Source organism: Grampus griseus (assembly GCF_964374135.1).
Source record: "Grampus griseus genome assembly, chromosome: 13".
NCBI classification, from domain to species: domain Eukaryota; kingdom Metazoa; phylum Chordata; class Mammalia; order Artiodactyla; family Delphinidae; genus Grampus; species Grampus griseus.
The window spans coordinates 76,307,161-76,451,339 of NC_139007.1; the positions used below are offsets into that span (position 1 = coordinate 76,307,161).

At 42.8% G+C, this 144,179-nt stretch overlaps 1 protein-coding gene across 1 annotated transcript; it reads right to left on the reverse strand.

Annotated features, from left to right (window-relative positions):
• Nucleotides 1-2,589: 2,589 nt before the first annotated feature.
• CNKSR3 (CNKSR family member 3) lies at nucleotides 2,590-102,963 on the reverse strand. The gene is made up of 13 exons (XM_082669117.1): nucleotides 102,799-102,963; nucleotides 38,861-39,024; nucleotides 31,903-32,105; nucleotides 31,303-31,390; nucleotides 26,018-26,059; nucleotides 23,160-23,279; nucleotides 21,099-21,158; nucleotides 16,489-16,557; nucleotides 16,101-16,247; nucleotides 10,704-10,828; nucleotides 7,588-7,793; nucleotides 7,012-7,101; nucleotides 2,590-4,098 (listed from the first exon to the last, which is right to left on the reverse strand). The coding sequence occupies exons 1-13, from the start codon at nucleotides 102,848-102,850 to the stop codon at nucleotides 3,800-3,802; spliced, it is 1,665 nt and encodes a 554-aa protein (XP_082525243.1). The 5' UTR covers nucleotides 102,851-102,963; the 3' UTR covers nucleotides 2,590-3,799.
• Between the last annotated feature and the right edge of the window lie 41,216 nt (nucleotides 102,964-144,179).

Genomic DNA, 144,179 nt, shown 5'->3' on the forward strand with positions numbered 1-144,179 from the left:
GGGAACCTCTAGCCCAGTTTTAATATGCATTGGATTTTTCAGGAATGCAATTATTCTATAAACTGAGGGAAAGTGTACAGCAAAGTGATGATGAACAAGGTTGCCAGCGCTAGACTGCTTTGACTTTAATCCCAGCTCTGCCCTACCAGCCCTGTGCCCTCAGATGTAAAATGGGGATCACAGTGGCACCCGCCTCATCAAGTTGTCAGGTAAGTATTTAGAACCATGCCAGGCACCCAGTAAACACTATATGGATGTAACTGTTACAGAATTCTGTTTTGTCTAGAACCTTATCAAGAATTGGCCACATGTTAAGAAAAGGGAACTCTCGTACAATGTTGGTGGGAATATAGATTGGTGCAGCCACTGTGGAAAACACTATGGAGGTTTCTCAAAAAACTAAGAATTAGAGCTACCATATGGCCCAGCAATTCCACTCCTGTGTATACATCCAAAAAAACCATAAACACTAATTCAAAAAGATACAAGCACCCCAATGTTCATAGCAGCATTATTTACAATGTCAAGGTATAGAAGCAACCTAGGCGTCCATCAACAGATGAATGGACAAAGATGTGCAATACATACATATATATATATATACATGGAATACTATTCAGCCATAAAAAAGAATGATATTTTGTTATTTGTGGCCACATGGATGGACCTGGAGGGCTTTATGCTAAGTGAAATAAGTCAGACAGAGAATACTGTATGATATCATGTATATGTTGAATCTAAAAAAATACAACCAGTGAATAAAGCAAAAAAGAAGCAGACTCACAGATATAGAGAAGAAACTAGTAGTTATCAGTGGGGAGAGGAAAGGAGAAGGGGCAGGATAGGGGTAGGGGAAAAAAAGGATTATTATGGGATTATATGAAATCACGTGTGTGAAACTTTTAAAAATTGTAAAGCGCTATAGAATTTAAAGAATTGTTCGTTCAATTAAAAAAAAAAGAATTGGCCCCATTTTAGAAAATTGCATTGCTGACATCAATCCCATTTCTGATGTTGAGTTGCCAGCACAGCAGGCCTGTGTAGCTGCCACAGGCCTGGTGATTTCATGTACAGATACAAGTGTGTGCTTTGTTACATGATTTCATACATCTTGTAATGTAATCATGCTAGAGCATTTACATATTAAAATAATGATTTCATTACAAAATATTTATATGTGTATATTTGTTTATATTCAGTTAGGACATTATATTGATGGGGATGTATAGAGGTCAGTTATAGTACCTATTTCATTTTGGAACAGCAAATAGGGATGATGCTCTTATGTATGTAAGAAGGTTTTATCATCCATGAATTTCATTTGATGACTGTAGTGATATTATAAAATATTTACTATACAAAAGGGTTAGTGTTGAGTTGGGTCTGGTAGTAATCAAAAATCACTGTTTTAAAGGATCATGTCAAAAAGTGTCATTCTACATCTTCATATGTTCACACATGTCTACCATTAAACCTGGATTAATACTGAGGCCAGCAGTTTCCATTAATTTCTAAGAAATTAGTATTAAACTATTAATTATATATGTCAACAGCAAAGATACATAGAAACTTCTTTAAGCAGCAATCTATTTCTCAAACACATTTCAGGAGAAAATCCCAAATAAAAATAAAAATGAAGTGGTGGAGGCTGACTGAAGGTAGAGAACCCAGAAACTTCTGTGGCCTCCCCTTAGGACTTCAGGGAACAGTCTGAGAAACACTGATTGGGCACAGTTACTGTACTTGAGTTGGGCACTGAAAATTCATCTGAGGATGGTCATTTGATCACAAAGGACATTTACTCCACAGAAAAGGGGCTGACCTCCAGCTAAGACCTCCAAAACCACTAAACTCATTACTCAGGGGATCTGAGAGTGATGTGAGAGGACGAGTGAGAGGAAGAGTTGCCACCCCATTTTCTGGGCCACGCTAACAGTCAAAGGGTGAGGGCTGGCTCTCCCCCGCTTTCCATAGTCCCTTCTAGTCATCAGTGCCCTGTTACCAGACTTCCCCGCCCCTGCTCTGCCCTTATACTGTATTGTCAAGCACCCAATGAATCACGCATTCCAAGCCTCTTCTCTCCTCCACTGGCCAAACCCCTTTTCATTCCCCATGAAACAACTATATCTTCACTGCAATTCCCTTGGGGGTTGGTTGACAGGAAAACAGCCTGACTGAATTCATTCACACTAATATGCGAGCGGTTGCCAGCTCCCTTAACCCCACCAGAGGCTTTTTTTTTTTTAATATTTTGCCCGCAACGCGCAGCACGTGGGATCTTTGTTCCCCGACCAAAGATTGAACCTGCACCCCCTACGTTGGAAGCATGGAGTCTTAACCACCGGACCGCCTGGGAAGTCCCACCAGAGGCATTTTAAAAGGAAGATGTTAACTCCAAGCAATCTCCGATTTCAGGCAGTTCAGCAAAGTAGACATTTTAAGGGGTGAGGGGAAGATATTTTTGAATAGGAGATACCAGCTTTGCCCAGAGATATAGCTCAGAAAATTCTCCAAATGTAATTTTACTTTACACACGGTCCCTCAACGCCCCCATTTCTAATCCATAAAATCCTAAAATGGTTGGGAGGGTTTATTTTGTTTTTTTAACAATAGTGCCCACAGTGGCAACAGCCAAGGTGGTCACTGGTAAACCTGAAAACATTTTGAACACTTTTTTCGTTAGCTTCATGTAGGACACAAAACAGAAATATATCAATTACATGTGACTAAGAGTAAGAAAAATATACAACTATATTTAAAACACTTAAATTAACAAGATAGTACTTTTCCATTCTAGCAAAATATCATACATTCAGTTTAAACAAGAGTTAACATCCAGACACACTTTTCCAAAATACCTGATGCTAGTTGAAAATGAGTGACCGTGAGATTTTCCAAGAGATTTCTAATTAGCAAAATGTGTACAGTTTTGAAGAACTGTCCATTCTTTTCTAGAAGATAGTCATTGAACAGGTCAAAATGCAAACTGATGTCTCTCTCATAAACCTAAGTATGGTTGTTTCATTTTTCTCAATGATACTTTGGCTGTCAGCAAATCTTATAGCTTCTTTTCCCTTAAAGACAATAATATACAACACCCTTCACAAATAACCATAAACGTCTTTGTGTGTAGTAAGTCCTATCTAAACCTTTTCACGTGCTTCTGTATTAACTGACTTACACTGAGACTGTTATGAAAAGGGCATTAACTAAGTGTAACTGGCCTACACTCAAACCTCTGCTCTGAAAGAGCATCAGATGCTTCCCACGTGTTATTTCAAAGTCAAAGCTGCTACACTTACACATGTGGCATGGAGCTTGAAAGATCAAAACAAAACTGTTTTCTCCACTGGCTTTTTCAGGTGAAGAGGTTGGACCAAAAACCAACACATCTGTGTGACACTGGCCACCAACTGTAGTCCCACCCCCCTAAAAAGAACAATGGCCCAGATACTCATAACGACGATAACATTCCTGGCCAAGGCTGTGGTTTAAGGAGTGTGTCTCCGTGTTCTGACTCTCAAGGAAGCAAAAAGAAAAAGCGGACTCTCCCCATTTCCCTCCTTTGGCCTCCATAAGCCAGCATCTAAGATTCTCTGGATTTGTTCCCATCCAATGATTTCAAAATTCCAAGTGCAGTATACAACTTAAAAAAAAAAAAAGAAGAAGAAAAAAGAAAACCCACGAAATCGCATAAGGTCGCTGCATAATACTGTGGATGAAAATCAAAACAAGTTGCTGATTGAGGACGCAAGGCACTTGGTAGCAGGAGACGGGGAGGGTCCCGGGAACGCAGGGCTCAGTGAGTCAACAGTTTCAGGCGAGTAAACCAGCTGACCAGCAGGGACGGTTCTGGAGAAGAGGACTTGGCTGCCGAGGAGCTGGCTTTCTTTTTGGTCCCTTCCTCCGAGAATGGAATCATGGCGCTGCTGTGGAGATCTGAGCTGATGTAGCACCTGCTGCCTCGGATGTAGTCTGCACCTCGGACCAGCTGCCTCTCGGCCGTGGGCCTTGAGAAACGGTATGGGGGGGATGACCTTTCTTCGATGATCGGAGAGATCCGCTCATTACTGAAATACCGGCAAAGGCCGTCCTCACCTGTTTTCAGACAAAGCCCACAAGTAGTCCGTTAAAATACCCGTCCTCTGCATGGCGCTGCCTCTGAAGGTGGCAGCACACCCTGCCCTCCTCCCAGGGATGGGCTACCAGGCCCCCCAGGCGGCCAGGCTCACACCACTGGGTGCTGAGAAAGCAGAAACGGAAGAGGTAGGTGCACACTTCAGGCTGCTTTTCCACCTGAGAGGTAACACAGGGGCAGAGCAGAATCAGAGGGCCCGCACTTCTTTTTTTTTTTTTTTTTTGCGGTACGCGGGCCTCTCACTGCTGTGGCCTCTCCCGTTCCCAGACCAGGGCACGAACCCGTGTCCCCTGCGTCGGCAGGCGGACTCTCAACCACTGTGCCACCAGGGAAGCCCTTTTTTTTTTTCCCCGCACTTCTTAATCAGTGTAGAATTTTCATGATTTCACTTGAAATCAAAAAACCAAAGAGAAAATCTTATAATTCTATCAGTCCTTCCGCATCTGTCCCTGCTCAATGCCTGCAGCCCAGAGCACGTGCCCCTGGAACGGTGGTTCTTATTCCGAGCATCCCTAAGGAGCATTCAGGAGGTGAGATGCCTTTGGGTATCACTCTGAATGCAGGGCAGGCACTCTTCACCTTTAATGGATGGGGTTCAAAGATTTTAATGCTCTGCAAGGCTTGGGACATTTCTGGAGAAGGAAGAATGACCCCACCCTAAAAGCCAGTAGACCCCCTGGGATGGGGGCAGGGGGGTAAGAAACTGAATAGAAACATAAAATGCAGGGCACCCTGGCAACATGTAGCATTCTTTTGACTCAGAAATTCCACTTTTAAAAACGGATGAAGAACTACGTACAAGATGCTTATTGAAGCAATATTAACAATTGGGGGGGAAAACACAGATAACCTAAATGCTCAACCACAGCAGACTGAATGAAGAGGTGCTATTGCCATAAGATGGATTACTAATGCAGCTATTACCAAAAATACACCTGTTAACGTTCCCCTTTCATAGTATTACTGAATATCTATCTATTCCATTTTGCACATTTTTCTAAGCGTATAATACGTAAATATAGGAACAACTAGAAGATACACAAAACATTCAGAGTGATTATTTCTAGGTTGGGGAAGCAGATTACAGATTAGTTTTCTCGTACCTTCTAGAGGTTTTCCAACAATTTGTTTTGTTTCTGTAATCAAAGGGGAAAAGTTACGTTAAAAAGTGCCCACTGTCAAAAAGCCACATTTTGTAGGAGTCTATTTATATGAAATGCCTTGAAAAAGTAAATCCAGAGACAGAAAGTAGATTTTCAGGGCTTCCCTGGTGGCTCAGTAGTTAAGAATCCGCCTGTCAATGCAGGGGACGTGGGTTTGAGCCCTGGTCCAGGAAGATCCCACATCCCACATGCCGCAAAGCAACTAAGCCTGTGCGCCACAACGACTGAACCCACGTGCCACAACTCCTGAAGCCCACGTGCCTAGAGCCCGCGCTCCGCGACAAGAGAAGCCACCAAAATGAGAAGCCTGCGCACTGCAACGAAGACCCAACACAGCCAAAAATAAATACATTTATTTAAAAAAGAAAAAAAAGATGACTATGAAAGTTAAAAAAAAAAAGAAAAGAAAGTAGATTTTTGGTTGCCAGGAGCTGAAGGAGGAGGGAATGAGGAATGACTGCTTACAGGCATTTTTTGTTGAAGTGATAGAATATTCTGGAATTAGCACAACTCTATGAATATACTAAAAACCACTGAATCGTACATTTTAACAGGGTGAGCTTTATGGTATGCGAGTTGTCTCTCAAAAAAGCTGTTATTTTTTTTAATTGCCCTTTATGCAGGTACCTTTCTTTCTAAAATGATAACACCAGAAAAAATGTAGAAGGTGGGATGGAGGTCAAGTATCTTTCCATTTTCCTGACCTCACACTCCCCACCCCTACACCCCATATCTCAACCTTAAACGAAATAAAAGTCTAAATCGGGGACTTCAAATGCTAAAAAGAATGGCAAAGAAGATGTGGACATTTCTCAATCTAAACAAAGAACTGCCCTGCCCCCTGCTGTCTGCTCCACAGATTTTCTTGTCAACTAAGGGTATCTTGGACCTTAGAAGGCAACTTCTCCCTTTTCCAATTTAGTGTAATCCAGGTGATTTGGGTACTTAGGTGACAAACTTTACCAAGTCGCAGGGAGAAGTCAGGGGTTGATCACTTTGGAAGTTAGGCCTCCAGAACTTTTCTCTTCTTCCTTTTACAATCTAAGGCCTACTGTTCTCTAACTTTTCACCAGCTCTTTGTTTCAGTGCCACAAAAGCAATGTTACGATGTCCTGACAATCGAATGTAATCTGGCCAAAAATAAGACTATAAACATTTTCCTCAAAAGACCAGTGCTATCACCTGTAACTTTGATTACAGGGTAAATTAAACACAAGTTTCTTTTCCAATAGTAGTTACTCTCTAGCTCAAGAAGGATTGGGGGAGAAAAACACCCATGTCTGTTGGTCAAAAATCAAACAAATTCCAATAATAATAGTCATAAAATTGGACTAACACAAGAAGGATTGGGGAGAAAAACACCCATGTCTGTTGGTCAAAAATCAAACAGGTTCCAATAATAGTAGTCATAAAATTGACGATGAGATTGTTTAACGAATAGTGTATTTCTATGTGTTTAGAAACTGGACCATCAGTGTCTACAGCCTTTTTAAAGCACACAATACTGTTTAGGAGATTTACAATCACTACCTAGGAATATGTATTTCTGCCATTCTACACACAGATAGGACCTTAGAGGCCTTCAGCAACCCCTGATTTTGCAGATGAGAAGATGATTTTATGGTCATTAGAGCACAAAAGGGCTGAAACGAGGGTCTGGGTTTTGGACTCCAGGTTTGGTGTTTTTCAGTTTGCTTAAATTAAACTTACTTTTCCTCCCATGACTTCGAGGTCTAGCAAAAGGGTCCACAATCCCCATCCAGCTCGCATCCGCAGGCATGGACAAAGGCCGGGGCTTGCCTTCAGAGGGAGGGGAAGGAAAAGGAAAAGCCGACAGCGTTTTTGGACTTTAGAGAATCCTTCCCTTTATTTAGAACTAGACCCTCCCCCACCCTGACATCACACTCACTTCAGCATAAGCAAAATAACACAGTTTAAAAATAAGAAAAGTATTTTAAAGCACTGTATTTCCACAGCAAACCATTAGGACAGAGGCATGCTGAACTTGCGTCTGTGGGTCCACGGAGCAAAGCGGCTCCAAGTTAAAATGCAGGCACTGGAAGTTGGAACTGTAACATGATCTCACCCCGCTGGGCTTGCATGCCAGGCAGTGTAATGACTCAACAAGCCTTAGCTTTAGAAAGATGAACAAAGGTCTCATACTTAGAATTTCATTGAGGTTTATGTTTTCCTTGGATTACCCTTCAAGTCTGCCGAATTCATCCAACAGTTCCAAATAAGGAAGGGGGAGGGGAAGAGAAACAAAACAAACACTCAGCAACGTACCATAGGATGGTGTTTTCTCTCTCATTTTTGTGGGCAGAATATTGGTTTCCACGGAATACCCTGGCAACTGATCGGAATCAGCGATGGTAAATCTCCGTCTCCGGCTTTCCTGGTCCAGGAAGGAATTGGGGGACTCAGAACCCTTAGGGCCAGGCTGTGGCTGTTTACATTTACTGAATCCGTAAACGGAACTCCCATTCTCTTCCCTGCAAGATAGAGGGCAATAATTACGTTGTTTACGAAGATCCTCTCACACTGAAGAATTATAGGATACATTCTGCTTCTAGCGCACGGAAGAAAACAAATCCTCCTCTCCCTGTGGAGGAAAAAGCAACACTTTTTCAATCACATTTGCTTCTCAAATACACAGAGATCCTATTAAATAAGAGTAAATACCATGATCCTACTAAATAAGAGAAAATGAGATTTTTTTTCATAGTTGTTTAAGGGATACACATATATCTTGAAGAGCTAGCTCTGGTTTTCCTGTACATCTGTCCTAGAGTTGAATCTCCTCCTTACTACAGACACCACAAGTGAAGGTATGATCTATTGAACCTTTTTTCTCATGCCAGGAGTAGTCTCTTTGCCAAGATCCAGCAAAGAAGACACTTGATGTGCAATGCCAGTTGTCAGGTTTGGAAATGATGTCAAAGATTACAAAGGGGCCTTTAGAGCGGCCAATGTAAAGTGTCTATTTTCTAAACAAAGTACAGAAACCAGCAAAAATTGGACCGCTGCTTGCAACTTCGTTCTTTCTAAATGTCAGCTTATAATAAAACTTAAAATTAATTTTAGTTGAGTCCAGATTACCAGCTGGTTAAATTTTTGGCACTGAGTAAATTCCATTAGGGGCTCATTGCAAAACTACTCGATAAACCCAGAATCCACTGAGTTCAAAAACAGTCTAAGGAACAGCCTTGCCTATTGGTGTTCCCAGTGAGCCTGCTGCCTGCATACCCTTTCCCCACCACGAATCTATCTCCTTCTATACTTTTAAACCCGGCATATAACTTCCCCATTCACAAAGCTTTCATGACTCACCACTTGTTCTCTGTGACCATTTGCACATTTCATTCCTAATAATATATGCTTCAGTGACTTCCCTGGTGGTCCAGCGGTAAAGAACCCACCTTCCGATGCAGGGGATGCGGGTTCGACCCCTGGTCAGGGAACTAAGATCTCACATGCCGTGGGGCAACTAAGCCCTCGCGCCGCAACTACTGAGCTCGCGCGCCTCGACTAGAGAGGCTGCGTGCTGCAAACTACAGAGCCCACATGCTCTGGAGCCTGTGCGCCACAACTAGTGAGAGAACACCCGCACGCCACAACTAGAGAGAAGCCCGCGTTGCAACGAAAGATCCCGCATGCTTCAACGAAGATCCCGCGTGCCACAGATCCACTAAAACCCGACACAGCCAAAACTAAATAAGTAAATAACAAATTTTTAAAAAATAAAATAAAATATCCTTCATTAATGGTGTGCGTGTGCCCATGTGTTTCCCCCAGTAGAATCAAAGCACCAGATCCCTTTCACTTTTACTACGTACGTACCCTTCTTCTTACCACAGCTCCTGTGACCCCTCACTGAGACCCAGACAAGAATATTCAGGATTGGGGGGTCGGGGCCATCCTCCCTACAGCCTACAGTTTCTGATAGAACAGTCCACACACTGGTTTGTTCTATCAGTGAAACCCTCTGCTCTTTATGTGCAAAAGCAACAACTCCTTGTAATTTTAAACACAATTCAGATCTCGTGACCACAGGACTCTGGTCTGTGAATACAGGGAAGAGCCTGGTCTACCAACCAGAAAGCCCCTGATCACTGCAGCCACTGCTCTACATGTATAATAACTTCTGGGCAAACCGAGACTCAAGGAAGAGGAAAATGACATTAATTTTTCTTTGTGCCCAGGAGAGAAACACAGCAGAAGCGAAAAGCACAGCTTCAAACAAAAACAAACAAATGAAAAAGTCCACCCTGAAGTGAAAAATCACTGTAAGTTCAGTCCAAACTGTGTCTTATGAAATAGTACAGCATGATTAAGTATTTCTCAATTTATTCTTGAACAGTTGACTAAGATATTGGCAGTTCTCTGGGGGCAAGAACTACATCTGTTTTGCATAAGATGGTAAATCAGGCCCAACTCTCAGTAAATGTATGTTTCATAAATGAGCCAGATTCTCTACTTTTACCAGCATATGTAAACATGTAAGATGATATACATAAGCCTATATTTTCATACCTTAGTCATCCCCTATATAACATCTAGCATAACCGTCCTCATTTTACCATAAACATTTACGATAGCCATTAAGAAAGTAACGATCCTGAAGAATTTCTAATAGACACACACACATAAACACACATGGCCATGCAAATACAGCCCATCCACACCTATTTTCACATTTTTTAAGTCCTACGGAGAACACATCCCTCTCAGCAAAATAAAACTGTAACTTTAATCAATCTCACAGAAATATTTATTATCTTCTGCCCCAGAGATAAATGTACCGTGTAGTTAATGAAACTTCGATGCCCAGTGAAGAATTAAAACAATGCAGTCCCCGAGAGCACATGCTTTAATCAGCCCCCTTCCCATCATACTGGCTGGCTTCAAGGCCCATAAAACTAGATCTGTTCCTACACTTCCCCCTAAAGGATCACACTTCCCCCACCCCTGGTTTCATTGAGGTATAATCGACATATAACACTGTATTCATTTCAGAGGTACAACGTAATGGTTTACGTATGTACGGCAAAACAATCATCGCATGTGGTTACCAATTCTTGCTTTCCTGTGATGAGCACTTTTAAGATCTACTCCCTCCGCAACTTTGAAAGATACACGACATTGTTAACAACAGTCACCACGCTGTACATTACACCCCCAGGACTTCGCCTGTAACTGGAAGTCTGTCCTTTTCGACCCCCTTCACCCATTCCCCAACGCCCATGCCCAGGGCGATACTTTTTGACGGTGGATTCAAGACTCATCCCCAACACACTGGAGTGTCAGCAGCGTCTCCTCTCGAGATACTTGTGGTCTTCACACCACCACTAGCACCTCCACGCAAGGAGACGTGCACACCACAGAAATGGGCACCGACATACCGGGGGGAGTAGGGAACGGTCGGTGGAGGAGGGATATAAAGATCCAGGATGGCTGGCTTCTCCTTCTTCAGTGAGGCATCCATTGTGCTGTCCGGGGACTGAGTGGTTGTGGGCGGAGGCGAGGTCTGAAAGGGAGTAAGTGTAAAAGCATGAACGTTACCTCGGAGATCATTCTCCCCAAAACCAACACCAGCCCCTGGGTAAACAGGGGCCCAGGTCATTTGTGTGTCTGCAGCTACTGGAAACATTCAACGTGTATTCTGCTTTGAGACACTCAAAATGTACCGAGAGTTTTTTTGTTTTGTTTTTTTTAAAGTATGGTTGATTTACAATGTTGTGTTAGTTTCAGGTGTACAGCAAAGTGATACAGTTGTGTGTGTGTGTGTATATATACATATATACACATATTCTTTTTCAGATGCTTTTCTATTAAAGGTTATTATAAGGTATTGAATATAGTTCCCTGTGCTATACAATAGGACCTTTTTATTTTATATATAGTAGTGTGTATCTGTTAATCCCAAACTCCTAATTTATCCCTCCCTCCCTCCCCACTTTGGTAACCATAAGTTTGTTTTCTGTCTGTGAGATTATTTCTGTTTTGTAAATAAGTTCATTTGTATCATTTTTTAGATTCCACGAACGAGTGGTACCATATGGTATTTGTCTCTGACTTACTTCACTTAGTATGATAATCTCTAGGTACTTCCATGTTGTTACAAATGGCATTATTTCATTCTTTTTTATGGCTGAGTGGTATTCCATTGTATATATTATATAAAACATTTACCAAGAGCTCTGAAAGCCTAGGTGCATAGTGCAAGAAAGGCAGAGGCCCAGGAGCCAGGTGTCAGGCAGGTTAGAATTCCAGCTCTGAGCAAATCACTTAAACTCCCAAGTCTTAGTTTTCTCCTCTGAAAAACAGCCATACTGACAGTGCCTCTCACGTAGGGCTGCAGTGAGGACAGAATGAGTTAGTTCACACTAATTACTAACAATGCTACCACTCACTAGGAGTATGGGCTCGGAATTCGGACTGCCTGGGTGCAATCTTGGTTATACCTCTGATTAGGTGTGTATCTTCCAGGCAAATCACTCAACTTCTCTGTGCCTCTTCTACAGAATGGGAATAAACAGGGACAAAGATAGTAGCAACACAGGGTAGCTGTGAGAATTAGGTAACGTAATACATGTAACGGGCTTAGCACAGGGCTCGTCGCACAGTAAGTACCCAACCTCATGCTGTCTAATTTAGTATTATACACACACACACAAGTTAATTTTTCAAATTTAAAATCCACACAGCTTTTAAAAAATATTTTAAAATCTTGTGTGAGACCTTCAATCCTATCTCTTCTACAATCACAGCAATGACTGGCCTTTTCTAGATGGTAAAGGAACAGCAAGAAAATGAGTCAGGGCATGAAGATGTTGGGTGAAGGCCAGTGGGAGGCAGCAAGTGAGGACAGTGCTAGACCCCGGGGCGTAATAAAAGGACACCTACGCCCTATCTAGCCCAGGTGGTGATGAATGGAAGACCCCCTATCTCCTGGAAGTGAGAGTGGGAATGGGAGTCAAAGGGTTGGGAGGACGGGAGTAGCCAGTGCTCACAGAAAGACAGCCCCATTTGGGGGAGAGATGCCGAGGCCCAGAGAAACAGTCTCCCAGAGCGTACACCACAGTCTGTCAACTCTCCGAACTATATAATTGATCCACATCTCATTCTGACAATCTTGGGCAATGTCTGAAAACATGGGGCCAGGACCCAGGCCCTCAACAAATAGAAACAGAAGAAAATTGGAGCATTTCCATAGAACAGGCATTTTCCGAAAACTCCAACACTGATGGTTACTTCTAAATAAATAACCCTTGTTTACCATGATTGTGGCCTAAAAACAGAGCGATGAACAGCTTTTCAGTGACAACATGAATGATGTGGACAAGAACTAAAGATGCTCCCTCCCAGCAGAGGTGGGCACCCAGGCATACAGACCCCTGAAGAATGACACACAGGGCAACAGCCAGGGCGGGGGCTAAGAAACTGTACGCAGTACTGGTCTACCAGAGTTCATGTTCTGAAAATATCCTGGACACATCACCAGATGCCTAATAGCTAAGCTGTAAAACGGGCTCTGCATTTTGACGGTTTTCCCTCCCTGGGTCAGAAGCAAAGCTAGGTGTCTCATGCCTCACCTTCACCTCTTCCCACAAATTGCACAGTTCGTGGAACCGGGCAGGAAGGTAGAGAAAACCAAAGAAAAAGGAAGCATGCCCCTTCTTAAGTGCATTTCCATAGGTCAAGGAACTAACTCTAGCCTATACTTAGATATCATTTTCACTTCCCTTCTGAACACATCCACCTGAATTTTCCTGTCACTTCAAGCTCAGTGATGCCCAGAAGACCTGTCATCTCTGCCTCCCAGATGGCTCTTTCCTGACATTCTAATTTTTGTCACTGGTATTGCCACCCAGGTTCACTGCCACATTTCACATCTGCTTCTTCCTTGCCTTGCCTACCTTCCTCACCCCTACCCCAAAACCTCTGCTGTCAACGTGAGTAATTAGGAGTGAGATTCAGAAATACTTAGCTGAGGTCCCCCAGCTAAGATGTGGCAGAGGTGGGATTTGAACTCAAGGAGTTCAGCTCCGGGGCCCCTTCCTGTCCACTACGCTGTGGTGCTTTGTGAGTCCTCTTGATGCTTCTTCCAAATGGCCTCTTGCATTAGTCTTTCCCTAGAATTGCCCCGTCCTAGCCTCGCCCGGAACAACATTACCCATCACCTACACGTGTAACAGCTCCCAACTGGTGTTTCTTGTGTTTAGGTAGTATCATGGACTAAATTGTGTCCCCCAAACCCCCAGTAGCTCAGAATGTGACTGTACTTTGGAGATAGGATTTTTAAAGACATGTTTAATTTAAAATGAGGGGGCTTCCCTGGTGGCGCAGTGGTTGAGAGTCCGCCTGCCGATGCAGGGGACATGGGTTCGTGCCCCGGTCCGGGAAGATCCCACATGCCGCGGAGCGGCTAGGCCCGTGAGCCATGGCCGCTGAGCCTGCGCGTCCGGAGCCTGTGCTCCACAATGGGAGAGGCCACAACAGTGAGAGGCCCGCGAACCGCAAAATAAATAAATAAATAAATAAATAAATACAAATAAATAAATAAAATGAGGTCATGTGGGAATTCCCTGGTGGTCCAGTGGTTAAGACTCTGCACTTTCACTGCAGGGGGCGCAGGTTTGATCCCTGGGTCAGGCAACTAAGATCCCACATGCCACATAGCACGCATCCCCCCCAAAAAAATTAAATAAATAAAAATTAAAAAAATAATACGAGGTCTTATGGGTGGGCCTTAATCCAGTATGACTGGTGTCCCTATAAGAAGAGGAGAGGACACAGACACACAGAGGAAAGACAACGTGAAGACAGGGAGAAGACGGTCATCTGCAAGCCAAGGAGGGAGACCTTAGAAGAAGCTAACCTTGATCTGAGACTTCTAGCCTCCAGACTTTGGAAGGAATAAACTTTTGTTTCGGTCACCCGGTCGTTGGTACTTTGTTACAGTGGCCCTAGCAAACTGATGCAAATATTAGTGTAAAAATCAACTGTCAACCTGTTGACAAAAATTACCTGTGAGATGAAGTCCACACTCCTTAGCCTGGGACTCTATACCCACCCATCCAGCTCAGTCCACTGGTCTAGCTTTATCTCCCACCCTCTGCCCCAAAGAGTCTGGTCTACTTATTCTTACAGGAGCGCTGTGGTGTCTACCCAGAGCCCTTGGTCAGTCAGTGAACCCGGCTGCTGTGAGTGTCTGTTGCTAAAAGCTCACGGCTGCCCCCTTCTCTGGAAAACTGCCCTCAGCGGACAGCTGCCACCCCTGAGTACAGCTACCAGTGCCCGTGCTGTGTGGTTACACCTGGGTAACAGGCCAAGACTAGACTTTACCTGAGACAGCATCTGCTGGCTTAGCCTCCTTATTCTGCCTCCCTCCCTCCCGGACAAGTTTTACCTAAAGCACAGGCACTAAATCGCTTTCACAAGAATGTCTGTCACACACTCTGCTTCTAGGAAACCTTGTCTGGGCACCGCCCTTCCCTGATGGCAGCACATCCTCGGTTGGTGGGCGTGTGTCTGAAGAACAGCGTTCCTCTCCTCCACCAAACAGCCTCCCATCTGCCTCCCAAATCCCACCTAGTTTTCCAGGCTCCAAAGGGCTCCCACCTCCTCAGGAGGAGGCTCCTTCACCTACCTGTCCATACCCACCGCCCCTTCTTCAGAACCTAACATTTACGCCCCTGCACCAAGGAGCTGACAGAGTTGCTGTGTGGCAAGCACTCCATCAACCATCAGTGAAGACCTCTTCGATGTTACTTAACACACCCTGAGAATCCCAAAACTATTGAAAGATGGTGCCCCTTATACTGAGCGATGCAAACAGAAGCAGCTGGGGTGCGACTGATACGTTCCGTTATTATTTAAAAAGTGAACTTAATTATGTGCCCCTTCCTGGCTCCACCCTCCACATCCTGGTCTTTACTTTTATGTGCCTCCACACCCCTAAGGTGCACACATAGGCATACTTCCAGTGCTGTATGCATCACGAAGTGTCCAAATTGATGGCTTGAGACCACTGCTGTTCCTTCCATTTGAAGATGTACAATAAGATCACAGAAAGTTACATATAAATGGCAAATCTCAGTCTTATGAAAGGGCACTGAAACGTGATTGCTTTTCATTCATGATTTAGGAATTAAACACTAAGAACCGATGACGTAAGGAAGAGGTTGCTCAGGGTGCATGGTCCAGCCAGGCGTAGGCAGTAGGAGTGCACTGTGTGTAGAGAATTTAAATAATAAAACTCACTAAAGACCAGTGTGCTTTTTATTATCACCCAAGACTGCCAAATCTAAACAACGGAGCGATGCAGCGCCCCGCTGGGTGGCTGGTTCTCACAGTCCACACCCCTCCCTGCCTTTTTAAACCATGCTGAGGGCTCAACCCCACGCGGTCTCTCTAAGATCAGCGGTCAAACGGGATTCCTTTATGTGAGCACGTGTTTGCAACGAGAGAGGAAAAGGACCAGAAGGAACTTTCTGTAGTGCTGGCAGCCACTCGCCACCAAGTGGCTACCAAGCACTGAAATGTGGCCGCTGAGACCGAGGAACTGAAGCTTTCATTTTAATTGTTGAAATAGACACTGGTGGCTAGTGGCTGCCATACTGTTCAATGCAAATCCAGCATGGCTATTTTCATATAAGTAAGATTATAGGATAATTATCCATGCACAAGCTCCTGAAACCAATCAAAGTGTAGTCTTTCTTTTTGGAGACAAATTGGATATTGGACATTGTTCTTGCGCTGATGTCAGAGGAAAGATTTCAACCCGTGACCAGTACCTGGACCAGAGGCGGCTTCCATCGTAGGTTTTTCAAGGGGGCGGGAGTGAAGTTGAAGGAACTCGTGGGCCGCTTCTTAAGCAGTAACACAACTCCTGTAGGATTCTCTCTCAACTTTCTCACCAGATTTTTTAGCTGCCATCCCACCTTCAAGGAAAGAAAATGAGGAGAGCGCACTTGCTCATGAATAACGAAAACTCAAACCCCTATGAATTTATCTCAAGGAAATCAGCTATGAGCAAATAGGCAGACACAAATCTGTTCATCCTAGCACTGCTTAAAATTATGGAAAATTGGATATAAATTGAAAAATTTTTAAATGCATGCAAAACGGTTTAAAAGTTCTAGAGGGGAATATGAAGTCGGAAGTCTCAATGAACAAACTCACCACAGTTTGCTGATTGACCTGAATCACTTCATCACCGGCGTGAATCTTCTGAGATCTGTCTGCAGGAGACTGTTAGAAAAAAACAGAGAGAGACCTGTCATATTTTTTAAACCTACTTCTTTCTGCTTCTATTTCTTCTCCCTTCTTTTTTCTACAGAAAACGAGCAATGGAAATATAATCTTCTCAGGAAACGTTACACAGTGTACTTGAGTTCCCTCAAAGTACACAGCCTGTAGAACTTGGCATTGGGTACTGGTGTTCTCTCTTCTATTAGCAGTTTGTTATAACAGATAATCTGTCAGTTGGAACAGCCAAGGTTCATCTAACCTATCGTGAAGAGTGGGACGCACTGTCCACATAAGGGGCTGATCAAAGCCATTGGTTCATCTAAAATGAGACTTACCTACATCCCTATCAAAATTAATCTTGTAAAAGCCAACCAACTGCCTAACGTGGACCAACTGCTTAATGTGTAAAGATCATCATGTACCTCTGTCCTACCGTTTCCCTTTAAGCAATTATTAAAACGAAATATTACTTTTACTTAAACTTGTTTTGCATGTTATCATAATGCTATTAACATAGAAAGATAGTGACAATAGAAAATATTTCTTTAGAGAGAATTTAAATTTTTGCATTTTCAGGTGGAATTCTAAGTGCATGTGTTGTCACAGTATCAAAACAAAGTCCAGGCTTTGTTTCTCTCAAATAATAGTTTGCTACAAATTTGCAAATATTGATACAAATATAGATACATCCACATATGTGTGTACAGACAGATAAATAGATGTAACCTGTCTGTCAAATATTTTCCCATAGTTTCTGGTTCACTGAATCAAACTAAACTCTTTATGTTTAAGGTATTTCAGATGATTTTAAAAAATGGTTAGAAAAAATTCTGCCAACAACCTTTACCTAAGCCTAAGATATCATTAGGTTTATTTTATGGAGTTTTCAGAACACTGAGATTCAGTGTTAAATAACTTACTATGTGTCCAGTGTTATGGACACATAGTAAGTGAAAGATGCAGAATGTAATTTTATGCTTATTATGTGGTTTTTAAAATTAAAATAGTACCTTAAAACTTTTCCCCTGACAAATTATATGTTGAAGTGATTATTTCATCTTAAAAGGAATCTGTGCCATAATTTCATCTCAAATTTTTTTGTCTCACTAATATATTTTTCAGACGTAAACATTCTGGCATTTAGTTGTACGTGAAATTTGAAAAATATTTTAGAATAAGAGTAATGTCTAATCCTTCCTAGAAGTATAAGTTTATTATTATTTAATTGCAAAAACAACAAATGCATGGAATAAAATAAAACAGAACTATGTAAAAAAAAGATATTTCCTATGATCAAAAGAGAAAGAAAGGATCAAACTTTAATTTCAAATTATAATCAAATGTTATCTAAGTCAGAGTGTTTTATTTTGTGACTTACATAGCTGACTGCATCTTCAATTTACAACCATCCTTTAAAAATAGCATCTTTGAACACACTGATGGGGACAGCAACTAAACTCAAGACACCCTTGCTGAATTTTCTCACTCAGCTGTTGTGATAGGCTCAACAAAGAAATGAGCAAGTTAAAAAAAAAAAAAAAAGAGAGAGGGAAAAAAAAGAAAGGAAATGAGCAAGTAGTGTTAAACTGTAGAAACAGTCTCTTTGATTTACCTAGGGCCAACGTAAGGCATAGGTAACTATAACAGTTATTTTTGAAAGCATTTAACCTGCTACCATAACAACCAGCAGTGCCTCACCTGAGAGACTAGCATCGTGGGTACCACAGGGAGATGGCTTGTCTCAAATCTCTTTCTACTGAAGCACTTCTTAAACAAACGAATGTATCAAAGCTCCTTTTTGCCCCTGGTGTCAGATGCCTAACCCATGGTTACAGATCAACTTTAGTAAGTCGGATACCAGTTAATCTTCCTGGGCTGGAGATTCTTCTAAGGTAGCTTCACTTTCTAAAAGATGGCCCTGAGGCCAGGAAGTCCCTGTTTATAGATATGCAATCTAAAAAATAAGCCCCGGTGTCCTGAACTGACTTCCCTTCCTAAGGATCCTCTCCCATTCATTTCTCAAATATCCTACCAAGTGATTAAGAGTTGTGCTTGGCAGAACACTGGTAAAGAGAGAGCCTGATAACCAAAATTCTCCCTGGGGCAGTAGCTCTTGCCTATCTTCACCATGTGCCGGACTACTGAAAAATGATGCTTGTTCTGGTTTGCTGCAGAAAAGTGATGACCTGGAGAAGAGTGCATCCATTCTTCAGAGGCTCACCTACTTCCCAACTCATTTTCGGGGTGGGGGATAGGAGTACGGATGAGGTCCTATCAAGACGTCTGCCAAGGTCTTGAACAACATCAAAAAAGAAGATAGAGAATCACTAGATCTTGTTAGTCTCACCTTGGAATGATCCTGGCTGCTCAGGTAACCTCCAAAAAAACCCAGAAAAAGTGGACAGGAGGCCTGAGATGACCTGCTGGCATTGCTTCAGCCTGGAGTCCAAGATAGAGGGAATGCAGTTTGGGAATTCTGTCCACGACCACCCCCCAACACTAGACTTGCATTAAAACATTCTGACTTAGGATCGCTTAAGTCAGAGCGACCTTAAGTGATAGCCAGAAAGCTGTCCTGGAGCTGGCATTTTTCTACTGTCATTTAAGTGTAAAATGTCCAGCATTAAGTGTAACCTATCCAGCCCAAGCCCTCGAGAAGTGGACTCTTACCTAACTTCCCACTTTCATCGACAAGAATTAGAAAGTATCTGGCATATTCCAGACACACAATGAACACAAGGTGATTGACTGAAAGAATGAGGGACATTTTAAAGTGGATTACTGGATGGAAAAAGACAAGTTTTCCCTTTTTTGATCTGTAACAAGATGGAAACCACCTCTCTCTAGGACGACTTGTTTACCATCCTGTACGGAAGCGGTAGGATCGACCACATCCAGGTGAACCCTGAATCTCTCACCCAGTCCTATATGATCTGGTAGGGATTCTACAGAATGTATCACTTGACATTTCATTTGATTCAAAGGCAGTTTTGTTTAGTTATCGCATCCTTAAAAGTGGCGGCGGGGGGCAGAGGGGGGAGGTGAGGGAGAGCGGTAGACAGTGAAAGGAAGAAATCTGTGCGCCTTCTGCTAATACTATTATAGTGTTCTACATGTTCTTCCGAGATTGAAATTGATTCAAAGACCCGATTGAGTCTGGGACTGCACAGGTCTGGTTGTTAATGCAATCACCAAATTGCTAGACACAAAACTTTAACTCTCTTAAAAACTGAAACGACATTCACCATTCTTTTGAATCTATCCAGCCCCCGCCCCCGCAAAATGTACTGAGTGGTACAAAATGTACTGAGTGGTTCAGCTAAAATATATAAAGTCTCTGATAAGGATAAGGGAGGATCATTTGTTGTGATTTTTTTTTTCTTTTGCACCATCCCCAGCCCATAAGGAGAACGTTCTGTGCCATTATTGCCTATTAGGTGATGCAGTATAAAAATTCCCAGTGGTCTCTGTGTATTCTCAGTAGAGCTCAACAAAGAATGCTTAAAGACACTACCATCTTCTATTCATTCATCTCCCAGAACTGCACAATTAATTTATAACTCATTGACTGCCTTAAGCGATGCCACTGTTTTCTTATTACAAAAATCAAGTGTGTGTCACAAACTCTCATCAAAGATCATGCTATTTTATTTTATCAACAGACCTAGCAGCTGAAGCTCAAACTCCGATACATATTTCCACCAGATTAGAAAAGTAGTTGCTAAGTCTCTTGTTTCTTGAACTACTTCCTCTTGTCTTAATTGATTAAATAGTAACTAATTCCATAGACACATGCTTCTTTTCCACAGATGCAGGGAAGCTTTTCAGACATTTCTAGCTTCATATCAGTGTCGTTCAAAAGCTAGCCATACTGTAGGTTGCATAAAGAAAGTATTCAATTAGCTCTACTTTTCACAAATTCAAAATGTTTGAGGGGCTAAAGAAAAACCTTTCATGTAGCAGAATTTTCAAAAGGAAGATAACAGGGTACAAAGTCCCTTTCAGTAGAAGCAGCCCTGCTTTTTCTATTCAAAGGATTAGGGGGGAGAAAAACTAAATTTCAATATCATGCAAATATTATGAAATACAGCTCTATAAAAAGAATCTTTGTCATGCAAAAATCCCAAAATAGTCACTCTGGTGACATATATAAATTCCATTTTTAAAAAACCATAGTTTACACATATGGTCACCAATTCCAGCTCTTATAAGAGGGATTCTCAACAACAAAGAGATCATTGTTTTTTGTATTTATGGGTTAACATTTTCAGGGTGCAAAAATAATAATAATAAACGCAAGGGTGGAGGTAAAAACTGGGCAAGGTGTGTGAACGAAAGCAATAAAGGACAACTTAAATAATACATTGACGACAGCTGGATAAGCTGCATGCTAGCCACAGACATAAACAAAATAGGCACGGTTGCTCCCACTACAGATAAGACAACCGAACAGCACACACACGTTTAAATGAAAAGTATAGGGACTCTGTCAAATCTGCTGGAACATACAATGGTTTTACATTTAATGGATAAGCACTTACATTTTCTGTGGTTCCAGTAATCACGTGCAATCCATCATAGGTTGATTTGATGTACATGCCCTAGAGTGAGTCAGACATATTAACTCATTAGAAATAGAGCCGCAAGTGAGACGTAAACTTATAAAACATTAAAGGCAGTCCCTTCAGAACACCACTCATTTTTCAGTCTCCTGAAACACTGTAAAGCAAGATCTACAGAGCAGGAAGGGGAACTAACCAAGGCGAAACACTGGGGAAAGAAATCAGAAACAAGATCTCTTTGATATTATAATTTGTGTACCAGGCTCACAGAATTTTGGTCTAACTCTGGGGACTCAGAAAGAATGTTCTCAGACCTGTTGAATGAATGAGGCAGTTCAAACAAGGCCGGTCCTCTCCCGACCACTTCTCTGTGTAGTGAGACAATATATTCAGTTAATTTGGTCTCAGCAGTCCCTGCACGGTAACTTATTCAAGCCACTAACAACCAGACCAGGATGTATGAGCAAAGACTGTTAAGTAACACAACATAGGAAATAAATTAGAAACAGGCACTCCTGCATTTTAAGGGGGGCGTATAGATTAATACTCTTCTTCCTCAAAGGCCCGACAGTCAAACTCAGAGGTGAATGCCTAGCGTGGAGGAAACATCTCTGTAGTTTGACACAGCATGTATAAAAGAGAAGGTTTATTAAACTTTGATAAGATGGGGAAAGAGCAAAAGTAAACAGAGCAAAGAGTAGTTGCTCACCCTGGTACCAATACTGTATTGATAATAACATAGATTCTCCTCAGAAGTCATTTTGACCGTGAACTTGCCCTGCTCAGCAACATACCGCACTCTGCAACGAGCACCTCATCCGATACTAACACCTGCACGGTTCTGCCTGTCCTCTCCTTTCCCATCACTTTCATCGGCAGAGTAACTGGCTTCCCCCTCCACACAGTACTCCTCTTCCCAGAGCTTTGCATGTATAACTTTACCTTCTGAAACGGCAACTCCATTTCTGCCAACGCCAGGCAGTTCTCCGCTTCAATATGTGAATAAACCCATCCCCAGGAAGTCTTCTGTGTGTACTCCATTATAAGCCATCATTTGCTTTGAAGCCAAGCAGTCTCGGTATGTACATTTCTCCTTACCAAGAATGTGGGCTTGTCAACATTTGGTTGATTTTTGTTTTCCGATCTGAGAGCAGAGACTGCCCTGATATCTTCCCACAGCTACCTACACACTAGGCACGCCCCGTCCCCCTTCCCCTCCCCCCCTCATCAATACCAGTCACAGTAGCTGCAGCCACCAATGACTGCACACATACTATTCGTCCAGCATCTGCACTCAGCACGCATCATCTAATTTAATACATTCAACAACCCTGTGAGGGTTATTATCATTATTATTATTCACTTTTGACAGATGAGGAAACTGACACATAAAGAGGTAAAGTCACTTGACTGCTGGGATTTGAACCACACTCTCTGACTCAAAGCCTCTAAGCTCATCAATGGGCCTCGCAGTTTCCTCACTTAAATTTCAGCAGATTAACCATACCGGCTGCATGCTAGGTATTTGGAGATGTAGGTACCTAGGTGCTGATCTAGGAATCTACCTGTATGTATTCTCAGGGCCTGTTATTACAGAGCTCATACATTACTTCTAAAGCATCTCTGAACTTCTTCTTAAGAATCATTTCTTTCAGCCAGTCTCTTCTCAGCCTAAGTGGTAACAGAGACTTCAAAGCAGATGTTGTTTCATACCCAGAGACCACCTTTCCTTTGTGGAAATGTTTTCTATCTCCTTAAATTGCTAAGACCTAAAAATAAAACTGTTAAGACAATTCCTTCGAGATATGAGTATATAGTTTTAAAACAGTATTTATTTTTATACTTTGAAGACATAAAACTTATCAACAGTTCAAGATGGCAAATTCCTAACTACATAATGGAAGACAGTCTAACTGAATTCTACTCTTCAGAATTCTAGTGAAAGCAATAAGGAATTTAAAAAAACACACACACATACACACCAACTTTAATAAATGATGATGTTATTTGAAAATAAACAAGTGTTGTCAGAATTCTTACCAAGCCTTCCCCAGGTTTAATGTTTGGTAAGTGAACTTCTTCCAGACATGCACACTGGCTCATAACAGGATCCGTGGTAGATCGGATTGTTTTATCACAGATGCCATTTAAAACCTTGACCTAGAGTTGGAGAGGCAAACAGGGAAGGTTCAATCATTAACCAAGTTTATCTCCGGCTGAATTTTTTTTTAATGCACTTCACCTATCATCTTTAGCTCTGGTTGTGATAATACTGCTCAGTGAACACATGGCACTTGGGTTCCACGTTTGCAATGTGTGGGAATAGTGCCACTATTTCAGCTTTGCTTAAAAAGTGCACCTTTTATATTAACTCGTTTACAACCACTGAAGCGCACAGGCTGGGCAGAAACCCCCTTTCAGCAGTTAAAGAATCCTGTATTCCCCAGCCATCTGTGTGGTTTTTTAGGATTGCTCACATTCTCTGCATACCAAATACAGACAAGGTAAAAAAATATATACTTTTGCCTGCACCTTTTTTTTTTTTTTTTTTTTTTTTTTGCGGTACGCGGGCCTCTCACTGTTGTGGCCTCTCCCGTTGTGGAGCACAGGCTCCGGACGCGCAGGCTCAGTGGCCATGGCTCACGGGCCCAGCCGCTCCGCGGCATGTGGGATCTTCCCGGACCGGGGCACGAACCCACGTCCCCTGCATCGGCAGGCGGACTCACAACCACTGCGCCACCAGGGAAGCCCTGCACCATTTTTTTAAAAATAGATTTTATATTTTAAACAGTTTTTAGAGAAAAACTGAGCAGAAATTAGAGTTCTATATACTTCCTTCCCTACCCCAACACAGTTCCCAACACAGTTATATTATTATAACAGTTAATAATAACAAGATTTTATTAACATCTTGCATTAGTGTGGTACATGCGTTACAATTGATCAACCAATAGTGTTACATTATTGTTAACCAAGGTCTGTAGTTTACATCAGGGTTCACCCTCTGTGCTGTACAGTTCTACGCGTTTTCACAAATGCATAATGTCATATACTCACCATCACAGTATCATAGAGAAGAGCTTCACTACCGTAAAAGTTCCCTCTGCCCCACCTACTTGTCTGTCCCCACTCCCCTACTATGAACCCCTGGCAATCACCCATCTTCTCACTGTCTCTATAGTTTTGTCTTTTCCAGAATCCTATATAGTTGGAATCATACAGTATGTAGCCTTTTCAGATCGGCTTCTTTCGCTTCGTCATATGCATTTAAGATTCCTCCGTATCTTTTCAAGGCTTGATAGCTCATTTCTTTTTATTGCTGAATAACATTCCATTGTCTGGATGTACCAGTTTGTTTACCAGTCACCTACAGGCCATCTTGGCTACTTCTAAGTTTTGGCAGTTAGGATGAAAGCTGCTATGACATTCTGTGAAGGTTCTTGTGATATAAGCTTCTTTCCTTTGGGTAAATGCCTAGGTGTACAACTGCTGGATCGTAGGGTAAGAGTATGTGTAGTTTTGTAAAAAGCTGCCACAGGGTCTTCCAGTGCGGCTGTACCACTTTGCATTCCTATCAGCAACGAACAGAGTTCCTGCTGCCCCACATTTGGCGCCGTCACGTGTTGGATTATAGTTATCCTAATAGGTGTAGAGTGGTACCTTGTTACTTTAATTTGCAATTCCTTAATGAAACATGATGTGGAACATCTTTTCATATACTTATCTGCCAGCTGCATATCATTTTCCATGAGGTGTCTGTTCGGACCTTTTGTCCACTTTTTAATTAGGTTGTTTGTTTTCTTATTGAGTTTTAAGAATTCTCTGTGTATTTTGGCTACACGTCCTTTATCTGATATGTGTTTCAGAAAACAGTTTCTCCCAGTCCGTGGCTTGTCTTTTCATTCTCAGGGCACTGACGGAGCAGTGTTTTTCATTTTAATGCCGTCTACCTCATCCGTTTTTCTCTCATGGATCACGCTTTTCGTGTTGTATCTAAAAACTCATCGCCAAACCCGAGGTCACCAAGATTTTCTCCTGTTATTTCTCGGCATTTTATACTTTTGCGTTTTACATGTAGGTCTATGATGTTTTAGTGACGGCTCACATTCTCTGAACGCCAAACACTGAGCAGGTACAACTGTAGAGACGTGAGGATCCCTATTAAGTGGTCCCCGTGTAGAAATCACAGTGGCTACGTGTGGTTACTTCTCCCGATCAGATTCATCTAACCTTTGAAAATTAAACAACTAAGGAAATCAGGAGATTCCAAAGAGTGATTTTTTTTTTCCCAAGGGGGAGAATCTAAGAAGTGACACTTTTTACATTCCTCCAATGTGTTTAGCCTCCCTATTTATGGAAAATATATTTATAGAAGTTTCATTGCTAAATTCCTCAACACCAGTAGGAGGAAGGCCTTATCAAAAGAGCACAGGCTGGCTTATGTCAAAAGGAGGAAGCGATGATGAATAGTTACAGAATGCTCTTTAAACAGTCACAGTACATCTCCCCTCTATCATAAGGTTTTGGCCAAGATTTTTTTTTAAAACAAAATGGTCCTAAAGTGAAATTTGCACATCAGTTTCACCCTGATTAACAGGCTAGTTAGTAATTTAAGTATAATTGTACCCTGATGAAGGGTTCAGAGCAGGGAAAAAAAGAGTAAAGCAGAGACCCCAATATACCCAAGTTAAGCACAGGAATTTCCACAGGAGTTGGTCTTATTGTTAAATAGTTTTTATTCTTCCTTTTCCACCTAAATTAATAGACTCATATCCCAAAAGCCAATATTTCGAAGCATATCCTGAAATAATTAGCCACCGTCCATTTACGTTAATTCATGTGATTCCCACTGTTTTGGGAAAAGGAATTTTACTGTCACTTTTAGAAGGTATACTTACTACAGCCAAAACTTTATCCTCCATTTCTGCTACAAGGCAATCCTAAAGGAAGAAAGAAGAAAATGAAAACTATAAGAGCTAAAAACTTTCAGAAACCATCGGCTTAGCTCACTAGATATTTCCTGGGGTCCAAGGAGGTCCCTGACACACCTCCCACCCTGCAGCCTGAGCAGTCCTGGACCATCTGGAGGAGAGACCTGGATGGGAGAAGAGGGCAGACAGGAAAGGAGCTGACATTTGACTCCTAAGATTTCCATCTCTCCTGACCCCGGAGGCTAATAATACAAGGAACCCATCCGACCAATTATTTAATCAGAAAGCCTACAAAAGTCACCAGAACTGAAAGTCCACCTATTATCCAGACCGTACAGAGAGCAAGAAGCCAGAAAGAGTCCAAGAAAGTTGACAATGACTCTCCAACGTGACCCCAGGCTGAGCCAGCACTGGGCCAACAAGCCTGGAGTCTTTCGCTCTGGGCCTGCCCATAAGAATAGCTTTCAAATAAGGGCTTGAGTAAACTTAGCCACAGAGTTTATTTTAAGCACCACTGAGATTAAATCAGATATTTCAGTCCTTAATAGATGAAAAGCGTTCAACAAAACGTTCATTAACACACTGCCAGAAAAGTGGTCTTGAGGTATGCTATTGATGACATTAAAGAATGGGCTGGAATGCAAAGCATTGTTTACTCAGCTTAAGAACAAAAGACTCGGAACCGTACGAACCCAGTTAGCTGATGATAGGAATAACCATTGTCCGGTGGAACGTGAAACTCTCAGTTAACCTTCTAAAGCGTACCTAGAGCAGATTTCAATCAACACGGCAGAGTGCATGCAGAAGAAGAGGGAGATCAACGAGATTCTTGACAGTGTATTTGGCACCATTCAGTAAATCCCAAACTGGGGCACCCGAAGGAAAGTGCGAATTATGTTATGTACAGGAAGGATACTGATCAAGTCTGTTGGATTCATCAGACAAAGATGTTCACTTCAATCAAAATGTCATTTGAGGTCACATTTTACTGCCACTGGGGGTAGGGGTGAAACTGTATGATATTCTACCCTATGTCATTTTATAATCAGACGTTAGGTGCCTTCTTCTTAAAAGGTTTTTAAATTTTCTCTACTAGGTAAAAATGTGGGAAATAATAGTCACTCTACTGCTCCCAAAATTTACACAGACTCTCAGGAAAAGAGCAGCCTAGTGAGAAAACACTTAAAAAAAGGAAACTTAGGAATGTATTTTTGCATGTGTGAATCAGATATAAATTCAAACTCCAGGAACAACTGCTGTCAAATATGAATGATTACAGTTCAAAATTGTGCTTTTCGTCCTCCAACTTGTGCATGGAACTAAACCGTCAACTGCCGTGACGGCCCCTCCCCTACTCACACCATCTGAAGGACAGAATTCTCAAATAAATGTCAACTGTAGCAAAACAGAATACTTACACAGTCTCGTGCTAGAAATAAAACTAATGATTTGTGTTTATGATTTTTCATTACACATCCCAAATGACACGAGGGCTGTCGTCCTCAGGAGGTAATCACCCACCGGCAGAGAGCTCCTGTCCATACACCGGGGCCCACGCACCAAGGTGCATGTGTGACCTCATGGTCGATTCCTTGACAGATCCGAGAAGCCACCAAGAAAATGGGCTCCTGTGGTGATGGAGCCAGTGGGAGAGGGGCGCGCCCGTCTCCACGAACTGTCCAAGGCAGCGTGTGAAAGCGCCGCTTTTTACCTTCCGCCTCCGTGAACGTGGGTTCCCACACCCATTCCTACCGGGAGGAAGCAGCTGCAGGCCTGACTTCATGCTATTTGGCATGAAGGCAACAGAATGGAAAAAAGAAGAACTGGAAGCAAGTCAGCCCTTATGACCCCGACAGCAGGCCTGAGCTCTGTCACATTCCTTGGTCACCTGAATCAGCAGACTCAGGCCAATCAACCTGGCAGAGACCCAGCCAGGGCAGCTGCTAGCTGCCCTTCTCTGCCACTCTTCCTTATTCTACTCTCTTACTAACTGAGGAGCCTTGGGAGATGGGTTTAACCTCTCCAGAGCTCAGTCTCCTTCTCTGTAAAGTGAGGATGATAAAACCTGTCTCAGAGAACTGTTGAGAATTAAACGTGACAACACACGTCAGGCAGACAGTCCACACCTGAGACCCAACCAGCTCCCAGAAATGGTCTCCTGACTTTCCCTCCTCTGCTGGATGGTATGCTTTCTTTCCACGCAGTTTTTCTGGGCTCTCCGCTGCTCAGCATTTCTTCCTACACTGGAACCCGGTATCTGCCACTGCCATGTTGTCTCCTGCCAGTTTTCACGCCCTCGCAACTTCAGGAGGACCGATTAAGAAAGAGATCAGAATCCCTTCCCACCAGGAGACTTCACCTGAAATGATAGCCTGAAAACTGGATGGAAGGTCTATCCACGGACTCGGCGTGGGACGTAAGTGAATCGCTTTGCTATACACCTGAAACTAATACAACATGGTGGATTGACTATACTTCAACTAAAAAAAGGAAAGAAAAAAAGTTAATTAGCACAAGGAAGAAGAATGCCCTTTTCTTACGGAGGAAGAAAACAACAACTGTTTATCCTTCCAATCTCTAGAGGTACACACTCATCAGAGGGAAGGATGCAAAGAAAGTAACAAGAAAGAGGGGGGGAGAGTGGCAGTATGTGGAACAGAAAAAGAAGAAAGGGACAAACAAACGCCTGTCTTCACACACACGGACACAGAGAATAAAGACTCTAGGAGAACATGTTCCTTGTCACCAGAAATAAAGAGACACAGCTTTTATTCCTTCAATTCTCCAGGAAAAAAAAAAAGCAATAAATGGAAAAGGCAGGTTTCTTCCTAAACAGTCAAAAGATCTTTTGCCAAGAAGTCTGGAGAAAAACTGCACTTCTCGCAGTTGTGAGAGGGTGTGAAACCCCTGGCAAATTCAGCCTTGCTGCTGCCACGACACCGCACGTGGAAAAAGACATTCCACTCATCCTTCAACTGTGCACACAAATTTTACTACTTGCCAAAGCGACTATGTTCTCCAATTACTACAGAAAACACACGTCCGTCAAGAGCTAAACATGTTTTTCAAACTAAGTTCATAAAATGACATTCCCATATATATTTACACATGGCCAGTCTTAATCCTTAAAAATTGCTCAAATTTAAATAAACTAAGAAGTACCAGAAATCCCAACATGTTTGTTAACTTTGTCGTCTTCTTAAGCCATCAAGTTCGGCTCCAGAAAAGCAGTACCAGAAAAGATTTTTATATTTCCTACTATAGGCTACTATTTCTTAAATAGGCACTGTGCTATACATATATCTTATTTAATCTTCATCATCTTTTGAGGTAGGTATTACTAGTTTTTAAATATTCTATACTAATTCTCTAGATATAACTTTGCATGAGTAAATGTGGTCACATACATGCTTTTTGTAAAAGAATAAGTGTTTTCTGTTCTTTGGCTTACCTCCCACATTCTCTCCCCACTTTTCTCCCAGCCAAAGTAAACCCAACTTTTCTTCCAAATTGCCCACTGTATTTATATATTCCTTTGTATATAGGTTTTCAGATGTACTGCATATTACAAATACATATATACATACATTTTAAAAATTTTTGGTCACCATTTGTCTTCCTCTTACACTTTTTTCCCTTTTTTCTTACTCCACAATAACTTGTAGTAATTCCAGCACATCATCTGGTAAGGTAACTGTTAGTATTCCCGTTTTACAGGTAAGAAAATTGAGACTCATAAGTTTGAAGTGACTTGTCCAATGTCCCAGGGCTAAGTAATGGTAGCGGTAGGATTTGAACCCATAGCTGTCTGTCTCTGAAACATACGCTCAATGAGCACCAAAAGGAAAACGAAAACAAAAAATAAACACAAATAGAAACAATACCTGTTGTGTCCCTTAAGTTTGGGTTAAATTTTTCCTGATAAGCGACAAATTCTCAACAGCATATTTGTCAAAAGCATTATCTCATTCGTTGAAACACACATTTAAAAAGTACCATGAATCATGGGCCAGGCATCATGCGGCCCCAGTAAACAGGGGTAAGTGATGAGAATGCCCAGTGGGCACCCTTCTGAGTGGGATCTGTACCCCTGGGCAGCCCCTACCGCAAATGCCAGGACTTGGTGGCTACATGATGAATGCACCGTGATTGGTATCAGACTCTTTCTGTCAAGATTATTTTATGCACCATAAAAAAGAGCTGAATCTCAGAGCCACTTTACTGCTCTGAGCGTTTTCCTAAGAACATGGCCTCAAAAGCATAACGATGAAGTCCCACGTGCCTCAAGTTCAAGGGCTGCTCAGGACTGGACCTTAAACAACAGCCAAACTTCACTCTTCATGTTCCGGGAACAGACAGAAAGCACATAGCTTTTCAGAACTGCATCTATTTTATGGCATGGTTAGAACTGAGGAAAGGATGTTCTTTACTTTTTGCCAAATCACCAGTGGAAACAAATGTGCAATCACAGAATTTTCAAACCTAGTGAGATGTGAAAAAAGAACAAGTTCTTCCTTACATTTTATGGCCTCAACTCAATTCAAAAATAATTTTACAACAGTCTGCTACATGCCAGTTAATATCTTCCTGGCCTTCACTAAGATGTGAAGGTCTGGCAAATGAGCTGTGTGAGAAACTGACGTGTCACTTCCAAACCAGAACATTTGTCAGTGTGAGAATCACCCAGGTTCTCTGCACCTCTGCCCCAGAGACAAACAACATAAGATACTGGTTGTTCTGTTAGCCTACAACCTGAAGTGAGGCGAGCTGAAGCAGATCCCTCAGCTGACCCATTTGGATGTAGATAATCTAGGAATAAATTGCTGAGGTTTGGGGGCTGTTTGTTACTGAATCACCACCAAGCTCCTCCTGACTGGTAAACCTAACCACCAGAGGTCAGAATGAAAAGAAAATTAACAAGCAGATACAGTAACATACTCAGAACGAAGATTATGGTGAAATGTAGTTACTCCAGAATTTCTATTTAAAAAAAATTAAGCGCTCTAACATTTTAGAGGAAGTAAAGGGCTATTAGCTCAACTATTTTAAAGCAAAAGAAGGTAATCTTTGACGTAAAGGTCACTGGTCATTTTTCACAGAAACTATCTGTAAATTCATCTAACTTAAAGCCCTTCATCTCTCCCCAGCTCTGATGGGGGGAGAAAGAATGGTACTTCATACCTGCATGTAAACCCTTTGAAGAAAAGGAAAAGGGAAAAAAGACTTTTAGAAAACACCAGTGACGTACTGACCTTCTGGACTGTAGTGGTCAGGTCCAAGCAAAGCTGAATGATTTTGTTCTTCGTTATTGAGAAATCAGTGATCCCTGTAAATGGAGCCCTAGGAAGCAACGAAAATTCTCTTTAAAAAAAAAAAGTGGAGAGGATGAACCCACTGGGATCCCACACTGTGTGTTAACAAGCACAGCTACACAACAGGCTGGTTTAAATTGTTATGTAACTGTTTCCTCTCAAGTAACACACAAAATAGGAATCTCAATAGAACAGAGACAGAGAAGTTCTAGATAAAAACACATCCAAAAATGAGGCAAGAGAATGAACATCCCTTCAAAAGTCAACTAACAGCCTTCATACAAACCAATAACCAGTAACGTTTAACCTCAGTAAAACTCAACTTAAACTCTTCTCTAAGCTGAGGTTAATTTGTTCCTGCTATTCACCTCAGGAACTTCCAAAGGGACCCTAAAATGGACCACTGGCTCCAAACTCCTGGACAGGTCCAATGGCAAGGGCAAGAAAGGGATAAAGTTTCCTCTTCCTCAGGCAAAACACTGACTTCTATGCATCTCAGACGTTCCTTTTACAGGACAGTAAGGCACACCCATCACTTACCGGTCCAGCCAAGCTAACAAGGCCTTGGCAGCACCTATGAGCTCCACCACAGAAGTCAGGAACTCATTGGGGGGCTTGTGGGAGGTGTTCCCATCATAGGCTGGACTTTTTCTCCGGCTGCTTATGTAATTCTGTAAATTGTGGGAAGATGCTCGCAGCTTCAGAACCAAGTTTTTCATATTGTCAGTTTCGAGGCCATAATTCTGGAAAACAAAATCAAAGGGAAACATTCAAAACAATCAACAACGTCCAAACTCTCATAATAACCAAAAACCCACTGAGTTACCTGAATAACTCCTATGTCAGCCACAAAACCCTACATGATTTGCTCACAGTGTTGATCTCACCCACATGGGCCACACCAGCCTTGCCTCTGTTCCTCTTGCCTCAGGGACTTTGTCTTGCTAGTTTCTCTTCCCGAAATTCTCCTCCCACAAAGGTTGGCATGGACAGCTCTTTCCTATCACATCCTAATTAGCCCAAATGTCCCCTCCTCTTCAAGGCTTCCAGGACCATCTGGAGCAGTTCCTCATCCTGGGCCCTAGTGACACTGAAAGCCTAATAATTGTTTGTTTGGGTTGGGAGGTGGGATTCCTGTAGATGGTAGAATGTTTAGCTGGCCTCTACTCGTTAGGCATCAGTAGCATCCGGTCCCCAGGTGTGACAAACAAAAATGTCTCCAGACACTGCCAAGTACCTCCTGAGGTCACTCTCTAGCCATCACCTCTGTCATCTCTGAACCACCTTGTTCACTGCTGTCTTTCTAAGTCGGATGCAAGGTCTGTGAGAGCTGGGCTCTGTGTGTATTACTCATGACTGCATTTCCAGGACAGCAGACGTAAAGCAGTCATTGAATGGAGGAATTTCCATCAGATAAAAGTCACACAGAAACAGAACAGCACTGACTAAACATCAATTCACCTGGAAGGTCATTTCCATCTTGTGAGCTTCTAACCTCCGTTCTTTCTGAACAGTGTTTGACTTACCTGGATGCTTTTAAAAATTCCGTTTCACGTGACAATATTGCCCTAGACTACTCTCTTCCAGATAAAGAACAAATCCCAAGTAACAACAAGAAATGACATGTAAATCTGACATGACTCTGGGGGGAGGATGAATTTCAGTATTCAATTGCATGTACACATCCTAAATTGGCGTTTCATCCTTTTTTTAAGAAAAAAGTGAAAATATTTCTGGAGTATATTAAACTGTGTCAATAGCATCCCAAAGCAAGAATGTGGTATCATTTAAAAATTGGTTATAATATATGGCCAACACTATTGAACACTTTATGCCAGAAACCGGGCTTAGTGCTCGGCAAATATTATCTCAGGTAGAACAGCGTATGAGGGTGGAAGTGATATTATCTCTATTTTGCAGGTAAGAAAACTGAGGCACAGAGACATTCCATAAATTCTCCGGAGTCACACAGCTAATCGGTGGGAGTCGGGAGGGATTCTAACCAAGGCAATCTGCACCGAGGGTACAAGCTTTGGATCACGATGCTGTACATGCCCCCTTCCACACGCCCTGTCCAAGAACGGGCAAAGCGATGAGACAGAAACCAGGATGGGCACTGGACAAGCAAAAAGAGAAGTGGCCAGTCATCCTGGATCTAGCACAAACTAGCAAACTGTTTAACCCCCCTAAGTTCTATCCTGACCTGCTCCATCCCCTATGATGTGTCAGAAGCTTCTTTCAGCCAGCTTCGGCCAACCTGGACCTCACTCTTCTGAGAGGCCGGTGGGCCCTCTTTGGATCTGATCACTGCTTTTGTCCCCACTGCATCTAGCCTGTCCCTTGGTCCCTCTTCTGTTATAGCCCCATCTCTAATGCCTCAGGGAGGGGTGAGCCATGTCCCCAAATCAAGAGACATAAAGCATAAATAAACCAGGGAGTCTGTGAGAACTTTTTTCTTTTGGCAAGATGAACAATGGTAAGTAGCAACAGTAACAACAAAAGACAATACCCTGAATGAAAACATTGCAAACTTTCATTAGATTTTATGTGAAGTTTAAATTTATGTGGCATGTTGCTTCTTAAAAAATAAAAAATATTTTTAAAAAATTTATACAGAAAAGAGTTAAGAACAATTATAAAGAAAAAAAACTCTTCAGATGCATTAACTGAAATTGTTTTTGTGAGCTTTAAAAAAAATGTAAATTTCAGAACAAAAATGAGTCTTCTGTATTAACAGTGATGTTCCGTCTAAACTTGATATTCATTCTTTTTTTTTTTCACTGTCATTTTCTGGACACCAAAATATGGTATTGTCCTTCAGTAGAGAAGACAAAAATAAAAAGATGCATTGTCACCATGGCTTTTTTTTTTTTTTTTTTTTGCGGTACACGGGCCTCTCACCGCCATGGCCTCTCCCGTTGCGGAGCACAGGATCCGGACGCGCAGGCTCAGCGGCCATGGCTCACGGGCCCAGCCACTCTGCAGCATGTGGGATCTTCCTGGACCGGGGCACGAACCCGTGTCCCCTGCATCAGCAGGCGGACTCTCAACCACTGCGCCACCAGGGAAGCCCCACCATGGCTTTTTAAATCAGAGAATCAAAGACTCAAAACTGAGTGGATAAAGAGCCACATGACACAGCCTGTTTTGAAGCACTTGTGACTATGATTAAAGGGAAGTGTCCCCTTATTCAGTCAGCCTGCCGACTTATAACAAGAGCTCTGAACTAAAAGCAGGAAACTCAGCTTTCTGTAGCCAATGACACCATGAATTACTCGGAACTTTTATTACTGTAGACATTTATTTCTTGAACTCAAAGAGGATTAAATTCATCTTAGTGTTACAGGAAATTTTAAACCTCAATCTTCTACAAACCTACCACTTTTAATATTAAAATAAAGGAGAATGTAGCTTGTTAACTGGTTCTTTTCATTTCCATTCAGTTTCTCTGATTCTTTTTTTTTTTTTCCCAAAAAACAAATCACGGGACTAGAAGGATAGACAGATGTAGCTATAATAGATTATAATTTTATTTTAAGTTTTAAGGTACTTCAGAGATTTTAATCAGCTTTATTAAGGTATACTTTATGATGCATAAAACTCACTAATTTTAAGTGCACGACATAATCAATTTGAACAAATGTATATAGTCACATAAGCACCATCACAATCACAACACAGAACATTTGCATCGCCCCCAAAACATCCCTCATACCCCTGCATAGTCACTTTCCCCAATCCCCAGGCCCTGGCAACCTCTGATCTTCTTTCTGTCACTGCAGTTTTGCTTTTTCTATATAGATTATAATTTTAAAAAGCAGTAAAGAAGGAACAAAGAAAGGAAGGAAAATTCCATCCCCTTCCACCCCATTCCACAATAAGAAGAGAACAAGAAACTGATTATATTAGCTCCAAAGAACCTCTACTATAGAAACATAATCAGGAAAGGATTATTGACTTAAGTGTCCCACAATGAAAGACAGTAAATGAATAATTTCTCAGACCAGATCTGATTATTTTCACTAATCTTTTCCCTAATATCTGTCTCCTTCAGAAATTGCTTAACTTAAGATAAGGTATCAAGACAGTACAAACTAAGAAATGAAATGAATCTCCAAAAATCTAGACACGTACTACGAACCTTCCACTGAGATCTCACGTCATTAGAAGTTAGCCATCAGGGGTCATTTCCTGGTCTGGCTAGAGAAACAACACATGAGACAGGAGAAAAGGAAAGAGGCAGGTGCTCACTCTTCTGGTGTCATAAATTGTACACATTTTAGCTAAGGACAAACCTTACACAACTTCTCCGCCACTTTCTTTCCCCATTCCTACTAGCTCTGTCTGTGGTCTAACATACATGGTGATTAAGGAGTTTCACAGTCACACAATCAAATCCATTTTACTGACTTGGGTCAATTAAGTTTCAGCCGAAGAAGTATACTTCACAGTTTAATAAGTTCATAAGCAAGATCAAGTTAAATACAAATTGCTAGAATAGATTCCTCCTCCATCACTATTTCTCCCCATAACAAAAAGGATACCAGTTTTTAACTGTTGCCATGGCTGGGTAAACGATAAACAGTGAGTCATCTCAGGGGTACACTCAGGGGTACACAAGTGCATAGAAGCACCCAGGGCAGGTAGATACGTTACAGGTATTTCACTTAAGCACACAGGTAGGTGGCATCACTTCATACGTGTATGGATTCCAACTTTGTTCACTTTCTCAGCCTACTTCAACCTTAAAACCGCATCTGCCCCTGCCTCGGTCTTTAGGAAACTAGGGTTTGGTTGATCTGGCAACGAAAATGGGTCTCACAATTACACGTTTTTACGCTCAATCCCACCCTAGAGACAAATGCTGTCCCCAGCAGAACTTTCTGCAATGATGAAGATGTTCTCTATCTGTACTATCCAAATATGGTAGACACTGGCCACAAGTAGCTACTGAGCACTTGAAATGTAGCTCTGTGACTAAGGAACTGAATTTTATTATTTCACTTTAATTAATTTTAATGTAAATAGTCACATGTGGCTAATAGCTACTGGAAAAAGCAGCTCTACAGCCGGTCCCAGTCACCCTCTGCCCCAGATGGAGGGAGAAAAATTGGGCTCCGACTCTGAACTCAATCCTGGGAAGTGGTCCTGGTTTGCCTCAGAAAACAAGTCACTCTCCTAAGCCACTCCAGCCAGCCAAGGTCAGTGTTCACAAAAGCGAGTTTTTCTCCTTGCTCCCTATCCAGAAGCAGCTCTTTGTGGCCCATCTGCTCATCGGTTTGGGAACCTTAATCAATAGCTATTCCCTATTTTAGATTCCTAAAGATCCTATCGGCACTTTTCTTTCCAAAACTTTCCAGTGGTTTTTGTTTTTTCCTCCCCATCTCTTACTTCTAATTCTACTCATTTCCTGTCCATCATAAAATCAACAGCCACTAAACTGTTTACATAAAAATGTCTTCCATAATACCAGGGACAACAGCAAACACATATTAACCATCCAGGGGATGGACAGTTCAAGGCAAAAACTTACCACCTATTTAAATACACAAAGATCTATATGGTGTGAATGGGTTAAACACAGTATATTCAATAGATGCATTACCATAAGAATATTTTAAAAGGAGATTATAGCAAGGCTAAAGATATTTTAGTGAAATGATCTAAAATCCTCCCCAACCCAGAAAAGCCACATTCATTTAAGAACTCTCTGTGACCCTCGTGTCAAATGCATTCACTGGCACTCTGCTACCCGAAACATGTCCAGAATGAGTCTGAGGTCAACACTTTGTCTACAAAGGAAATTAGGAGGAAATTGTAAGAGATAAAACACAGCTTTAGGTTCTGGCATTTGTCCAGCTCTGTTCACTTTAGTCTAATATTTTAAGAGGTAGGGAAGGGAGGAAAGCGGGGAGGCAGCTGTTATGTTAATTATCCCACTTGAGGTCCACAACGTGCCTCCAGTCCATCCTGCCTGCTCTCCTCCCACACTGTGGATTTCAAAGTCATTGACCTGCCCTCCAAGTCCTACCACAAAGTGAAAGTGACGATCTGAAATAGCAGAAAAGTCCAAAAAGTAATGTTCCCAGAAAGGACAAGACTAAACTCAAACATGTCTTACTGTATGAAAAACAAACAGTTTTAATAATAAACAGGACTCAGATATCTTCTGGGCAGTGCAAAACACTTACAGGTTAGTACACAGCCACATCTAGGGGAGCATCACTGTACAAACGGGGAAAACACACACCACCATCTCCCTGGAGGTCACAGAGCCAGGAGTGTGCAGCAAAGCCTGGATTAAAATGCAAAAGCCTGCTTCCCAGACCAGCTCTCACATCACTTGGCCACAGCATCTTCCTGGTGGCAGCTCATTTATCAACCACAAATAATTTCCCCATTACTTTCCTAAACAAGAGTAGCACATCTCAGAGCAGAAGACAAGGCTCTATCCACTTTAAGAAGAAGAACACGCGCAATGCAGCAAGTGTTAAAGAATCAATGGAACGCGGACCAGCAATGGCAAAATAATCGGGAGCACATTTTCTCCCACCATTCTCGGTGATATAATTGTATACACCCCTTGCTCAGGTTCACAGCGTAACTAAACCAGCCTGAATGCTGCCGACTTTGCCCAAATCCTGACAGTTAAGGAAACAGCAACCTTCGCATGGCATCACAGCAGACTGACAAGGATCCCACCCTATGCCAACCAATTTATAAACACAGTACCCTTGGAGGTGGTTTTAAACCATACCTAAAAGAGCTACTACCCACACGGCCACAGATGTAATGACGAGTCGGAACCTGGCAGGATTTAACTCACTCACGTTCAAGCCAAAACTCAGTCAGCTGCGAAATGTAACTAAGTTCACATTTTTCCCATCTAGCTGCCATTTCACAGGTTGATTATTCCAAGCACCAGTATCAGTTATTGAAATATCACAGATATTTGTGAAACATAAAAATGCTTTTTATAGTAACAAAAACAGACACGAAAATCAGAACCCATTTGTCCTTTCAATATAGAAGATGACATGTTCATTCAGGACCATCTTCATCTTTTTATTCTTTTTGAAAAGAAAATAAGATGAATACAGAAATTTTTTCCATAGAAGGCCAACTTTTTCTGTAAAGGCCAAGAGAGTAAATATTTTAGGATTTGAGGGGCCACACGGTCCCTGTTATCACTACCCATCTCTGCCACGGTAGCACAAAAGCAGCCACAGATAACACTTAAATGAATGGGCATGGTTGCGTTCCAATAAAACTTTATTTACAAAAATAGTGGGCCAGATTGAACTTGTAGGCCATCGCTTGCCAACTCTACCTAGCAAATGATTTCTTTTCTTCCCTTCTGATATTATCTTCAGCTCATGCTCCACTTCCATGGATCATTAAGAAAATGATGATAAGCTAAAGTGCAAAACTGTGGAGATTTAGAAGATGAGATTCTTAAAAACATATGGTGGTACAGATCACCTTTTACTGAACTAACCAGTGCACAGAGAAGGTCGACAGCCTCCAACACAAGTTCCTGGTGTCCAATTCGTGTGACACCCAGCTCCTCAAGATCCTGATGGGAAATCTGCAGCAGCTGCTCTCCATTTATCTTCTCCCGTTCAAACTTGTAGACATACTGCTGTAGGCAATCATCTAACCCTACCAAAAAAAAAAGCAAAAGGGTCCATTATTGTCATTTTTGTTCCTTTACTCAAAAAGATGCCCACATTTAAATCAACCTCAGGAATTGCCAATTATGCTCCACTATTTGATTGTCTATACAATGTATATTGCACCTGAAGGACATCTTTCAAGTGTGTCCTCATCTTTTTAAGTAGATTTTAAATCTAATGCACAGCTTATTTGTACAGCAGAAAGTAACACAACATTGTAAAGCAATTATACTGCGATAAAAAAAGGTTAAAATGGTCAATTTTATGTGCTGTATCTTTTACCACCTTTAAAAAATAAATAATTAAAAATGATTTATTTTTAAAAATGCAAAAAGAGAAATTTCAAATGGATCCTACACAATTTTTTTTTTTTTTTTTGCAGTATGTGGGCCTCTCACTGTCGTGGCCTCTCCCGTTGCGGAGCACAGGCTCCGGACGCGCAGGCTCAGCGGCCATAGCTCACGGGCCCAGCCGCTCCGCGGCATGTGGGATCTTCCCGGACTGGGGCATGAACCCGTGTCCCCTGCATCGGCAGGCGGACTCTCAACCACTGCGCCACCAGGGAAGCCCTATCCTACACAATTTTGACAGTTACCATCCCATTCCCTTTCAGCTAAAAGAATAAACACTAACCCCTGCTGACTTGAAATGCTAGTTATCTGTGCTAGACATATGTTTGTCTGTTTGCTAAGCAGTCTTCCTCTGGAACACCATCCCTCTCCCAGCCCATGTGATCCCAATGGACTTGCCAATCAAGATGCTTTGCCACAGTGATTGGCCACACTATTCTATCCATCAGCCAGTTATAGGTTCAGGGATGACCATGTGACTCAAGCAGAACCAATCAAAATCTTCCCTGATATTTGATATATGAACATAGGAAGACAAAGTCCCCTTCTTCCTTTCCAATTAGAAGTCATAAAGATACAAACTTGGGGATGCTGGCAGTCATTTTTCTGATCAGTTTTACAAAATAAATCTATTCGAGACAAAGAAGATGTCCCAGTAATATCCAACATGTCCCTGGATCTAACCCTACTTAAAGATACTTCTAACCCCAGCATTTTTTACTTAAATCAAAATAAATTCCGTTGTTAGCTTAAGCTTATCTGTGTTGAGTTTCTGTCCCTTGCAACTGAAAAAGTTCTGATGAATACAAGATCTAGAGGAGTAGGTACCAGCAGTGGTACCAGAGAAAGACAATGTTAAATGGGTTAGTTTATGGGAATTTTTCCAGGTCAAATACTACTGCCAACAGTGTTGTATTTTAATGTTCTTATATAATGATTAAAATAGGTAACCCTAAAAGAACTTGGGATTCTTTACTCCTGTATAGAGAACTCTCTGGTCAACACGTTAATGGTTTTACTGGAAAATCTTATACTAAATTAGTTGATCTATTTAAGCCCAAAAATAAAAGCCACCTTAGTGTTTTAAAAGGTAGATTTATATAAATTCAATCCCAACACAAAGGATGAAAACTCAATTTAACTAGAATAAAGTATGTGGAAGGCATGCTGCTGTCCCCTTCCCACCCAAACACACAAGCACACACACACTTCATTTAACTCTCACGAAAGCTCTATGCGGGTACTCTGAACCAGGAAAAGTAGACGTGGGTCCGGCACTTACTTCTAGCAATACTAAGGTCCATGCATCTCAAAATCTGATATCCTAGGCTAAACGATATCTCTGCCCCACTTTTTTGAAAGTTTTGAAAGTGGCAAAAGCTTTCACCTCCTGATAAGATGTAGAAAGAGGAGCAATGTCCTGATAACTGTTTGGGACGATCAAATAAATACAGGAAGAGATTAAGAAAAAATTAATTTTATGATAACTAGTCAGAACCAACCCATCCTCCCTGGAATGACATCTGTCTATCAGAGGGGATCTGTCACACAGCAGCAAGGTTGGGGACACTGATATAAACTCAGCTCTACTTTGATCGCCTCGAGCCACACGTGGCCTCCATGGCATGTGAGTGGGGCAGACAGTGGAGGCCACACAAGTCAGCAGGCATGGAGTATCATGCCACTGGGGCAGCCGGGGGCAGCTGCACAGAATCCAGCTGCAGTAGTCAACAGTGACAAGGGCCAAAAGCCGAGGAGAGCCTCCTTACAACTTTATTCCCATTTCATAGATGACTAAATTAGGGCTCGTGTAAGTTGCATAACTTGTCCACAGTCACATAGCTGGTAAGATGCCAAGAGAAGGATTTTGTCAGCCATTTTCTTCAGCTCAATACAGAAGAGCTCAAATTCAAATCAAGGTTTGTTGCCCCAAGCCCTGATCCTTTTGCATTCTACCCTGCAAACATGAGATGATAAAAATTCCTCTCCAAACACCTTCTTAAATCAGCAGTAAGGTCTAATTACAAAACAGTTATTATTAAAATAGAATCATGGAAACCTAGAGGTACTTAAAAGATACTTCACATTTTATTGAATGCAAAAAATTGGGAAAGTATGGACAAAAGACTAATTACTATGAATTTTTTGCCCTAAATGACTTAGCCAATTTTAAGCCAGATCAAACCAACATCTTACAATCTCCCCTCCTTCAGAAGGTTCTCTTCCTTTGCCTACTTTTAAGCTTTAAAAGGAATTTTTGTTTTAACTTGTCATAAAAATTTAAGACAGCTATATTGTCCATTTCAACCCTGTCACGGCTGAATTGATCTTCCTAAGATTCATATGTTGAAGTTCTAATCAGCAATACAATACCTCAGAACACCACTGTATTTGGAGGTAGTGTCTTTAAAGAGGTGATTAAGTTAAATGAGGTCATATGGATGAGCCCAAACCCAGTATGACTGAGTCCTTATAAGAAGAGGAGACACACATACACAGACAAGAACGTGTAAAGACACAGGGAGAAGAAGGTATCTACAAGCCAAGGAGAGAGGCCTCAGAAGAAACCATCTCTGCTAACACTGTGATCTCAGACTTCTAGCCGCCAGAATTTCAAGAGAATAAATTCCTGTTGTTTCAGCCACGCAGTCTGTGATACTTTGTTATGACAGCCCTAACAAACCAACACAAACCTACACTTTATTTCATGTTCATCCACATGCGATAAACTCTTTCCTAAAATAAACAAGGCCCAATGACCAAAAGAATTGCAATTCCTGTTTACTGTGCCAAGCAAGTTCTTTCCTCAAAATACGAGAACAAAACCAACTCATATTAGTTGTCATGTGCAGGATAAACCAGTCCATTAAGTGTAAAGTGAAGGAACCATGCACTATGGATGTTCGTAAAATTTCACCCTTGAATAATAAGTAGAAATAAAGATGAGGCCAGATTTCTCTCTCTTTTTTTTTTTTTTTTTTGCAGTACGCAGGCCTTCCACTGCTGTGGCCTCTCCCGTTGCAGAGCACAGGCTCCGGACGCGCAGGCTCAGCGGCCATGGCTCACAGGCCCAGCCGCTCCACGGCACGTGGGATCTTCCTGGACTGGGGCACGAACCCATGTCCCCTGCATCAGCAGGCGGACTCTCAACCACTGCACCACCAGGGAAGCCCCAGATTTCTCTTTTAACTATGAAAAGTTTCACTGAAGAAACAGGATTTCAGAAATAGCTTCAGTGCATAAAGGAAATATTTCGGACACAGAGAAGAAGGTTGAGATGAAAGGTGTGATGAAGTTTCTGGATAGGACAAGAGGGAACTGAACAAAACAGCAGAACATCTGCCTGAGAAAAGGCAAGAATCTCCCTGAAGATTCTGAGGAATATAAATGGTCTGATCTCAACTAATCAGAAGATCCCTGAGATGTAGGAGAATTACCAAGTAGAAACACCATGTTGCTACCTACCCAAATACAGAATCTAGAGTGGCTTAAAGACTTTCCCCTATGGAAGCAGCCTAAATGCCCGTCAACAGATGAATGGATAAAGAAGATGTGATATGCATATTACTCAGCCATAAAAAAGAATGAACTAATGCCATTTGCGGCAACATGGATGGACCTTGAGATTATCATACTACGCAAAGTAAGTCAGACAAAGACAAATATCATATGATATCACTTATATATGGAATCTAAAAAAATGATACAAATGAATTTTGAAACAAACTCACAGACAAAGAAAACAAATTTATGGTTACCAAAGGGGAAGGGGTGGGGAGAGATAAATTAGGAGCTTGGGATTAGCAGATAAACACTACTATATATAAAATAGATAAGCAACAAGGGCCTACTGTATAGTACAGGGAACTATATTCAATATCTTGTAATAACCTATAATGGAAAAGACTCTTGAGAGGAATAGAAATACATACATATATATATATATATATGTATATATAACTGAATTACTTTGCTCAACACCTGAAACTAACACAACACTGTAAATCAACTGTACTTCAATAAAAAATTTAAAAAGTAAAAAGAATTTCCCCTCAAGGGACATGTCTATTGAATATGCTAAGTTTTAAATAGTATTGTCTCCCGTTTTATTATTCCAATACAAGACGGCCTATTGTTCAGTTATCCTATTGTTTAGAATACAATTACACATTTATAAACAGCCAAATCAAACTATTACGCAGTCCCACGAAGGAGGGGAAAATCCCCAATTTCAAATAAACTGGTTTTAGAATTTGGAATACACAGTACACTTTAACCTATTTGTCAAATGTATCTATTTACCAGTTCTTTGCTTCAAAGAACTTACTGAAAGTCTAGCAGCGCTGAGAGAAACACAGAATTAAATAAAATTAGATTAAACACATTCCATTTACACAAATTAAACACATAATTCAATGTGAAAAGAACCAGGAAGGCAAAGGACAGGGAGTTCCCACAGAATGGAAGCAGCAGGGAGAGACAGCCAGACTTTCTCCCCTCTTCCCAAACCTGTAAATGACCCTAAAATTTCAGAGAAATCCCAAAGGCAACAAGGAAAAAAAAAAAGAAATATCTTACGATTTTTAAAAATACTATTTTATAATTTATATCAGAAAGCAACAGGGCAGTGGTTAAGAGCCTGAGTTCCAATCTCAATCCTACTTCTTGCTAACTGGGTACCTGGGGCAAGTTACCCAGTTGGCTCATTTGTAAAACAGAGATAATAACACTACCTACTACACAGATCTGTGATGAAAATTAAGTGTTAATAGTTATAAAGAGCTTAGAACACTATGAAGCAAATAATTACATATTTCGTTCGATTAAAAAGTGATTTATTCAGGTCGTCAGTCCCCTCGGTGTTCAAAACAAAAGTTGCTAGAGAGACACACAAACTCGCAAAAGCTTAGGTAGCCCCCTCTGGAACAGCATAAATTGGAGATAAAATAAAATCTCAACAGCCTTTCTTATTAGCTTCCCCAGAATATATTCCCAAATTTGGTCGTTTACCGTTATCATTGATCCTACCTAAAAATGTTTTAGGATTTATATATTGGAATACAAGCACCATGAAAGTAGAGTCTTCGTTTTTATTCATTGCTATTCCCCAGCATCTAGAACATTGCTGGTGCATAATGTTTGTGAAATAAATAACTGAATGCATAAGATAGACAAAGAACTTCATGTTCTTACCAATGCACAAGTCACCTGATTTTATTTTCCAACACAAGTGAGTCACTAAAATTAACAGAACTACTGATTGTGATATCAGGGTATTTGTTGCAAGTTTCAATGTTTCAAGATTAAAGGAGGTCATTTCTATACTGGGAAATACTATAAACAAAATGAAACCCCAAAACAAAACTCCAATCTTTGACAAGATACTTGCTCTGTACTAAGGATTAGTTTTTATTAACTAATTAATCTCTCCAAAATGTGGAAAGGATTGTGTACATGAAGATTAAGACATGAGAGTAAATGCCCCAGTGCAAAAACTCTAGAGCTATTCTCTTCTAATTTTCTGTACGAGACTGAAATCAGATTGTTGACTAGATCAGCCTCTGTCCTGGCAGGTGTGGCCCATGAAAAAGACATCCCAAAGCTATGCTTTCAGCCTATAGGCTCAAGGCAGCAAAACCTCTAATTCCACAAAGACAGTGAGCCCAGAGTTGTTCTGACAGCCCTTCACATCAAGTACTTTGATCATTAAAGTATTTTTAACCACAGGATTTTGCTTTATTTTGCTATGTTTTAAAGGAAATGTGTTGGTGTCCCGGTTCAAGATGGCAGAGTAGAAGGACATGCGCTCACTCCCTCTTGCAAGAGCACCAGAATCACAACTAACTGCTGAACAATCATTGACAGGAAGACACTGGAACTCACCAAAAAAGACACCCCACATCCAAAGACAAAGGAGAAGCTGCAATGAAACGGCAGGAAGGGCGCAATCACAATAAAATCAAATCCCATTACCACTGGGCGTGTGAATCACAAACTGGAGACCACTTATACCACAGAAATCCAGCCACTAGAGTGCAGGTTCTGAGCCCCACAGCAGGCTTCCCAACCTGGGGGTCTGGCAACAGGAGGAGAAATTCCCAGAGAATCAGACTTTGGAGGCTAGCAGAATTTGATTGCAGGACTTCGACAGGACTTGGGGAAAAACAGACTCCACTCTTGGAGGGCACACACAAAGTAGTGTGCTCATCAGGACCGGGGGGAAAGAGCAGTGACCCCAGAGGAGACTGAACCAGACCTACCTGCTAGTGTTGGAGGGTCTCCTGCAGAGGCTGGGAGTGGCTATGGCTCACCATGGGGACAAGGACACTGGCAGCAGAATTTCTGGGAAGTACTCCTTGGCATGAGCCCTCCCAGAGTCCGCCATTAGCCCCACCAAAGAGCTGGGTAGACTCCAGTGCTGGGTCGCCTCAGGCCAAACAACCAACAGGGAGGGAACCCAGCCCCACCCATCAGCAGACAAGTGGATTCAAGCTATACTGAGCTCTGTCCACCAGAGCAAAACCCAGCTCTACCCGCCACCAATCCCTCCCATCAGGAAGCTTGCATAAGACTCTTAGGCCTCATCCACTAGAGGGCAGACAGCAGAAGCAAGAAGAACTACAATCCTGCAGCCTGTGGAACGAAAACCACATTCACAGAAAGATAGACAAAATGAAAAGGCAGAGGGTATGGACCAGAAGAAGGAACAAGATAAAACCCCAGAAAAACAATTAAAGGAAGTGGAGATAGGCAACCTTCCAGAAAAATAATTCAGAATAATGATAGTGAAGATGATCCAGGACCTCAGATAAAGAATGGAGGCAGAGATCAAGAAGATGCAAGAAATGTTTAACAAAGGCCTAGAAGAATTAAAGAACAAACACCTAGAAGAATTAAAGAACAAACAAACAGAGATGAACAACACAGTAACTGAAATGAAAAATACACTAGAGGGAATCAATAGCAGAATAACTGAGGCAGAAGAACAGATAAGTGACCTGGAAGACAGAATGGTGGAATTCATTGCCGTGGAACAGAAGAAAGAAAAAAGAATGAAAAGAAATGAAGACAGCCTAAGAGAACTCTGGGACAACATTAAATGCACCAACATTCACATTACAGCAGTCCCAGAAGGAGAAGAGAGAGAGAAAGGACCCAAGAAAATATTTGAAGAGATTATAGTCGAAAACTTCCCTAACATGGGAAGGGAAATAGCCACCCAAGTCCAGGAAGTGCAGAGAGTCCCAGGCAGGATAAACACAACGAGAAACACGCTGAGACACATAGTAATCAAATTGACAAAATCAAAGACAAAGAAAAATTATTAAAAGCAACAAGGGAACTCCCATAAGATTAACAGCTGATTGCTCAGCAGAAATTAAAAAGCCAGAGGGAGTGGCACGATATATTTAAAGTGATGAAGGGGAAGAACCTACAACCAAGATTACTCTACTGGCAAGGATCTCATTCAGACTCGATGGAGAAGTCAAGAGCTTTACAGACAAGCAAAAGCCAAGAGAATTCAGTACCAACAAACGAGCTCTACAACAAATGCTAAAGGAACTTCTCTAAGTGGGAAACACAAGAGAAGAAAAGGACCCACAAAAACAAACCCAAAACAATTAAGGAAATGGTCATAGGAACATATATATAGATAATTAACTTAAACGTGAATGGATTAAATGCTCCAACCAAAAGACACAGGCTTGCTGAATGGATACAAAAACAAGACACATATATATGCTGTGTACAAGAGACCCACTTCAGACCTAGGGACACATACAGACTGAAAGTGAGGGGATGGAAAAAGATATTCCATGCAAATGGAAATCAAAAGAAAGCTGAAGTAGCAATTCTCATATCAGACAAAATAGACTTTAAAATAAAGACTATTACAAGAGACAGACAAGGACACTACATAATGATCAAGGGATCAATCCAAGAAGAAGATATAACAATGATAAATATTTATGCACCCAACATAGGAGCACCTCAACACATAAGGCAAGTGCTAACAGCTATAAAAGAGGAAATCGACAGTAACACAATCATAGTGGGGTACTTTAACACCTCATTTACACCAATGGACAGATCATCCAAACAGAAAATTAATAAGGAAACACAAGCTTTAAATGACACAATAGACCAGATAGATTTAATTGATATTTATAGGACATTCCATCCAAACACAGATTACACTTTCTTGTCACACGGAACATTCTCCAGCATAGATCACATCTTGGGTCACAAATCAAGCCTCAGTAAATTTAAGAAAATTGAAATCATATCAAGCATCTTTTCTAACCACAACATTATGAGATTAGAAATGAATTACAGGGAAAAAAACGTAAAGAACACATACACATGGAGGTTAAACAATACGTTACTAAATAACCAGAGATCACTGAAGAAATCAAAGATGAAATCAAAAAAATACCTAGAGACAAATGAGGATGAAAACACAACGATCCAAAACCTACGGGTGCAGCAAAAGCAGTTCTAAAAGGGAAGTTTATAGCTATACAAGCCTACCTCAAGAAACAAGAAAAATCTCAAATAAACAATCTAACCTTACACCTAAAGGAACCAGAGAAAGAAGAACAAACAAAACCCAAAGTTAGTAGGAGGAAAGAAATCATAAAGATCACAGCAAAAATAAATGAAATAGAAACAAAGAAAACAATAGCTAAGATAAATAAAAGTAAAAGCTGGTTCTTTGAGAAGATAAACAAAATTGATAAACCATTAGTCAGACTCATCAAGAAAAAGAAACAAAATGGATAAACCATTAGTCAGACTCAAGAAAAAGAGGGAGAGGACTCAAATCAATAAAGTTAGAATTGAAAAAGAAGTTACAACAGACACTGCAGAAATACAAAGCATCCTTAGAGACTACTACAAGCAACTCTATGCCAATAAAATGGATAACCTGGAAGAAATGGACAAATTCTTAGAAAGGTATAACCTTCCAAGACTGAACCAGGAAGAAATAGAAAATATGAACAGACCAAGCACAAGTAAAGAAATTGAAACTGTGATTAAAAATCTTCCAACAAACAAAAGTCCAGGACCAGAGGGCTTCACAGGTGAATTTTATCAAACATTTAGAGAAGAGCTAACACCTATCCTTCTCAAACTCTTCCAAAAAATTGCAGAGGAAGGAACACTCCCAAACTCATTCTATGAGGCCACCATCATCATGATACCAAAACCAGACAAAGATGTTACAAAAAAGAAAATTACAGGCCAATAACCCTGATGACCATAGATGCAAAAATCCTCAACAAAATACTAGCAAACAGAATCCAACAACACATTAAAAGGATCATACACCATGATCAAGTGGGATTTATCCCAGGGATGCAAGGATTCTTCAATATACGCAAATCAATGTGATACACCATATTAACAAATTGAAGAATAAAAACCATATGATCATCTCAATAGATGCAGAAAAAGCTTTTGACAAAATTTAACACCCATTTATGATCAAAACTCTCCAGAAAATGGGCATAGAGGGAACCTACCTCAACATAATAAAGGCCATATACAACAAACGCACAGCAAACATCATTCTCAATGGTGAAAAACTGAAACCATTTCCTCTAAGATAGGAACAAGACAATGATGTCCACTCTCACCACTATTGTCAACATAGTTTTGGAAGTCCTGGTCACAGCAATCAGAGAAGAAAAAGGAATAAAAGGAACACAAATTGGAAAAGAAGAAGTAAAACTGTCACTGTTTGCAGATGACATGATACTATACATAGAGAATCCTAAAGATGCCACCAGAAAACTACTAGAGCTAATCAATGAATTTGGTAAAGTTGCAGGATATAAAATTAATGCACAGAAATCTCTTGCATTCCTATATACTAATGATGAAAAATCTGAAAGAGAAATTAAGGAAACACTCCCATTTACCATTGCAACAAAAAGAATAAAATACCTAGGAATAAACCTACCTAGGGAGACAAAAGACCTGTATGCAGAAAACTATAAGACACTGATGAAAGAAATTAAAGATGATACCAACAGATGGAAGATATACTATCCAAGATATATGTTCTTGGATTGGAAGAATCAATATTGTGAAAATGACTATACTACCCAAAGCAATCTACAGATTCATTGCAATCCCTATCAAATTACCAATGGCATTTTTTACAGAACTAGAACAAAAAATCTTAAAATTTGTATGGAGACAAAAAAGACCCCGAATAGCCAAAGCAGTCTTGAGGGAGAAAAACGGAGCTGGAGAAATCAGACTTCCTGACTTCAGACTATACTACAAAGCTACAGTAATCAAGACAATATGGTACTGACACAAAAACAGAAATATAGATCAATGGAACAGGATAGAAAGCCCAGAGATAAACCCACGCACCTATGGGTAACTAATCTATGACAAAGGAGGCAAGGATATACAATGGAGAAAAGGTAGTCTCTTCAATAAGTGGTGCTGGGAAAACTGGCCAGCTACATGTAAAAGAATGAAATTAGAACACTCCCTAACACCATACACAAAAATAAACTCAAAATGGATTAAAGACCTAAATGTAAGGCCAGACACTATAAAACTCTTAGAGGAAAGCATAGGAAGAACACTCTTTGACATAAATCACAGCAGTAACTTTTTTGATACACCTCCTAGAGTAATGGAAATAAAAACAAAAATAAACAAATCGGACCTAACGAAACTTAAACGCTTTTGCAAAGCAAAAGAAACTACAGACAAGACAAAAAGACAACCCTCAAAATGGGAGAAAATATTTGCAAACAAATCAACGGACAAAGGATTAATCTCCAAAATATATAAACAGCTCATGCAGCTCAATATTAAAAAAACAACAATCCAGTCCAAAAATGGGCAGAAGACCTAAGTAGACATTTCTCCAAAGAAGACATACAGATGACCAAGAAGCACATGAAAAGCTGCTCAACATCACTAATTATTAGAGAAATGCAAATCAAAACTACAGTGAGGTATCATCTCACACCAGTTAGAATGGGCATCATCAGAAAATCTACAAGCAACAAATGCTGGAGAGGGTGTGGAGAAAAGGGAAACCTCTTGAACTGTTGGTGGGAATGTAAATTGATACAGCCACTATGGAGAACAGTAGGGAGGTTCCTTAAAAAACTGAAAATAGAACTACCATATGGCCCAGCAATCCCACTACTGGGCATATACCCAGAGAAAACCATAATTCAAAAAGACACATGCACCCCAATGTTCATTGCAGCACTATTTACAATAGCCAGGTCATGGAAGCCACCTAAATGCCCATCGACAGATGAATGGATAAAGAAGATGTGGTACATATATACAATGGAATATTACTCAGCCATAAAAAGGAACGAAACTGAGTCATTTGTAGAGACGTGTATGAATCTAGAGACTGTCATACAGAGTGAAATAAGTCAGAAAGAGAAAAACAAATACCGTATATTAACGCATATATGTGGAACCTAGAAAAATGGTACAGATCATCCAGTTTGCAGGGTAGAAATAGAGACACAAATGTAGAGAACAAACATATGGACACCAAGGGGGGAAAGCAGCAGGGGGTGGGGGTGGGGGTGTGATAAATTGGACGATTGGGATTGACATGTATACACTGATGTGTATAAAATGGATGACTAATAACTACCTGCTGTATAAAAAAAATAAGTAAAATAAAATTCAAAAATAAATAAATAAAGTAAATGTGTTGATTCGGAAATCGATCTAACTAACACTTGTAGATTTGCATCTCATGTAGGTCCCCTAAAAGGGCCACCAAGTGCCAGATGATGCAAACAGGGTTCGGGTATACTGTATTCTTTGACTAGGAGAATCAATCACAGATCACACAATTCAATTTAATTCCACAACAGTATGGAGCAATGACCACATACAAGGCACTGTACCGGGGAGGAACCTCCAGTGCAAAGGAGATGAACATTTAGCGGGAGGTCAGTTCTTGATGATCTGAACCAAAGGGAAGGAAGCAAGGCTTGGGTGGAACATTTACATCTCATTACAATATTCTCGGAATTCCCAACACTTCTAAAAACATTAAATGGTTAAGGATCTGACATCAAAACTCCTCCGCCTTCTCAACTTACTGACACTCCTGATTCAATGTATTATAACGTCTCCCCAGAATTCAGAAGGGTGGTCTACTGTTCGGACCTCCAAGTATCTTTTCGTGAAGTGAGACACGCAACTCTATCCTAGAATGACTTTCTTTGTCACCCCGTTTTGTAGAAGTCTGTAGGCCTTAATTTTAAAACTAGCTGATAGGGGACTTCCCTGGTGATCCAGTGGCTGAGACTCTGCCTTCCCAATGTAGGGGACCCAGGTTCAATCCCTGATCAGGGAACTAGATCCCACATGCCACAACTAAGAGTTCACATGCCGCAATGAAAAGACCCTGCATGCAGAAACGAAGATCCCGTGTACTGCAACTAAGCCCCGGCGCAGCCAAATAAATAAATAAATATTAAAAAACAAAACAAAAACAAAAAACTACCTGATAAAACTGGTTTAAGTATAGCAGTATGAATTCAGGCAATAACACCATGTTTGAAACACAGGGTGTACTGAGTTTTAGCTCCATAACGTTGAAGGATTGAGGAATTTTTTTTGCCTGGTCAGACGGGCTCCTGACCCACTGGCCTTTCCTAATGAGTCAAAACTACAATCAGTGTCTCCAGGAGGAACGGTGAAGGGGGGAGTCTGTTACCGACCAAGGTTCTTGGCCTCCTTAATCAACAGAAATTGATCAGAGGCCAGACAAAAATTCCGGCAAGGCTTTATTGGGGCCCCTGCTGCAGCACGCGGAGCAAAAACAAGTAACAGGTTCCCTTGCTCACTCCCGGAGGTGGGGCGAGCTGGTTCCTTATATAGGGTGAGGGTGGGGGCGGGTCCAGAGGGATGGGCTGGAGTGGGGGCTTAGGTGTTTTGCCCGCCCCTTTAGAGGGGTTGAGTGCAGGGGGCATGCGCAGTCCCTGCTTTTGCTCCCGGCTCTTCAGAAGCAGCTGTTGGGTTTTTGCTCTTTTTGTATCTTGTCCAGAATCTGCCCCAGCTGTGCATGCACGCAGTTCTTTTTAGTCCCTTGTAGCTTCTTTGTATTCTGTTGCCCGAGGAGACGTGTGTCCAGGTGCAGGCGCTGAAGCAAAGGGTCCCAGGTCCCAGCCTGTCTCAGCCCCAGCGGCAGCCTGAGACAAAAGGACACAGCCAGCTGTGCCGCTGCCTTTGCAGCTGCTGAGACCCCTGACGGAAGCGCAGTTCCTCCCTCTGGATATGGAAGGACCCAATTTCCTCACAAGCCATCCTCTTTCTCCCGTGTCAGAATATCCTGTGTGCACTCTGAGGGGAGAAAACTGCAGCCATGACCTCCCTTCTTCAGCTCAGGATCCGCCACCGATCTCGAAAGGACAAGGAGTAGCAAGAAAAGCAAAATGAACTGCACACTGAAGGTAACACAAGCCCAAGCCAACTATCAAAAATGGTGAATTGATGTTGCTAATCAAATGATGACCAGATCTAAGAGAACTACTAGAAATATGGTGTCACATCTCATGATGTAACATCCTAATGTTAATGAAGAATCGCACATTAAACATACATTTGCCTTGTGATTTTTAAAAAGTATTTCTTACCCTTTGGATATGCCTAATTCTTATGTTAGGTTTTATAATATGCACTATAGTCCAGTAGAATGTGTGTATTACTTAGAGATAAATGTCTACGTACCGTCAGTGTGTGCCCGCAAATTATTGACTTATGGAAAAGCACGATCAAAAATCTGAAGGCGGGGCTTCCCTGGTGGCGCAGTGGTTGAGAGTCCGCCTGCCGATGCAGGGGACACGGGTTCGTGCCCCGGTCCGGAAAGATCCCACGTGCCGCGGAGGGGCGGGGCCCGTGAGCCATGGCCGCTGAGCCTGCGCGTCCGGAGCCTGTGCTCCGCAACGGGAGAGGCCACAACAGTGAGAGGCCCGTGTACCGCCAAAAAAAAAAAATTAAAAAAAAAAATCTGAAGGCTACAGAGCTATACAGTGATGCGTTCCAAATTCTGCTCTCTAATCTAAAACTCAACACAGTTCAAACCTAAACTCATCCTTCTCATCAAGCCTGCCTCTCCCCCATTTTCCTTATTTTGGTCAATGACCCCAAGGCGTACAGAGCTGTCCAGCCAGAAAGTGGAAGCCATCCGCCTCCTCCTCCAGATTCTTCATCCCCAGGACTTCAAGTCTTCAGGTTTTTGAGTTCTCGCCATCTTAATGCTGAGTACCCCTCCACTAGATCTCCTCTGTCTTGTCTTACTGTCACAGCTGCCCAGGTTTCTACAATCATCCAGAAACTGGTTCCCATGCTCAGTCCCTCCTTCCTCTTGGTTCGTCCTCCACAATCTCATCTGAGCAAAACCATCCCCTCCTTGACAGAGCGAAATCTGTGAGCTTAGCTGGGCATTCCAAGCACTTGAGGACCTGTTGTCTGCCAAACTCCTCTACAATCCCACTTTTCTATAACATTCATCTTTCTGGTGAGGATGCAGAAAAACACCCATTTCGCTGAGTTTCTCCAAAAGGAACAAAGGTGTAACTCACAGATCGGCAAATACAGCGCATGGGCCAAATCTGGCCAACCGCCCGGTTTTGGAGGTGAAGTTTTATGGGAACACAGCCATGCTCTTTTGTTTACATACTGTCTCTGGCTGTCTTCGAGATACAATAACAGAACTGAGTAACTGAGACAGAGACCAAATGCCCACAAGGCCTAAAATACTTACTATCTGGCCTTCTAGAGAAAAGGTGTGCAAAGCCTTGGTATAAGCAACAGCAGCAAGGAGCACAGAGTGACGGTAAATCCGCCAACTGGAAAAACAGACTAGACTGGGAATGAAGTGAATCTGATTGTTTCTTTTCTTTTGATATTTTTGAAAGAATCATTTAATATAATTACACTGAATTAAAAAGCAGAGAAAATGTTATCTCCTTCCCTCCCTCCCCAAAAAAATCCTGAACATGTTTTAGGAGACCTCTTACAACTTTTTATCCACTTTGTATATAATAAAACTCACCAATTTTCAGTGTACCAGTCAATGAGTTTTGACTAATACATACAGCCATGTAACCACACCACAATCATGATGTGAACATTTCTGTCACCCCAGACATTTCGCTTGTGCCCTCTTGCTGTGTCAGTTCTTTCCCTACGGCCCCTGCAGCGAATAACCTGCTTTCTAATGAAGGGAACCTGATTTCTTAGTCTGGCTTTAGTCCATGTCCTGCCATGCACAACACTGGCTAAACCACTTACTTCCGGTTCTTGGGCTCCTCGAGTGAACTAAGAGGCTTCCTTTAAAACTGACACCCACATACACTACTGCTCGCTGCTCTGATTTTCTCAGTCATCCTGCCAGGCTTCTGGTTAAATATAATTTGAAGAAAGGGGACAACAACTCAATTCATTGTCTGAAAAGCAGGTTCAAAAAACTCTCAGTACCTTTCAGATCTAAAAGTCTACACTTCTCCACTTAGTATGTTACCTGTACTTACAATTGCAGAGTATGAAGAAGGAAATAAACTGCCCGGAAACTTAAATCCCAAACCTCCTCAGAGCCAAAAACAATTAGCAAATGAATGAACTTGGTCCTGAGAAAAACTCTGCCAGGTCTTCTGCCCTGATGAGAGCTGTGAGCATGTGAAGTCGTTGCTGAGGCCTCCCAGCTGCCTTCAAAGCAGAAGCTGCGTGAAATCCAAACACAACCACAGATCCAGCCGCGAGGACCCTGGAAGCTCAATTAAGAACCAACAAAGCCTCTTCACTATGTTTATGGAAGGAGCAACCGATTTGAAGGAGGAGGAACGTGCGGCTGTCCATTTGGGGTGGGGAGGAAGGCATCAAGCTGAAAGAACAGAAATGCTGAAGACAAAATAAAAGTCTGTGCTCTTAACCACCTGGGCAAAGCTGGTCTGCACATCATGGAAGAGCTGCAAGAGAATGCAGCAACAAATCCATGGCTTCAAGTTCTTACAAGAAGCAACAAAAAAACAGTACTTTGTTTCTAAAGCAAACTCAACTTTCTTACTAGCTACCAGTGTCTTCTAAGACTTACCTCACTCAGCAGACATCAGAAGATGGAACCGAAAAACAGCTACTCTTTGGGTTTTACTACGTAAGTAGAGGATTTATTACTAAAACAAAACTTGGAAGTAGCAAATATGTCCATGTCAGGATAATTTAAGGAAGTGAAAATAGGAGTTCAAGGATTCAAGCTACCCAGAAAACAAGTCAGATGGACTGCTCTCGTTTGAGGTTTCTGAACTGGGAAGGAATGCATCCCAGCTGAAGATTTTAACCAGGAAAGCCTGGGTTCCAAGTTGAAGGTCTGGCAAACCCACCCGCCGCCCCCCAGCCCTCCACCCACCCAGACTCTGCACAACTTCTGATGCTGTGAAAGGGACCCAGCCTGCCATGCCCCCAGCATCCCGAGTCCAGCCACGAAGGGGAGAAGTGCCCAGAGAGGGGGCAGGGGACAGGACAGAAGCTAGTGTTATCTGAAATCATCTTCTGGATGATCTTTAGACACTGCTCTAAATCACTGGGGAAAAAAAAACTGACATGCAAATCACAATTAACCAAAGAACTGAGGGTCTAACGACCAGAATTCAGACTATAATGACAGCCCTGAATGCTCAGCGTTGAGTTCCTCTTCCCTTACCCCCACCCCCAAAAGGTATCATGAACTTGAAAGATAACACCAAGGGCAGGGAAGAAATTGAACAGTGACGTAGACGTCTGAGGTTGTGTGTGTGTGTATGCGTGTGTTTGCGTAGACGTCCATATACGTGCATATCATCGTTGTTATTCAACAAAAACTGCAAACCAAGTTTTCAGATTCTCAAAACAAAAACAAAATTGTGAAGATGAACACAAAGCATGCCACAATACTCTGGTAAAAGAAATGTGTACTTTCCAAGGTTGGTTGTTGTAATTCAGTAACCAAACCATTGTATCCAATTCTGGAACACCTGGACCAAGCGGGGAGGGGGGCAACATGTGAAAGAGGAGGAAAGAATGTCCTTCACCCAGTAAATTGTACTCTCCACCACCCCCAGCACAGTTTATTTTTCCAAAACTATAAATTAGATTTGGTCTAAGAACCAAACATTGGCTACAAGTATTGTCACTGGCATGCCTACCCTGAACCGAAGGAAGAATTAACTAGTTCCCTGGACACGCAGCAAGTTTAAGTTCATAGAACTGCAGACGATCAACTCAGAGTGTGGACCATGCGGTGGCCACGGCAACAAACCTGGAAGCTTCGCCCACTGCTTGGGTGTCATTACTGCCCAGGGGCAAGTCCCATCTTGAGATGAACGTACAATGCATCAATCACCTCCAATTCACCTGGGTCCATCAACATTTCCATGGGAAAACTGCAGTCTATTCAACCATCTACCAACACTGCACAGTCCAAACAGCTGGGCTGCATAGGAAACTGAACTCCTGCATTGCTAGGGGGCTGCAGGGTTTACAGGGCACCTGCCCATGCGATGATGTCTCATTGATCCCTGCGAGGAGCCGGGGGAGGATGCTGGCCAGGTCATTACTATCTCTACTTTACTGACTGAGGAAACGTAAATGCAGAGCGTGCCTTCCGCGTGACATCATGGCCCTAAAAGGCAGAGCTAAGGCAGAGCCCAAACATCAACGGGGCACCCAAATCCTTGTGGGGTCTGAGGTCATCAATAAAGAAATGGATGAAAGTGACTTAATTAAGTACATTAATTAAGTACAGACTATGCTTCAGGCACCATGCTGAGCACAGCAGAAATGGTATAAGATATAGTAATTGAAGATCAAAGGATCATAAATGAAACAAGGGAAGGAGCTTAGATTAAGCCCATTTTACAGGCCAGGAGAGTACCTGTGGCCATGGAGGTAGAGCGTTTGGGAGCAAGGCCTCTGGAGCCCGACTGCCTGGATTCAGTTCCGCTACTTCCCAGCTGTGTGACCTCATACAAGTAACTTAACCTCTCTGTGCCTCAGTTTTTTCACCCACAAAATGGAGAAGCTAAGAGTACCTACACCTTGTGGGGTTATCTGGATGAGTAAATGTGTTAAAATTTGTAAATAAGTTAATATTCTTAAAGCACTTACAGATATTAGTGATAGGTACATAGTAAGTGCTAGTTAACTGTGAAAATACAAAGTTTTTGGTTTGTTTTTTTTGCGGTACGTGGGCCTCTCACTGTTGTGGCCTCTCACTGTTGTGGCCTCTCCCATTGCGGAGCACAGGCTCCGGACGCGCAGGCTCAGCGGCCACGGCTCACGGGCCCAGCTGCTCCGCGGCATGTGGGATCTTCCCAGACCGGGGCACGAACCCGCGTCCCCTGCATCGGCAGGCGGACTCCCAACCACCGCGCCACCAGGGAAGCCCACAAAGTGTTAAATTTTAAAAAAAAGAAATGAAATTGGGGCTCACGGACCTGTCGAATAACTGGCCTAAGTCACAGAACCAACAAGACGCAGAGTCAGGATTGAAAATCATTTCTGAGCATTGTGAAAGGACAGCGCAGAAGCCTGTATGGGATCGGAAGACATGGAGGTTTGATGCAAGAAGTTGACATTATCAGCAGCTGATGCCTTTTACTTGGTGAGGTCGCAGGGGAAGGGGCCGAAGGAGATGCTCACATACCAGGAGGGTGGAGAAAGGCCCTCACAGCTGCTATATTGGGGACAGCTGCCTAGAACAATGAAGCAGGTTTGTCAGGCAGCAGTAGACTTTTTTTATTTTTTAATAACAGCTTTATTGAAATATAATGTATATACCCTACAAGTCACCTATATAGAGTGGACAATTCAATGAGTTCTAGTATATTCATGCCACCATAACCATAACCAGTTTTATTTTCAACACCCCCCCCCACATAAACTCCCTGGGCCCATCATCAGTCACTGCCCATGTCACACAGCCCACCGCCTACCACTGGGCCATCACTAACCTATTTTCTGTCTCTTTGGGTTCGCCTGGCGATCTCACATGATGGATTCCGCACATTGCACATAAATCGGGTCATACAATATACGGTCTTGGGCGATGGGCGTCTTTCACGTAGATTAACGTTCTGAAGACTCATTAAAACCTTCTCAACACACAGTTTAAATGTTACTCCCTTGCTCCAAGCCCTGTGAGATCAAAATCCACAGCCAGCAAAGTCCAGGCTAGTCTGTCCGGGTCCTGCCCGCCTCTCCAACTTCGTCTCCTGCCACATTCTCCCCAGACCATCGCGTTGGACACTGAGGATATCTGGCCCTTTCTACCTCAAGGCCTGTCACTGTGACGCTCCTTTAACCTGGAACGTTCGTGCCTTCTCACCTCTCAGTCTCAACTCAAATATCACATCGCAGGGATGCCTCCAGTGGAGCCCGGTACGCACAAGAGCCCCCAAATCGCTGTTCTTCCCTGTGTGTCCTGTTTGCTTCCTTCACAGGACTTAGCAAGCCTGGGAGTATTTATTTGTTCATTATCCTGCATTTGCCTCTCTCCCTCTCTAAAATATGGGGCTGGGGCCACGCCCGTGTTGATGACTCAGCCTGGCACAATGCGACGCTCAAATATTGGCTGGATAAAAGAGAGAAAAGAAAAGAAATCCTGGTTGAGGTTGAAGATCCCAACTCTGACAGGGGTGAATTGTTGAGGTTGTAGGACCCCCTCACCTGTCACATTCCTCTTAGTGACCCTGTCCGGTTCTCACCTTCTTATCTTTCTTTCATGAACCCCCTGAGACCAGAGCTACAGATAGTCCTGATGGGAAAATCGACAGAGAAGGTCCTAGCCCTTGCAGCTTATGGTGTGGCGGGGGAAGAATCTTCTGGATTCCTCAACACAAATTCCCCACAAGTTTACCATAATTGTGGCTTGAGAGAACGTCCACTCTGGTTTCCTGAGTGATTAAAGTGAAGCTTTCTCCTCGTCCTCCAGAAAATCCCATTGTTACTGCACTCTGGGGAAACATGAAATGCCTCATGTCCTATGCTACTGAGTGACATTGATCTCACAGGTCCTCATCTTGCAAAGTCGCCTTTATGTTGTGCAGGGGCAACACCAGGTAGGCCTGTGGCTCTAACCTTAGGAGCTATGTGACCTCGAGCAGACCTTGTCCCCTGTTCTCCAGTGTGTAAAGGCAGGGGCTGGAAAGTTGACCCCATGGCCAACCAGCACTGAATTTCTACCACTCTGTAATCTTTTTTGCTTTTCTCTTTGGCCATGCCGCGCAGCTTGCAGGATCTTAGTTCCCCAACCAGGGATCAAACCCAGGCCCACGGCAGTAAAAGTGCCAAGCCCTAACCATTGGACCACCAGGGAATTCCCATACGGATCTATAATCTTCGGTCACTGCCTTCTTCCCATCTTCAAATTAATAGGATACCACCATCATCCAACCTCCTATTAACAGAAAGGGCAAGGGCCCAAATACCAAAGCCGGCTCCCATCCACAGGGCAGGTAGTTGACACTGTTTGTACACAGTAACGGACACGAGGAAAAAATAGTACTTTTGAGGTTAATACCTTATAAGATCATATAGGCCCAGAATGAGGGCAGAATTCAAAAGTATACTTCTTGTTTTCGAATTATACATAATTTAAAGACTGGCCCTCTGCTGGCTCAGCAAGCACTGACTCAGGATGTGGTGCGACTAGCCTCCCTGGATCCGCTCCCTTCTCATGAAGCAGGGCAGGCAGTGCCCGCTCTGTCTCCCTCAACGAGGGACCAGACGATGGCTACAGAGCTTTCTGAGATACACAAAAGAAAAAAATCTACACATGGAAACATTCACACTGACATACAGTACAAATTATAGATTTTAAGAGAACATTAAAGAAAGTCAAGGGCCAGGGCTCCCCTGGTGGTGCAGTGGTTGAGAGTCCGCCTGCCGACGCAGGGGACACGGGTTCGAGCCCTGGTCCGAGAAGATCCCACATGCCGCGGAGCGACTAAGCCCGTGCTCCACAATAGGCAAAGCCACTGCAATGAGAAGCCTGCGCACCGCCACGAAGAGTAGCCCCCGCTCGCCTCAAACAGAGAAAGCCCGTGCGCAGCAACAAAGACCCAACGCAGCCAAAATAAATAAATTTATTAAAAAAAAAAAAAGAAAGTCAAGGGCCAGACTGAGCCATAAAGCCTAAGCTCCCAGGATCCTCTCAGGTGTGGCATCAGGATACGGGAGGAAATGCAGGTGAACACCCTCCAAGAGGTCTGTATTTGGTGAACAAACAGAGGAGTTTCAGTCTTAAGACCTGCAAAATTGATGGCTTCAAACAAATTCTAAAGCCTTTAATGCAAAATAAAATAGGGTTGATTTCTCTCACCAAATACTATGGCTGAGAAGATATCAAGTTTTCTGTGATATAAAATTAAGAAGAAGAAACTTCTTAAAATTGGGAAAGATAAATATATAAAATTACAAACAGTTAAATGTCACTTACCACATGGCAGGCACCTTGCCAAAATTTAATATATATAAACCATTTAATCCTCCCAGTGTCCCCAAGATTGGGTACTATAAGTGTCCCACTTCGGAGCTGAAGAGCTGAGGCACAGAGAGGGGAGGTGACTTGCCCAAGGCCACACAGAGCCAGGCTGAGAGCCAGGGAGCTGGCACCAGGGTCTCTGCTCTTCACCACCATATAGTGTCTCTCCATCCTCCAGTGCAGAAGATTCACAGACATCCCTTTAAATGATCTAAAGAAAGTACAGTGTTATATACCAGGAAATTATTCACGTCATTTAAGCTGACTTAGTTTACTGTCTGTGACTACCATCAGAAATTTTAATGGTAATGTAAATATAAATGGCTCTCCCACCTAGATGGGTCGAAGAGAAAATTAAGGAACTTGGGACACCAATGCCTACAGGCTTGTTGTTGATAACATCTTGAGTTGCTTGAGTTGCTGTCCCAAGTTTCTCAACAGCACTCTAAAATACAGCTGAGATGGATTCTATTTTTTTTCTAGGAAATCTGAATTGAATTCTTTTCTAGTTCTTTCACTTTTGAAGGTGACTCTCGAAACTGGCCTTTTAGGCCAGCAGTGACTATAAGAGGGTGGTGATACACCAATAAAAATGACTGCCTTTAAAGGATTAAATATCTGCAGAATTCATAAAATTCTCTACATACCTGTATTTCCCAGAGTAAGTTTTCAAAAAGTTGAATTTAGAAAGAGGCAAGCTATCTCTTTCCAGGATCCAATAAAAATAGGGAAGATTAGGGGGTATACTTCAAGATTTCCACATGCCATTAGCATCCCAGGAAAAGACAAAGGCAGAGAGAGAGAATGCAAAAAAAAAAAAGAGAGAGAGAGAGAAAACAAGAAGTAGCTGTCAGTGAAGGTCAACACCAACCTGTATATCCTGAGGGCTACAGAAAAAAAAAAAAAGACATGCATCCCAGCATTCATAGCAGCACCATTTATAATAGCCAGGACATGGAAGCAACCTAAGTGTCCATCAACAGAGGAATGGATAAAGAAGATGTGGTACATAGATACAGTGGAATATTACTCAGCCATAAAAAAGAATGAAAAATGCCATCTGCAGCAACATGATGGACCAAGAGATTATCATACTAAGTGAAGGCAGTCAGACAGAGGAAGACAAGTATCATATGATATCACTTACATGTGGAATCTAAAAAAGTGATACAATGAACTTATTTACCAAACAGAAATAGACTCACAGACACAGAAAACAAACCTGTGGTTACCAGAGGGGAGAGGCGGGCGGGCAGGATAAATTAGGAGTGTGGCAGATAAACACTACCATATATAAAATAGATAATAAGGACCTACTGTATAGCACGGGGAACTTTATTCAATATCTTGTAATAACCTACAATGGAAAAGAATCTGAAAAAGAACAGAGGGAGATATATATATATGTATAACTGAATCACTTTGCTGCACACCTGAAACTAACACAACGTTGTAAATCAACTATACTTCAATTAAAAAAAAAAAATCAGCCAAGTAAACCACAGGAGAAAAAAAAAAGAAAGAAAAGAAAAAAACCCGTGTGTGGTACGCTTTCTAGGCAGAGAGCAGCTCAGTTCACTGGGCTCCTGTACTGATTTGCATCTACGATACACACAGAAAGAAGCACCCGCCCTCCAGAAGCACACGCAAGCATGAGCAAGGATGCTGCAAAAACCGGGAAATACCGTAAAACCGGAAGGTTCTACCACAGTCTGGGACCCAGGCTCTGCTCTCAGGGCAAGAATGGAGAACTCCCTGGGAGAAGCCTTTGTTGGGGAGCGATGGGACTGGGGGAGGGGGGCAGAGATGTCCTGAGCTGTTGTCCTCCACTTGTATTTTTTTACAAGGGGAAGAAAATGTGGAAGGGTTGCTCTATGAAAAGAGTTAACTGCAGGGCTTCCCTGGTGGCGCAGTGGTTGAGAGTCTGCCTGCCAGTGCAGGGGACACGGGTTCGGGCCCTGGCCCGGGAGGATCCCACATGCCACTGAGCAACTGGGCCCGCAAGCCACAGCTCCTGAGCCTGCGCTCTGGAGCCCGCGAGCCACAACTACTGAAGCCTGCACGCCTAGAGCCCGTGCTCTGCAAGAAGGGAGGGCACGACAGTGAGAGGCCCGCGCACCGCAACGAGGAGTGGCCCCCACTCACTGCAACTAGAGAAAGCCCATGCGCAGCAACAAAAAGACCCAACACAGCCATAAATAAATAAATAATTTTTTTAAAAAAGTTAACTGCAAAGAGAACATACAGTATAGGGAGGCACGGAAAAGCAAGGAGGCAGGTGAAGCTTTGAGGAAGAGGAATTGAGGTTCGACAGAGGCTCTGTTTCCACTGAGCGCCCCAGAGAGCCTTGACCATCAGCACCGAGACCGGTTCTTAAGGGAGACGGCAGCTACTGAAATCCTTTTCACGGAACCTCCTACCTCATCCTCCCCAAATGCCACTGCAGTCGCCACCAGCCACCTCCCACCCCGAAACTCACAGTATTTGACCCAAATCACCTCTATCCTTTCATCGGCCTGTTTCTTATTTTAGAATGCATGGCACTACCTAAAAAACAAAAGCTTTCTGCTTGGAAGTTCTGAAAGAATGACATCTTCCCTGGAACAAAGTATTCATTCCATCTGAGCCAACTCAGATCTATTTATTTAGCATCAAATAGACACTGCTCGACAGCACTTGTGTGTGTAGGGTTTGCAAATGCCTTCAGGGAGTCTCATGAAATATATGGTCAACAGGTGGTCCTGAGGAGGGCCAACAACTGGAGATGCCACCTTCTTCTCATGGTCATCACAACAACTGTTTAGTCACCCAAGCAAAAACCCCAGGTCAGATTCCTAAGAGGGAATCACTCAAAGTGATGTCGCAAAAGGCTTATGCCTGATAGGAAAATCACACCTTTAGAATGATATTTTTCTACTGAAAAAGAAGTACTTAATTTGAAATTTATTTTTATAATTGTTTATTTATACTATGTATAATACAACGTGTGTTATATCTATAGGTACATACACACACATGCTATATTATACATATATATATATATATATATAGGTATATACACATACACACACACACATACATACACACTGACAAATGTAGAAAATGACAGATGTGTGTACAGAAGAAGACCAGAACAATGATTTAAATTCAGGACTCAGAAGTCGATTCCTAGAAGGAGCACTAGAAACGCTGGGGCTATGCAGAACACTAGATGTTCATCTTTCTAGAAAAATCTTCTGCCGGATCTTTGCCTGGCTGACTTTTCTCAGGTCCTTCTGGTCTCAACTCAGATGTCACCTTTCAGAGAGGTGCTCCCTGACAATCCAATCTAAAAAAGTCCTTGGACATGTCTCAGTCCCTTCTGTCATACCACCTTCTTATTTTCTTCTTAAGGCATCACTCTTTGAAAGTACCTTGCTTTATTAGGCCAATGGTCTCCAGCTGGGCCCCTCCCTCTAAACCATCTGCACCATAAGATTTAGGGTCCTCGTCTAGCCTGGCTCCAGCTCCAAGAACAGATTCTTACCCCTACGAGGCACTCAGTAAGTAACCGTCAAATGAATGGAGAATGAATGGATCCACACGTTCCAAACAAAACAACAGGAGGGCGTGAGGAAAGAACGAAAACACAGCAGGCATGGAGTCAGACAACCCGGCTTAAAATCCAGCTTGATTTCTGACTTGCCTGTGTGTCTAGGGCCAGTTACTCAACTTTCAGACTTTGGTTTCCCTAGATTTAAACTAAGATAACATGAAGTACTGTGTTTGAGAGTGCTTTGTAAATTATGAGGTATTCTATTATTGCTGTTTAAGACATCTTGAGTCAATATTTACAGTGGCATCAATGAAAAGGTTCATGAGAATACATCCTTACATAAGTGAGTTAATCTGGCAAGAGTGAGCTTTCTCATCTTCAACCCCATTTTGCAACTGTGACCTTGGCCTGCTACCTCTCAAGTGTGTGACAAGTTGTTTACAGATTACAGCAGAAAGTATAGCACAAAGAACTGGTTCAAGGCCCTACCTACTCTACCACCCAACTTCTGTAGTCTCATCTCCCCCATTACATATGAGTAATATATGTATTCATACATCCATATATATATTCAGTTAGGTATATATATGTATATACACATACATGTGAATAGTCCACAGATCTCAGAGTACTACTGTGAAGATGGAGATGTAATGTTACACTTTGCACAGCATGTTAGAACTTACCCACGTTGGTCTGTGTTAGGATTCTGGCTCCAAAGGCCACGTGGGCACCACTGGGAAAAGCATAATCCTAATAACAGAGGGGCAATGTCATTCTACCGGCAGCAGTAGTAGTCAACACCGCCACGTAAAGCCTTCATATGGACAGCTACCCTTTTTTATGCTGCCCAATTTTATTATTAAGATACAATTCACGTACCATAAATTCTATGGTATTAGGAATTATATCCTAATTTTAAAAGTGTACGATTCAGTGATTTTTAGTATATTTAATAGCTTGTCCCTCAACCTTGTGAGGATACAAAGAAAAGTCTGCAACTCAGAAGAGGACCCTCACCCAACCATGCCGGCACCTTGAACTTGGACGTATGGCCTCCAGAACCGTGAGAAATAAATTTGAGCTGTTTATTAAAAAAAAAAAAAAAAAAAAAAGGTTGTGTGACCACCATCTAATTTGAGAACATTTCCATCACCCAAAAAAGAAACCCCATACCCACTGGCAGCCATTCTCCATTCCCTCTCCACCCAACCCTTGCAGTCACTAATCTACATTCTACCTCTATTGATATGCCTGTTCTGGACATTTCCTGTAAATGGAACACTACAAGACGTAACCTTTTGTGTCTGGCTTATTTCACTTAGCATAACGTTTCCAAGGTTTATCCATGTTGCAGCATGACTCAATACTTCATTCCTTTTTATGGCTGAATGATATCTGTATGGATAGATACACTCTACATTTTAATCCATTCATCAGCTGATGGATGTATGGGTTGTTTCTACTTTTGGGCCATTATGAAGAACGCTGCAATAGGCATTCGGGTACAGGTGTTTACCTGAACATAGGTTTTCAATTCTCTTGAGTATATACCTAGGAGTGAATTTGTTGGATCATAAGGTAACTCTATGTTTTAACTTTGTGAGGAACTGTCAAACTGTTTCCCAAAACAATTGCACCGTTTTTCATTCCTACTCTCAATTTATGAGGGTTCCAACCTCTCCATATCCTCACCAACACTTACTATTATCCATCCTTTTGATTAGAGCCACAGTGAGAGTAACATAATATTTTATCGTGTCATCAGATTTTAACACCCAATTTTTATAGGCCCTCAGAACCAGAATACAAATGCCAGATAGCAGGAAAAAAGTCCAGATTACACCAAGGCAGTGTTCCCAAACTTCAGTCATTCAAGAACCACCTCAATGATTTTGTCAACTCTGAGTGCCATTTCTACTATTATGTGCTTTATTTTTTTAAAAATCAATTCATTTTTAACATCATTTTTGAAAAAGTCTGTAAATCACTGCTATAAATTAGTATCACTTGCCATACACAGAAAGTATCATAAACATAAGTATAATGAAAACAAAGCAAAGTTATTAATGTCTTAGGGCCTGCTTCTTGATGTCAAAAGGGAAATCATAAGTGACAGGTGTTGAAGAAAGGCTAGCTACAAACACAGTCTTCCCTTGACCTAGTCAGGCAGTCTAAAATCATCTCTAATACTATCATGGGCTCATCACTTTGCAAAACTCTGCTGTAATGTTTCAGGAAATACCTTTCCTGAAAGAGGTCAGAAAATGGGTTCCATTGAGATGATTATACTAGGGGAAGCAGCGGGGAGGGGTTTAAAGGACTGTTCCTTCACAGCTATCGTATTTTAGTAGCCCGTTACACTTGGCTGAAGGGTGTCCCTTCTTTGTGTTAACAAACTTCATTCAAATTTCCAAAAAGTTGGCCCATACTCTAGCTGCAAGCACCTGGCTCTCCAAGTTCCAACAAACAACAACTTACAGAGCAAATATACGTAATACAAATTAAAATAAAGAGCGTCTGCCCTTGAGCAGACAAGCCCAGACAGCGCGACCCGCAACGTGACAAAGTGCCTGGGTGAGCCTGACTGACAGCATTGGCCCCGAGTGTAATGAAAACACGACGCCTGACTGTGCTCAAGTACATTCAGCCTCCCTCTCCCAGCCCGACACACACACTATTTATGCACAAGTGAGATAAAAACAGTCAGTGACAGCATATTTAGGCACCCCCAGGTTTGCAAACTAATTATCATCTGTCATCATCCAAGCTTCACAGAACACTAAATAGCATCTTACATTAAGAGAATAAGAGTGAGTATTAAATCTGAAGGTTTCCCTTGCCTCCTTCCTTGGGCTCTCGTACTCAGCCCTCAGATCTCAGCTCAAACATCCCTTTCACTGGGAACATTTCCCTGGCCTTCAACACTAAATCCCCTTAGCATGTATCTCCTAGCACCTTTGCTTTCCCCTCATAACACATCCAGCTTTATAATGTAATATTTGCATGGCTGGTGTCTGTCTCCCCGGCAGGACAAGCTCTGTGAAGACGAAAACCAGGCTGGTTTTGTCCATCACCATACCCTCGACAGCTAGGACGTTTCTTGGCACAAAGTAGGTATTCAAGAATCATTTGTTGGGTTTCCCTGGTGGCGCAGTGGTTGAGAGTCCGCCTGCCGATGCAGGGAACACGGGTTCGTGCCCCGGTCCGGGAAGATCCCACATGCCGCGGAGCGGCTGGGCCCGTGAGCCATGGCCACTGAGCCTGCACGTCCGGAGCCTGTGCTCCGCAACGGGAGAGGCCACAACAGTGAGAGGCCCGCATACCACAAAAAAAAAAAAAAAAAAAGAATCATTTGTTGAATTAATGAGTCCAAAGATGTCAAAATTTTGTTACACAGTGTAAAACTTGGTTATGTTTATAAGGGACCACCAAGAGTACATTTCAACAAGACCAAAGGGCACAGGGCAAGGGTTCTTCAACTAAGAGTTTCCTGCTACTGGACCTCAATCCAGTCCTTTCCATACAGTAGAAGCCTCCCTTTCTTCCATGTAACTTCCAAACAACGAAGTTAGGACTTGAGTCTGTCAATGAGCCTTTATGGGGGCCTGCTGGTCTGTCGGTAGAGGAGGAGTTGGTGACGAGGGAGGGAAAAAAAGGCAAGAAAACTAAAATTAACTGAGTGCTTACAATGTGTCACATACTCCTTCTTTACTCCACACAAAGAAAACCCTTTTTTATCACCATAATACAACTGAGACTTGTACAATGTAGTAACATGCTCAAAGTCACGCAGCTAATGAATGGTCAAAAAGAAGCAAGTGTCTGGTTCTTTGTGAGCTGAAGAAGTTACACAAGTGTCAGACAGATGATGTGAGTTGAGATAGGCCTAAAAGAAAGACAAAAGTGAGTTGAAAGAGGCAGGGGAGGGCATAATTCTACTGCTTACAAGAGCTGATGTTTATGGACCCTTTTCCACGTGCAGGCACAGGACTAAAGCATTTGACACACGTTACTTCATTGATTCTTCGTGTAAACTTTATGAGGTGGCGTTACTATTATCCCCATTTTGTAGAGGAAAACTGTGGCTTCAGAGAAGTGACCCAACCAAGGTGAAATAGTGGGTAAATGTCTGAGATATGAACCCAGGTTGTATGAGTTCATATCAGACCACCGACCCCTTCCTGAACCTCCCGCCATGATGCTGGGAGAGAACGGCGTGAACTAGGGCCCAGAGAAGGAATGAGGAAATTATGCAAAGAATGCATTCAGTGGTGTCTACTGTATGTCCGGACAAGGCACGGAGTGTGGGGAGCAGTGCTAAATCACGTGGCCCCTGCTCTCTAGGAGTTTATACGGATGGAAGCCAATGAAGATACACAGGTCTGAAGAGGGCAGGCTCTGAGGACTTCCCTGGTGGACCAGGGGTTAGGACTCCAAGCTTCCACTGCAGGGGGCGCAGGTTTGATCCCCAATTGGGGAACTATGATCCCACATGCCACCTGCTGGAGCAAAAAACAACAAAAAAAGAGTGAACCCAGATTGCCTGGGTTCAAACACTGATTAACTGTGCAACGTTGGGGGCTGAAATAAAGAAAATGGTCTCATATAAATAAAGTCCTTAACACATACCTGGCACACACGCAGCATAAATAAATGTGTCTGTTATTACTCTAAGAACTAATGAAAAACAAGGTTAGATGGAAAAGGTACGGCCAAATCAAAGGATTATGGAAGGACAGAGGTGTTCAGTGGTATCTAAAGAATGTGCAAGCTGGATAGGGCTGACCAAAGTCAGAAAGCTTCTGAGCAATCCGTTCATGACATGGTGTGAGCCCCCCGGAGACGGAGACGATAACATCGCAAGAGAAAGAAACGGACAGGATCAGATGACGGACTAGAAATGTCACGTGAAAGGCAAAAGTTAACCAAAGACGACACCAAGGGTTTGAGCTGGGTTAACTGTAAGAATTCAAACGCTAACCAGATAGAAACAGCAACAGGGAAGGGCAAACAATTGAGATCTGTACCTCAACTCAGATCTGTATCTGAGTTGAACTGTACCTCTAATTGAGTTAGTAAGCGGACACAGCCTGTGGGCATCAGGAGCTCAAGGCCCTGAGGAAGGGCTGGCCCGAGGAAATTACCAATGACTGAGCACACGCTATGTTTATATAGCACATGGTCAAATATAACTCTCATGTATTCTTCCGAGGAGTCCACAGATCGGTCATTCTTCCAAGGAGTCCACAGATTGGTCTTATTATCTCCCTTCCTTTTAGGAGGAAGCTGATGTTACCGGGAGTAAGAAAGCTGCTGAGGATGACACAACTAGAAAGTGGTAGAACTGGTCTGGAGACCAGTTCATCCAACTCCAGAACCCATTGTCTTCCCACTGGGAGGCTCAGAGAGAGAAGTCTTCTTCTCGGGAAGAGAGCAGAACAGAGTTATAACACACACCTGGCCTTTCGGCACCCCCCACCCCCCATCCCAGGCAGTCTTCTCCTCTTGGCCAGCCTTCTCTCCCCTTCTGCAATTCAGCAATTGTACTCATTCATCGAGATCCAACAGTCACCCTCCCATTCCATGCGGTTTTCACAAATCACCCTCCTCCCCACGTGGACGTGATCACCTACCCCAACTCCTGTGGCCCTTGCTGTCCACCCCGCTCTCCTGGCACGTGCAGACAATACGCTGATCTGGCCACGATGTGCCACCCCACAGATGGACACGGCTGATTCTGCTACTGGGCCTTCCCTGGGGCTGCTTCATTCCCCTCAGTTCTATCTGGGTTGCCTGTATTCTCAGTCAAAGGTCAACCTTCTGGAGAAAGGACTCTTGTTCAGCCCTGGACTTTCTAGGGGTGTACTACGCTGCTGCATCCCCTGACAAAATCCAAGTACTGTAGTTGTTTCTCTTCCACTACTTCCTTTTCCAAACTAGGATTTAAATTTCTAGGAAGAAGGCACTCCCTGTGTTGTTCCCAGTGCCTTACATACGACAGATGCCCAGTAAGTAATCAAAGATGATGACAAACAAACTTTAGTATAGGAACACCTCCAGTGACCTCACCTCATACACCCTGGACCCAAAGGGAAGAGAGGAGGCCTCTGGACAGACACTATAAGAGGCTTGGGGATTTTTCTTTCACTTCGCAAAGCCAGCATCATTGACAGTAGAAGGGGAGATATTCTAATCTTTTTTTTTTTTTCAGATACGGATAGTTTAATGTTAGGAAGACTTGAAAAATACAAAATGAGTCCTCCTTCTTTGAAATGTTAAAGATATAATAAAGCCTGTGCAATAAAATCCGTTCACTTGACTTACACAGGCCTTCTCAGTCTCCCCCCTTACTCTCATTTTACAAAGCGAGTAAGCTTTCTTGTTTCCCAGGCTTCAAGAGACAAGTTGAGTGAATTCAAGAAAGGCACACGTGGGTATGCTGCTAGAAGCACCCACTACCTAAAAACTAAGGGCAGTAATGTTGAAAACATGGCATTCTGGGGTCACTTGGCAAGACACTCCAAAGTGCCAATACAGTATCACATACTTCAATCATTGTGCAAAATTCTTTCTTTCCCAAGAAAGGAATGTTGAGTTCACTCTGCTTATGAGCACAAGAAAGTAAATAATTTTAGAAAGATTTCCATCCAAAACTGAAGAGAAAAATTTTAAATATCCAGGTCTTAAAGTGATGAAGTTCAGTTACCAGGAAAAGTTATATACGGGGAACTGTTCATTCCCTCTTCAAGCCCAGCCAACAGGATGATACATCATATCAATTCTCTCAGAAGAACTGCAGAATGTCCACTTTCTTATCTTATTTTTAACCTTCCAGGCAACCTAACTAGTGTGACCCAAACAGCTATGAGGTCAGCCATCTTGAAACTATTAAACCTATTTTTACATAAAGAATCCATTTTATATCAAAGCATTCAATGCATTGCAAAGAAAGATCATTCATTAAGATTTCTCAAATCTATCATGGAAGTAGCAATAAATGAAGAAAATGATTATCACATATGACATCGTGACATCTGCTGGAATGCCTGGGCAGCTACTGGGTTTGTAGAATAGGGAAAAAAGATTCTCGGAGCGTCTCTGTAATGTTTAGCAAAGTTTCCAAACATGTGCCATAAAATGAGATTGACACTGGCTACTGATAATTAACCAGGTCGGCAAAGCTGGGCACCATCCAAGGTAGCCAAGGAGTAAGATCAGGACCTCCTTCCTTCTCCTGCCCCCCATATGCACCAAGCAGCTCGCCTCCTAAAGACCTGTCATCGGCTATAGCGACATTCACATTGAGCTTCCTAACACCCCAATGGACTCATGGGACCCCACCTCCACTCCCACCCCTATTTAGCATCTGCAGTGGTTCTCCAGCCCTCAGAGGATGAAGCCAAACTCTATAACATCACTGATGCCAGGCACTGGGGACACAGCCATCCACCCAGAAGAAAGTCCCTGCTCTCCTGGGGTCTTCATTCTAACAACGGGGCCCAGACAATAAACTCACAAGCCTAAAACAGGTCAGGGGTAAGTGCTAGGAAGAAGGCTAAAGCAGGGAAAGGAAATAAGAATGATCCTAGTCAGAGAAGGCCTCTCACACGAGGGGAGCAAAGTCCTGAAGGCGACAGCACGACCCTACGACCTGCAGAGGCCTCCGGAAGTTGGCCCTGGGCTTCCTGGGCGTGCCCCTCCCCTGCTTTCTCCCTCCTGCGTGCGACTACTCCGGCCTCCCTGGGCTGGGATTCCTTCTCCCAACACCCTGCTGCTTCACAGATCTGAGCCTCTGCATTTGCTCTTCTTCTGCCCGCAATGCCGACCACACTCCTCTCTGATCCGGCAAATTCCTCCTGATCTTTCGAGATTCACTTGAAGCTTCTCTTCCTTTAGGAGGCCGTCTCTGGACACCGGTCATCCAGCACCTCCCACCCCAGCCAAGTTCATCACCCACTCCTTCCTGCCATCTGGACCAGGTATTTTGACTCATGTCTCTGGCTCCTGAGTAAAAGGGAGCTACTTAAAGGCCAGAGGGTGACACTCATCCCTGTATCCCCAGCACCTGGTCCTTCCAGACAGCTGTACCTTAAGGACTCAGGTAATGCATGAAAGAAATGTATGTCCTCTTTCTACAATTTCCATCTTTGAAAAGATCTGCCCGTGAGGAAAGCATAAACCCATGAATGCCCTTTTATTGAAAACTCTCTTGGTAAAACGGACTTCTTTTTTCCCCGAAAGCTGCACGTTTTAAACGTCTTTTTGGGTTTTTCGTCCCATAAAATGATCTTGACACCTAGCCATGCGTCATGGCAATGAAGCAGCTCTAACTCTGCAGTTGGAAAAACATTACACTGTGAAGGAAGAGCCGCTATCTGCCAAGACACTTTACAAGGATTGCCAACGATGCAGTGAGAATGTGGTGTTGGACCCAATGAAAGCAGCTAATCCTCTCTTTTATAGCCTGGGATCCTTTTCACCAGACTTTCTTTTTTAGGAGGATAAATTGTTCAGAAATGCGGAGGAACACACACTTCTTTTTTTTTTTGGTTCTTCTTTTTGTACAATTAAACTCTGGACCTTTAACGACTCGGCCTACACCTTCTCCATCCTCATGGTACCCAAGCAGTTGAGGAGAAGGAAAAACAAAAAAAGGCAGAGAGCAGGACACAAGACATACGGGTCTTGATAAAGAAGACAAATTCAGGGTAAAAAACTCTTCGTTCAGTGAAAATTCCTCTACCCCATTTTAGTTTCCATTTGGTTTTTAGGGTTGGGCAAACCAAAGTTTTCGAAAGGAGAGCCTCCTGCTTCAACGTAAGGATGCTGGGTTCAGAGCCAGATCTCACGAGGACCGGCCTAAGCCACACTGCCAGCTATTCTGCTGTTCTGTTCAAGCCCCGAGTGGAGCTCTGAAACTGAAGACCCTTTAAAAGTGACAAAGGAAAACAACTCAGCGGCTCCATCCCAACTCAAGCACAAAAGAAAGAGGGGGAAGAAATCGTTTCCATATTTCACATAAACACAGATCTTACTGTGGCGGTGAGGAATGCATGAGTCAAGCCGGGGCTGACAGAGATCACCACACAAATTGAGCCCCCTGCTGAAGACTAATACGGAGATGTACAACCCACAACTACAGCAACGACCATCCCTATTGCGAAAAGTTTGTGTTCACGCATTTCAAAATGGCTTTTTAAAAACTGAAGTGTCCTTTTCTGTGGAATTCTAACTTCCTCAGTCTAGAGGAAGCACCTGGAAGAGACTTTCAAATGTAAAACCTGTGCCAAAGTAATCTGAGATTCTGTACATGCAACTCACTGTAACTCTATATTGTTGGTTCTCCCAGCCCCCAGACTCCTTCACTCTGTGGTTAAAACTAGTTCTGCCCTTGCACAGATCTGGGGTTTACTGCACTGCGGAGGTCAGGGTGTGGGAGGGACGGAGGCAAACAGATGGCAGAATGGCTGCAACTCCAGAAGGGTAATTTTTGGAGAAGTCAACTTTCTTTCTGTTGACTGTCAACAAAAGAAAGTTATCCCTGGTGAATGAGAACCAAGCACCAGAATGTCCGGGGCTGGGACCATCTCATTTCGGGACACGGAATACGAAAGAAAAAGAAAGGAAGAAAGAAATCACCCAAGTACCATTTCCTAGGCCTTTCTGTAGTCCCCAGCATGGGCTGGGAACTCACTCCCAGGGTCTGATTAATTCTCAGAAGGACCACATGACGGATTATGATCCCCGTTTTGCAGATGAGGAAGGAAGCTCTGAAGGGCTAAGTGTGCAAGGTTATCCCACCAGAGAAAGCACTGGAGTGAGAACTCTGCACAGGCTTCTCTGCTCCGCCCCAGGCTGGCTCCACCTTCTCCCGGCAGCAGGTGACAGCATGGGAAGCTCCCTTCCTGCAGTGTGACCTCCCCAGGCAAGTAATGCCCTCGAGTGTGGAAGGGTCTCAAGAGCAGGATGGATCCAGGGAAACAGAGCTGAGGACCTGACTGGTCCTCGATGTGATCAAACTGGCGGATGTTTAAGTGATGCTTAAGTGAAGAAAGGCAGTGGGTGAAAAAAAAAAAACAAAAACAAATGTGTGAGCCTGTCCCTATTAGCCACAGTGACATGACACCACGGAGCTGGAAAGAGCAATTTCACAGCCAACAGAAGAAATACCACGTTCCCAGCCTCTTCATCTCCCACAAACCCCAACCTCCCTGAAAGCCGGATTAAAACAGTTCACTGCGCGCGTGCCATTTTATCTAGAGATTACGATTTCTTTATAAAGCCACGACATCGAGAAATTTGAAGGTCATTTTGATGCTTATTTGATAACAGTTCGTTCCGGTAAAAGATCTGAGGAACTTTCCCTGAAAGTCTATCTCTCCTCTAGAATTTCCCTCCTTAAGGCAGCAACTGGCCACGTGAAATATAAGAGACCCGATGCCTTCAAGAGAAGAGATGAGGAAAATAGGCACCCATTGCCATGTGTCCTCTATAATTACATCAGCTTTTTGGATTTTGTGATTTTATACGTGCCTGCGTTGTTATTTTTAAAAGAGGCCTGATGACCAGATTCTGGCCACTTTCAAAGCACTGAAGAAAAAGAATGATAGCAGGTGGTTGGCAAATTGTCAAGCCAAGAAAGCGTCTTCCCCTTTTGTCTAAACAATGTGTACCAAGGTTACAACGACGGCATTCCAACAGCTCCTGGGACAACTGCTGTTGCACTTTGGGGAGCAGACACAAATGCCCGTGGTCTGTTTGGGTTTGGCAAGCTCAAATGTACAATTTTAGCAAGAAGTCACCGACTGCTTCCCATGTCAGCAGCCCATGAATATATCAAAACAATGACCTGTCCCATTTCTCCTTCCAAAGGGTTCCCCCTCACCAATTCTGGGTCCCACTTCTCTGGATTAAAATTCAAAGTCCGCTTGTCTTTTGGGTCAACTTCTCTTAAACAAGCTTTACAAGTTTATAAAGCAAGCTTTGGAGAAAGATTCAAGTCCCACATTCTCCTGATGCCTCAGTCGGAGATCTCAAAGATTATATATCAGGCCACCTCTCACTTTAATATGATTCTGGCAAGAAAAGACTAAAGGTGTGCTTGAAGCAGAGCTGGTGTCACAGTAATAAACTCTCAGAGCAAGAGATCAGTTCTCTCTTGTCAGGCTGATCCAAGATGTTTTGCCAGGTGCCAGCCAGTTTGCCGTAAAACATCCTGAATCCTTGTTCGGTACCCATGTGCATAAACCATCACACCCTCCTGTTCCACAGAGGCACCCATATTTCCATACAGCCATTCCTGAATTACTGACAAAGGTAATTAAGTTTGATTGTATAAAAAATTACTTCTGCAATGGTTGAGGATTATCTAAATAGAGTGATGTGGAAAGACCTTTAAGACAGTATGAAACTTAAAAAGAAACTTTGGATCAGATTCAAGCTACATGTGAATCCATTTATGTAAATGAAAATAATTATACATTAATCTGTATAAACATGTATGCAAATGTCTAGGAAGGATTCTGGAAGGTGCTCACACCCAACTCTGAAAAAAGTGAAGAGTTTAAATGAGATATCATCTCACACCAGTCAGAATGGCCATCATCAAAAAATCTACAAACAATAAATGCTGGAGAGGGTGTGGAGAAAAGGGAACCCTCTTGCACTGTTGGTGGGAATGTAAATTGATACAGCCACTGTGGAGAACAGTAGGGAGGTTCCTTAAGAAACTAAAAATAGAACTACCATAGGACCCAGCAATCCCACTACTGGGCATATACCCTGAGAAAACGATAATTCATAAAGAGTCATGTACCAAAATGTTCACTGCAGCCCTATTTACAATAGCCAGGACATGGAAGCAACCTAAGTGTCCATCATCGGATGAATGGATAAAGAAGATGTGGCACATATATACAATGGAATATTACTCAGCCATAAAAAGAAATGAAATTGAGATATTTGTAGTGAGGTGGATGGACCTAGAGTCTGTCATACAGAGTGAAGTAAGTCAGAAAGAGAAAAACAAATACCATATGCTAATACATACATATGGAATCTAAGAAAAAAAAAAAGGTCATGAAGAACCTAGGGGTAAGACGGGAATAAAGACACAGACCCACTGGAGAATGGACTTGAGGATATGGGGAGGGGGAAGGGTAAGCTGTGACAAAATGAGAGAGTGGCATGGACATATATACACTACCAAACGTAAAATAGATAGCTAGTGGGAAGCAGCCGCATAGCACAGGGAGATCAGCTCGGTGCTTTGTGACCACCTAGAGGGGTGGGATAGGGAGGGGGGGAGGGAGGGAGATGCAAGAGGAAAGAGATATGGGAACATATGTATATGTATAACTGATTCACTTCGTTATAAAGCAGAAACTAACACACCATTTTAAGCAATTATACCCCAATAAAGATGTTAAAAAATTAAAAAAATTAAATTAAATTAAAAAGTGAAGGGTCTAGCAGGAAATTAGATTTTTAAAAATTATCTATTTTTTTTAATTACTCTAGATAACTTTCTTGTAATACTTTACAAGAAAGTATTTCTGTATGATTGGACAAATAAAAATAAAATCTGCAGACAACAGAAAGACAATGGGGGGAGGGGTACATATATGAAAACAAACCACATTCCACAGCTCCCAGTGTTTAATCAGAGAGGACTTTCCATTAATATTCTCGTGATTACCACGTTGCTCCATGAGGCTGCATTTCTGGCTGCCACGTTAGGAGCAGCTGTTTCCTATCATTCATTATCTGTTTCCTCCAAGGCCGTGAAAACTGAAAGGCAGTTGTGTCTGGTTCCAGAAGCTGACCATGTAAACCTGCCTCCACCCCTTCACCCCAATGGCACCATGGAGGAAGGGCAGGAAGGCTCCGGACAGAACCTGTTGCCTTTACATTTCTGAGTCCAAAGCAAAGCACTATTCCTGAACTTTCTTCCCTGATCACATCTGAGTCACAGAGCCTCCAGGCACCTGGCAGTCCACACTCGTCACCGCCTCTCCACATCATACCTACTCAAAGACATTTCATGTTCTTTAGCCCGAAAGAAAACAGAGGATCACTGATGAACTTTCAACACCTCTCTCCATTCTGAAACAGGTTGGAGCAGGTGAACGATGTGAGTACAACCTATAGACGTCAGCAGGGGGCCATGATCCCACCACCAAGTTCACCCTCCAGCACTGCCAATGGACTGGTTTTTAGTCTCCCAAATCTCTTCACCTAGAGGAATCCATCTTCAACCCCAATCTGGCTGGCAAAGTCCCCTTTATCCTTTAAAACCCTCTGCAAACTGCCCCCTAAACTACATGCGCACGAACACACACACACACACACACACACACACAATGCATTCTATGCTCCTCTGAACGGCTCCTAGACCTGTAAACATGTCCATCATCGAATGCACCACACAGTACGGTATCATAATCAGTGTTGCCACCTACCTCCCTGCTAGATGGAAAGCACCTCCCCACTGGACCCCCCATAAGCCAACACTGAGTCTGCATCACAGATGGTTAACCAGGCTCACTGCGTGCCCTGGATGGAAGTACAGACGGGCAAGTGACGCTCCACACTATGCTGGTGGGTGGGACCTACAAGGCCAATAAGTTTTATAGGATTTGGGGGTAGAGGGCAATTCGGGTAAGGCTGGGAAAACAGTATAATCAGAAACATCCAGAACCGCGAGTCTGGAGAATTCCATTCCAGTCTGGGTCCTGCCATTCCATCTTAGCCGTGGAACTCTCTGGGCCACAGTTTCTTTAGCGTTAAACTGAAACAATTTATTCACTCAAAAGAACACGTATTTGGGCTGCGTGACCTACGGTTATCACCAACACTCAAGATTAGATAGTCAGCGATGGGAAAAAAACATGGAAATCAGAGTGTTGGAACCACAGCCCGAGGAAAAATGCCCTTGCCTTTCCCAATAGAAGTCAAGAAACACCCCAATTTTCCCAATACACAGGCCGTCTTCCAGTTCACAAACCGAAACAAGATGAACATCTTAGCATTTCCAAACACGTAATAGTTCTTCACTAGAAAGATCCTCCTGGTCTCCCTTATCTCAAACCTAATATGATTTTCCCCTACACCTTCCTCCAAACAAAATGAAGAAAAAATATGAAAATAAATCGCTAATATCTTCATTGCGGCAAAGTCCTCTGTTGCAATTTTAAGCAGCAAAGGACACTGACAGTGAACCCTGGGTCTTTAAGGCTTGTAAACAGATGGTAATGTAGGCACCGAGGCTGCTCCCAGCCTGACTGCTTCAGGCCCCTGGATGGGGGATTTTTAGCTTGAGTCATCACCCCTGCTTTCTTCGAGGGCAAAACTGCAGCTCCCCGGAAGACAGTGCAGCCGATTAACACAGAGTTTTAACTCTCTCTTTATGGGATTTTCGGTGGATTTTTTTTCAACTTTTAAATTCAGTGTACACTGTATAGCACAGGAAACTATACTCATTATTTTGTAATAAGCTATAAGGGAAAAGAATCTGAAAAAGAATACATATATATATGTATATATATGTATATATAACTGAATCTCTTTGCTGTACACCTGAAACTAACACAACACTGTAAATCAACTCTACTCCAATTTTAAAAACAATCTTTTTTAAAAATTCAATGTATAAGCTAAAAATGGATAGCATCTATAATATGCTGTGCATTCATTCATTAACAATGGATTGCATCTCTCTACACAGAGTTCTGAAGCTGTAATGCGGGAGGGAGGGGGGGGAGTAGTATAGGTAGCTTCCAAACACATATTTTTAAAGCAATAATAAATAGAAACTAATTAAGCAAGTATATTAAGTTGGAAACTGATCGAGAAGAAATCATGTGACAGTTTCTCAAGGGGGAAAGGGCCTTCTCGGGCTAATAGAGATTAATCTAGTTTTAAGACAATTTGTCTACATTCAACACTGCTGAAATCCTGTTCCGGAAGCAGGTACACATGGACTAAAATATAAAAACACTTATTCCCTCAGCTCAAGGACGTCTTACAAAAAGTACTCCATCTATAGATAAGCAAGTCAGGTAAACTCTGAAGCTCTTTCTTTCACTCCCTATGCCTCCCAAAGAAACATCAGGGATGAGTCTTGCCCATAAACCCGGGTCTGCTCTAGCACTAACGGCAGACTCCACATCACTCCAGATGCCTACCTGCAAAGGTGCCTCTTTGAGACTTGTGTGGACCATTCTTTCTCCCTTTGCAGGTGTAACCCTAAATAAAAGTCCTTGGAGAAGTCTGCAACTTTCTGAGGTTTTGAAACTGAGGGAATCAACTCTGGTGACTAAAGAACAGAAGTAATCGCCATTCTGACAGCTATTCCCACAGTGCTTACAGGAGCACATCTTACGAAATAACTTCTTGGCTCCCTAGAAGAAATCGGGCTGGTTTCCTTAATTGGACTTGGTGAGACAGACTGCCTTCCATCGGGGGCTAATGGGCCAGTTGATCACAGAAGATGATTACTCAGAGGAACACACACTACACCAGGGACACACCCAGGGATTACTGTCACACCCACCGGTTATCGAATGCCACAGCAAAGCAGGAAATGGAATAAGCCTCCGCGGACATTAATTGTGATAAAACAGGAAATACAAACTTGAAGGGCCTGACTTTGGCGACAGCCGCCCTCTGACTTTTAGTGACTGTATTCTACAGATTACTATTAGCAGCGGTCAAGCCTCAGAACACCATGTTAGTGGAATAACCAGGGAGAGAGATTTAAGAAGTCATCCATATCTTACAATTTAAGAGGTATAATTGGCACCTCCCCTTTTTAATGCCATGTGATGTCGACACACTCCCCAAAGGGTATGTGAGCCAATCTTTCTCTTCACCATTCTTCTCACTGAGTTGTAATTTACCATCTGTAAAAGGCAGCGTATGTGTTCACTTTGAAACTATTCTGTCAGAAATGTGAAAAATTTTCCCCAGGATATCCCTGTAATGGGTGCAACAAAACAACGGCTAGAGTTTTTTTCAGCACTTACTATATGCTATACAGTTTATTTTACCATTTATTGTGGTAACCTTTTCACCTGCATTATCTCACTGAATCCTCAACATAAACCCTCAAAGTTTAGTAACGGCATGACCCCAAATTTAAAAATAAGCTAGTTGACTAAGCAATGCATACAAATTGGCCAACATCACACATCTAGTAAGCGACTGGTAAAGGATCCAAACGTAAGCAGCCAGCCCTGGTCTTAACCACCATGTACTACCGTAGCGGCCACAAATGTTTTTAGAATGAGGAATGGCCCAAACACAAACACACAAATTTAGACAACCGTAACAGACAGAAAAGAGAGAGACTATGAATGGATACGTGAATACCTTTTCTCTCCAGGCAAAATCCTTAAAACAGTTATTCCTCTGTTGCAGGCAATTAACTACAGGCATCCAATGTAGACACATTCCATTGAGACCCATGATTTTTAAACACTAATTCCAACTTTGTTAGGGAGACTCTCAGGTTTTACTTTCTCCCCCATCAAGTGCTGACCAAAGGCCTTTATTGCACGAGCCCTGATTTGTGCAGATAAACAGACACCATCCCTGACCACCTCAAGTGCAAATGTTAATCCTGTCACTGGGCTTTGGAATGAAAATGTTTGTTTGGGTTTTTTTTAAAGAGAAAAAGAATGTTAACTGCATGGAACAAAAAAACCAAAACAAAACAACTCTATTCCTTACATCTCACTGCAACAATATGTTACTTTCATTATATTGTATCTTTGGATCTATAAAAAGCAAACAAAACCAACAATTATAATAAAAAGATCTATAATATGAAGTCTGCTTTTATAAGAAAAAATCTTGTAATGTTTTTAGAACATTATAGTCATTATAGTTACCACCAAGGATGATAATTACGTACCTTAACCCACAAAACTGTTTTTAGATCTTCTGGTGACAATTAAGTCATTATAAGAGACTGATTTCACGACGCTCATCACTTGCAGAAAGTCTACCACAACTACATTTAATAAGATAGCTTTCTCTTAGGTCCTCAGCATTCTCCCTGAATTCCCAAGGTTGCTGCTAGGCATTTATGCTTTTCTTTTTTTGTTGTTATTAGTTAGTCTTAAATGTTTCTTTTCTCCCTGATTCATTAGAACATGATTTTAGGAGATGGAATTTCTACAGCTGAGCTGGAACATTACATATTATCTAACATTAAGTTAGTTTTAAAATCAGAAAATAGGAAAAAGGTACCAATATGCATGCTACCTTAATAAGATATTTTTTTAATTATTTTATATTGGAGTAGAGTTGATTGACAATGTTGTGTTAGTTTTAGGTGTACAGCAAAGTGGATTCAATTATACATATACAAGTATCTATTCTTTTTCAAATTCTTTTCCCATTTAGGTTATTACAGAATATTGAGCAGAGTTCCTGTGCTATACAGCAGTCAATCAAATACTTTTGCGATATCCATTCTAGGGCTTTTTTTAAAAAAGATGAAGGAGAAACAGAAACAGCCTCAGTGATGCAAGAAGAAGTTATCAAACAGAATTTCAAATTGCTAAACTATACAGAGAAAGGTGTTAAACTGATTAAAGTAATAGCTATAAATATCCTCCAAGGGACCACACACTCAGAAATCATGGGGAAGGAGCGAGGCGGACACAGAAGCAGAAAAACTGCCTGGTTTTTTTAAGTGGTAACTACTAAAAAGTAAAAATTTACCTTGTTAAATTATTTTTAAAACCACATTCCCCTGAACTGTCACTGTGGACGGTTGAAGGCGGAAACTTTCCCAGAACTGAGTATATGTTTAACCCTGGGAATGGTGTGGCAATGGCAACCACCCACAACAATCTGGGAAACAAGGCAGAGCAAGAGAAAGGGCAGCCACGCCCTGCAGAGGTGGGTCCTCAGGTTTTTTTCATCCTATCATAATCTAGCCCCATTAGTTTTAAGTATAATCTGTGCGTTCTTCCAGAGTCCAGGACCTCAGACATGAATACCCATGCAGCTGCTTCTGGATCTGGTAGAGCCAGTATGATTCATCTGGGCCTGGGTCTGAAATGCTCAGAGTATATATTTTTAAGATTTCGGTACACCATGCACCAAGCTAAAAGTGGAAATGGGAGTAGGGGGCAGTGTTTCTTACATGCTCCAGCATCCTTCTGGGGTGGCAAGAGTGGGGAGACTTCCAAACACTTGGATTGGGACTTCCCTGGTGGTCCAGTGATTAAAACTCTGGGCATCCACTGCAGGGCTCGATCCCTGATTGGGGAGCTAAGATCCCACACGCAGGTGTGGTCAGAAAAAAACAAACAAACGCTTGCATGTTATTTCTGACCACTTCTAGAGCATACATTCCTACAAATGCTCTGCTATTGTTTTGGCTCAACCACTAGAGTGAAGACTCTGAACATATAAAGACTACATTATATGCGGAGCTAGGAGCGATGGTTAATCATTGATCAGTCACGGGCAGCAGACGGCAGGTGCTAACACACAGGACACCCACAGCTCCAGGCGTGACCTCCAGGCCACACCCCCTCAGCCCTCACTTCCCGCAGCAGCCTCCTCTGCAGACACCTTTCCTCTCCGGTCCTCACCGCCTTCTCCCTCTCCCACCTGCACTGCCTGGCAGTCCAAACTCCTCCCTCTTTTTTTCACTCTAGTCAATGTTTTAGTAGTTCCTCCTTTTTTCAATGAAGACGTTTTATGTTTCCTTATGCTATAAAAGTCCAGTCAATTTCACATTTCACAGATCAAAGGAAATAAATACTCAGGAAGTCAAGTTAAGTTTTGCACAGAGCCTTTGACTGGTTTCTCTCCTTGAGATTCAGGGGCTTCCCCTGCAGTAGAAGGCCCAGTTCACTCCAGGTCTAAAACCCAGTAGACTGCCATGTTCCTTAACAGAAAGGCAGGTGCCACCCTAATAGAATCCTGAATCAAGTAACATTCAGGAGCCTGAAAAAATTCATATACATATGTGTGTAGTTCTATATGTGTGTGTGAGGATAGATAGGTAAATAGATATAGATATTTATATATGTATTACATGTGTATACACACACACACACACACGCACTTCCTCCACAAAGAAAGGCCACTCAAAAACATAAAATCCGGGCTTCCCTGGTGGCGCAGTGGTTGAGAGTCCGCCTGCCGATGCAGGGGACACGGGTTCATGCCCCGGTCCGAGAAGATCCCACATGCCGCGGAGCGGCTGGGCCCGTGAGCCATGGCCGCTGAGCCTGCGCGTCTGGAGCCTGTGCTCCGCAACGGGAGAGGCCCCAACGGTGAGAGGCCCGCGTACCGCAAAAAACAAACAAACAAACAAAAAACATAAAGTCCTCCATTGGCCTCTACCTACTAAGAGGCATAAACAGGGCCTTGGTGATGTAGCCCACCTCCCCACACAGCACCCCTCCAGGTTCACCTCTCTCCACCAGACCTCAGGACAGACCCAGCACAATCAAGTTCTTTCAGTTGTGAGCAAATGCCTTATCTCTCTTGCCTCCCAGTTTTCTCCCAAATCTTTTCTTTCCCCTCCTCTAGGCCTGGCCACCCCCTGCTCATCCTGCAGGTCTGGATTTGGATGTGGCTTCCTCCAGGAAGCCCTCCGTGCTGTGCCTGTTCAAACTCTGAGTGAATTACTCTTCTGCTGACATACCTGTGGGCTTGTCTGTGTTCTCCACTCAATGGAAGGTGCCAAAGACAGGGACCCTGTCCACTTCACCGCACCTAGTAGAGACATTACACATGATAGGTGCTCTATATATGTTTCATGACATATATTTAAAGTTAGTTAATCTCTATTTGCACCAATTTTCCTGCTAACAAATGGCTTCCACCTCTGGGCTGTAATAGACATTATTTGTACAAAATTTCACGGCATTCAGAATATTTCAGATAAATCCTACAATATATGAAGGTAAATCAAAAGCAAAAGGTATTCTTCCAAGGTTTTGGGGCCGTCCATAACAAATCTTTTCTGCCTAAATGGTTAAACTATGGAATAATACAGAACCCAGGTAGAGACTCATTTACTCTCATTTCAAAAAAAAAATGTGGGAAAACTTGGAGTAGAGAGAGAGTTTCTGTGGAATAACTCTTCTCTATAGAAGCCACTAGTACATAGTCATTCAATGAATGAATAGCTCTGTTAGTATTAAAGTAAGAGAATGCATAATCTATGGTGTTCTGTTACCCAGTTCAGGGAGGACGGAACATGTCCCAATTCATCAAACATCTACTTTACCAAACAGTCATCTATTCCAAAAGATGGTTACAGATTTTCAAGAATTCAAATAAAATGCATTCCGTGCTTAAGTCATGCTGAGACTGTGCTGTGCTCATTCAGGAAGATGCTTTAACACAGCGTGATCTCTCGGGACATCGATGCCTCGTCTCCCATTTGCTCTTGGGTCTACTCAGACGTTTGCGCCCATCAACCCACCAAAACTAACTTTCAAGTTCAATGTCCTCCACACGCTAAATACACTGGTCAATTCTCAGTCTCCCCTTATTAGCCCACCAGCAGTACTGGGCCCAGTTGACCACTCTTTCCTTCTGGGAGCACTTTCCTCACTGGCCCCAGGACACCACCCTTCCCGAGATTTCCTGTACTTACAGGCAGCAACTTGCTGGTTGCTCAACCCCCAGACTTGTAAGGGTGGGAATGCCCTAGATTTCTTCTCTCTCCTTGTCTCCCTCTGCCTACTCATTGGGTGACATCATCCAGTCTCAGACATTTAATACCATGTATATACCCCAATGGCCACCAAATTTCTATCTAGTCCCAAACTCCCCCATTAATGCAGACACACATCTCTACTTCACTTGGCGAACTAACAAGCACGGATGTTTCGAACCCAAATATCCCCTTCACCGTCTCCTCCCACGCTCTTCCAGCTCTTTGCAGACGGCAACTCTAACCTTCCAATTCCCCAGACCAAAGACGCCATGGGTATCCTCTCACACCACCACCCAATCTCTTGGTAAATCCCACTGGCCTTTCGGACCACCCAGAACATGGCCACCTCTCGTGATGGTGACCACAGCTGCCACCTGGTCCAAGCGTCATCTTTCAGATGGTTATTGCCCCAGTATCTTAACTGGCTTCCTGATTCCACCCTTGCTAACTTCTGTCTACTCAACACAGCAACCACTGTAATCTTAAAATGTAAATCTGATATCACTCCTTGGCTCCAAAGCCTCCAATGGCTCCCCAAACATCAAATTAAAGCCAAAACACACATAACGGTCTCTAAGGCTCTGCACCATCTGGCCTCAACCCGTCCCGTGATCTCATCTCCTGCCGCTCTGCCCTTGGCTCCCGCTGTCCCAGCCACGCTGGCCTCCCTGCTCCCTCCATGTGTCAGGCTCTGGCCTGTCTCAGGGCATTTGCACTGACTGTTCCCTCTGCCAAGAACATCCCTCCGTCTGTTAGCTGAGTGCTCACTGAGAGCTTTCCCCCAGCCATCCCGGTTAACACCGCATCCCCGCTTCCCTCCTGCATCCACCTATGGCCCTTGCCTGCAACATGTACTACACCCACGTGCTACGAGTTTTACTTACTGTGTGTCAACCCCCACTAGAATGTCAGATCCGGGAAGACAGGAACTACTTACCGTCTCTTCTATTCACTGCTGTATCCTCAGCTCTCTCGGAACAGCTCCTGGTACAGGGTCAGCACTCAATAAGCACTGCTGAATGAATGCATGGTGACTAGCTACTTTCATCAGACTTAGTGGAAGTGTCAGTGAAGAGGGCACTCTAGTTAACAGGCGACAAGTTAAATGCAAAGAGTTAGTTCTATTTCTCCTAATGTGACCTGGTGCACTACTTCATCCAAAACTTCGTTTCCCGAATTAACGTGAAAGACAAGCGCATCATTTCAGAATACCAGGCTGTGCAGTTAGGATTACTTTAAAAATCATAGAGGAGAAATGAGCAAAAAAACCTTTTTCTTTTGGCCGCACCGTGCGGCATGCAAGATTTTAGTTTCCCAACCAGGGACTGAACCCGTGCCAACCTGCAGTGGAAGCGAGGAGTCTTAACCACTGGACCGCCAGAGAAGTCCCAGAAATGAGCAAATTCTAATGGAAACGTCAGCTGTGCAGAATACCGGGGAAATGTTATAAGAAAAATCACCTATTGTTTTATAGCTGATCCTATTAAGAATCTGTTCACTTTACCTGAAACTCACAGAAGAAATCACAGCTACTTCTGAGGGTTGGATGGGCCAATGACGAAGAAGAAAACGGGCCCCATCATGCCTGTGAAGGACGGACCTGCCACCCCCTTGAGCGCCGCGCCCTGGAAGAGCCCTCCACACCCTTGGCTCTCTCCCAGCCGGTACGACCCAAAGGAGGCACTAATCTCAGGGAAACGGCTCCCCATCCCACAAAGCAACTGCAGCCAGAACTGCTGATCTCACTAAGCACTGGGCAAGACTGCAGGGACTACTCTACGATGCACTTATCAGCACTGATTTTGTATCTCCATTGACAAGCTTCCTGTAGGACCCTAATCTCTACTTCACTACGTGTTCTATGTCTTAGACTGCGATGTACAGAAATAATTCAGCGTGCCATATTCATGTATATTGCATCATTTCACACTCAAGTTGGAGGACCTGAATTTCAGCTAACACTCTCCTATTTTAACACATTCCATGTGCCAAGCTGCATGATATTTACACCTCATTAAAACATGAGACAATCAGAGTGCTGCAGTGAGAGAGGGCACTGTGTTTTCTGAAGCATTTGAATCATGCAAGATGCTGGTACCATGCAAGATGTCTCCTCTACAAACTAGAACGGCTTTTGAGGTTGCTACCCGCAAGGTGTGCTCACTCTCGAACCTGCAAAGCAGCTCCTCCTGGAATTCAGCACACTGCAATGGTACTGCCATGCTAAGGCCCTGAGGCACAAACCGTGGACATGAACGTCCCCTTCTCTCCACGCTCACATGCAGACCCCGCCAAGGCTTCCGGAACACTCATGGGTGGTGACTCTATCAGCAGCCCTTCTCCTGTCTCTGTCTCTCTCTCAAGGCCCCTGCTCTTACTCAGGCCTCTTCAACTCTCTCCAAGAGACCACCCCGAATGCCTCCCAGAGCTGATCTCTCAGATTCCAATCACTCCTGCCTGCAAAGCCCTCCCTACATCCCACAGTTCTGCCAGCAACACACCTCCTTTCAAACCCCTCTATCATTTCTCCATTATCCACTGAATTAAGTACCAACTTCCTAAAAGCCAGTGGCTCTCAAACTGTGGTCCACAGAACACCTGAAACAGATTCACGGTTTGCCTGCTAAGCACCCAGCACCCAGGGCCTCACCTACACCCACACCTACGGCAGCAGGCTCTGGGGAGTTAGGGCCGGGAATCATTTGATCCTTATTAGTGAGTGACTCTCAGGCCCACTAAAATCTAAGTGCCAACACCCTACGTCTTGCATTCAAGCAACAAGGCTGGACACATCTGGCTGTGCTGGCTTAACACATATCAAACCAACCCGTAAGAGTAAAAAGGAAATTTTTTTAAAGATGGGCTAGCAGTTTCAAGGTAAGAGAGAGCCGCTAAGGCTGCCAAACTTAAGGGTTCAAGATGCTGGAGAGAAAGACAGGAAAGTAAGTCCCACGTTCTCTCCCATGTGGCCCTTTATGGCCTTTCTGAGTCCCCAGCAGTCTAAGGATGAGGCCAAGCAGAAAGGAGCCCTGGCTCTGAACACAGTAGAAAAATCATCTGATTACCCTAGAATGTACAAACAAGAGAACAAAAGCCATCTCTAATCCCATCATCCACAGAGAACCAGTGCTGCCATTGTAATATATTTCCTTCTAGTCTTTGTACGTATATATTCATCCAACCTCGGAAATTTAACTTAGGCAAAACTAGAACTTGAAAACATTAAGTGACCATCCAAAAGTGCATAATCCCTATTAAGTATATTTTTAAATCCCTCTTCTTCCCTTTCCAGTCACCCTATCAAATATTAAAAAGAGAAAAAATATAGATACCGTATTCCCTACAATTATTTTTATCGAGTGGTAAAATTACAGGTTAAATTTAAGTAGAGCAATTCAGACCATACTGTTAGTAACGTCAGTGTTCTCCTCTTGCCCTCAAAACTTATTATCAGGACGAACTTACGTCGGTGCCTACCCAAGAGCAGCCAGGTAAGGTCAGGTTCTAGAATCAAACGTTTCTTGACTCAAACCCCATCTACTGTGTACACAACCTCAGAAGGATCGGGGCCTGGCCTCCTTCACTCTGAAATGAAGACGATAAAAGTGCTGCCGTCAAACAAGTATTGTGAGGACCAAACGAGATAATTCACGAAAAGCCATAGCAAGGGCCGAGCACGTAAGAAATCTCAGTAAATGTCACCTGCTAACTGCTGCCTCCCCGACCAAGGAGCGTGCTTCTTCATGACAGGCTTGTTTACATCTAATTCATCTTTTTGCTCCTAGCATGAAGCAGAGGAACTGGTACTAAAAAGGAAATCTATATATTTTTTCATTTTAAGTTTCTAAAGGGAATAAAGGGTTGAAAGAAACACCTCATGAAGGTTTAACAAAATATCATCCATAATGAATATACGCGTGTATATATATATATGTAAATATAGTCTGTATACTTATATGTGTGCATGCGAATACAGACACGTATATGGACTGTTCACTTACAAAACAAGCTGAAAAGTTAAAACATTCTGAAATTTTTTTTTAATTTCTTTCTTTCTTTCTTTCTTTATTTATTTTTGGCTGCGTTGGGTCTTCATTGCTGAGCGTGGGCTCTCTAGTTGCAATGAGCAGGGGCTACTCTTCGCTGCGATGGCTTCTCTTGTTGCGGAGCATGGGCTCTAGGCACACAGGCTTCAGTAGGTGTGGCTCGTGGGCTTCAGTAGGTGTGGCATGTGGGCTCAGTAGTTGTGGCATGTGGGCTCAGTAGTTGTGGCTCGCGGGCTTAGTTGCTCTGCGGCATGTGGGATCTTCCAGGGCCGGGGTTCGAACCCGCGTCTCCTGCATTGGCAGGCAGATTCTTAACCACTGCGCCACCAGGGAAGCCCAACATTCTGAGATTTTTATTGAGAAGTTTTGCAGATTGTATCCTGGGGTCAGTACCACTCCAGTTTAAGTATTAAAACTAGTGCTTTTCCTGTTTGTTTTGTCTCCCAATTCAGAGCACCAGGAAGATAGAAAGACCTTGAGTAAACTGATAACTTACTCTTTCAAACAGGACCGCACAAGCCAGCACGGAAGTTAGCAGCACATACCTTATTTCCAAGGTATATGCTTTATTTTATACATAGAATCTTTCTGTACAAACAGAAACAGTTCCTGTCAGGGACCAATACCACACAGCCAGTGAGTGGCAAAGTAAACTCACTCAGAAAAAGCCAAATTCTTGCTTTTACACTGAAGAGTAACTACTCAATGGCCTGCTGGGTTCAACAAGGTATTGGTATTTCTGGCTTAACAATACCTGCAGGGAGTTACATGTTACAATTTTAGAAATAAGGTAATTAGTTAAGTAGCAAAATGAAATTATAGGTTAAGAAACAGATTTACTAAATAATTAATGAGTTGCTCTATGGCTACTTGTATTCACATATCGTATGTCTGTTTCTCACTAAGACAAACCTGACCACAGCTGTCCACAGTGGGAATCAACACGCTAGTCCACAGATATGTTATGCTTGGCCTATACCAAAAAAAACTGACAGATTTCTAAAAACTGGAAAATGTCACAGAGAAATACAGACACCCAACTTCACCTGAAAAGAACAACAACAAAGAAGCATAAGATTCTAGAAACTGTAGGTCCATAGTCAGCAGAAACTGAGCAGTCCATGTATCTTTGGGTTCGCCACAGTCTCCACCACTCCCTACTGTCTCAGTTGCCCCTACATTTCAATTTCTGACATTGCCTCCTGGCCCCTGTAGGCGTCTAAGTTTGCAACTCTTGTTGCAAGTCTCAGGGCCATTCCCAGTCCTCAATGTTCACTTCTGTAGCAGCTTTTTTTTATTTTGGACTCTCTTGGCCTTTGTTGACTGTGCAGAGGGTGGGGTGGGGTGGAGGGGGAATGGGGAACTCTCGAACTCCATCTGCACTGATTCGATGTCCATGAACTAAAACCAAAGAGCTTTTCACCTTGGACTGCAGCATATTTGCCACTCTGAGTATTTCTCTTTTCTGCTTTTTCTTCCTCTCATTTCCCTTTGCATCTGCATGCATTGTTCAAAGCCAAAACCTGAGTGCTACGTGAAAGAGAACAACTACCCACTCTCCCTCAAAATGGAACGGGGGACGGGGTGTCACATTCTACTCTTCTATGAGAGCGAGGCCTGGAAATTCCACACAAAACCTAAACGGGTCCCTTCAGGCGGTGAAACATTCCCCTCATTCTGTTTTCCTGGGGCTGAACGCTCACAGAGATACACAACAAAAGGGTCCCCTGGGTCTGGAGTGGCACAGCTGTCTAGGAGCCCATGGGGACAAACGTTTTTAACTCTTCCCTGCCCACTCTGTGGGAAGGACACTTACAGACCTCAGTGCATTAATGCACCTACTTCAAATGTGCAACAACTGTCCCTACTAGAAAAGTTCTCCTTCCTACCCTATCACTATGTATTAGCTGAAAACCAACTGCAGACAAGAATTATGGGGGATGGTCTGACATACATTATTTATTTTTCTAGGCTCCACACGAGTGGTATAGACTGGTGGTCCTCAAATTTCAGTCAGCACTAGAATCACTGAGGGACCACAGCTTCCTGCATCCCACCCCCAGAGTTTCTGATTCTGTGAGTCTGGGATGGGGCCTGAGAATTTACATGTCTAAGCTCTAATGTTGAAAAAGGAAGGTCCATGGATAAACAACAAGGTCCTACCATCTAGCACAAGGAACTATATTCAATATCCTGCAATAAACCATAATGGAAAAGAATATGAAAAAGAATATATCAACATATATGTATAACTGAGTCCCTCTGCTGTACAGCAGAAATTAAACACGACATTGTAAATCAACTACACTTCAATAAAAGTTTTTACAAAACTGACAAATTAAAACAGGATCTAGGTTTTAAATGTGTGTATTTGTTTAAAACAAAGTAGATCACGCTTTGCAAACACTAAAAAAAAAGAGGAAATTCAAGAACAACGGTGACAAGATGTTGAGCCATATATATGTGGCTGGGAAAGGGTTTCTTGAAAATCTCCATTTAAAAACATCAGGACTCGGGACAATTGTCATAGGTTTACAGGTGCTCATCAAGTATCCCGATTACATGGCGCCAAATAAGAAGAACAAAGAGTTTCTCCACCTCCAAAAAGAGTCTTTCTTTACACATCAGTTTTAGATGAGATTCTTCAACTTGGCCTAGGGGTGCTTGTAACCAAACCACTTCATACCATCTGTCTTTAGATGTCTTACTCACAAGCAGTATTTGTGTTTTTTATTTAACACTTATTACCAACAATTTTAGGCTTTAGTGCAGACAGCCATCTTCATAAACGCTACTCACAGCTCTGTCATCTGCTCATGGCTAGTTTAAGACTCCAGTTGGAATCCATGTTAAGATGGTGCCTCGTGAAATCTGTTCCACTCTACACATTAAGCTAGTTTTCCTGTTTCAAAGGTCATATTCCAGGTAGACTTTTGACTTGATTCTCCCTAAGACATGGTAATATAAAATTACCCTGAGAACATGAAAATCTGTTCAGTTAACACAGGTTAAAGTTAGAAACACATAAACACACACACACACACACTCATGTACACACACATCCACTCCTAAACCCAAAAGCACTGAATTTCCCTTCTGCTGCAAATCTCTGAAAATAGGAAATAGAGTGTTTCTTTTCACTAAAAGGTTTTCCTCAGGAAAGCATGATTCAGATGACCATAGTCACTGCCTTTTCTGATTGATGACACGTAGGGGTTTCTCCTCTAAAAGTCTGAAAGATACTCTCCCTATAGGGGGCGACATGAGGTGTGTGTTGTAAAGTTTCTAGGTTATTCTAACATAAACCTACCAACCTTCGATTCTCTCCCACTCACTCCTACCCTGTTGATAAGTGATGCACTGAGTGTTTAAAAACAAAAAAGAATGTGTTCAACTCCTACCTGTTGAAATTTCTCAAAATACCATCTATTCAATCAAAAAATGGTGACTCTATTTTCCAAAGTAAAATTAGGACAGTCTATCAGCGGAGCAAAATATTTTAAATTAGATCTATTGACCAGTTCCTTTGACTCAACTATTTTTCACTTTCATAAAAAAATTTTCTAATTTTGACAACTACTGATCTGCATTCTAAGGAACTGTTTTGCTCTAGTAAACACACTGCATCTGCCCTTCTGATCCCAGGTTAAAAACTGTTCCATCAGCCATCTGATGTCAAAGAAAACAAACTAGGCTAAGTCCACTTTCACAAAAACCCTATTCATAGATGAATAAACAGCTTCAGAAACTGTAGCTCCCTGCAAAATGTGCCAGAAGAGAACAATGATGTAAACAAAGCATGTGAATGCAGAAAGACAGACTGTGCTCTGCCTTTCAAATGACAAGAGAGTAATCGGGATGAGGGAAGGGCAGGGAGAGCTCTTAACCCTGGCAGAGAAAGAAAAAAATGAATCTACACCCCAAGTGCAAATATACTTTTTTGTTTCTTTGCGGTACGTGGGCCTCTCACTGTTGTGGCCTCTTCTGTTGCGGAACACAGGCTCCGGACGCACAGGCTCAGCGGCCATGGCTCATGGACCCAGCCGCTCCGCAGCATGTGGGATCTTCCCGGACCGGGGCACGAACCCGTGTACCCTGCATCGGCAGGCGGACTCTCAACCACTGCACCACCAGGGAAGCCCACAAATACAGTTTTTAAATTATCTGGCTGTGAAGCTATCAGTGAACCAACTGTACCTAGAACTTGGCTTCACAAATGCTAGAACCACCAATACCTTCGTTCAAGACACCATCATCTCCAGAATACTGCAATGCCTTCCATCTGGGCTCCCTAAACTCATTTGTGCCCCAATAACCCAAATCAGATCATGTCACTCCCCTGCTTTTCATGATTAGAAAATGTTGCAAATGCCTGTCCAAGACTTATAAGACCCTCCATGATCTGACAGCTGTGTCTCTCACCCCACCCACCACAGCCCCACTGTCCTTGCTCATGACTCCACTGCGCTTCCTTTCCTCAAACACTCCAAGCTCATCTGCACCTCAGGGCCTTTGCACTAGCTGTGCCTTCTGCCTACAGTGCTCTTCCCCCTAATTTTCCAATGGCTGGTTCCTTCTTGTCATTCATACCCAGTGTCATCTTCTCAGAGAGGCTTCCCCAATGACACCATCCAAAGAAGTCTCCCACCCGGCCACTCTCCTTTACCTCTCTGCTTTACTTTCTTCTTAGCACTTATCACTAGCGAATATTTTCTTGTTCATCTGCTTCGTTGTGGTGGTGGTTTTGGTATTGTTGTTTGTCATCCCCACATCTACCATATTAAAGGAGGGACCCAGCTGAAACCCTGCACCTAGAACACAGCTGGATTTCCAGCACCTGGAACAACACCTGGAACTTAGTAGGTCCTCAGTAATCACTTGTTGAATGAATGAAACTCTCTCATTACTACAGGGTGGAATTTGTCATCAAGGAAAGTGCTCCTCTGAAGCTGTCTGCAAGAGAACTACTACTAAACCTTTCTATGGCGTCACCTTCCTCCAGGACATCCGAGGTCCTCAAAGGAAGTGAGGGAAAAGTGTCCAAGGAAACAACGAGGAGAAGACAAAAAGTAGAGTTAATTTAACTCACCACCTATCCACCAATACAGAGAAGGATGGAATTGTCGTAAATTATTAGTAAACACGTGAAAGGTGACTATCAGACACAGCAGCATTAAATATTTAAGCAACAATAATCCAATTATACTACATATTAACTTGGAGTTATTATGAATTAATCAATAATGAGTTTGTCAACATTTATATGCCGTACATTATGCAAAATGCTTTCCCTACGTTACCTCTTTTAATTCTAACAAAAACAGAACAGTTATCAGTTAGTAACAGTTATCAGTTAGTAACAGTTAGTAACAGTAACAGTTATCAGTTAGTATCAGTTAGTAACAGTTATCAGTTAGTAACAGTTAGTAACAGTTATCAGTTAGTAACAGTTAGTAACAGTTATCAGTCACATTTCACAAATGAGAAACCTAAGGCGGGCTTGGGGAAGTTAAGATACTTTACTAAGTTTTCAAATCGGTTAGTATCAAATACAAAATCTGTTGTAAAGCAACTACACCTCAATAAAAATTTTTTAAAAAAATACAGAATATGAATCCAGCTCTATTTTATTCCAAAGCCTGTGTGTTATTCGCCATGCCCAATCTCTCCCTCAGCAGTTAAAATGAAAATGCTGTGAAGAATCAAAGGCAAGCAGGAAATGAAGCCATAAAGATCATTTAAGAAAGTTAAATGGATGGATGGATGGGTGTGATTCCACCAAATAGAAATGTTAATTGTACCAGACGAAAAATCTGCCATATGACACTCAAGATAAAATAAAAATTAGATTAAGAGAGTCAAAAAGAGAAATGATTCATTACTGAGTAGCATTCTGAAACAATACAACACAGTCAACAAACTACAATAAAAATAAATAACTGGCAAGAAGTGTCTCAAATGCTAAAAGGTCAGCTTCAGAATACGTAGGGCCCTGCTTAAGCTATGTAATTTAAAAAAAAGAAAGAAAAGAAAAGAAAAAGAAAGAGAAAGAAAAGGAATGCAGCCCATGAGTGTAAACCCTGAAGGGATAATCAGGAAACACAAAAGTCAAAAGTTCTTTGAAGTTGCCCCTCCCAACACTTGATGAAGAGAGAACGAAAAGCACCACCTTGACCAGAGGAGGAACCAGGGGCTGCACAGAACAAGAGGACAGAAGCCTGTGGAGTCAGGTCCCAACTCCTGGCCTTCTGACCTTGGACAACTCACTTCATGTCCGAAAGCCTCTATCCTCACTGGGCCTTCACTGTGCTCCTCTCGGGCTTGTGAAAATATCAAATGAGAACAAATATGGAAGAGCCTGCGTAAATAAAACTTGCTTTAAAGCCTAGCTAATGGCTATACCAGTGGTGAAAACACCAGAAACCTCACAAAATGAGAGCAAAGAGGGAAAAGGAGGTGAGAACATGGATGTCCCAGAGCTAGAACACAACAGGCTAGGAATGAACAAACATCGAGGCAGTGACACAGAAACAGCAGGACAGAGAACTGAGGTGCCCGCAGCTCTCCACAATGATGTGGACGCAAAAGGGAAGCGTGCAGGTGAGGCCTGAACAAGGACAGGTCACCTCCCAATCTCCACCGACACAGAACTCAGACACCCGGCCTCGGCACAGCATGCACTTCCAAATTTTGAGAACTGCCCTGAATGACGTTCAGCGTCACTTTCCAGCAACAATGAAATCTCCCCCCAAAATCATCTAAGTTTGATAAACCCGGTGCAATCACAGACTACAGGACCATGTGGCTGGCCAAAAGCCCAGCTCATCCTCCAAAGTCCACCTCAGGATCCTGAGAACACACTTCAACCACACAAGCCCACTGACCACCCCATGACTCCCTTCTTCCTACTTGGCTTAAAAAAAAAAAAAAAAAAGGATTGTTATGAGAACTCTTCAAATCCCAAGAAATATGGAAGACAGCTCAAGGGAAATGTCTCATTTAGTTTACAGAGAATCACCTGATGTTGTCGCTAGGTGGTGCTTATAAATATATAAATATAAGCACACACCCTAAGATTGCTTTTCTGTTTTAATTAGTGGCCAAGTCAAGTGTCGTCACCAGGGAACTTAAATAAAATAGGTGGAGCCCATGTCAGATCAGACAGCAGGACCTACCAGTGAAGCGCGAAAACACATTTGCAGTGGCTGCTAGGGCAGAGCTTCTCAAGCTGCAACGTGCACATGGATCACCAGGGGATCTTGTTCGAATGCAGAGTTAGCAGGCTTGTGCTTCTGCATCTCCAACAAGCTCCCGGGAGATGCGGGTACCACTAGCCATGGACCAGGTGCCACAGAGCGGTCAACAGTCCAAAGCAAGAGCCAGTCCTAACGCCATGCTCACTGGAAGTCCAGTGACTATGAGAAAAAAGTTGAGAAAATACGGTTTGAACTTATTTACCCCAAGAGGGCTCATGATATTGGCAAGAGGCATCTACCACTCAGCTCACCAAGAACCTTCCCCTGATTAGTGATGTTGAGCATCCTTTCATATACTTGTTGGGCATCGGTATGTCTCGTCACTTTTTATTATTTCTGCTTCTTAGTATTTTTAAAAGAAATTTGCCTAAGAGGAATTAATAGAGTCCTTCGTATACTTGTTCTAATTTTTTTTTTTTTTTTTTTGCGGTACGCAGGCTTCTCACTGTTGTGGCCTCCGGAGCACAGCCTCCAGACGCGCAGGCTCAGTGGCCATGGCTCACGGGCCCAGCCGCTCCGCGGCATGTGGGATCTTCCCGGGCCAAGGCACGAACTCGTGTCCCCTGCATCAGCAGGCAGACTCTCAACCACTGCGCCACCAGGGAAGCCCTGTTCTAATATTTTTAAGTTTGCTCTTCATAATTAAGCTTTAGATACACCTAGAATTTACTTTGCACAGAGGATGCCATAGTATTGTTGTGAGTATAATATGTAAAGAATTTAATAAAATATCAACATAGAAAAAGCAAAAAACAAAAAACAAAAACAAGAACCTTCCTGACCAGCTGCAAGTCCCACCCCGGGTCCTCTGAGTGGTTGGCAAACGGCAGGGAAATCTCCACGGCACTGACTGGTGTCCCTGAATGGTAAGAATCAACCTTATGACAGACCATGTGGCTCAGAGAGAATAATTTATGTCCTGGAGCTATAGGATAAAAGAGGAGAGGAAGCAATAAAAACAAGTAGTAATTTATTGAGAGCTTACATAAGATCACACAGGCAGAGGTGGTACCGGGATACAAAGCCAGAGACTGATTCCAGAGCCCACACTCTCACCTTTAAGTTCCAATGCCTGGTACAAGCCAGGGGAGCGATGAAGTGATGGAGGAGAGGAGAGCATTTAAGAGCACCACCGCCTATCGGCACGAGACCAGAGACTCCCTGTCTCTGCTTTAGTTTCTTCGCCTTTAATGCGGGCTAATAATTGTTCGCACACCTCACCCGGGTTTTCTGAGGAGTAAATGAGGGAGTCTAAATAAAGCGCTTAGCCCAGTGTCTGATACATAATAAATACCTCAATGAATGTTTTTCTATTATTATGATTAAGAAAACTCTGTGGCTGGAGTCCAGGAGATAGAACTGGCAAGAAATTGGAATGAAGAAAAGAGTTCTTGACCTATAGCCAAATGGTGGACCTACAACTGCCAAAAGAAACGACCTCCCTTTTTCAGCGACCCTAGTGGCTAAAGGAAGGACAACCTAACTGGAATCAGAATGACAAAAAGAACTGGCCTTTGACCAGCCACGAACAAGATCTCTACAGTTAACGTGCGAACTCCAGCTCCTCTGTGACCAGATAGTGAGACACTTTAAAACTGCTGACCTGCCACATGTTACAGACACATCAAGAGAAAAGCAGTGCCCAAGGCCAGATATAGAGAATGAGCAGATGTCCCGAGCACACGCTCAGACCTCAAACAAGAAAGCTCCCTTTCCTCTTGGTTGGTGATGGGGAAACATTAACCACACTGGCCGCACCAGAAGGTGGCCAGAGATACTTCCGTTCTGGGACTAAAGCTGGTGTTATAGATGTGCTCCCCCAACAACAAACACACTTATTTGGAGACTGTCCGTCGCAGACCGATCAATGACCAAGGGCTGAATGGACGGGGCTGCAGGGACAAACCAGTAACCGTTCCTCCTTGCTGAAGACACTCCCCCAATGGCCTGAAAGCAGAAACACAACTTGGGACGCGGCATTTTACGATGCAACTTCTAATATTTAAATCAAGCTTAGAATGATTTGGCTTTAAGCCAGACTCTTTCCAACTTTTCCCATTATTACAAGGAACTCCAGATGTGAATTTTTTAATTTAATTCTTTACCATAAAGTTGCAATTAACTGTTGTCAATGAAACATCTTTGTAAATGAAATGAGCATATTAAATATAACAAGAAAAAAAAATCAGGCTTAGAGACGAAGACCTCATAATCAGCTTAAGGTTCTGACCTAAGAAAAAGTAACAGGGATGAAAATACAACACTATTTCTAAAATAAGGCGGACCCATGGGCTTGAGGGAAGTGGGAAATTGTGACATGTGTCCTACTTTGAGAGCTGATCTATGAGTATCAGGACATGTAAATTACCGTATATCAGACACTACTGGCTGCCTACCAATATCTATTCTCCCCCTCTTCCTTACTGAATAAACTCCAAATTTTTTTCAAGGCCACAGTGTACGAAACTTTGAAAAAAAACTACAGTGACCAGCTTCCCTTGTAGCATGAGGTAATCATGTGACAGTTGTAGCAACTACGATGAAGCCAAGGCATTTGATGGAAGCTCTAGGAGAGCTCTTTGAAGGGGAAGACTTGGCTACCACCAGTGTTCTGTCTCCTCTGGGTCTCCTTTCTCCAGCCTGGAACAAGAATATGATCCTGCTGGTGGAGCACCCACCCTGCACTGAGGCGTTTGGTATAAAGGGTTCAGCCCCCTGCTCAGAATGGCTGAACACGATGACAGAAGGAGCCTGGAGTCCTGATGGCACCACGGAAACCCCACACGATCCTGAATTCCCTATTTCCAGACTTCTTTTCCAAGGAAAAATCAAAACTCTCATTTGGAGAGTCCACCAAAAACTGGGTTTTCTGTTTTACGCAGCTGACCCTATTCTTGCCTGATACAAGTTCATCTGCTTTGCAGAAGCCTTCACCAAATCATTTGGAAGGCAAGGTGTCATCAAATTATGAATTAATTTGATTAACAAGTAACTTTCCTGACATATACGGAATAGATAGAATAAGACACACATATAGCGAACGACTCTCCTCCACTAACACATGATCTATAAGTCATCACAGGGATCCTGATGGTCTCTTCATCAATGTGGTGAAGGTGCTGAGCGTCCTCTGGGGGTGACCCTGGGAAGAACCTCCCAAGAAGATGGAAGGAAATGAAGCCAAACTGTCTGGGGTCAAACGGTGCTCTGTCACTTCGTGGCTGTGTGACACTGGTCAGAGTACTTAACCTTCCTGTGCCGCGGTGTGCTCAAGTGCAAAATAGAAATGATAGTTCCTACCTCAAAGCGTGTTTACGCCTTGAAATGAGCTAATGCTTAGCTCACTGAAATGTACAATGCTTAGACCTGCGCTAACACGCTCTAAGGATCTACAAATATTATAACACTGGTGTTGACAGAGCTAGTGATTAATACAAATAAAAATTATAATAATAATAAAATACTACTACTAATAAAAGCCAGATGAATTACTTCATTCTGTAGACAGCAACCTTTTTCCTAATATATGCATCTGCCTAACAACATCAACGTGAGAGCGAGTTGGAAATTGTGGCCGGATTTAGACAGTTTTAAGTCTAAGGCTTCCTACAGTGGTCACGATCACCACTGCCATACTCACGCGATGCCAAGAGTGGCAATCTACAAGAAGAGCTACTTATCAGTAGGATGTATTTATAAAATGGGGGTTGGGCAGGGAGGTTAGCAAAGACAGCTAAAAATAGTTCTATCAGCAAACAAGTTTGCATAAGCCAATAGTTCATGAAAAAGTCTATATCTTCACATCATGACTATGAGAAATATTCAAGTAATGTGTTACCGAATTTGGGAGAATGTAGCCTCTTGTCTAAGAGTTCACCACACACTTCCTCCTTTTATCTTCTCTAGATTCTAACACAAAAAGTATCCAGGTCATTCTATGAGGCTGTACTTAAGGGTCCAAAAGGGCACATGAATTTTGTATAAAGTTGCCACGTACTACCCACAGGTATTTAACCTAATCAGTATCCAATGCTCCAGACACCAAGATACTGAACCACCCATAATTCCTCTTTCAGGTCAGTAGAAAACTTTCCCTGGGTGAAAGTAATCTCAACTAAGTCACAATGTCAAGGCACGGGATACCAAAAACAGTTTAATCTGCTCTGACTTAAATGCTAAACAAACATAACAGGATGTGAATTTATGCTTCTCTTCTCCCAATCCCAAGAGGGACCAAAAAAAAAAAAAAAAAGACACAAATCTTGAGGGTGTGAAGATCTCACTCCATAATCTCCCTGTTTGCCTGTTACTGGTTTTCTGGTTGTACCTTATCAACTAGGCTGGCAGCAGCTCAGAAAAGCCAAAGCGTGATAAATTGTAACCCTTTCTTTTACTCAGGAGCAGTACTGTCCAGTACAAATATAACGTGAGCTGCAAAAGTCAGCGCCTGTGTAATTTTAAATTTTTCAGAGCCACCTTTCAGAAGGTAAAAATAAACAGGTGAAGTTAATTTTAGTAATAAACTTTATTTACCCCAATATATTAAAATATTATCATTTCAACATGTAATAAGTATAAAAATCTAGCAATGAGATAGTTTATATGCTGTTTTTCACACGAGTGTGTATTTTACACTTACAGCACATGGCAATTTGGACCAGCCATATATCAAGGGCCCAAGAGCCACTTGTGGTCTGGTTACCATTTTGGACAAAGCAGCTCTTGAGGTCAAAAACCGCTGAAGTCATCAGTTTCTTAGTTTGCTTCTATGATGGATACACTGGTAAAATAGATCAACCAACTCAGACTGCGCAAGCCACTAGACAGGGGACCTAGTAGTATCTTGAATGGGGGAACACACCCCATTTCAAAATAGGATCTGGGTCTTCATAGCTTTTTTAAGTTTATGTTTCGTATCAAGCTGTGACATTGCTGTTTACACGTTACTCAGTGTACAAGTACTTGGTGTTTTCATGTTTGTTTTAAATAAGAGCCCAGGAAATTTTGGTCCCTGGGCAAACCTCTTCTCAGGAGCGATGTACCCTGCCCCTTCTCCCAAAGGAGCAGGAAATGGTCAGACGTGCCCCGCTGACAGGTGCCATGCCTCCCATACATCTGGGACATCCCATTCCACGTGGTCTGTGTGTACTACGCAGGCATGAGAAATGAGATGCAGAGATGACCAGTGTTTGTGATGCCGCAGCCATGGGTGAGACAGTTAGAAAGACAACCTGATCTTACCAGTGTTACCTACCTCTCAGGCTTACTGAAGACCAAGGGCAATAACAGAGAGAGAGCTCTTAGCAAACCGTAAAGCGCTATACAATTCTAGTTATTATTATTGAGAAAGGACACCATTCCTCTCACCTGGAAGAGCAGATAGAAGAAAGTAAAAAAAAAAAAAAAAATAGTAACTTGAAACAGAGAGATGCTGAGCTGGGAGGGGGGTAAGGAACCCATTAAAACACTAGCTGTTCTTGGAGGGCTTGTGCTCTTGGAAGGGTTCAAAGAGGCTTGAGGAACCTCCGTCACTTCTCCCTCGAAATCTTGGCAGGTACTTAAAAGTAACCGTGACAGCTCAGGGTCCAAGCTTCCACCCACCCCTGCTCCAGCACCCGCTGCCTGTCCAACCAACCCCCTGCTTTTCCTCATTCCAAATGACGGCATAACTCAGGGAAAAGGTTCCAAAACAGTTAGACTTCTTCTTTCCCGGGTTTAAATATGGCCTAAAAATGCGGCGCCACCGGGGGTACTGGCGCCTTCCCGGAGCGAAAGTCGCCGAGTCCCGGAGAGTCTGGCTCAAGGCTCGTCGCCGGCGCGAATGCCTCAGTGTTGGTTCTTGCGCTGCCCTCTCTCCCTCTCCGACAAAAACAGGCTCGCCGAGCCGCCGGGGTCTCCCTTTACCTGTCCAACCGCCTCGTCACGCCTGCGAACTGCTCTGGGCAGGCGGCGTTGACGACGTCCGAGGGGAGTCAACCACACAAAGGCGCCTTGTGCCTCTGCGCTCCGGGACAGGCAGCCGGGGCGCCGGGAAGGGCAGGGAGGGCGCCCCGCGTCCGAGATCCGCACCCCCGACCCCCATCCTCCATCAGAGGCCACCCCTACTCCGCCTCAGGTTTAAAGACGGGCCTCTCCTCGTCTTGCCACCACCACTCGCACCCCCGAAAGCAGGCACAAGAGCTAGGGGCGCACAAGCCACTGGGATGAAGTTTGCATTGTCACCGCGCTGCGCTCTCAACGCTTCTCGCCTGCAGGAAGGGCTGAGCACCCCCTACCTCAGCTCCCCGCCAGCCGATGCCCGGGGTCGGAGACGCCGGGCCCCCCCAGGCTCGCTCACCTCTAGTCCAGTCCACCACTTGTTTGGGGCTCCACTTGGTCACGGGCTCCATGGTGGATGACTGGGCACCCAGCGGGGCTGGAGTCGGCGGTAAAGTCCTGCTGCCCGCGCCCGTTGCCCCCTTCCCGGGAGGGCGCGCCCCGCGGCTGGTCTCCGCGCCCGAGCGCCCCGTCAAGGCTGCATGACTGCCGCGGTCAGCGGGACATCCCAGCGCGGCTCAGTCCGGGCGGCGCGGCCCCTCCTCCAGCTGCCACCGTCCAGCTGCAGCTCCTCCTCCCGCGGCCGCCGCGGCCGGGACCCCGGGCACAGCTGCTGCTCCTGGGCGACGGCAGCTGCCGAGCCTCGGGGCCGTGAGCCCAGATCCCCCGGCCTCGGCTCCGAGCGGGACTCTCCCGGCCCTGCTGCTCCCCGCCGCCCCTCTGCGCCTCCGGCCAGGACCGCTGCCTCCGGTTCTCGGGCCGCGCGCTCCGCTCCCCCTCCAGCTCCTCCTCTGGGCTGCGAGCTCTCCCGGGTCCCCGCTCCTCGCGCGCCGGCGTCCGGAGTCTTCCCGCCCGCAGGTCCCACCTCCTGCGCCTCCCTCGCGGGCTGCACCGGGGCGGGTAGGAACGCAGGGCGAGCGCGCTCGGGTTACAAAGTTCCAGCTCCAGGCTGCGCGCTCGGAATAAAAGAAGGGGCGGGGCCGGACACCCAGCGAAACTCGTGGGAGGGGGCGGGGCCGCCCAGCCAGCCGACTCCGGTTACTTTCCCTCTCTCAGCGGGTCTCCGCACACTCGGACTGGCCCGGGCCGGACTTTCTTTCTCAGGGGGCGGGTTGTAGATACGCGTGCATCCTGCAGAGCCCGTCGGCTTTGGTGAGGCCCGAGTCCTATTGGTAGCTGTACAGGCTGGCTGTGAGCAACAGTGCACTAAAGAAAGTAATAATAAAATCAAAACTAAGGTGAGACCTGCACATTCTGTTCGTTTTAAGTGCTGTGGGTCAATACTGCTATGCGATTAAGCCCTCCTGCTTTTAAATTGCTTAAGGGAAAATTATTTTATTTTATTTATATTTTGGATGACATTGTGACAATCTAATTCACTTCTTTTTAAATTTATTTTACTGAAGTATAGTTGATTTACCATGTGTTAACTTCTGCTGTATAGCAAAGTGATTCAGTTATACATATACATTCGTTTTCATATCCTTTCCCATTACGGTTTATCACAGGACACTGAATACAATTCCCTGTGCTACACAGTAGGACCTTGTTTATCCATTCTCTATACAACAGTTTGCATCTGCTAATCCCAAACTCCCAATCCATCCCTCTCCCACCTCCCCTCCCCCTTGGCGACCCGTTCTCTATGTCTGTAACTTACTTCTCTTTTAATGCTACTGCGATATTTCAACTTCGCAACTAAGATGAATCATAATAAACTGGTAGCTTTTAGCGTTCTATATTGCCATACTGTAATATTCATATTTGCAAAGTGAGCTAATGCTCATTTGAATTAGTCATCAGTCGTGAAGGGAAAGTTGTTAGCCAGCTCCAAAAATAAAAGATACTGTGTGCAGTTTCAGCGACTGACAGAAGGGCCCTTTTACTTTCAGGGGCTCAATCTGGGGCCAGAGTTAACCCCGAACTGGGGGAAAATCCTAAATTTGAAAACCTACCTCTCCTCCTTCAAGCCTCACTTCACCCCCTCCTCTCCAGCCCCAGTGAGCTCTACCTCCCACTCACAGATGCTCTGGGACTTAGTGATTCTCACCTTCCATTGCGTTATTTATTTACATCTTCCCCTTGGAGACTGTTAACCCCTGGGAGGCAGAACTTACCTGATATTATATAGAGCTTTTTCTCCTCTCCCTCTTCCTACCACCTAGCTGGTGCCACCTAGCAGGGAGTCAAAGGTGCGGTTGGTATTTATTCTTTCATTTAACATATATCTGGATGCCTCCTGTGTGCCAGCCACTTCATTCATGAAATATCTGTTGAATTAGTATGATATGGACTATTTATACAGGTCAACTTGGATGCACCTGTTGGAAGGATGGCTAGCAGAAGGCCTAAGCATCTGTTGCATAGTGTGATGATCTGGAGTACCCAAGAAGAAGAAACCTACTTTAAAAAGTGAAACATCGGACTCACCTTCCATGCAACTCATCTACAGCAGAGGAGCCACAACAACACAAAGACATGCAGTTATCAAATCCAATAATTTTTTTGCTGTCGTTTTTTGAGCAAGAGTTGCTGGTTGACCAGGAAACTTGGTAAAGGCAGTGACAAAATTCCAGAAGGCGTAGTTGTCCTTCAAAAAAGAAATGACTTTTAAAACTTAATAACATCAATTGTTAACCATCTTTTCTTTATGGCAGCAAGTAAGGAGCATCTTAACATCTGTCATTGGATTCACTGGAAAATGTAACCCATCTTACCCACACCGTTAGTTACAGCAATCACTGTATTTTGTATCATCTTTAATGATGATTAGTGTGACCACATAATTTATCTCCAAACCAAGATATTCCTGAATCTGAAAGGGGATTTATCAATACATACGCTGGAATAACATGAATAGATTGAGCCATATGGTCCCTGTAACTATGAAGAAAAAGTCAACTGTTAATGATTTTGTCACAGAATTTTACTTGATATTTTCATGATGTTTTCAAATTCATTTGCATTCATCATTACCAGAGAGTTAAAAGCTAAACTTCTGAGAGTCAAACAAGAGTTTGCAAAATTTCACTGCACTAAGTCAACACACTATCTGTATGTTGATGACAAATACATCATTGCTGAAGGGGAAGGCCATGCTAAGATCTCCAACCCAGAAGACCAATTAACTATCTAAATAAATTAGCATTCTGTTTACACGTTAAAGTCTTGAAGGCTAATTGCTACCTAAATAAGGCCTTCTACCTTAATTACAGCTGTTAGCACGTGAAAGTTTGAGGGAGGCCTTCTGGTCTGAAATGCAAACTTGAAGACATCCAATGTCACTAATGGCAGATGATAAAGGCAGAATCTTAGGTAAATAGCTTTGGAAATTAAAGTGGATACAAAATGATCATTGACGAATGTGCTTATTTTTCTTCTCTGCTAGCTATAATCTTTGCCATCCTATTCCATTGTATATGCATGCACATTACCAAATGACAGCCAGGTCGTCTTCCTGAGAAGCACAATTCCTCATGGGCAGCTTGATGTTTTACCACAATCCCTGACACAGAACAAAGAGCTGAAGAAATCCTTTTTTTTTTAAATTGAATTGAATTTGTAGAACTGATACTAGAGCCCAGGTTCCCTAGATTTCTCTTTTCAGCACCTTTATTTTTCTGACTTGGGGTCGCACATTTAGGTCATTTATTTATTCTGTATTTGTAAGGCACTAAACTAGGCACAGGGAGGGTTCAGAAACAAATGCCAAGTAGCCTTTGTAGATCAAAGATATCATGTGATTTTCAGAGGGTGGATTTTCTTCTTTGGTCTTTAATCAGAGGAAAGTACGCTGCTAGACCCGGGTGGAGACGTCTAAGGATCAATGTGATAGCAACATTTTGAGCCAGTCCATATTTTATTAAAATTTTTTTGAGAACTAGGAATGGAGCATTTTGAATTAGTAGTTATTACCATACTTTGTTTGATAAACACAAAAGGAGCAAAATAAGCAAACTTTTAAACAAATTAATCTGTAAAGACCCAGGCTCCTTCCCCAGTTCAAAACAATGTTTTCCAGAATGAAAGAAAAAATGAAAAAAACGGAGCTGCTCCAAATAATCTACTTTATCTCACAACCTATGATCTTTCTCTTTTTTTTTTTTTTTTTTTTTTGTGGTACACAGGCCTCTCACCGTTGTGGCTTCTCCCGTTGCGGAGCACAGGCTCCGGACGCGCAGGCTCAGCGGCCAGGGCTCACGGGCCCAGCCGCTCCGCGGCATGTGGGATCTTCCACGGACCGGGGCACGAACCCGCATCCCCTGCATTAGCAGGCGGACTCTCAACCACTGCGCCACCAGAGAATCCCAATCTTTCTCTTGATTATCACTTTTTTCCCATCACATTGCTTTTTAACTCTTTTCAGAACATTCAAAATTACTTAACATTCTGTGCACATATTGTCTCGTGTATGTCTCTTATGCCATCTTTTATCTTGAAAGATCCCAAACAATTCTTTAAAATGCTGCCTGGGAAATATCCTACTTGGTTTGCATTAAGCATTCTTATCTGTGACATCACCTCACTGCAAAGTCATCAGGTAAGTAAATTATCCAGGCTGTTGATGATCTTGTCTTTCATTCAATTCCACTTGGTCTGAATTCTTCACACCATAGTCATGTCATTATCTTCCTAAATATGCCGGGTCCTCTATCAGATAATTCAGGTGGGAAAGTCCTCCAACTTTTTTTTTGTTTTTTTTAAGTCTCACAGGGGCTGCTGTACGTATTCAAATTCTTCTGATCAGTTATATTAATTGTCCTCCTAACAGTAGGAAAGCTGATGTTTGGCTTTCTTTTACTGAGCCCTATTTGTAACTCAGAGATCGATGTTGACTGGATAAATGTTCAAAAACCTCACCTATTTTAGATCAGACTTGGAGAAGTTGATGACGCTTTTCTAGCACAAAAGAGAAGCATTTGACACCGTTAAATCCTCTTTTCCAGGATTTATAGCTGTATTTTTGAAGAGTTGTTATATGAGGCCATACCCAGAAAAGAAGTTGAGCTTCTTTATGTGCAACTGTTAAAGTAGCTAACAGGGGAGTGTGCTATAGACCAAAAAGAAACAATCAATCCTACACGTTCCCCCACAGATTTATGCTACCTTTCCTTCCAGCTATCAAGTTGCGGAGTGTCCAGAAAGAACCAAATCCCATTTGCACCAGTGGCTCTTACAGTTTCAGTTTAACATTGTGGAGCTCAGCATCTCTGAACAAGTAAATCTAATGCCAAGAGTTTCAGACCCAATGACTTCTGTTTCAAACATAAGTTCCATGTTGATAATGACACACAAAAGCTCAGGGTGAAAAAAGATTAATGTTTGTCACGCTAAACCTAAAAGTAAAACTATAAATTACGCCAAATAAAAATATTTTTTACATTTTTTAATTGAAGTATAGTTGATTTATAATGTTTCAGGTGTACAGCAAAGTGATTTAGTTATACACACACACACACATATATAGTGTATATGTGTGTGTGTATATATATATGTATATATATGTATGTATATATATATTTTTTTCTTTTTCAGATTCTTTTCCATTCTAGGTTATTACAAGATTTTGAATATAGTTCCCTGTGCTATACAGTAGGTCCTTATTTTTTATCCATTTTATATATAGTAGTGTGTATCTATTAATCCCAAATTCCTAATTTATGCCTCCCCCCAACCCTGCCTTCCCCTTTGGTAACCGTAAGTTTGTTTTCTATGTCTCTGAGTCTCTTTCTGTTTTGTAACTAAGTTCATTTGTATCATTTTTTAGATTCCACATATAAGTGATATCACATGGTATTTTTCTTTCTGTGTCTGATTTACTTCACTTAGTATGATAATCTCTAGGTCCATCCATGTTGCTACAAATGGCATTATTTCATTCTTTTTTATGGCTGTGCAATATTCCATTGTACATATGTACCACATCTTCCTCATCCATTCATCTGTCGATGGACATTTATGTTGTTTCCATGTCTTGGCTATTGTAAATAGTGCTGCTTAGAACTTTGGGGTGTATGTATCTTTTCTAATTAGAGCTTTGGTCTTTTCTGGGTATATGCCCAGGAGTGGGATGGCTGGATCATCAGGTGACACTATTTTTACTTTTTTAAGGAACCTCCATATTGTTCTCCATAGTAAACCAAGTACACTTTTAACATTAGAAATAAAAAACAGATTTGAGGGTCATAAACACACTAAGCCACAATTTTACAAAATTCTCTAAAGTGTTAACAAGAAGAATGTAAAAATAATTTGTTTACTATTTTGTATTTTCCTAATTTGACACTGGCATAACAGAGATATTTTATAATGCCACTTCAGATCAAATAGAAATATTTGTGGTCCAGTGGCTAAGACTCCATGCTCCCAATTCAGGGGAGCCCAGGTTCGATTCCTGATCGGAGAACTAGATCCCACATGCTGCAACTAAGAGTTCACATGCCACAACTAAAGATTCTGCACGTCGCAACAAAGATCCCACATGCCACAACTAAAGACCTGGCACAGCCAAATAAATAAATAAATATTTTAAAAAGAAAAAGAAATATAAATTCAAGTGCTCCAGACTGTAATTAAGCAGCTTTAATGAACTTTGAGTTCAGTCTAAAGGATGCTTGGCTCTTTCATTACATAGTTACACTTGCACACAGAAGAGGAAACTTTCTTCTAGTTGTAACCTATCAAGGGTATTTAAATTCTGCAGCCCCTGCTATTCAACACACCCACATTTTCACTAAAAGCACGTTTACGCCTCCCATTTGGGATCCTTAGAAATGTGAGTCTGTAACAGGAGCCTATTTCTTAATTTTCCACAACAGTCCCTTGTACTTGGAAATACTGTAATCATTGGGGATGGGGGAACGGTGGAAAGAAAAAGAACATATTAGAAAAGCAGGAAGTATTTCAGTCTACTTCGGCATCAAAAGGGAAAGGATGAAAGTTAACACCAATCAGTGTTTTCCCAGAGGAAGTCAGATGATTCCACAGGATTTTAAGAGCACTCCCAAAGGTCTAATTGAACAGGAAAACTCACACTTGCTGCCTAAAAGTCAGCAAAATGGTTGTTAAAACCCACAACCAACTAACTCACAAATGCTAGCCACAGTAATTGTTTTACAGTAATCATTTTACAGTATGCATTCCACTCTGGAAAAAAAACTCCCAGATCAAATCTCTTTTTCCATTTGCGTTCCATATAAGTTTTGCTTTGAGTTACAGAGGAATGGGGTTGTATTCGTTCCTTTTCCGCATTGTTTTCCTTCTCCTGGGCTTAGTCCCAGTAAAACAACTGTGGGGTGAGGGTGTGGGGGATTCCAGGAGCTGGAGGAACCTCAGTTCAGAGGCCAACAGAAAGCTCTTCGGTGGTTGAGCTCGTGCTACCTGGGTCCTAGGAAATCCTTGGTGCTGGGAGGAATGAAACAAAGGGGGGACCTGCATAACACCAGGGAGGCAAACCAGCAGGCCTCACCTCTGTCCTGCTCCAAATAATGTCCCCTGTGGATGCCACACAGTCACCAGCCAGGTGGAGCAGGAGATAAGAATAGGAGAAATACGATGCTGGCCTCACCTGCGAGGACCCAGGCAACATGGTCAAGGAGGCCAAGTCTGCCTCCTGTATCACCTCTGCTCCCAGGGCCGCCTCCTCCCCCTTTGTGTCCATGTCTTGTGGTTAGACAACTTCATCTCTACTAAGATTCTGGCCTAAGATGGTTCCTTTCTCAGAGAATTCATCTTGAAGGAAAACTCTCTGAGATCCCAGCTGACTTTATGATCCCAATCCTGAAGCAGTCTACAACCAGCCCTGTAACCTTGAGAAAACCAGCTTCTTTGGGGCTATATATTGAGGATTTAGGTCTAAAGGAACTCTGAGGATCCATCTAGCTTCAAAATTCCCTTTTCTGGGACTTCCTTAGTGGCACAACGGTTAAGAATCTGCCTGCCAATGCAGGGGACACGGGTTCAATCCCTGGTCCGGGAAGATTCCACATGCCACAGAGCAACTAAGCCCGTGTGCCACAACTACTGAGCCTGCGCTCTAGAGCCTGCGAGCCACAACTACTGAGCCTGCGCTCTAGAGCCTGCAAGCCACAACTACTGAGCCTATGCTCTAGAGCCTGCACACCACAACTACTGAGCCCACGTGCCTAGAGCCTGTGCTCCGCAACAAGAGAAGCCACTGCAATGAGAAGCCTGCGCACCGCAACAAAGAGTAGCCCCTGCTTGTTCAACTAGAGGAAGCCCACGTGCAGCAATGAAGACCCAACGCAGCCAAAAATAAATAAATAAAATAAATTTATTTATTTTTTAAAAAAATTCTCTTTTCTAATGCTGCAGTATCAGTTGTTGAGGGCAGACCCGGGGGAAGGCTGTTTTGCATGAGGGACCTGAGCCCTTCCTTTCTGACTACTGTAAATCTGCAGGACTCACCATGGTTGTATAAACTGACTTGCTGACATTGGCTTTGAAAGCAGGACATGGAATAATGATAAGAGGAGAAAACAGAGATTCAGTATTCTGTATATTGTTTATAGATTTTAACACAGAGTGGAGATATGCAATTTGTCAGAATAAAGTTTTGCCATTTGTGAGAAGCTATCAATAATGTAATGATAGCAAATCACACTTTGGTTGTCAAACCAAGGGTCTCACTTCTGTCAGTATCAAAACAAAATAAACAAAAATATTAAATGCACAGAGAAGTACTTATTACTATTGCTAGTCATCAGATGCCACCTCTGACTCCTCTGGAGGGTCTGGCTCCCCAAGAAAGAAATGTCACCTGGTGTGAAGAGAGGTGCCCCAATTTCATTTAGGACCCAAACCACTGTCTCACTTCCTGTCCCCTTCACCCTGCCTTCTTCTCAGCCCAAGAGGTCTCATAGGCAAACACTGTTTGAATTATAATTTCAATGTTGTTGTTTTTTTTTTTTTACAATTCCTATTCTATTTAATTCTGTGGCTCTTGGTCTTTTTTTTTTTTTCCTACCCCTCAGATGAAAACATATCCACAAAACAACCTCTAATTAAATTACTGTTTTACCAAATGTAAAAATCCAAAATCAGTGGTTCGGTTTTTCCAGAAAAAAATGTACTGGAAGTTTCTAGAACTAGCTCTGACCACATCCCTTCACCAAGTAATGCTTCACCAAATCATTTCATCTCTCTGGGGTCAGAACCAAACCATCTACAAAGTCTCTCCCAGCTCTGTGTCATCATAAATTTAACCATTGCAACGCTGCCTAACATTGGTTAAACATCAGCATAAATACATTTGAGGAGTGCCTCCTCCTACCCAAAAGAATTCCCAGATCCAAGCATGGCTTTAATCAGAACTTGATTTCTTTTTTAGTCTTCATTTCACTCTCACTGTGTAAAAGAGTATGCCTTTCCGAGACAACAAGCTTCCATCCTTGTCTGTACAACTAGAAATGTCTCAGATATTCAAGACGCTAAACTCCCACGAATGCAGGGGGAGAAAAATACCTCTCCTGCTCCCCTTTCCTCTTTAACACCTGACTCCATCCACAGCTTCTTCTATTTAGGGCAGGATCTAGGAGTAGGAATAAAATCTCCACATAAATGACAAGGTCTGAAATTTGATCATCTTTTATATGTTTTTTTCTTATTTCTCCTTCTGACAGCACTTGTTTCCATTGTTATTTGTTGTAAAAGTGGAAACAATTCAAAGAATGGTGCTATTTTCAGTTACTAATTAATCCACTAAGAAACTTAAAAGCATTCTTCCCTTCTGAGAAAGGAGGCCTTATACAGTTGACAAGAGTCCTTTATCTTTAAAGGTCCAAAGGTTAAATCATTGTCAATCTCCAGTAGAGCTGCCGTACTTTTAAAGATTCACTAAAGGCTTCCCATGGAAGACTGTCCAAAGGGGAAGTCCAGTCATGGAGAAAAGTTAAGTTTGAGGAATTCCAAATTTATCATTTCAGTCATTAAGAGAGAAGCCCTGGAACTGTCATCATACATGAGCCACAAAGGGGAGCCTCTCATCTATTCTAGTCAAATGTACAAATATTATAGCCAAGTAGCCAAAGAATTATCCTTCACCCACATTTCTCTATATGTTATTTCTATCTTCTGAACAGCCGTACACGATCTCTCACCAGCTTTCTAAGCTAAGGTGGAGCTGACCGCAATTTTAAATGGTCATCCCATTGTACAGCATTTATGTGCAGACAGCTTCCACACAGGAGCTACGTTTCTGTAGACTTTAGATGCCCCACCAAAAGTAACTTATTTGAGAACCAAAGGGAATTTTATTTTACCCCTGGGCCATGCAATTCCATTCTCCCAGTCACTTCGACAATTCATGTTCAATACAAACATGAAGTGATATAAATAATCTTGAATTCATCAACTAATCCCAGAAATGAAAAAAAAATCTCAAATATTTTCATCTATGGAACCCTAAACAATGTTGACAGCATTGTAGCAAAGCAACCAAAGCAGGAAGAAAAGAGTAAGAAGAAACCTAAATTTTCAATGATTCTGTGTCCAAAAGTAACACTAAAAAGCAATTTAAAAAAAACAGCTGCAAAATAAGGCATAACAAGGCATTATATACTAACAAACAGTGAGTATAAAACAAGGTATAATTCATTGTGAAATATCTCTGAAACATACCATTTAATTTGCTTAATTTGCTCTTAAATGTATCTAAGTAATTATGGTGGTTTTTTTTACAATGTGCAAATTCTTTGATACCCCACCTTCAAAAGGCAGACTCTAAATTCTCCTCTCCTAGAGTGAGTGACTCTCTCCTAACAGAATATGGCAGAGGTGAAGATAAGTGATTTTGAGACCAAGGCTTACCGGACATGTTGCTTCTGCCTCTTGCTCTTGGATCACTCTCCTGCGGGGGGGAAGCCAGCCTCCATGTTGTGGGCACCCCAAGCAGCCCTGCAGAGAGGTCCAGGTGGGGAGTAACTGAGGCCTCCTGCCAAAGACCAGCACCAACTTGCCAACCCTGGGAGTCAGCTTCCTTGAAAGGAATCCTTCAAACCCAGTCCACCCTCAGAAAACTCCAGCCCTGGCCAGCATCTTGATTCCAACCTCATGAGAGACCCTGAGCTGAACCATCAGCGAGGCCGACCCTGGATCCCTGACTCTTGGAAAGTAGGTGAGATAATAGGCATTTATTTAGTAGCTAAATTGGGGGTTTAGCTCTGCAGCACTAGGTAACTAAAGAGAATATTTGAACCACTTTTACATTAAGATTTCTTTCACATAAATATACAATATGTCACTATCTCAAACACTATTAATTTTGCCATTGTCAAACCCATTTCAATAGAATGTAAGCTGCCTGAAAGCAGGAAATTCCTGTTTTGTGCCGTGCATTCACAGTGAAAAACAGTGCGTGGCACAGAGTGGGTGCTCAATAAATATTTCTTAAGTGTGTGACTCACTTGATGAATTTGTCGTAATCTCTATCAGAGGAAGGGGTCAGGTTAAAAAAAAGTTTTCAACTACTGTTTCATCAGTAGTAAACGAAATAAAGTTCAGCAAGGGGGCTAAGTGGTAATAATATTTATAGTAAAGGTGGAATAACCTTTCTAATGTTAAGATAATTTTCATTAGATAGATATAATACCTGTGAAATTTGTTGGCAAAAGGAACAGGCTCAACTGGAGATAAATTTTATAACCTCTCCACGTAGTGTTAACAAACAAATAACTACGAGAAGAGAATCAATTAAAAAAATACAGGGCCCCCCTGGTGGCGCAGTGGTTGAGAGTCCGCCTGCCGATGCAGGGGACGCAGGTTCGTGCCCCGGTCGGGGAAGATCCCACATGCCGCGGACCGGCTGGGCCCGTGAGCCATGGCCGCTGAGCCTGCGCGTCCAGAGCCTGTGCTCTGCAACGGGAGAGGCCACAGCAGTGAGAGGCCCGCGTACCGCAAAAAAAAAAAAAAAAAAGAATTAGCAGATGAAGCTCAGATTCTTGTGAAGTGACCATCAAGGATCAAACCCGAATGATGGGATGGGATGCACGCAGTAAGTAATCATATGGATATTAAGTTAAGCAGGAAGTGAGTAATGCATTCAGGGCAGGAACATACACAGAATCAAAACCAGAGGAGCCGGAACTTAAAAATTTATCCTAGCTAAGAGAATAATCAAGAAATAAAAAGCTTACTAAAAATAGATGATTCCGGGCTTCCCTGGTGGCGCAGTGGTTGAGAGTCCGCCTGCCGATTCAGGGGACGCGGGTTCGTGGCCCGGTCCGGGAGGATCCCGCATGCCGCGGAGCGGCTGGGCCCGTGAGCCATGGCCACTGAGCCTGCGCGTCCGGAGCCTGTGCTCCGTGGCGGGAGGGGCCGCGGCAGTGAGAGGCCCGCGTACCGGGAAAAAAAAAAAAAAGATGATTCCAAATCCAATATATGAATGACAGGGCAGAATGAAGCACGTTCAAGCATAAAAAGGGCAAAAAGCCAGTTCAGACTGGCTGGCCTAGAGCAAGGGATTCTGCCGTAAAGGAAACATGGACGTATGAGGCAGGCCCAGGTTAAGTTTGACCAAGGACATGTGTGAAGCATAAGATGTATGATTATGCACAAAAAATACTCGGCAGAAAGATGAGAAGATGCAGTCAAAAACTGATAGACTAATCTGGACTTTTTAACAGTCCCTCAAAGAGCAGATCATGATTGCAAGTTCATTGCCATAGTTGTCTAATGAAACTTCAAATCACCCAATAACAGGAAAATTAAAGAATGATTAGTGACTTTCAAAATAAGCCTTTGATTCCTAAAGTGATGATAATTATAATTAGCAATAATAAGTAAAACACACGCTTCTATGGGCCAAGAACAAGATATTATTTTACTTTCTCATCTAATACAGTAATCTTATGAGGTAGATACTAGCAATAACTTCAATTTACAGGTTAAAAAAAATGGGTAAGAAAGAGGTCAAGGGACTTCCCTGGTGGTGCAGTGGTTAAGAATCCGCCTGCCAATGCAGGGGACACGGCTTAGAGCCCTGGTCCGGGAAGATCCCACATGCCGCGGAGCAGCTAAGCCTGTGTGCCACAACTACTGAAGCCTACATACCTAGAGCCAGTGCTCCACAGCAAGAGAAGCCACTGTAATGAGAAGCCCACGCACCACAATGAAGAGTAGCCCCCACTCACCTCAACTAGAGAAAGCCCACCAGCAGCAACGAAGACCCAAGGCAGCCAAAAATAACTTAATTTTTAAAAAAGATGTTATTCTAAAAAAAATTATTTTCATGATAAAACGAAGTTATTTGCCTTTTTTGCAGTAGAGTTTTCCAGAAACTACATGATGTGTGATATTGCAACAGATTGAAGCAGAAACAGATATGAGAATTCAGCTGTCTTCTATTAAAGCAGATATGGAAGACATTTGCAAAAATGTAAAACAATGCCATTCTCATAAAATTCTTTTGGTTTGGTATTTTTTTATTAAAAAAAGTTACTTCTGTTAAGATTATTATTGCTATTTTAAATGAATTATAGATAAATATTTTGCAACTTTCTTAGTTTTAATTTCTATTATGGGTAAACCTTGGTAGATATACCCCAGAAAAACCCACATAAGAATTCTCTGGGGTTGTTTGATAATTTTTAAGAGTATGAAAGATCCTGAGACTAAAAAGTTTGAGAACCACTGATTTGGTCATTTACAGATCTGCTGGTACATTATAAGTAACATAAACCTGTCTCTACTCATAGAAAAATGATCTGAACATGGAATTCAAAAGGCAAGAGTAAAAAGCAAAAGTCCATAAGAGCAACTGTTCCCCAGCTGCTAAGAGTGGGCTGAGAATATCTTGCCATATAAAAACAACAGATTTTTTAATCTCATTTAAAAATTAAATGAACCTCTTTTCTTATTTTAAAATTAGAAGAGTAGGATTAGCAGGGAAGCAGTTCAATATTTAATACTCTGTGGTAGAATATTTTATAGGTGACATTAAAACAACAGAACTCAGCTATTCCAAGAGAAAGAAAGCTTCCTAAGATGTCTCATAGAAGCAATATTTGATGCCAGATGTCAGCAAGTTGAAGGATTTTCATGGTCCCTTCAAATTCATTATAAACAGAATGTGATAATAGGACTAGAATGAAGACTGTAGGACGCAATTTCCAAAAATAGGATAGTTTTATTTTCAGTTTTTCAAAATTGCAGCTAATAATTCTTGCTGAGATGAAAAGTAGACCCTCCAAGGGCCCAATTCCCTTTTGTGACAGTTTTCTCTCTTTTTTAAAAATTAATTAATTTATTTATTTATTTGGTTGCACCAGGTCTTAGTTGCAGTTCTCTGGCTCCTTAGTTGTGGCTCACTGGATCCTTAGTTGTGGCATGAGAACTCTTAGTTGCGGCATGCGTGTGGGATCTAGCTCCCCGACTAGGGATCAAACCTGGGCCCCCTGCATTGGGAGCGCAGAGTCTTAGCCACTGCACCACCAGGGAAGTCCCTTGTGACAGTTCTTAACTGACTGCACAAAGATGAAGGTAAATTGAGGCCAGCCCAACAAAATGGGGAGTGGGAGAGACAAATCACTCTTCTTGGGCCCCCATCTTCCGTTTTCTTTCCCTTCACCTTCACAGCATCTCCTCTGAGTTCCCTGCTTCATGAGTCAGGGTTCTGGCTTGACCACCGTCTAACTATGGGATGGCTCATCTCCGAGCCTCAACTGACTTGTTTAAAAATGGGTATAATTGGGGATTCCCTGGTGGCGCAGTGGTTGAGAGCCCGCCTGCCGATGCAGGGGACACGGGTTCGTGCCCCGGTCCGGGAAGATCCCACGTGCCGCGGAGCGGCTGGGCCCGTGGGCCATGGCCGCTGAGCCTGCGCGTCCGGAGCCTGTGCTCCACAACAGGAGAGGCCACAACAGTGAGAGGCCCGTGTACCAAAAAAAAAAAAAAAAAAAAAAGGGTATAATTGAAATTTGCTAAGAGAGTAGAACTTAAGTGTTCTCACCAAGAGGGGAGAAAAAAGATAAACATGTGAGGTGATGGACACGTTCATTAACAAAATAGGGGGAATCCTTTCACAATATATGCACGTATCAGATTACCGTGATATACAGTTTAAGTATCTTACAATTTTATACGTCAATTATAACTCAATGAAGCTGAAATTTAAAAATTATTTTTTAAATGGGAATGATAATAATGCCTACCACACAGGGTTACTGCAGTAAAATGAGAACACTCTTTTAAAATTATATAGCTCCAAACACAAGAGGCATGGTATAATTATTAACCTACTGAAATTCACATCCAGGTAGAATATTCACACTAGGCGTGCCCCATGTGAGTACTGAAGGGGAGCCAGGTTACAAGTCTGTGGCTTCGGGTCAGGGTGGGAGGTGATGCTGAGAGGAGGGTTGACACGGTGCTTGCGACAGGCCCTCGTCTTCCTTCCTCTTCCTTCCTGCCACGTCTCCTTCAGCACACGTGATCACAATTCAAGGATTCTGGGGAGTCAGCCCTTAATCTCAATGGATCCTTTTATTCTTATATGACTGTCCCTGAACTTCAGCCTCCCATCCCTTTTACATCGGACTGTTACCTTCTTACTCACCCTTTTACACTGGATTATTACCTTCTCGCTCAGCCACTGTGGAGTCCACAGCCCTCTGACCTCGCGCTCACCCCCTTGGCTCTGGGCGCAGGGAGCATGGTGTAAGGACCCCGTTGGTGTGAGTAGTGGGGGGAGACGGAGGAGGCTGGGCCAGGGTCCGAGTGCACAGACAGGACATTGGCTTGGGGATACAGGAGGGATGCCACAGAAGGCAAGGGGTCCCGGGTACTCTGTGAGCAAATGCAGTTGGATTTGGTGATGAGGATGACAGAAAGGAATGGTAGGTTTTACAGGGAATATTCTGGACTGGTTACAAATACACCCAAGCAAAAAATTAAAAACCTGTGTTTTTTGTAAAAATAGAATAATTATTATAGCAATTTATATAAAATGCTGAACATTTCTGCTTAATTACCATGCATCTCTGTGACAATTATGTTTATTACTAGGCATGTGTGAGCGTACCTGTATTGTTTTCTTTGACAACAATAGCACACAGCTGCATCTGGGTGTTCACAGGTCACCATGTGGTATGGTCATCAGTTAAAGGCCATAAAACACCACATGAGCCTGCAGGGCCATCACAGAGGCAGCCATTTGTTAGTGTGCACGTGTGTGTGCGTGTGTGTGTGTGTGTGTGTGTGCCTCCTTCTCTGTGTCTTCCATCTTGAAGACTTGCCCACAATAACTGCGTCTGGAGTAGTGATTTAAGAGTTCTTTTAATAGCAGCAGCAAACTAAAACATTCAAACAAAAAAGATCCCTGTGTGATTTTTTTAGCTAGAAAAGGATCTGGAGACACTGTCCTGATTTTTCATCCTCTATTCTTTCCCATTGAAATAAATGACTAATTGGCACAAATTAAATTTTATTTCTTTTTGGAGGGTATACGCGGACAAGTGACCTTATTACTTTTTGCAAATCATCTTCCAGGAAGAGAAAAAGCAGCGATGAGAAAGATTTTTCCCCTAATAATTTATTTGACAAGTTAAGAGCCAGGGGGAAATGCAAAAATAAATAAAATCCAGCCCTGATTTCAGAGGCATTACAACACAGTACAAGGGTCAGACAGTCGTGGATACTATAACTGTGATATAAGGAGATGTTATGGTTTCCCATTTAGCAATGCACTAGGAAACTGCAGAACAAAAGGTTTTATATTTTCATTAAAGTTTAAGGTTAAAGAAAAGAAAAGGAGGGCAAAAAATGCCTATATTACAGTACATTATCAAAATCTTCTGAACAGATTTAGCAATAATCAATGATAATTTTTTAAGTAGCACAACCTGTATTAAGATGTTAGTGAAATGAAATTTTTTTGTTTTGTTGTGTCTATTTGTCAATTTGCTTTTAGTTTTTTTTAATTAATTAATTTATTTATTTTATTTTTGGCTGTGTTGGGTCTTCGTTGCTGCACGGGCTTTCTCTAGTTGCGGTGAGTGGGGGCTACTCTTCATTGCAGTGCGCGGGCTCAGTAGTTGTGGCTCAGAGGCTTTGGAGCACAGGCTCAGTAGTTGTGGCTTATGGGCTTAGTTGCTCTGTGGCATGTAGGAATCTTCCTGGACCAGGGCTCGAACCCACGTCCCCTGCATTGGCAGGCGGATTCTTAACCACTGCGCCACCAGGGAAGTCCGGCTTTTAGTTTTTAAATACTAAATTCCTTCCCCAGCCACACAATCCCTGATGCCATTTTCAGGTACAGTGGATTCACTTTTATGTGGTATTTAGATCACAGCAAAGATTGATGCAGTATACATGAATTATAAAACTTTTTTGGAAATAATTAGAAAAGCAGATACTCTGAGTTAAGAACAGAAAAAATTAGGTAAAGCAGAAGCTAAGGTTTTTGTGATCAAGTCCAGTACAGACCAGGAACGTAACGTGGGAGTTTATGGAAATGCAAACCTGAGACTCAGAAGAGTTAGACGGGCTAGAGAGATTCAGGCACATGGGCAAGAAGTGATCACGGGCAGAGCTAAGACTATAACCTGTGTTCCGGGAAAAGTGAGGATGGGGGCTTGGGAAATTGAGAAATTCCCTGAATAACTATATCAGATAGCTTAAGTAAAGTTTTCTCCAAACTTTTCTCATCCCAACTATTCAGGTCTGCACCTCCTGGGATCATACGGGGACCCCAGAGACCAGCATTAACAGCTCTGGAGGGTGAAGCCAGAAGAGGCTCTGAATGTGTGGATGGAGGACCAGAAAGGGGAAAAACTACTCTTAGGATCTATTTTGTTACAGAGTAAAATTAATTTATTTAAGATGCTAGAAAAGGAGGAGAGAAAGAAAGCTTCTAGCTAGAGTATATGACAAGAAATGGTCCCTTACTATTAGTGTAACGTGTATAAGATGCCACCAAAAGCATTTTAATTTAGTGTACTCTTTTCTTTTATTAAATGTAAAACTACGAACAAAGGGGGGTTTCCCTGGTGGCGCAGTGGTTGAGAGTCCGCCTGCCGATGCAGGGGACACGGGTTCGTGCCCCGGTCCGGGAGGATCCCACGTGCCGCGGAGCGGCTGGGCCCGTGAGCCATGGCCTCTGAGCCTGCGCGTCCGGAGCCTGTGCTCCGCAACGTGAGAGGCCACAACAGTGAGAGGCCCGCGTACCGCAAAAAAAAAAAAAAAAAAAAAAAAACTACGAACAAGGGACTTGGTAAAGACTACGTAAATTGTCATCACACAAAGACTGTGTCTTAATTGGACCTTCATCTGCTCTGTACAGAATTAGTTTTGCTTTATACAGAAAAGCCACTCTGGGCCTCTCCTATAGAGGTGGCAAGCACGGACATTCCAGTATTAAGAGAATAGTGGTGAAAATACCTCCACTATTTAAGTTGAAAGCAGAATGTTGATACTTGGCTCGTCGCCAAGTATTAGGACTAGAAAAAAGATACTCACATCCCATACATATATAATATTTTTTTAGGTATGATAGTGACAACAGTAAACCATTAATTTGACATCCTATGGTTATAGTAATTTTCTTAACAATAAACAACTTTTACTTCAGCTATTTCCTACAATGCATTTAAAAAAAATATATGTTGGTAAAAACCCAGCCAAGATTTCCTTACAAAAGTTCCTAATGTCAGTCTGCTAAGAATTAGAATGTGCCACCTCCCAGCTGCCACCCTTTCCTCCCAGGGAGTCTCCTCTCTTTAAAGGATGTCAGCAAGACACGTCTTCTGGGGTTTAAACAGCCAGCTTGGGAGCACCCAAACTGGCACACCTTGCAATGATCCCATTTGCCACCATGTTTGGAAACATCTGTATAGCATGTTCTGAGAAACTTTGTAAAATGTCCTAACTATCGTTCTCCAACTGTAAGTGATCTTACAACACCTGCAGAAGTTTGGGCTGCTTTTGTGCTGATTAATGTTCCAAATTTGATTGTCATTAGCTAGAGTTGGTAAATCTGAGGATAGAATCTATTGCATCGTGGCCCAGTCTCCCATCTCTGTTTTGTTTTCCCATAAGGCATTATGTTTCTGAACTGTGAATTCTTTCATATTTTCTGGAACTCAGGTCTAGGGGGAACTTTAAGTCAAGAAAGGCACAACCTGCTACTATGATCACAACTAACAGAAATAAATTGATCTACAAGTGAGCCCCAGAGTTGAGGCACCTGCCCAAGTTATGATCAGGGGCAGGGGAAAAATACTCCACTGAATACACTTTAAAGAAGACAAAACAAAGCTATATTTTGGAATATATCCTGTGCTCAATGTACTTATTTTTGTTGTTTTTATTTTTGGCCACACCACGAAGTTTGTGGGATCTTAGTTCCCTGACCAGGGATAGAACCCAGGACCTTGGCAGTGAACGCATGAAGTCCCAACCACTGGACTGCCAGGGAATTCCCTTCGTTGTTTTTAAATGAAGTAAATTGGCTGGGCATAAAATTAAATTTTCTCATGATGGCTAAATTGTATCCACTTGAAATACCTAGGAATTAATATTTTCATATATAATATACTGGAGAAATAAATTCACTTCAAAATGACTGTCTCCTTAATGCTAAAAACTGGAAACAAAGTTTGGCTGTTGCATGATTCCTAATGCATTTGGCTAAGGTGGTGCCTTAACTTTAGTGTATTCTCCACAGACCTAGGCCTCTTTCTTGGCTTTTAGGGATCTCTTTCCTACCAGGGTGACACTTCCTTATTATCTTGAGGCCAGGGACCACATCTTATTCATCTGCAGAGATGATGCCCATATTACATGGTACAAAGTGTTATGCAATCAATTCTTAATAACTTTTTATTAAATGAATTTTCTTTATATCTAATAAGTTTTTTAAATGAAGTTTATTTGTTCTTAATAAACTTTTTTGAGGGCTTGTCACTCAAAAATTTTATGTGCTGCTACTATCCCATTTCACAGATGAGGAAACTGAGGCTCAAAGAGACTGAGTAATAAAATCAAGGTCCCAAAGGAAGAGTTAGGCCAGCATTCACAGTGAGGCAGGGTAACTCCAGAGGCTTTGCCCTTAATAACTTTACTGTATGCCTATTTCCTACTGGTTTGCTCAATTAAAAATCCATTGAGTACCTGCCATGTGACAAACTCTGTTCCAAATGTCAGAGACAGAGCAGCAACCAGACAGACCAGGCCTGCACTCTCCCGGAGCTTACTCTCTAGGGTGGAGAGTTGGAAAGAGTGTAGGGAGAAGGGGTAGGGAGAGAGAGAAAGAGGAGTGGAATTGCCCAATCAAATAGGAACTGTATGTTTAACCATTTAAGGAAGTGCCAGACTGTTTTCCAAATCAGCTGCACCATTTTGCATCCCATCAATGAAATACGTGGGTTCCACTTTCTCTACATCTTTGCCAACATTTGTTATTACCCGACTTTTTAAAAAAACAGCCATAATGAACTTCATTTTTAATCTGATGTAATTACTTCTAAAATAAAACCACAGATAATGTCACAAATCACTCAGATTAAGGAAAAAATAAAGTCTTAAATTTCCGAGCCCTAATTAAGCCCAAACACGGGCCGCAGAGCTTCTCCACGCTGTGTGGGACGATGGTGCCCAGCACTCAGTGTCTGGGACGCCCACCGGCTATTTGGAGGCAAGTTTCCCAGATGGTCTTTAAATGATCAATCAGGCTACTTTTCATCACAAGACCCTTTCTCACACATCTTCCTCCCTGCTGTGTCGGTGAAAAAACAGGTGAAACGCTAACTCTTATACAGGCAACAGAAAGTCAACTGAGAAGTATGGGTTCATCTTTCTTTCCTATACATTTGCATTTTACAAGGGTCATATCGCATGAAGACAAAAGCAGATCACCAGTGCATTAGATCTTTACCAGAAAAAAGAAAGTCACCTCTTTATAAGTGGCTTATATCAGAATTGGGGTTATTTTTAAATTAAAGAAATACAAAATAAATTCTTATATACTGGGGGTATATTTTTACATCTACAGTGTAATTTTTACCTTTTAAAAGATATGTTCCAACTCTTGGGAATATTTTAAAACCTGGTCTAAAACAGTGTGTAAACAGTACATCCATTTAGCAATTACATTACACATTGTACAAAATGTAACCGTAATATCTAAAACCCCAGCATAGCAACCTCAGCCAACGTATATTCCTGCAAGAAAATGTTACATAAAACTGGATTTGTAATAAGAACAAGAAGTGACTATACATTTGGACTTTCCCATTTCTCTGTTATGATTAAAGAACTGCCAAACTCAATAAAATAACCAAGCATATTTGTACTAAAGGTTAAGAAAGGAGGGAAGTGGGTTTCAAACCACGGCTTCACGCTCTTTCAACTATGAAAGAACATCAATAAAATGTAACTGAAAATTCTTACCTTAAGAATTCTTTAGATGGTAGTTACATAAAATTCTTGTTTCCTGGTTTTTCACTTAGTGCTTTGATCTTATAACTATTTTTCTTGTCGGGAACTCCCACGGACTCCAATTTAAATAAATAAGGTTTGTTTTGAGATCCACTTCCATGGGAAGGCACTAATGAGAAGCCTTTGCTGTACTTAGTATATATAGCACACTCCTTCCACAATTTTACTTTGCCAATTACCTTGACAATTACCTCATTCCTTTTCCAACAACATTTGTGACTTTTGACAGAATATTATATTAAAATCATACTTAAAGTAACTTGTATCTTTCATTTGAAGATCTCACAAAACTTGGTTTCTCATAAAATAAAACATCTCCCTGCCCATGCTTTCCAGGTGCCATGAATGTATAAACTTCTGTGTTGAGAAGGTTAAGAATTTTTCGTGCAGGACCTATAATGGAAAAGAATCTGAAAAACAACATATATATATATGTATATGTGTAACAATCACTTTGCTGTACACTTGAAACTAACACAACATTGTAAATTAACTACACTTCAATTTAAAAAATGGTTAAAAAAAGAGAAAAAAGAAAATGACGCTGACTTCAGCAGGGCACTGGGGAGCTCTTTGCCTTGATGGAAAAAGTCTTCCCGTCTTGCCTGTGGTGGTGGTTACACGCATGAATACATTTGTCCCACCTCACTATCGCCTTAAGATTCATCCATGTCATTGCATGTAAATTACACCTCAATAAAGTTGTTTTTGTTGTAAAGAATTCTTTTGTGCAGGAAAAGACCTTTAAAATGATCTCTAAGCCACTAGTTCTCGAAATATGGTCCTCAGACAACCTACAAACTTGTTAGAAATGCAAATTCTCAGGCCCCACCTGGAGGCACTGAACCTGAAACTTGGGGGCTGGGCCTAGATGACTAGTTTTGAACAAGCCCTCCAGGTGATGCATGGTAAAGTTGGAGAATCACTCGTTTCGGCCAACACATTTTTTTTTTTTTAACCATTGAGGCATCTAAGCCTAAAATCGTAAACGTCAAAATTGGAGTTTGATTCAAAATCTCTTGCAGGCTTCAAGGTGTGAAACACATCAAGGCAAATTTCACCTGCTTTTGCCCCTTGACCCTGCTTGGTTAGTTCCATTTGGTTCAGAGTTGTGGGTTCCAAAAAGGCGGGACTCAGCAAAGAGAACTCGGTGATAATTATTTTCAAAATCCTGTCCCAATCCCCCTTATTCCCCCTACCTCCACTTACATGATTTGTTGGAAAGTAAGCAGAGCATTGAATTTGGACACTAGAGTTCAGCCCCAGCTCCGTCTCTACCAGTAACACCTAAATACCTTCAGACAAATCACCTCCTTTCTCTTCTGCCTTTATCTGTATAAAAATAAGAGAGTTGTATTCGATTATAATAGAATTAAAGATTCTCCATACCTCAGAAATTTCATGATTCTCTGACCCTGACTTCCAAACAAATTTTCTCATTTTCATCTTGCCAGGTGGAAAAAGATCCATTCCCTGGTGACCAGAAAATCTATATTCCCACTGCTTTTATTTCACACTTTCCCTCCATCCTAAGCCTACGTTCTTTAAAAAATAGCTAGTGAGCTAGGGAATTCCCTGGCGGTCCAGCAGTTAGGACTCCGCGCTTTCACTGCCAGGGGCCCGGGTTCAATCCCTGGTGGGGGAACTCCCACAAGCTGTGCTGTGCAGCCAAAAGCTAACGTGCTGTCATTGTTCAAATGTCAAACTATATCACGCTGTGGTCGTTAGAGCCGGATTTAAAGCATGAATCATAAAACAATCAAGAAAAAAAGACTGACCAAAAGCACTGGACGTTTTAACTTTTCCAAGAGTGGAAATTTAACACGCAAAGAAGTTCAGTCTGAATTAACATTTGCATCATTTCCTTCGTGGATTTGATCGCAGTCCAAAACAGCAAGAAAATTTTAAAAATACTTAAAGCAAATAGTGTTATAATATAGGTTAAATCATTGGGAATTAGCAAAGTCAACAGCTTTTCAGTTTGCTCACGTGGTGACGTCTGTTTACAGACATCATACTCAGTACACAGATGCCACTATACAGCTACGCAAAACAACTTACAACTTCAGTTAAACTAAAGGGGAATAGTCCAGAAAGTGGAACCACCTGGACTGCCAAAAAGAGTCACAGCACCAGTGGAGGGGGCTAGATGGTCAGAGGACTGCACTTACATTGACCTCTGCCTAGTGGAGGGGGCTAGATGGTCCGAGCACTGCACTTACATTGACCTCTGACCAGTGGAGGGGGCTAGATGGTCCGAGGACTGCACTTACATTGACCTCTGACCAGTGGCGGGGGCTAGATGGTCCGAGCACTGCACTTACATTGACCTCTGACCAGTGGCGGGGGCTAGATGGTCCGAGCACTGCACTTACATTGACCTCTGACCAGTGGAGGGGGCTAGATGGTCCGAGGACTGCACTTACATTGACCTCTGACCAGTGGAGGGGGCTAGATGGTCTGAGCACTGCACTTACATTGACCTCTGGTCATATTTTCAAGCCAAGCATCTGTACGGGATATCCACATCTGAAGTGTTGATGTATTTCATAGACTTAATATCAAGGAGATAACATCATTAATAAACCCCATGCAGTGTCTTTCCATCTCTTCTCATGACTCTCCCGATAATTGCCATTTAACAGGAAAAGGTCACTTTCCAAGAAAAGTCAAAGAGAGCTGCATGGGTGAAGACCTTTTTCTTACCCATCAGCAACAGATACTGCGTCCTAACTTAAACACAAGTCTAAAGCCATAAATTTATTCTGGATTTTTAATTTCCGTGTGAGAAAGCTTTTCTAAGGATAAGAACCTTAACAGTTAGATACCGAAATAAAGAGGTTGCAAACTTCCAAATTAAATTTGAAAGTATGTGAGAAAAAGGAAGAGAAGGAAAAATAACAGTACTTCAGGAAATTTCACAGGTTGTTTCATTAAAACAAGCAACGGCAATTTATAGAAAAAAAAAACATTGTTAAATCAGTATCACAAAGGATTAAATTAACTTCTTTGATTAATAGCTACATGAAAATACTTGTACATTTTATTTATTATATGAAGAGAACAAGACATACAAAAGAAGTTTAATTCATCTAATGACTTCAAAGATAGTGGATGTTAAAAAAATAAGAGCACAATATTTTAGTGGCAATATTACCTGTATTTGTTGAGCAAGGAAAACTACTTACAAAGAAAAATAGCACAAATTTTAAGTAATTTTTTAGGATAGGAGTATTATATGCATATTATATGCTTTCAGAATATGTTTTTAGGGAATTTTCTGGCGGTCCGGTGGTTAGGACTTGGCGCTTTCACTGCCAAGGGCCCAGGTTCGATCCCTGGTCAGGGAACTAGGATCCCGCAAGCCGCGCGGTGCAGCCAGAACTAATATATACGTGTACATGTTTTTAAATGGAAAAAAGAGAATGAGCTGGGTATTTAAATCCATCAAAATATATGTGCCATATAAATTGTGTATCAAAACATTGTACATCAACGCCTATTCCTCAGCCTCTTACTGGATGTAACCTAATCCCATAGCTCTGAGTAAAGAAACCCCACATACGGATTGGACCTAGAAGTAAACTGACATAGCCACCATCACCATCACCAATGCCATCCTTTCCAAGGTAAGGTCCCTTTGCAAGGTAAGAGTCTTCAGGCTGGACCAGACTCAGGTCAAGGTGGGCGATGGGCAGGAAGGCCCCCTCCCAAGCATATACCAGGACAGCTCTCTTGGGTACTGTTTTCCTGTCAAGCCTTATCATTGTAATAGGACTTCTGTTGTTCTTGGGCACAGTACAAAGAGACTTCAGTGTTGGATAAAACCGTTTGCTTAAAAAAATACTTCAGGGGGGAAAAAATATCACTGAACTACAGAGTAACAGAAACCTTAGAAGTCTTAGGAGTTCCCAGCCCCCCTCCACCTCCCCGCAGGCAGCTTTCTAAATGTTATCACTCTCCTCTGGCCCCATCCAGATCCTCCCTCCAGGCCCTTGCTCTCAGGCCCTTGCTCTCAGAGAAGCTCCTTAAGTAGTTCTCCAAGACAATACAGTTCATAACGTAAGAATCCCTTCAGCTCCCTCTGCTTCTGTTTCAAAGTCTTTCTCTCTCCCCATGTGTACAGCCTACTGGCTACCTACCTGCTATGGTGCCAGGCATTACGCCAGGCCCTTAGCACGTGTGGGCCAATTTAATCCCAAGGATAATTCTCTGCTTTATAAAAAAGGCTCAGAGAGGTTCAGGAATTCACCAGAGTTTCTTCACTTATGTGTTCCTCCTCTGCGTCTAAAAAGAAGCATCCAAGAGTTGATAACACTGTGTTGCATAATTGAAATTTGCTGAGAGTAGAGCTAAATGTTCTCACCAGAAAAAAAAAAAAAAGTAAATATGTGAGGTGATGGATGTAAGTCCCTGGAGGGGATGGGGGAGAATCTTTCACGATATATACATATATCAAATCAGCACGTTGTACACTTTACATACCTTACAATTGTATTTGTCAATTATGCCTCAAAAAACTGGGAAAAAATAAGACAAAATACAACGGGGACTTCCCTGGTCGTCCAGTGGTTAGAATCCTCCAGACGCAGGCTCAATCCCTGGTCAGGGAACTAAGATCCCACATGCCGTGGGGAAACTAAGCCCGTGCACCGCAACTACGGAGCCCGAGCACTCTAGAGCCCGTGAGCCACAACTAGAGAGCCCTTGCACCGCAAGTACTGAGCCTGGTGCTCTGGAGCCTGAGTGCCTCAACAAAGAGCCGTGCGCCACAACGAAGGACCCTGCATGCCGCAACAAAGATCCCATGTGCCGCAATTAAGACCCGATGCAGCCAAATAACTAAATATTTTTTTAAAAAAATAAAATGAAGCATCCCTATCAAATCTTACACATACACACCTGTGAACACACACCCGTGCCTCTCACCTCTTCGGGGGATTTTATCAATTGCTCCATCCTCATGTGACGTCCCTTTTTTCTAATCCAGTCTTTCCGTTAACCCCTGTGATGATAAACTTTATGTGCCAGCTTGACTGGACTGAGGGATGCCCAGATAGCTGGTATTTCTGGGCCTGTCTGTGAGGCTGTTTCTCCATCAGCGTTTGAACCTGAGTGAAGAGTCAAGAGCTCCACATGCCCCGCGAGGGCGGCACCGTCAGTCTCTTGGAGGCCCGCCTGGAACGGGAAAGCGGAAGGAAGGGCCAATCCTCACTCTTTTCTTCTGGAGCGGGAAGTCCATCCTCTGCTGCCCTGGCACATCGGCACTGCTGGTTCTCCAGCCTTCGGACTCCCGGCCTTAAACCAGCAGGCCCCTGGTTCTCAGGCCTGTGGGTTGGGACTGAACCACACCACCGACTTCCCTGGGTCTCCTGATGGCATTACATTCCAAAAATGCCCTAAGTGCCACCACTTGGCAACATCCTCGGTGCCAAACGCCTAGGCCTGGTCCAGGCCCAGCACTCCGGCCTCACCCACCACCCAGGCCTCCCTGCCATGTCTCTTGTCCCAACAGACTCTCTCCATTAATAGCCAAGGTGCCTCAAGAGAAAACATCAAGCCCCCGTTTAAAACCTCCAGTCATTTCCCAGCGCCATTAAAACACAAAAGCCGATCGCTTTGCCCTGCCCAGCGAAGCCCTGCGCCAGCTGACGCGGCCTGGGTTTCCAGCCTCCCCTCCTGCAGCCCTGCTCCTGCCTGGCGTTCCCTCCCCCCCCATCCCCACCCCTGCCCGCCCCCCAACGGCTCATCTGGGTGACTGGGCGCTGCCCCTCCCCTCACTCAGGTCTCAGCGTCCCCCCCAGGGGTTCCAGCCTCTGCACAAGGGCCCCTCCCTCACTTCAGCCGTCTTGTATGTTGTTTATAACATTTGCCACCGCCTGAAAATGTTTATATACGTTCAGATTTATGTCTGTCTCCCCGACTAGATTGGGGCCCCTGAGGACAGCGTTTTAGTCACTGTTTCACACGCCCCCCTGCAATAACAGTGTCTGACACAGTCGAGCTGTTCCATAAATATTTGCTGAAAGAACATATTGAATCCATTTGGCTTATTCCTCTCAGTTTACACACATTGTCTTGTTACCCTCCCTAAAACACCCTTCTTCCCAATATGCATCCCAGGGAGCCCCACTGGTTTCCTGCATTTCACCCCAAACTGCCTTGAAAGAGTCTCCTCCTCTTCAGCCCCACCTCAGCTGCCGCAGCTTTACCTCTAATCCCATCACTTTATTGAAACTACATACACTGTGCCTTCCTGGTGGCAAAATCCAGTGGCCTCTTCCAAATTCACTTGCTACCAATGACTTTGCAGCTCTTGTCTTTTCATCTTTGCATCTCCAGAGCCTAATTCCGGGCCCAGGATGAGTGCTTAATTGCTGTCAAATGGATTAATAATTAATTCACTAATTTGACCCAGATTATCACAGACGCTTTCCTGAAACTCTCTCTCCTTTGCTTTCCACGACATTGTCGTGCTTTTTCCCAGTTGGCCACTTTACGAACAATATTCTTCTTTCTCAGTCTTTTTTACTGGCCTTTTCCTCTGTCATCCATACATGTCCTTCTTAATATTCACCAAAGGAGACCTTATCCAGCCCCATAGCTTCACATATCACTCATCTATTGAAGACTCTCCAATCTGTACCTCCTGCCCCGATCTCTTGCTTAAGCTCCAAGTAGATACCCCCAACTTCCAAAATATATCTTGATGTTGATCGTGCATAATTACATCGAGTTAAACTTGTCCGAAATGCAGTCATAATCACATTCCCGTTCCCAATCCACTCCAGTCTCACGTGTGTTTGCAGTAGCCTCATGCAATCAGTCGCCCAAAACTGGAGCCTCAAAACATTGCCCTCTGTTCTCTACCGACTTTGCAAAACACTTGAAGCAGGAGAAAGGGGGAAAATGGGAAAGGGGAAGTGAGCATTTTATATTCCACTTTATACCATACTCTTCTTCGAGTTTACAAATAACAACAGCGAGCAGAATGTTTCCCATATTCCAACGGAGACCTGCAGAACCATGTGATTTCTTTCGGTTGGTCTTTTTCGTAAGTCTACTTAATAGAAAAACAAATTAAGGTAAGTTCACATCTGTTAAAAGCGTAGCTCAGTCTAGCAGTTGAAATAGCACAGGTAGGGAATGCCAAGTCTCTCTGGAAAAAATGCTTAAGAAGCCTGCTCATCTTCTGTGTCTTTCTTGAAGTGTTTATGGGGGTACAGGAACCGAAGTATGGGAGGGATGTGTCTCTGAGGTTTGGGGGAGATGCTACGGTTCTCAGATCCACACAGCATCGTCCAGCGTTCCTCGGCATCCTAGGTGTTTGTGGGACGTATAATCGGGTCCTCTGGGCTTGGTCAGGACCAGAAGGGCCCTGTGGCTGCCCCCCACCTCACCTGGGCTCCAGCCGGCTCTCTTCCCTGACCCAAGCGCCCTGAGCTCCGAGCCCTGCCGCAGGTCGCCTTGCCATGCCTCAACAGGCCCCAGGCTGACTTAGCTTCGTGGTCACACAGAAACTGAGGCTGAACCTCAGAAAGTATCCATGCTGCTGTATTTTTCCAAGGCCGCACCCTTGGGTGGCTGTGGCGATACCTCCCCAACTTGCCCTCGATGTAACCCGCTGGTTTAACGGGTCCCCACCCTCTCAGAGACTCAGGACTGATGTCTGGCTCTCCTCCCACACCTGAGCCTTCATACAGACGCTCTGGGTCTCCCTGCACCTCCCCACCCTCCCCGGGGCCAGAAAACGAACAGGTGGACTTTTCTTGCACTTTGCCACCATCCTGTCCTTCTCTTTCTGACTTCATCTACGGTTGAGGGCAGGAGTCTCTCCTCTACACTGCGGGAAAATTCTGTAAGCTCTCCTCTCCAAGCTTAGTTGTTGGTATGCTAAGAAAGGAATTAAAAGAATTTGGAAACTATTTTCTCAAGCTAGCTTGGCAAGCCTGATATAAATTAAAGCTGATGAAGAGAACATAATCAAGCAGGCTAAAGGAATTTTGATTGATCCTAAAGGTAACGTGAAGAGCCACTGACTTATGAACATGATGGTATTTTCTTTCAAAGGTCCCTTTGGCTGCAGTGTAGAGTGGATTAGATGCTAGGTCTTCCCTGATTTTGCACCCATGACACTCATGGAAAATGGTAATATTGTAAGACACCATGAGGGAACAGAAAGAGGTGGCCCCAGGCCCTTCCACGAGGGCTGAGGGGATGAACACACCTGGAGTGCATTCACGGTTACGCATTGATAAAGTAGGTAGTACAAGTCTGGAAGGCAGGAAGCCAGTTAAAAGGCGATTGCCACATGATCCAGCAATCCCACTCCTGGGCATATGTCCTGAGAAAACTCTAGTTCGCAAAGATACGTGCAACTCTATGTTCATAGCAGCACTGTTTACAACAGCCAAGACGTGGAAGCAACCTAAGTGTCCATCGACAGACAGATGAATGGCTAAAGAAGATGTGGTACACATATACAAGGGAATATTACTCAGCCATAAAAAAGAATGAAATAATGGCATTTGCAGCAACATGGATGGACCTAGAGATGATCATAGTAAGTGAAGGAAGTCAGACAGAAAGACAAATACCATGTGACATCAAATATGTGGAATCTACAAAAGTGATACAAATGAACTCATTAATAAAACAGAAACAGACTCACAGACATGGAAAACAAACTTATGGTTACCGAAAGGGAAAGGCAGGGAGCGATAAATTAGGAGTTTGGGATTAGCAGATACAAACTACTATATATAAAATATTAGATAAACAACAAGGTGCTACTGTAAATTACAGAGAGCTACATTCAATATCTTGTAATAAACTCTAATGCAAAAGAATCTGAAAAAGAATATACGTATATATTATATATACATACTTCAATTTTTTAAAAAAAGGCAATTGCAACAATTCATGCAAGAGATAATTGTCTAAGTTTTAGGACAGTTCTCAAAGTAAAACAAACAGGAAATTTAATACTCTCATAAGTGGATGAAAAGTCAGAAGAGAAACTTAGATTTCTAAATGAAATTTCACAGCTCATACACCAAGATGGTTTCTAACAGTATGTGATGCTAGGATATTAGGTAGCAAGTGACAGGATTAATGGAGATGGTGAGGAAAGCAAAAAAAAAAGGGGGGGAGAGAGAGATCATTATCTAAACAGTAGTTCTCTGTGGCAGTGGATATGGGAAAAAATGAATGGATCTGAGGGATACTAATTAGATGGAAGAAGGACCTTGTGTTTGACTGAACAGCTGAATAAAAAGTGGTACCAATTCATGGAGATTGGAAGGAGTTTCCAAAGCAGTGGGGAAGATGTTGTTCTTGCAAAGTCTGAAGTAAGGAAGGTATTACTATGGGGCAAAGGAGTTGCTGATTACAAAGACCCTAGAGATCATGTTACCCAACCTGCCCATTTTACAGAGAATAAGAATTCTTGCTCTTCACTGAGTACCTCCTCTTTTTTAGGCAATGACCTGGTTGCACAACAGATATGATGGCATTAATTCACAGGAAACTCTATGAGGTAGCTATTTTTACTTAAGAGGGAGGGAGTGGAATCCCTGAGAGATTCCAAGGGTAACTTGCCTGGACAATTCAGAAATTCAGTCCCAGAGCCAAGATTCAGACCTGACCTCTCTGCTGCCCAAACAAGTCATTGTTCCCCTATCCCACACAATTTATTTTTAGAAGTTGCAATTCTATGTATATTTTACCACTTCCAAAATGCTTCCATTTTATGTGTAAAGTCATAGAGACAGTTAAAAGTGAACCAGGATAAGGTCCAGGGTTCCACCTGCCCTTCAAGTTTCTGTCCCGGCCCCATGCCTTTTCCTTCCTGAGCAGAACGCACATTGGAAAAAATGAGACTGTTTTGTTTGTGATCCATGGAGGCTCAGTGTTTAACGTACAGCCATACACGTATCTCTAGAGCCTCCCCACTGGTATCGCATTACCATGCCGACTCTCTCTGCAGAGATGTTAGGGTCCTAGGCTCAGCACGCCTCTTGGTCATAGCGTCTCCCATTTAGTGGTGTCTAGAGTATCACTGGCAGGTAAAGAATGGGGAAAGGTGGGCAACTTCAGATTTTCCCTGAACCAGTTCACATACTGCTTCTTTGAGTCCAATTGTAGGAAGCCCAGTTTTAAGACTTTGAACATGATTTGCACTTCATTTGCTTTAAACCTGATGTCTTTTCTTCTCGTAGTGAAAGACACAAGATAACTCCCCCCTTTATGAAGGATGCAACATACAGTACACATGAGGCCAAACGCCCCAAGTCAGGATGATGTCGTTTCTGTGTTCAACTTAACCATGACCCAGCCCAAGGGAATGACTCCTTTTACTCATTATAAAAAGTCACAGTTTTGCACCTGTGTTAAGATAGCCTCGGTGATATGGTTTCACTTTTAAACTATGACATTTCTAATGCCTTAAATTTATGCCACCTTAAGCTGCTTAATGATGTATGTTGCTGGTATAAACAAATGCCAACCTTAGCACCAGCACTGCCGAATTCCTTAGATAGCTCAGCACAATTAAGGGAACTAAGTTTCAAGGTAATTACACAGTCTGGATTAATGTGTAATCCTGGAGCACAGTAACACCCACGGCAAGCAAGCATGAACTCCGTTTTGTTGCCGTGAGGGTGAGAAGTCAGAGGGATCAGAGGTCGCCCATCTGAACAGGCTGAAATGAGGAGTTAGTGTTTTGGTAACACGACATCTAACACTCCCGAATTCTTCAGCTACAGTCGGAATGCCTTGGGAAGCCCATTCCACCCTAGGCCAGGCACAACCCCAAAAGGCTTTTTCTGACAGAAGAGAGGGGACAAGTATCCTTATGAAATTTCTTCTAGGGTGTAAACTGGCAACTGTTCTTATAACTCTCACTACTTATTTTCCGGTGAAGAGAAAGGTTGTTTTCTATTTGTCTTTCTCTCATGTGGGCAAAAAAAAGCTCTACAAATATTCTGACCACGTATAGGGTTAGCAAATCAGAGTAAAAACTTGGGTGTATTGCTCTGATGGAAGTGTTTTCTGTTTTACTACCATGTAATGATTCTATAGAGGACGGGTAAAATGAAACACACTCCCCACACTTAAAAGCAGGTTTTAATGTGAGGGAGAAAACAATTACCAATATGTAAAGCAGATGTTCAGCCACCTAAATAACTGTCTGGACATTTACATGTTCGTGCCCCATGAGGACTTCCAGGAGCCTGTGGAAGAAAGTGTCTAGAGTCTGGTAGGTCACCAATGGACAGGCCCACGGGTGGCCGGCAGTGAGAGTGTTCCAGGGGCTGACCGGGTTTCCCGAGCTTGCCCCCATCACTCTATTGCTCCTTTGAAGACAGCACCTTGACCACACCTGGCATAGCCGAATAGGGTATCCTGAAGAGTGGCACCACCATCCGGATCCTTCAGAGGGAATCGGGGGAGGGCAGGAGTCTCCCTCAATTCACCCAAACTGCCTGCATTCTCCTGCGCTCAGGGTCTAGCTGCAACCCCGCAAGCAGCAAGCGTGGAACTGACCCAAGAACTCAAATTGTCAGATGTGGAGAAGAGGCATTTTGAAATATTGGGACAAGTTTAAAGCCAAAAGTCATATCCAGTTCACATATTCACCACAACAAACTGCAGCCAAGTACTCAGGAAACACGTAAGGAGGGTGGTTTTGTCCTTTTCCGATTCTCTTATTCACTAGCTTCACTGCATTGATGTTTGTAGTCGTCTATTCCGTCGTGACCTAGGTCCTGCTGACCGCCCCAAGTTCATCTCTTGCTCTGGGCACGCTGAACTGCTTGCAAATTCCCAAAGACCCTGCCCCCCAGGCATCCTTATTTATTCAGTAAGACTCAACTCTGATATAGCATCCTCCTGAGAACGGTCTCTGCCACCAAGCCGGGATGGACGTTCCTCCTACGTCTTCCTTTAGTGCTCTGTGCCTCAGGGATCAACCACATGAAATTGCACGTCTTTCTGCCTTTTGGCAGAAAGCTCCTTAAGTAACAGGGACTGACTCTCATTCGCTGTATCTGTGGTGCTCAGCACAGAGCCTGCAATGTGATAAGCGTATAAGAATATTTGCTTTCATGAGTGATCAGATGAAGCTCTTTCTTGTGAACTGCAGTTTGCAGATGACGTGTGTACGGCACACGCGCGTGCATGCGTGAGTGGGTGTGAGGGTGACTAGAACGGTGATGAGCATCACGAGCCTGCGGGTCAAGACCCCCTGTGCCCGCCGTGTTGAAAGTGGTGGAAACAAAATTCTCAAAACCTTATTGGGAAAAGGATTGTTTCCCATCATCCTCGAGGAGAAAGACTGGAGGCTGAGTCTGGTCTCACAAATGGCTAAAACAAGAGGTTCTAATACTGGATTCTCTCTCTCTCTCTCCCTCCTCTCTCCCTCCCTCCCTCTCTCTCTCTCTGTCTCTCTCCCCATCTCTTTTTTTTTAGATGTTGGGGGTAGGAGTTTATTAATTTATTTATTTTTGCTGTGTTGGGCCTTCGTCTCTGTGCGAGGGCTTTCTCTAGTAGTGGCAAGAGGGGGCCACTCTTCATCGCGGTGCGTGGGCCTCTCACTGTCGCGGCCTCTCTTGTTGTGGAGCACAGGCTCAGTAGTTGTGGCTCACGGGCCTAGTTGCTCCATGGCATGTGGGATCCTCCCAGACCAGGGCTCGAACCCGTGTCCCCTGCATTAGCAGGCAGATTCTCAACCACTGCGCCACCAGGGAAGCCCCCCCATCTCTTATCTATGCCCTGGATGAAGCAGGTGGCCTTCTCCAAATGTTAAGAGAAACAGAAACAACCACCAGAAACACTGAACTTACATAGTGCTAACTTCGCAGGGAAAGCCGTCTTCTTCTCTTGGTCCTAATTTGTATCCTGGAGATACTCTCCTCTGGCTTGGGTCACATGTTTCCCTGCATTTACTTCTGAGCCCTTGACAGGCCTCTTGGTTTTCTAAATAATTCCCACTCCTCCTTCCATTCCCAACCCATCCCTTGTGTTTGCTGTTCTCTCAATAGTCAGTACAACTACTGATTGATCCTCTAATTTACTTTTCTTTCTTCCTTTTTATTTTTTTCTCCAGTGTCTTTTTTTCCTCTATTTTTGGGAACAGTTTGCTCAACTTCATTTTTCTTACCTTCTATTTAATTTTTTAGTTTTGCCATCTTCATTTTAATATCCATTAGGCTCTTTTTGTTCTCTGTTACTTTTTTAAGCTTTCTCATTTTTTTTTTATAAGAACTTTGTCTCTCATCCTCTCTGAGTATATTAACTAATAGTGAGTGGTTTGTTTATTTGTTTGTTTGTTTTTGATGTTTCCTTCTGTTTTCTTCCAAGTTGCCTTTATTTGGGATCGCTCCTGCATCTTAGAGGCTGTCCTCAGATGCCTGGCCATCCCGGGCTCTCTGTTCATATTTAGGCATAAAACAGTCAAATGCTGCTCGAAAGTTCTGAGTGTTGCTGGACTTCCAGATAGGGTGACCGTGATGGTTAATTTTATATGTCAACTTGGCTAGGCCATGGGGTGCCCAGATATTTGGTCAAACATTATTCTGGGTATTTCTTGAGGGTGTTTTGGGATGTGATTAACATTTAAATGGGTAGACTGAGTAAAGCAGATTGCCCTCCCTAATGTGGGTGGGTATCACCCAATCAGTTGAAGGCCTGCATAGAACAAAAAAGCTGACCTTCCCTCGAATAAGAGGGCATTTCTCCTGCCTGACTGCTTTCAAGGGGGGACACTGTTTTTTTTTTTTTCCTCCATGGTGTCTTCAGCCTCAAACTGAAACATTACCTCTTCCTTTAAAAGTGTTTCAACCAGCTTCCCAATAATCAGAGTCTAACTGCAGCCCCATTCGGCCCCTCTGCTTTCAGGTTGCAGATGCCTCACATTTCTGAGCCTTTCTGGGGTCCTGCAGTGAGAATTAGCTTGTTGCTGATTGGCCGCCACCTGCCACCCCTGGCAGGTACTTAGCTTTCAGTGTCCTCTCTTTCAGTCTGAGTCCGTTACAACTTGTCCATTCACAGTTCAGTTTCCAAAATCACTTAGAATCACTTGCTGTTACCTCCTCTCTTCTTTCTGTCTGTGGTTTTAAGCTTTTAAAAGAAATTTTTTCTTGATTATTATTTTAGTGGGGCTTTGAGAAAAAGCAGAGATAAACACATGTATTAATCTTCTGGGTTTAAGCAGAATTTACAGGGCTGCAATCATATACAAAAGATTGTCCATGCACTACTAAAGAGCATGAGGTTTCTCTTGGGGGTGATGAAATATTCTAAAATTTATTACGGCTGTGGTTGCACAACTCTGTAAACATACTAAAAACCATTGAATTTTATACTGTAAACAAGTGAATTGTATGGCATTTAAATTATATATCTATAAAGCTGTTATATTTAAAAAAACAAAAATAGGGAATTCCATGGTGGTCCAGTGGTTAAGACTCCACGTTTCCACTGCAGGGGGCATAGGTTCAATCCCTGGTCAGGGAACTAAGATCCCACGTGCTGCATGGTGCGGCCAAAACAAAAAATAACAGACTTCCCATGCACCTGAAGTCCTGAGCAATACCAAGAAACAAGGCTGTATACACCAAGTTCAAACATGGATCATGGATGAGTGGGTGGATTAATGAATGTTCGAGAAAAGAAATTATAATTCAAAATCTTTTCTAAAATCTATTGTTAACTCCTAAGAAAAGCACAAGCTAGCATTTCTATAGACTTCTGTGTTTGTAATACAAGACAAATACTTAGGTTCCAAAGTGTGAACTCAAACAATAAGTGAAATCAGGCAAGGCAATTCAATATATCAATTTAAAGATATAAAATTGAGGGTGCTCGAGTGGGTTCACTTCAGCTGCCTGTGTTTTAAACAGCCGTCAAAATAGCATTTTGGGGTGGACAGTTTTTCCAATAAACTTTATTGAATGATTTTTTTCAGATCTTTCTGTGTATGCCAGCTGTTAGGTTTTGGGGGGAAACGTCTTGTAATTTGAGGACACGTCAAAACCAGAAGGCAAGTTCAGTTCCTATTGCTGCATCGATTAAATTGCTGCCAGGAAGTAGAAGAGCATCCAGGAAGATTTCCATCAGGTACCAGAAATCTACAGGGATACCTTTGTGTTTTAGTAACCACTTTGTGCATACAATGAGGGGAAACGGCCCACTAGAAGAATAACATCTGGAGTGCTCTGAATGCATTACTGGTCAGTTTGAATGTCACGAGACGGATGATGGTATCATTGTAAAATACGTTTCCGTCAAAGTGCCAGATGGGGTTGGACACGGTATTATTCTGTGTGGCATATGGGACATTTGCTCTCCTAACATCCTGGAAAGCGATATTTATTTTTTGGTTTGTGTTTTTATGACCGGCTGATACTACGTTCTTACTCTGCGGGCCAAAACCTCATGCCCCAAGAAACAAAACAGACTCCCCCAAACCCAGCACTAAACAGGCCAGCTGGCCCCCGAGTCTAGTGGAAATGAACTGAGAGAGACTCACATGACCTGGCTTCCTGCCAGAGGCAATTCGCCACAGATGTGAGCTTAATGTGATCATAAGATCTCTGACCTCGAGTTTCCTCCCTTGTTAAATGGGTATAATCCAGCCAGCCTGGCTCATAGGGTGAGGTCAAGGAGCCATAAGATAACGTCTGTGAATGTGATCTGTCAAGGACACGGCGTTAGAAGTGTGCGTTATCATTTTGAGTGGACAGGGATATGATATGTAAGAGGAAAAAAAGGGGGGAAGAAATAAGTGGGACCTGCTCAGTAAGAAATTTCTCACCTCTAATTCTAACAATTTTAAGGTAAAAGGGATACTTGGACAGTATTGATGCCTGCTTTCTATTAAATGTCTGCTGGCACTGATTCTCTCATACTGTTTCACACACACACTAAACCCCGAGTGTAGGTTACCTCACAGTCCACACCAAAAAGCACTAATCTTTAGAGACATTTCAACCATGGCTGCAACAAGCAAGTCAACTTACAGGAAATGCTGTAGAATGTAATTTTATTTACCCAGTTCTGAATGGCCTGGCATTACCTACACCGTGTACCCGCTGAGGAACTGAGGGGATTCCTGTTTGCTGAGCGTTTAGGTACCTCAGCCACGTGAGGAAAGAGTGGCTAAGTCAACAGCGGGAGCGGTGGGCAGGATATCGAGGGAGGGGCTGCCCAGACCTAAGACACATAGCTACCCAGTTTGGGATTAGGAACTAGATAACTGATCCCGAATTTTGCAGACACACAGAAAAGATCTGATCTATCGATTACAATCATAGTCAAGCAAACTATAGATGGTTAGTGGGATACAGGCAGTCAGGCAGACCCCAGAGGCCCCTCGATTTAAAGGACCCATGCCTTCCTGGGAGAATCCAGCAGCCCAAGTTCAACTTCGGTGGCGGAGGGGCGGGGCAGGGGAAGGAGATCAGAAGAAGGTGACAAAATAACTATCATAAAATATTAATAACAAATAGAGCTGTCTGAATACTAACTCTAGCTGCTCCACAGTCCCAACTCAGTCTCCCATTGCCTTCTCCCTGCCACCTTCCCCACTATTGCTACCTTTGATCTGAACAAGACTTCAACAGGATAAAAAAACTCAGAAACAGGGACAAGCGATTTCTTATGCAGTGTTATTTGGGGGTTCCTCCTTCAGAAGACATTGTAGAGTCGTTTAGAAAAAGTCTGCAAGGATTCGAATCCCACTTTCCTCATTTCCACTTATTATTCACATGATCATGAGCAACTCACTGAGCTCCTCCAAGCTTCACTTTTCTCCTCGTGTACAAACCAGAGTCCGCACATAATAATATTCGTCTTAGAGTGGTGTGTGTACCTTAAATGACATAACAACCCATAAGGCAGGTACTCAGTACATGTTAAAAGAGTTATTATTGTTCTTGCTTTTACTAATGGGCTTTGTATTAGGGGATTATTCTTCCAGGAAAAAAAAAATCAAACAGGGGGTTGAGGGAGGGAGAGTTATGGCTTTCAAATTTGGAGAAAAGTATCCTATCTAAGACGGAAAAAAAAGTTAACTTCATCAAGAGTGTTCTATAGCTCAAGCAATCAGCTTCTTGTTCACTGTCAAGTTCAATAAAAGTACACAAGGTCTCAGAGACCCGATAATAATTAAGGATATTCACAGGCTTCTTCCTAAAGCGCCTTGCAATCACTGCCTCAATATTTGGGTCGTCTTTCAATTGGCTGCTTTTGTTGTTTTATGTCATCTCTCGTTCTCAATCTGGAATAAGTGGGGGAAATTTCTCAATCAGAACATTTGCTACAACACTTGTTCTTCTTTCCTGCTCTGATTTTCATAATGAGAGGGTATTCATCTGGAGAAACCTTTCAGAAACTGAACATTGTTTCAAAATCTGCTTGTTCACATTTCTCGTGGGACTTGCTGCAGCATGCTGTGTTTGGTAGGAAACATCTGTCTTTGGGGTTTTCATCACTAAGAGACAGTTTACTACAGGGCATGGCAGGCCTGGGTGCAAGCAGATAACTCCCCAGCAGGGATTGGCCGGCACACACGTGTCCACGGACAGCCACAACCGTATCCTCAGGAGAACACTCATGCGAATGAGCAGAGAACACACCGTGGTGTGGTCCAAGGGAAAATGTCCCCAGAGTTTCCCAAAAAAGTGTCTGTTAGTGATAAGAGGCTGGCCCGTTGTTAGAAGAGAGTCCTCAGTGCTGTAGCGATGCTGTAACGCTGGACGCTCTTCTTAAAACAAGCTCAGGTCCTTTGAGGGATGTGCATTTCAGAAAATTTTAACTAATCAGAGTACTAACTTTCCATTGAGATGCCTCATTTCTGTGGAACCCCTAGGTGACAAGTATGACGATGGTCTTTTCTTGTTCTGGGCTTTGTTTGCCTAGACCTGGCCTTTATATTTTGGACTAACAAGTGAAATTCGCTATTTTATTTTTTTACATCTTTATTGGAGTATAATTGCTTTACAATGGTGTGTTAGTTTCTGCTTTATAACAAAGTGAATCAGCTATACATATACATATATCCCCATATCTCCTCCCTCTTGCTTCTCCCTCCCACGCCTCTAGGTGGTCACAAAGCACCAAGCTGATCTCCCTGTGCTATGCGGCTGCTGCCCACTAGCTATCTATTTTACATTTGGTAGTGTATATATGACCATGCCACTCTCTCACTTCCTCCCAGCTTATCCTTCCGCCTCCCTGTGTCCTCAAGTCCATTCTCTATGTCTGCGTCTTTTTCCTGTCCTGCCCCTACGTTCTTCAGAAACTTTTGTTTTGTTTTGTTTTAGATTCCATATATATGTGTTAGGATACAGTATTTGTTTTTCTCTTTCTGACTTACTTCACTCTGTATGATAGACTCTAGGTCCATCCACCTCACTACAAAGAACTCGATTACGTTTCTTTATATGGCTGAGTAATATTCCATTGTATATATGTGCCACATCTTTATCCATTCATCTGTCGATGGACACTTAGGTTGCTTCCATGTCCTGTCTATTGTAAATAGAGCTGCAATGAACATTGTGGTACATGAATGACTCTTTTTAAATTATGGTTTTCTCAGGGTATATCCCAGTAGTGGGATTACTGGGTCGCATGGTAGTTGTATTTTTAATTTTTTAAGGAACCTCCATACTGTTCTCCATAGTGGCTGTATCAATTTACATCCACACCAACAGTGCAAGAGGGTTCCCTTTTCTCCACACCCTCTCCAGCATTTATTGTTTCTAGATTTTTTGATGATGCCCATTCTGACTGGTGTGAAGTGATACCTCATTGTAGTTTTGATTTGCATTTCTCTAATGGTTAGTGATGTTGAGCATCCTTTCATGTGTTTGTTGGCAATCTGTATATCTTCTTTGAAGAAATGTCTGTTTAGGTCTTTTGCCCATTTTTGGATTGGGCTGTTTGTTTTTTTGATATTGAGCTGCATGAGCTGCTTGTAAATTTTGGAGATTAATCCTTGTCATTTGCTTCATTTGTAAATATTTTCTCCCATTCTGAGGGTTGTCTTTTCGTCTTGTTTATAGTTTCCTTTGCTGTGCAAAAGCTTTTAAATTTCATTAGGTCCACTTTGTTTATTTTTGTTTTTATTTCCATTTCTCTAGGAGGTGGGTCAAAAAGGACCTTGCTGTGATTTATGTCATAGAGGGTTCTGCCTGTGTTTTCCTCTAAGAGTTTTATAGCGTCAGGCCTTACGTTTAGGTCTCTAATCCATTTTGAGTTTATTTTTGTGTATGGTGTTAGGGAGTGTTCTAATTTCATTCTTCTACATGTAGCTTTCCAGTTTTTGCAGCACCACTTATTGAAGAGGCTATCTTTTCTCCATTGTATTTTCTCACCTCCTTTATCAAAAATAAGGTGACCATATGTGTGTAGGTTTATCTCTGGGTGTTCTATCCTGTTCCTTTGATCTATATTTCTGTTTTTGTGCCAGTACCATACTGTCTTGCTTACTGTAGCTTTGTAGTATAGTCTGAAGTCAGGGAGCCAGGTACTCCAGCTCCATTTTTCCCACTGATTCTGCATTATGGTGAGTTGTATAATTATTTCATTATATATCACAATGTAATAATAATAGAAATAAAGTGCACAATAAATGTAATGCACTTGAATCATCCCAAAACCATCCCCCCAACCCCCAAGTCCATGGAAAAATTGTCTTCCATGAAACTGGTCCCTGGTGCCAAAAAGATTAGGGACCACTGCTGTAGAAGGTACCCAACTGTCCCTCTGAAGGAGGGCGTCTTGGCATTTGCCCCTGACTCCCTTCCTCTACTGGTAGAGGGCTGCCCCTGGGGATATAACTCCCCAGCACTTCCAGGCTATGAGGCAACTTCCCAGACAACTTCTGAGAAAGCCTGATGCAGAGAAGCAGGGGACTCAGCCTGCAGGTGAGGTGAACCAGCATTCGACGTGCACAGAAAGTCCACCTCCTGGCCACCTCCGCCCCACTGCCCCGGCACAGCTGCAGGCAGAGGGCACCAGTGGTATCTGCTGCAGACAAGATTGATTGGATTTAAACCTACCTAGATTTCAATTCCTGGTCTAGTAATTACTAACTTTGTAGTTTTAAACAAATTTTTGTACCCTCTAAGCTTCGTGGGTAAAAGGGAGATAATGTCTACTCTGGAACATTATGGGGACTAAATCAGATCAGGTGTATAAAACATCTGATTCATAATAGAGTAT

Coding starts and splice junctions, on each gene's coding strand:
- CNKSR3 (XM_082669117.1), bottom strand. CDS start 102,850: ATGGAGCCCGTGACCAAGTGGAGCCCCAAACAAGTGGTGGACTGGACT. Junction 26,060..31,302: donor TGACCACTACAGTCCAGAAG/GTCAGTACGTCA, acceptor TTCTTCCTTTAG/GATTGCCTTGTAGCAGAAAT. Junction 23,280..26,017: donor AGGATAAAGTTTTGGCTGTA/GTAAGTATACCT, acceptor CTCCAACTCTAG/GTCAAGGTTTTAAATGGCAT.